Source organism: Equus caballus, chromosome 14 (assembly GCF_041296265.1).
Source record: "Equus caballus isolate H_3958 breed thoroughbred chromosome 14, TB-T2T, whole genome shotgun sequence".
NCBI lineage: Eukaryota > Metazoa > Chordata > Mammalia > Perissodactyla > Equidae > Equus > Equus caballus.
In genome coordinates, this window is record NC_091697.1 from 18,402,714 (window position 1) to 18,509,814 (window position 107,101).

A 107,101-nucleotide genomic window follows, 5' to 3' on the forward strand; every position below is an offset into this window, starting at 1 on the left:
GAAGCCCAATAAAACCATCATTCCAAGTTACTTCATAAATATTTAGAAATGTTTAAAATAACTGTATCATATCTCATCAGATGGAAGTACCACAATTTACCTAATGCACTCCCTTTGACAGCTATTTAGATTCTCCTGGTTTTCTGCAGTCACACACCGTGCCACTATGAACACCTGTGCTATGACCTTTCTTCTGCACCCAGAATTATTTTCAAGGACGGCTTCTCAGAGTTGGAATTGTTGGGCTGGACAGATGGCATTAACATTTTGAGGAGCTTGACGCCGTCTTTAAAATTTCTCCCCACAAAGTTCTACAGGAGCCTGCCTCTCCACTCCAGCCAGCAGAGGGTGATTACCCTTTACTCCTCTGATGGGCAGAATCATCTCATTTTCGTTCTAATTTGCGCTTCTTTGATCACTGGTGAGGGTGAACTGTCCCCCACCCCGCCCCAGCCCTTCTGCACACCTTCAGCCAAGACTTCACAGAGTCTTGAGTTTTTCCTTTCCTGCGCTTCCTATACAAGGCTATATTTAGGTTTCATTAGAACAACCACAGTTAATTCCATCACAGGACAGTTCTGGCCTCGCCTCCTGGAAGGCTGCTCTTCCCCACCCTTGCAGGCACTCTGGTTTCTCCAGGTCTGACCCACTGCTAGCCCATGGTCACCAAGGTGAGACGTCACTGAGATCTGCTTTCCAGGCTCCTTGGAGTGGCTTCTGCCACCATCTCATGCCCCCTCACAGTTTGACACTGACAGCAATGGCTGGGTGCATGCGCCAGAGCCCATGTTCTTCACAATAAAAGGGAGACGAAATATGACCTGGAGAACTGCTTTGAGGGTAACCCTAAGAGCTTTAAGTAAAACATTTGATCTGCTAGGGACCTAAAGTACCCCTGAGTTACCTGGTCCAACTTCCCTCACGTCAGACACAAGGACACAGGTGAGCCCCAGAGAGGGGAGAGGCTGGTGGCCCTGAGTAACGTCAGTTCTCATTTCATAGCTGTCGTCACACAACAGAAGTTACTCTGAGGTAAATCAAATCCCCGGCCGCCACCACCACGCAATAAGAAAGCAGCTAAATCACAAAAGAAAGCCAACCACCAAACAAAGCAGTCACGGCCAGGTCCAGCTCCTACCTGCTGGCATGGCCATGGGAAGTCAAGTACACGGGCAGTTGCATACTAGCAAAATATTTTTATTATTTTATGATGATAAAACAAGGAAAGTAAAGATTTCTTTTTGGTGTATACCAGAGTTAGGGGAAGTAGAAGAATAAGGGGATTAATAGGATTTTTATGTATTCTGATGACAATAAAAAGTTAACAATACCAACTGTTTGCCATAAAACTTATCATAGCTCCCCCAAAACACATATATAAAGGATCATAGTTTTAAAATCTATAAAAGTAAAAAATATACAGTCAGAAGCTCTAACGCTTATTCCATCTTTAATAGAAAATTGTAAACATTTATTTACACAAAGCGAATGTGTATAACAAAAGTCCGAGCACCCTTTTGAGTCATGGTTCCTGGAAGATGGGGATCTGCGCTGAAGCCGAGTCACCTCCTCCCTTGCCCACGCAAAAACCAGACTCGCGAATAAAGCCACGGGCAGCTCCCTGGGGGGACCCCAGGCATCACATTTTATTGCTCTGACACTGCAGCAAGTGAGCAGCCTGCTGTCTAGGCAGCCTCAGGACTAAGGCAAGGGCAGTCCTCCCTGGGATGGGAGGCACAGCACCCCAGGACAGAGGTGAGCAGCAGCCAGAGGGAGACCAGGAGAGGAGGAAGTGCCCATCACCAGCCTTCAGCCCACTATTTTTGGTAGAAAACCTACTGAAGTCACCCTCCTTCCCCTTCAGATTGGGGAACTCACTCAGAGGGTGGAGTCTTCACTGGCTTAATGATTCATTCCCTTCTTTGAGAGCTAAACTCAGCATTTGGGCAAGGCAGGGAGGGTATTTAAAGGGGAAATGGCCCAAACACCACCTGTGGTGGCAAATGGCTATTAGAGAAGAGGATCTGAGGGCCTAAGTACCCCCATGAAAGGCACTACTGGTGCAAAATAATTACCGAAGTGTGTACAACCCTTCACCCCCTCAAAGCCATTCAGGCTGGCTGTGTGAATATGTTCCTTGGCTCAATTCTTTACATACGATACTCCTTGAATTATCCATTTTGAGGCTCCAGGGAAAACAAAGCGGGGTTGTGGTTTCTCCGAGACCACTCTGCATATAAGCCACTCTATTCAGTGTACTATCTTCTCTCCAACACTGTTTAAAAGGGTCTCACCCTGAGCTACCATTTTGCTTTTATTATACCGAAGTGCTCTCTCCGTCTTTGCTTTCCACAAATAGCCCACAGGTAATCGCCTGCTTTGTGGACTCTCAGCTTAGTCAACTCCACTAATTGAGAGAGAAATCCATTTGAATCTTTATAAAAGATGTATTAGTGTTATAAAGCAATTCTCTTTAAAAAGTGCAAGTCATATGGTATGGGAGTGGAAGGAGTAGTACAGCAGAGCGGAAGGCTGTTCTCTGACCAGGCCTGCAGACTCCCTGCAAATGGGGCCACCTCTTTTCTCCCTCCCCCAAACCTTTCCTTTCTGGGGATGGGATACCTTCTTCCCTACAATGCCAGGGCCCCCTAGGAATTTCACTGACTCTCTCTTTTCCCCTCCAATCTAGTAAATCTTTGCTTTAGAGGTTTTCCATTTGGGCTGGAGAAAGGAGGAGAGGCAGGAAGAAAGGACATGGGAACTGATGATGGGGTGAAGGAAAGACATCTGTGCGCAACTCAACAATGACCACCTTCCTAACATGTTAAATGTAAGTTTTCAGAGAAACTGCAAATGGCGGGAAGTTACAAACAAAAGAACACATAGGAATCCCAAATATGCCATTTCAGCATTTAGCCTGGGGGTTGCCTAGGATCCCACTACCAACGCCCTGGGGAGGTCCTTGGCAGGTCCTGGTAAATGCCAACCTGGAAGAAGAGCGTTCTAGAAGGAGGAGGAGCTGCTGGAAAGATCTGTCACTCGCTCTGCTATCTCACGGCATCCTGTTCCTTTTTGGCACATGCAGTCACAGCCTGCACTTACACAAATGATTTTCCAGTGACCCTCATTTTCCCCTGAAAGCTGACAAAGAGCACGAATAAAAAAGGCTCTTAATCAAAAGGAAACCCTAGGTTCCCAATGCCACTTGATCAATTTAAACCACCACCTATCCTAATCTGTTTTAAAACCTTTTTAAAAAAATTTTTTTCTATGCTACAATTTGCAAATAGTTCTGCTATATAAAGTTTCAACAGAACCTGTCCCCAACACTAGGGCACGTGGAGAAACCTTGGACTGATCAACATGACAGCAGACTTTTACAAGCCTGACATCGTGGGGCTTCACTGTCGTTACTGTTGGTTTTGGTCACTTGGATAGAAAACCACCTGTAGAACCCTGTCCTGCTGTCCCAATACCAGGTACTGATGCCAGCAGAGGGGCTGGGGCCAGCCCAACAGACCACAACTGCTGGCTCAGAGCCTCGGGCCCCGCAGGTCCTGGCAAGGGCCGGGCCTCAGCCTCAGGGCTCTGGCTCTACCCGTCCAGCTCCCTGGGCCCTGTGCTTTTGGTCCAAAGTACTTGCTCTTTCTTGAATCTGAGAACAAAAATACAGGATGTATAAACACTGAAAACACCACAAATTCTGCTGTTACTGAGGCCCTAAAAGGTCATCCAAATCATTCATCCACTCTTCCGAAGTCCTGTTCTTCAGCAGGGAGTCGATCAGGTCGGCATCTCCAGCCATGCTGGCCAGCCCGCTGCTGCCTGGCTGCCCACTGTAGGCAAAGGGCAGCTCCTGGCCCGCGGTCCGCACGGGGTAGGCCTGGGTGCAGTGCAGCCCTGCCCGGCCGCCCATCGGTGGAGCGGAGCTCTGGCTGAAGGCTCCCAGCTCAGGCCCTGCTGGGCTCAGGCCTGGCAAGCCCTGCTGCGGAGCTCCCTGGGGAGGTGCTGGGGCAGGGGCACTGGTCCTCTGCTGTGCGCTCACAGGGGGCAGCATGGATCCCGCTGCAGCTGCCGAGCTCATGGGGGCCATGGGCCTGCTGGGCATCGCCTGGGAGAATTGCGCGCTGGACATTTTCAGGTGGGCCTGCTGCAGGTGGAAACTGGAGGCTGCAGTGAAGGGGCTTACAGTGTTGTTCCCTGGGGTCTGGCCACTCAGGTTTGCCATTCCTTGATGTTGCCATGAGGGATTCTGGCCTCCCATGGCCGCTGACACCCTTGGGACCTGTGGCTTAGTTAAACCAGAGTTCAGGGTTCCCTTATTGTGCTGTTGGGAGAGGCCAGAGCTCCCCAGAGAGTTCTGCCCATAGGCAGCTGAAACTGAGGTGTTCTGGCCCACGCTGGCCTGCCGTGGAATGTGGGCATGTCCGTTGGTGACCTGTGGCGGGGGCTGGGCAACTATCTGGGTTATGCCAGAGGCCATGCCATAGAGGCTGCTCTGTGGCATGCTTTGGGAGCCAGCGAACTGAGCCACACCTCGGTCCTGCTGGCCTGAGTTCGAGGGGACAGAGGAAACTGAAGTGTGCCCAGGGCCCATTGGCATCAGATTCCCGGCTGAAGGGAACACTCGAGGACAGGTGGAATTAGATGGACCCAAGTTGTTCATGCCAGGCATGGCAGCAGAGGACCCTAGAAGACAGAGAAGAGTCTGTCAATCAAGCTGGCATTTCTTGACCACCACTGTGGAGACACCTTCAAGACCCAAGCTGCAGCTGCTACCCTACAGGGAAGAGAGGCAAAATCAGAACCCAAGATATCTCATGGTCAATGGAACCTCAAAGAAGAGCGCACTGGGGGCCAAGGGGCAGCAGGTTTCCCACAGGGTGAAATGGAGGCTTGTCTGGAGCAACGAGGGGATTAAGACAGGCAGAGAGGAAGGGGCAAAGCCCAAGGGGAGGGCAAGCCAGAGGACTCGGTTCACCTTTCAAAGGCCCACCCCATTTCTGCTCTGTGGTAGGTCCTGTGCTGGGCACTGGGGACTCCAAGACGGATCCAATCTAGGATCTGCCTTTGGGAAGCACAGACTCCATGTGGTGTGACAGGGTTACACCAACAAAGGCTGGACAGCAGGCTGTGGGAGTGCAGGGGACTGAAGGTTTAATGCCTGGGAAGATTTGGAGAAGGCTTCAGAGAGATGATGACAAATATATTGGGTTTTAAAAGCGTAGAAGTTTAGTAATTAATAGTTTAGAGCAACAGTATTCTAAACAGAGAAAAGAACGTGCAAAGGCACAGAGTTACGGAAGGCAGTCTCTGTGGGGACTCTGTGGCTGGGGTGTGGGGAAAGCATCCAGTTGGTTAGAGCTAAGACTGAAGAGACAGTCCTGGCCAGATCCAGAAGAGCTGCGGCTGCCACGTGAAGGAAAGAGCTGCAAGGCCAAAGGGTCACTGGACCAGGATTGTGGTTTAGACTCTGCTGGGCAGAGCTGTTAAAATCACTTAGGTGAGGGGCTCCTCCAATGTGGCACAGGGGGTAAGAGAGGGAGAATGTGAGCTCCTATTCCTTACACCACAGAACAACAAGGTGGTCGTGGGAGGGAGAAGTCTAGACTGACGTTGGCAGATGTTTCCCAAGCACCTGCTCTGTGCGAGGCGCTGTGCTGGAGAGATAGCAGGGAACGGGAGGACAGAGAGGTCCCGTCCTCAGGGAACCTGCTGTCTGGGGCTCTGCCTTCAGCAACAGATGCACAAGTGATAACACTGAGACAAGCTTTTGTGGGTAGGAGAGTGATTGTCCCAGGGCTGGCCACAGCTCAGTGCTTTGTTTCTCTTCTCTCTCTCTCTACTAGCACCTAACTGAAAACTGGGCTGAAGAAAAGAGGAGAGCTGAAATAGTCTGTTTCACTCCCACTGACAGCCCACAGCCACATTACGGGGGGTGAAGGCAGAAGAGCTGGCTGAGACCCAGGCTTCTGAGATGCCTGCAGATTTCGACTCCACAGTCTCAGCACACACATAAAACTCCATCTAGTCTCCTCCAGAATGCTCAGCTGTAGTCAGCTTCTCTGAGACACTTTATAGTGAGAGTCATTGACCAAGAAAGGAAACGTTTTGAAGATATTCCAAGAAGAGCTAGGAAGGCAGGTACAGACAACATTTTACTGCACCTGTCAACTAAAATCTATGTATTTCTGGAATGACAGCCTGAGCAACGGCAGTCAGGTTCCCTTGCATATCTGAGACATGACAGCTAAGACCTCAAAGTGCTTCCTGCCCTTTTCTGATGCTGCCACTCGTGACACCAAAGTGAGCAAACAGGAAGAAGTGTAAGGCCACACAGTGCGTTGTCTCTCCTTATCTGGAAAATAGGAGAGGGTCATTTTTTGAAGAGACAGATAACGGCAGAAGCAAAGAACTTTCTTAAGAATTACAGAAGCTGTTTCCTATTGATAAGATATTCTCCAACTAGAAATGATTTTGCTTCAGGGGCCGGCCCGGTGGCGCAGCGGTTAAGTGCACACGTTCTGCTTCGGCGGCCCAGGGTTTGCCAGTTTGGATCCTGGGTGCGGACATGGCACCGCTTGGCAAAGCCATGCTGTGGTAGGCGTCGCACATATAAAGGAGAGGAAGATGGACATGGATGTTAGCTCAGGGCCAGTCTTCCCCAGCAAAAAGAGGAGGATCGGCAGCAGTTAGCTCAGGGCTAATCTTCCTCAAAAAAAAAAAAAAAGAAACGATTTTGCTTCAGAAGAATGTATAGCCAGGGACCCAGTCAAAGTGCTTAGCCACAGCAGTCTGCCTCAGTGACCCTGTTTCCTGGCCTGCGGGGTAACTAGAAAGCCAGGCTCCTTAGGCAGACTGAATTTACTTGAGTGAGTAAATCCATTTAGCACCTAGCGTGAAGCTAGGCAGACAGCAGGAACTCAGCGCAAGTGGACCAGACCTTTGCTCTGTCGGTGCCTGCCTCCCCTGCCCCTACTCCATCGCCTCGGATGCCCCTCACCTGTGAACTGTCCGACCTGTTGTGGGAAGGTGCTCTGTGTCGGGTCTTGGTACTGGGGTGGTGGGCGGGTCAGATGGCGCTGGAACTGCTGCTTCTCCTAGAAAATGCCAACAACAGAACAAAACAATAAGATGCACATAAAACAAAAACAGAGTTAAATCAGAGAAAAGTGGACTACCTAACTTTGTTACTCACAGAAGGACTCCTGTGGAGATAACGCTGGTGATCTCATTTGGGGGATTTTACAAAAACAGTATAAAACAGAAGGAGGGGGCAGGTCTAAGGAACGATGATTTTAAAAAAAGGTGGTATTATCAGGTTAAAGAAATGGAGGGCAGATCAGGGAAATGCAAATCAAAGCCACAGTGATACACCACTCCACACCCACCAGGATGCCTAGAATCAAAAGCCAACTATATGGGGCCAGCCTGGTGGCGCAGCAGTTAAGTGCGCACATTCCGCTTCGGTGGCCCAGGGTTCATCAGTTCAGATCCTGGGTGAGGACATGGCATCGCTTGGCACACCATGCTGTGGTAGGCATCCCACATAGAAGTAGAGGAAGATGGGCACGGATGTTAGCTCAGGGCCAGTCTTCCTTGGCAAAAAGAGGAGGATTGGCAGTAGTTAGCTCAGGGCTAATCTTCCTAAAAAAAAACAAGTAACAAAAAACAAAAAACAAAAGCCAACTATATGTGGCAAGGACGTGGAGAAACTGGCATCCTCGTACACTGCTGTGGGAACATAAAGAGTGCAGCCACTTTGGAACACAGTCTGGTAGTTCCTCCAAAGGTTAAACATAAGAGTTACCATACGACCCAGCAATTCCATCCCTGGGCAGAACACTCATGAAACTGAAAACCTATGTCGACAAAAAGGGGAAACAACCCAAATGTCTATCAACAGGTGAATGGATAAATAAAACACAGCATACTCATACAACAGAATATTACTCAGCCATAAAAAGGAGGGAAGTACTGATATAGGCTACATGGTTGAACCTTGAATACATTTATACGAAATGTCCAGAACAGGCAAATCTACAGAGACAAAAAGTAGATTAGTGGTTGCCTAGGCCTGGAATGGGGCAAAAACTTTTAATGGGTATAGGGTTTCTTTTTAGGTGATGAAATGGTCTAAAGTTGACTGTGGTGATGGTTGCACAAGTCTGTGAATATACTAAAAACCAGTGAATTGTACACTTTAAATAGATGAATTGTATGTCATATGAATTATACCCCAATAAAAAATGGCAGAACTGAGGCAGTGATGTGGGTTTTAAAGTCATCCTCAATCAACTTTATCCTCTGGGCAGCTAGTTCTTCTCTTGTCTTAAAGATGTAATTTAAAATCCTGAGAACTCTTGTACTTGGTGCCTGTACGCTACACTTGATGACCAACTAGGTAAACTGCAGGACTTGGAGGGGGCTTGTTGGTCCTGATTCTAGGATCCTAGGACCTCAGGGACATCTTCATTTCCCTGCTTCACGTTCTGGCTTATAATAAACTATATTGGGGCCGGCCCCGTGGCCGAATGGTTAAGTTTGTGTGCTCTGCTGAGGCGGCCCAGGGTTTCACCGGTTCGAATCCTGGGCATGGACACGGCAGTGCTCATCAGGCCATGCTGAGGCGGCATCCCACATGCCACAACTAGAAGGACCCACAACTAAAAATACACGACTATGTACCGGGGGGCTTTGGAAGGAAAAATAAAATCTTAAAAAAAATAAATAAATAAAATAATAACAAACTATATTTACAACAAAGCTGGGCCCTGCAGGGAACCAGCGGACCAGTTGGCTTAGTGCTTTGGTAGAGGCCAAGAAGGGTCATGGAAAAAGGTTCCCAATACATTTAGCCACAGATTCTGCCTCCATTAATCCCCCCTAAGTGACATAATGCTGTTTCTGACACAGGCCACCACCGTCTGAAAAATGCCACACTCTTGGAAAGGGGTTTAAAAGGGCAAAGCACTTGAACAGTGGACATGCTGCCACTGTGCTGACCTGGGAGGCAGGCAGAGGTAAGGGTGGTAGGGCTTTTATTCCACCTTTCTTTTTACCTGTTCTGCCAGAAGGTGCTGCTGCCTTTGCAAGAACTGCTGTTGCTGCAAATGCTTTTGTTGCTGCTCCCTCTGTTTCTGCTGGTCCAAAAGCATTTGATGCTGCTTCATTACAGCTGCCTGCTGCTGGCTACTGAGATAGGGGGTGCTGCTGTGAGTACTGGCCACAGACGCAGTGGGCGGCTGCGCCCCACCGCTGGCAGCCTGGGCTGGCACAGGGACATTGGGAGGGTTCTGCTCCTGTCAACAGAGATAAGGGGGTCTCAAGTCAGGTGGGACACAGTGAAGTCTACAATCCCTGATTAGAGCAGATGAGCTCTGCCCAGTGAGAGCCTGGCTCAAGGCTTTCTCTTAAAGCCTCGGTTTCCCTGAAGACGATTCCAGTGCAACCATCCTCCAGGGCTGGACTGGAGACCCAAAGAGCTAACACCAGAGTGCCCAGGCCCAGCAATGAACAGTCACTGGCTCCAGGTTAGCTTTGCTTCCTATCATTCACCAGTGTTAAGGTATGATTTTACACTTAAACTTGTATATCTGCACACAACAGTTCTAGTATGCAACTGTAGCTTAGAAATGCTTGCTTACTGGAATGCGTGAGTGCAGATGGGCCCCCAGAGGAGGGAGGCTCTGAGGGGCTCTGGTGGATGGAGACACTAAGTTTCACAGGTGCAAAACGTGGATCCCTGCCGAGGGGCTGGCCCTGAACCTCCTGAAATTGTATAGTTTGTCGACGTGTGTACAGCATTTCTATGGTTTGTCCACGTGTGTAGAGCATTTTCCTGGGAAGAGACTGCTTGGCTTTTGTCAGATATTCATGCTTAAAAAATACTGCATACTGATGAGAACTTTAACCAATATTCTCTATTAATACATAGACCAATAGTGACAGTCATGTCAAAGGTTACCACAATATTATCCCAACACCATTACTTACATTTTTAAAAAAGGGGAAAATTTAACTCAAAACAGGAAAAGGTAAAAAGCAATGATCACTTAAGTTCAACTTTATGAGCTCTTCTCCAATCCTCATTTGTTTGTATACCTAATCTTTACAAGATTCTAATGTCAGTGCAGATAGATTCTGATGTAATTTCTTCACCCCAATCAATGGAAGCGTATGGGCTACACGAGTGCTCTGTGAAGGGCAAAGCACTACTGAAATCGCAGTTGTCACTGTGCTGCCCTTCCTGAAGGTCTCTGTTAGTGGCTGTGCAGCAGTTTAATTGCTGAAAGTGGAAGTATCAATACTGACACATGCATTCTCCTGTTCAGAGATGCTTAAATTGCTTCCGGTTTTTGGCTATTAGAAATAATCATGCAGGGCCGGCCCGGTGGTGCAGCAGTTGAGTTCGCACGTTCCACTTCTCGGCGGCCGGGGGTTCGCCAGTTTGGATCCCGGGTGCGGACATGGTACCGCTTGGCAAAAGCCATGCTGTGGTAGGCGTCCTACATATAAAGTAGAGGAAGGTGGGCACAGATGTTGGCTCAGGGCCAGTCTTCCTCAGAAAAAAGAGGAGGACTGGCAATAGTTAGCTCAGGGCTAATCTTCCTCAAAAGACAAAAACACAAAAATTAAAAATTAAAAAAATAATAAAATAAAATGACACTATTAAAAAAAAAGAAATAATCATGCAATGAATATCTTGTAGATAACTTTCTTCGTTTTTTGGATTATTTCTTGCAGGGGTATAATGTGTTGATGCTTATGAAAAATATATCATGCCAAAATACTTTCCAAAAGCAATGTACCCATTTAGACACCCCACCAGTATATGAGCGTGTCAATTTCCTCATGCTATCACCACTACTGAGTTTTTAAATTTTTTAATATTTTAGAGTGTGCTACAAATACACAAACTACACACAAAGGTATTCACTGCAGGCTTACAGTAGTGAAAAACAGGAAGCAAGGCAGTACGCCTACACTCTGTCACATTACATACTGCTGTCACACAACTGCTAAAAAGTATCAATGGATCTGCATACACAGATGTGGAAGACAGTCCAGGACAGCGTGGAGGGAGAAAGCAAGCGTGCTTCATCTCTGTGGAAGTCCGTGTTTATTTACTGTACAAGCTGCAGCCAAGAGAAGGCTTCCAGGGAGGAGGCAATTTAGAACATATTTAAACATGAGTGGAAATGCCAATAATGATCAGGATAAAACTGGTACTTGGCCATTCTCCACCCTACAGAGCCACGTGATTCTGTTAGGTTTGAGCGTCATGACTAAAGAATCACAGAGTTTAGATGTGCTGGGAAGCAGTACTCACCTAAAATGTTATAAGCGTTCTAAAACTTAAGGTAGTTTGAACATAGAGATCTGAATCATGGTTAAAAAAAAGCACAGCCTCTAAGAAGAAAATTAAATATGATCTTTACCTGCAAAATACAGCCACAAATGATTTAAACTGTGTAGTATCAAAGAGACATGAGACTAAGTGCAGTTGATTCCTCAAATGTGTGTATACTTAAAACCAAGTTATACTAAGGACTTTTACCCTATTTTTGTTTATTAAGAATCAACCCTGGTTTGCTCGACCAATTTTCACTCTCAAGGGGGTTAAAGGATGATGGTAGTTGCTCCTTCCCTCCCTCTGTTCCTCAACTACCTGGGAGTTGGTAACCAGATGGATTCCAGGAACAGAGAGTAAAGCCACATGCTCACCTGGCTAGGCGGAACCAGTGATCGGAAGGGCATGTTTCCCGGCGGCTTTGGTTTCATCAAAAACAAGGAGTTCTGCTCGCTGCTCAGATGGGGCAGCTGCTGGGGAAGATAAGCCATCAGGGCCGTCTTGCTCTGGCCAGACCCAGGGCCACTTTGCCCACAGTCTGCTTTGTAATGAGAAAGGGGTTTGGTATTGCCATAATCCAGCACTGAGCCTTGATTAGTCACAGCGTTCTGATTCAAGTTACTTGGTGGCTGGTGACTCAGCAGGTTCACATGGCTGGGCTGGAGGTAGGGGCCTCCGGGCCGAGGGGAGCTCTTGTTCACACTGGGCATCATGAGCAGTTTGGAGTTGGTGAAGTCTTGCTTATAGCCAGGAGGGCTGGCAGGCTTCTCCATAGGATAAGGGACATTTAAGGGACTGTGGGAGGGGCCTGTCTGCTGCCACGTGGACATCTGGCCTGGGGCTGCTGCTGGGGCAGCCTGCTGTGGGTTCTGGATCATCTGCTCACGCTTCTGCTTGGCAGCGATCTGCTGGAGCTGGTGGGCAGAGGATAGCTCTGAGGCCCCTCCTGGGCCCTGGCTAGGTAATACCACACTGGAGAGGGCTCTTTGCGCATTCTGGGCCTGGGCTGATGCTGGCATTAGGTTAGGACTGGGATTGTCTGGCCCGGGCTGACCAGAGGCGTGGAAAAGAGGCTGAGAGGCCCCTAGGCTGGGTGAATCTGTGCTCACAGGGCCAGACGAAGGCCCCATAAAGGTCTGTCCTGCAGACCCAGCCCTCCCTTGTGGAGAGCCTAACTGTTCTTGCTCAAAGGCTGCTGGAGAGAATTCTGTCTTAATATTAATGTCCTGTGCCAACGGGGTCTGTGTGGCAGAACCAGAAGACTCTGGGTCCTTCTTTTCTTCAAAGTCCTCATTAAACAGATCCTTCATGTCTTCATCGGGCACTGACCTGTTCAGCTCCTCAATGAGCTCCTTCCACTCCTGCTCGTTAAGGTTGAGATCAGGCATGAGGTTGCTTTGAGATATGGAGCCTCCGGCCCCTGCGATCATGCAAGGCAGGTCATCGACTGGCTCCTGCTTCAGTTCTTTATTCAGGCTCAGAGGAAAGGAGTCTCCGGGGTTGCTGCCTCCGTTCAGGTGGAGGCTTGAGTCTGCTAGACACTTCTTGTTGATGGAGTCCAGTCCCAGTGAGTGCTTCCCGCTGGCCTGGAGGGCCTCTGCACCAGGCTTGTCAGGCTGACCAAGAGGGGAGGCTGGAGGCAGGCCATTAGAAGAGACAGCTACTCCCAGAGGGGTCTCCCGGCGGGTCTTCTTGTGCCCAGGAAAGAGATCTCCATAGCCATTCTGTTGATCGCCATTCTGAGGGGAAGTGGCGCTATCGAGATTTCTCTTCACTGTATCGTGGAGATGCTGAAAAACATGGAAAAGAGTTACTTAAGTACACAATGTCATATATGAGGCCCCTCTGCTTCTAACAGTGACTTAAACCATGGGCCTTCTCCTGATGATTTTGCTTGCCCAGTTTACACTCCTCACTTCTGAGAACATACCCCCATTTCCCCTCTGGGGTTGCCTCTCCCTCCCCCAGGTTCTGTCACCTCGCCTGAGTCAGGATGACTAGCTCAGCTGTGGGAAAGCAACCCAGCTGCAGCCAATGCATCATTCCCTGGACTTGTACAGTCCTCTCTCTTTGCAGGATACGAGCCTGGTGCTGGCCATAGTCATCTAGTCTGAGGGTGTACCCAAGAATGGAGCCAGTGAGAAAGAGCCAGAGGAGACATATACCTTCTTGAGGGTAGCGTTGGAGTCCTGGATCTAGTTATACTCAAGACCAGCCATTCCCCTGGACTTTTCACTTATGGGAACCAATAAATTCCTTCCTGTGTGTAGGCCAGTTTAACTTGGATTTTTCTTGCTTTCAGCTGAAAGAGCCCTGGCCAGTACAGCCCCTTTCTCAGACGTTGGTGCGGCTGACCACAGCCCCAGGCCTCCATCTTGTTACAGTTTTCATGCCCTTCTCAGCCTTTCTAGGATCCCTTGCCTAGCTCCACCACTTCTCTCCAGGCTGGACTGCTCCTAGGCCTCCATACCTGCAGGCTCTGCCTTTTGGCTTTTTTTTTGAGGAAGATTAGCCCTTAGGTAACTGCTGCCAATCCTCCTCTTTTTGCTGAGGAAGACTGGCCCTGAGCTAACATCTGTGCCCATCTTCCTCTACTTTATATGTGGGACACCTACCACAGCATGGCTTGCCAAGCAGTGCCACGTCTGCACCCGGGATCCGAACTGGCGAACCCCGGGCTGCTGAAGTGAACGTGCGCACTTAACCGCTGTGCCACCAGGCCAGCCCCTGCCTTTTGGCTTTTGTCCCACTCTCCTCCCTGCCAACCCGAGCACCCTCCTGAGAGTGCAGGGGCAGGAGTGGGGGTGGGAGGAGAGGAGGTGGTCTCCTTCCACTCTTTCGCCAATCTGTGGTCAGCTGTCAGGACAGAACTCCTCCACTCACAGCCTCTAAACTGGTGCTGCTCCTTTCCTATGTTCACTTTCATTACATTTTTGTCCTTCACCCCCAATCCCAATTCCATCCCTCCCTGCCAGTGATCCTAAGCATCTATGCTATTTGCAAAGTTGAGCTATTTACAAAGTGACAACACCCTTCATGTTCTTCACACCAATTTCAGAGGAGTCAGAGAGCAGCAGGCAGCACTCTGCACGCAGTTCTCCGGCTGCAGAGAAGGGCCACAGTGAGCCCCCACACCAGCCAGAGGAGCCTGAGTGCAGGAGGACTTCTCCCTGGGCTCCACGGCACTAGCTTTTAGCTAGACCCAAATGCTCAACAAACAAGAAAACAAGGAGGGCAGTTTTCTCAGTCTCTGAGTCCCAATTCTTTTTTATTTTTTTAAGACATTTTATTTGTTTATTTATTTTTTAAAGATTGGCCCTGAGCTAACATCTGCCGCCAATCTTCTTTTTGTTTCTTCTTCTCCCCAAAGCCCCCAGTACACAGTTGTAGATTCTAGTTGTGGATCCTTCTGGCTGGGCTATGTGGGACGCTGCCTCAGCATGGCCTGACAAGCAGTGCCATGTCTGCATGCAGGATCCAAACTGGTGAAACCATGGGCCACTGCAGCAGAGCACGGGAACTTAATCACTCTGCCATGGGGCCGGCCCCTGAGTCCCAATTCTGATGCTCTCATTCCTTTTGTTCCTCCACTTCAAGACTTCCTTAACTGTTAAAGCCGACTACACAGTGCTCTATAAATCCTGGCTGAGACAACAATTTTAAAAATCCATATCTTGGTACCTAAATTAGCTCAGAAAAACTAGGAACATTCGGGAAACAGAAGTGCAGGGCAGAAGTGTGAACAAAAACACAGTCCTAGGACCCAACTCAAGAACAGGGCCCTCTAACAGGACATCTGCTGTACTTTCAAGTAGGTTCTTCTGCTTCTTGCTGCCACCTAGGGGTCAGAGGTGGGAAGGGAACCACGCTCCTAAAATGGACACGATAGATGGATCCATTGTTTGAAGTTTCCTTTGGGAAAGGTAATTTGTACTCATTTACTCAGTCTGAAGGAAATCAAAATTAGTTGCTAATTTTTCTAGGATTTTAATTCATTCTATTATTTAAATTCTTTTTGGAAAATCATTTGTTCCTCAGTGTCAGGTTCGGGCTGTCTATAAGCTCGGGAGCTCAGTTTTCCATTTTCCTAAGGGGAAGATGGAAACCTAAGAGGTCAAGGCACTTGATGAGTCAGCTGGGTGTCCCAGATTAGAAACAGAATCCTTCTTTGCCCAAACAATTAGAAAGGCTATCACTCCCTCTTTCAATATCCACATGCAAACAGCTGCAGACAAGTTCCGAAGTAACAACCCACTTTTGCAATACCAACTGCTTCTAGCCAAAGGAAACACCAGGCCATTTTCTCAACTGCTCACAAAATGTAACTGGAATGGTGTAGGCGGGGGCTTCGAGTGCAGAGTGTGGTGGCTCTGGCAGATTTTTAAGCCTTGAGCATTTGCAGGAGTGCCTGATATATACAGGGCACTGGAGAAGAAGGCAAAGATGAGTAAACCAGGGAGCCTAATCCCCAGGAATTTACAAAAGAGATGGAAAAATGGCCTGAACAGATTATAAATTATAGAAGGACAAACACAGTAGGAGCTATAAAGCATATAAGGCTGGCTGCCATGTATAAATATGTGTGCTTGCTCTCCAGCATATCTGGTACTTCTGGGCGCTCAGCTCAGAGGTTCCTATTTTAACTACCAAATGGTCTTGTGGTACACGGGGTTCCAGTAGGATCCAGTTGCAGGATAACATGATCTGGTGCTCACTTCCTCTGCAAGGGGGTTTTGCTGAAGAATACCACATGCCTGATGGTAAGCTGAAGGCCTTGCATGCTCACTATCTTCCACCAATGCATTCTGCAGGCCTGACTCCTACCATAGCCTGTGTCACCTGCCATCTTCCACTCTGGGAGAGGGGCCCCAGGATGGCAACGCTGCTCTCAGTCAAGCTGGAGTTGCCACACTTTGTGGACACCAAATCAGCATCTTGTCCCCTGCTTGATGCACTAGTCTAACTGGACAGTCCCTCACCTAGTCTCTACTTCCTCCCTCTTACATCACCCACTGATGAGGATCAAGGCCGCCCCAGGGAGAGAAGCCCAAGGCGTCCTGCCCTACATCCGATCTGTATCATCCTCCAGAAACACAGGAGGTTCTGGCCTGTTCTGATCTGACTCTTATGTAAAGTTACAGGACCACCCAATAACCAGACCCCACCTCCTACATTTTAATGACTTTTTTACATAATCTGTCCTTTGTCTTGTAAAGAGATAATTCATATACCTATGCCTTAACTTTAGCCCTACCCTCAACCCATGTTTGCAGCTCTGACTGCCCATGGGTCCTGTCCCCATGCTACCATGCTATTCTCTGAATAAAGGAGTACTACTACCAGACCTTGAGAGTCCAAGAAATCTTTCTTTCGACTCCTCGGCTCGCTGAGCCTGCATCACCACCACTGAAATTCCAGTGTGCTTTGTAGTCCAACACTCCAAAATTATAACACCTATACTCTTCTACTCTGAGTTAACAGATGCGGCTGAGACACAGGGATGGCTCTCTCATCAGTGCTCCTTACACACTAGCAGCCACCTGGGGCGGCCACCTGTGCTTCCTGCCCCTTCTCACTGGGCATTCGCTTTTTCCTCCTCCTCCCTCTTCAGTCATCCTCCTATCAAACAATACCCCTGCCTCCCCAACAGCTAGCATCTTGGTCCACTGCAATATGGCTTCCATCCTTCTGGAAACTGACAGGATGTTGGATGTGGGGGTAAAAGAAAGGAAGATTTAGGAGGACTGCTTTCTTTGAGGCTGGCAATGATCTTCATGCTGCCAAATATAGTCCACATTTTCAGTCTTTCCTTTTCCTTCTCCCTCCATCATCTGCCACTTAATAATTCCCTTCATCTTTAAAGTTCTCTTTCTTCATATTTCTTTACCACATTATCTTGCTTTCTCTTCTACTTTTCTGGTTGTTTCTTTTCAGTCCTTTGAGGTAGATCTTCTCTTCAAATAAAAATATCAGAGTTCTCTCCTCTTTTCACTCTATACACACTCCAAGTGATCTCATCCATTCGCCTGTCTCAAATTCCCATGGTTGAACATCGCACTCAGAATAAACCCAAGTGCCCAGGGACCAAGTGCTGATCTATCACCTCCTGCCCGCCTCTAACCTCCTCTCACCGGCCCTCTCTATTGTGCACCATGCTTGAGTCACTGCAACCTCACAGTTCCTCAAATGTGCCTGCTCATCCCTGACTCAGGGCCTTTGCACTTGCTCTTCTCCTTGCCCAGAACACTTCTCCCTGCCATCTTCCCAGAGGTGGCTCATCTCATAATTCAGGTCCTTTATTTCTACAGTCATTCTCTGATCACCTACTCCTCCACCACAGTCACTCTCTATCCTATTTCCTTGTTAATTCCCCCATGGAGGCACTCATTTGAATGGGTCAGCTCCCCTCATCAGAATGAAAAGCAAAGACCCCAGTACCTAGAACAGTGCCTAGCACTTAATAAATATTTGTGAAGGGGCTGGCCCGGTGGCACAGCAGTTAAGTGTGCACGTTCCACTTCAGCGGCCCGGAGTTCACCAGTTCAGACCCCAGATGTGGACATGGCACCGCTCGGCACACCATGCTGTGGTAGGCATCCCACATATAAAGTAGAGGAAGATGGGCACGGATGTTAGCTGAGGGCCAGTCTTCCTCAGCAAAAAGAGAAGGAGTGGCAGATGTTGGCTCAGGGCTATACTTCCTCAAAAAAAAAAAAAAAAAAAAAAATGTGAATGAATGTGCTATCTCTAACCCACCCACGTCTACAGAGCTCCAGACTCCTGTTTGTCCAACTACCTAGCTGGTGCGCTCTACTAGGGTATAACACAGACAACTCAGACTAACTCTGTCCAAACCTGAAGCAACTTCTCCCCAGTCACGTTTCCCTTTCCTCAGTTCTTGTCTCAGAGAATGTCACTACTACGTCCCCAGTCACATAAACCACAATCTAGAGAGTGGCTATTGCTCCTCCTTCTTGACTCCCCTCATCCAATCAGCACCCTAGCACTACTGAGTCCACCTCCTTAGCACTTCTTGAATCCATACACTTCTCTCCATTCATTAACACCAATTTCTCTTGCTTGAATTATTTTAACAGCATCTGAAGCTAGTCTTGTTGCAACCCCAACTCATGTCTATGGTCCCAGTGACTCTGCTGAAGGGCAAATGCTCTTCAATGGCAGCTTGTTGCCCTCAGGTCTTAATAATCCTGGGCTTGGCCCCACCATCCTGCAGGCTCTGGCATGGGTTTAATGCCCCACTAACTTGCAACCACACCCATGCTGCTTTCTAGTGGCATGGCTCACTGGAACTCCTCAAAAGTACAGGCTGAAACATACAAAATTATAACTTAGGTAACAATGGTTAAATATTGGCAATTTCAACCTAATACGATGCTTGCTTTTCCTTTCCCCATGAGCTCTTCTGGCACCCTGTATGTATACTCAAGAGGACCCTAAGGAGCCCTGATCATTATTGAAAAAGACCTCCTTTGGGTAAAGTGGACCTATTTTCATGCAACATTCAAGGTTTCAATGATTTGAGGAAAAATCCACGAAATCCACATCAAGCAGCAACTTTGATAAGGCACAAATCTGAGGCAAACGCTACAAGGACAAGTCATTCCTGCCTTGCTGTGCCTCACAGACCACTCAGCACCTGCACTCACTATGCATGTTATTTCAGAAGCTCACTCGACCTTTGAAAGCACCCTGAGGAGGAGAATCATTGTTCCTGTTCTCCAGCAGATGGAAGTCAGACGGTGACACAAGGTTTCCTGAGGCTTGAGCATTCCAAGGTCTTGGGAAAGATCTGCTGCAGATCCCTCCAGCCCTGGCCCTCCCCTGCCAGACTGAGAAGGGCTCGAATTAATCCCACTGCTGAAAAAGGAGTTTGTATGCTCGTGGATGAAGCACCAGCAGCAAGGAGTGAGTCAGTTTCAAACCAGAGAAAAGGAGCACCTCCCTGAGGCCACACACAAAGAGCTCCATCAAGGTGTCGTTACCAGAAAAACAGGCTGTGCCACGAGGAAATCCACACACCATGGCCACAGACGATTCTTTGTAAAATATTTGAAGAAAAAGAAAAAATATCACAGAAGCTTCTATAATCTGCTACTAAAGATTTCCACTTTATGACATTACTTGTCTTAACAGTTTGGTGTCATCACTCATTCAGAAGCATGTGAACACCAAAGAGATCTATGAGCACCACTCCTTGCCACTGAATCCACCATCAAGGACATAACAAAAATAGTTCTGAAAAAAGCCTTTTCCAGAAAAGTTTATAGTTTGGTGCCTAGACAGTTTACCATCACCTTTTTTAACTTTTTATTTTCAAAGAATTATAGATTCATAGGAAGTTGCAAAGAGAGCACCCCTCACCCAGTTTCCCCCAATGGTGTTTCTTACATAATTAAAAGCACGCCTTAAAAGCAGGAAGAAGATATGGATAGTTCTTCTACCCCTGTGTGTGTGAATAGTTCTATGTCATTTCAGCATATGACTATCACTTTTTTTGACAGAAAGCTTTTTAAAAGCTTTAAAAAAAAAAGCTATTTAAGAAAGTAAGGCTATATATTTAACACAATGTAATCTCTTCCTGCATGATTATAAAGCAGAAAGTTAAAATTTATACTCTATACTGAGAAACAAAATTGCTAATAGATTGGTTCTTGTTGGCAGAACAGTCCATACATTCTCTTTGTGATAGAAAAACCAAATTGGGAAGCCCCATGAGGGTCAGAAGGTTGTGTGGCACAAATGAAAACACAGCAGATTATTGCTTGTTTATTTATTTATGTATATTTTTTTTGAGGAAGATTAGCCCTGAGCTAATGTCCGTGCCCATCTTCCTCTATTTTGTATGTGGGATGCATGCCACAGCATGACTTGATAAGTGGTGTGTAGGTCTGTGCCAGGGATCCAAACCAGCGAACTCGGGGTCGCTGAAGCAGAGTGCGCAAATTTAACCGCTACACCACTGGGCCAGCCCCAGCAGGCTATTGCTAACTGGCTCTGTAACCTTAGTTAAGACACAATCCTTCTAGGATCTGCTTTCTTGACCTATAAAATGGAGATGCTGGGTAAGATGACCAAAGTTCTACTCAGCTGTAAAGGTCCATATTCTACCCTTCTAAAATCAATTATTGCCCTGTGCAGGGAGATGCCCTCAGGGTCCATACAGTAGTCATTCACCGAGATCCTACTATGTGCCAGATACTGCCCTATAGAGGCTGTGCACAAAATGATGGTCAATTCAGATATTCACCAGATTTTTACCAAATTCTAGGTAGGGCAATAGGCACTAGGGATAGAAAGATAAATAAGATACAGTTCCAGCTCCACGCCCTGAGATGTGATGGAGAAGCTATGGAGGCAGGCCAGAATATTATGGGAGGAAAGAGAAGGGAGGGTAGGACAGGGTGGGGATGGCAGGGCTGACTTCCTGGAGAAGGGGACACCTGTGTTAGGTAATAAAGGAGCAGAGAAGTCATCCAAGAGAAGGGGGAAGGCATTTAAGGCTGAGAGATGAAGGCAAGGACACACAAATGAGTATCCAGTGGGACTGGATAGAGGGAGGCAAGCAGAAGAAAAGTTTCATGTTGCTGAAGTGTAAGGGGCACAAGACAGAGTGCTGAGAGAGAGGCGGGGCATGGACTGTGAGGGCCCCAAAGTGTGATTCAGTGGAAAATTTCAAAAAATACACAACACTAGAGAGAACAGTATAAGGAACCCCCATATGCCCATCACCCAACTTAAACAACTACTAGCATTTGGCCATTTTGTTTCACTTCTCTCTCTCTATCCTCCCCTCCCCAAAACATGGATTATTTAAAAAACAATCCTAGCATAAAATATCATTTGATCCACAAACACTTCAGTATATAGCTCTAAAAAGTAAGAACTCTTAAAAATATATGCATGTTTGTATAATATCACAATATCATCATCACACCTAAAACATTAAGAATTCTTTATTATCACTACCTCAAACCCATGAGGACGGCTACTATCAGAAAACCAGAAAGTAACAAGTGTTGGCAAGGATGTAGAGAAACAGTGCACCCTTGTGCACTATTGGTGGGAATGTAAAACGGTACAGCTGCTATGGAAACAGTATGGTGATTCCTCAAAAAATCAAAAAGTAGATTTACCGTATTATCCAGAATTTCATTTCTAAAAGAATTCCATTTCCAAAAGAACTGAGAGCAAGGACTCGAACAGATATTTGTACACCCATGTTCATAGCAGCACTATCCACAATAGCCGCAAGGTAGAAGCAACTCAAGTTTCCATCAGTGGATGAATGGATAAACAAAATGCGATACATACATACAAGGGAATATTATTCACCCTTAAAAAGGAAGGAAATTTGGACACGTGCTATGATATAGACGAACCTTGGGGACATTATGTCAAGTGAAATAAGCCAGTCACAAAAGGAAAAATACTGTATGAGTCCACTTACATGAGGTACCTAGAATAGTCAGATTCAGAGAGACAGAAAGTAGAATGGTGGCTGCCAGGGACTGGGGGAAGGGGTGATAGAGAGTTAGTGTTTAATGGAGTTAGTGTTAGGGTATAGAGTGTCAGTTTTGCAAGATGAAAAACATTCTGGAGATGGATGGTGGTGATGGCTGCACAACAAATGTGAATATACTTCATGCCACAGAACTGTATACTTAAAGTCATTAAGATGGTAAATTTTATATTTTACCACAATTAAAAAATTTTAAATTCTTTATTATTAACCTATATCCCATCAGTGTTCAGATTTCCCTCTCATCAATACCTTTTGCAAACAAACAAAATAGCCCCTTTATTACTGAAAATTTCAAACATACACTAAAGTAGAAAGACAGTATAATGATCCCCCACATACCCACTGCCCAAATGAAATAATACACGGCCCATCTTGACTTACTCACGCCTGACCCACGCCCACTGGGCTCACCTAGGAATCACACCATTCTCCTTAAATACTTCAGCATGGATCTCTGAAATATAAAAGCTCTTTAAGAAAATAACAACACCATTATTGAATGTTTAAAAAAAAAAATCAAGCCAGCCCTGGTGGTAAAAAAAAATCAGATTGTTGTTAACAGGGGCTGGCCCAGTGGCACAGCGGTTAGGTGTGCACGTTCCACTTCAGTGGCCCAGGGTTTGCCAGTTTGGATCCCGGGTGTGGATCGACACACCGCTTATCAAGCCATGCTGTGGTAGGCGTCCCACATATAAAGTAAAGGAAGATTGGCACGGATGTTAGCTCAGGGCTAATCTTCCTCAAAAAAAAAAAAATGTTAACGGTTCGTTTATTCAAGTCAGGATCCAATACAATGCATTTGCTTGGCGTGCTCTTAAGATTCTTTCAATATGTAACAGTTCCCTCTCCCTTTTTCTCCTTTGCCATTTATTTGTCTGAGATGCTTAGTCATTTGCTTATAGTTGGCTGATTGTTTGCCCCCATGGTGTCTTTACAAAAGTTCTTCTGGGGCTGGCTTGGTGGCGCAGCGGTTAAGTGCACACATTCTGCTTCGGTGGCCCAGGGTTCACTGGTTCAGATACCAGGTGTAGACGCGGCACCGCTTGGCAAGCCATGCTGTGGTAGGCGTCCCACATATAAAGTGGAGGAATATGGGCATGGATGTTAGCTCAGGGCCAGTCTTCCTCAGCAAAAATGAGGAGGATTGGCAGCAGATGTTAGCTCAGGGCTAATCTTCCTCAAAAAAAAAGAAAAAAGAAACAGGTGAAGCTAATTTTAGTAATATATTTTATGTAACACAATATATTACCATTTCAAATGTAATTAATATTTTAAAGAGAGAGATTTTGTATTCTTTTTTGGTACTAAGATTTCAAAATCCAGTGTGTGTTTCACACTTTTGGCATAATTTAACTTCAACTAGGCACATTTCAAGCACTTAACAGCCTTCCATGGCTGGTGGCTACCGTACTAGCCAGTGCAGCTCTAGAAACTAGCTTTGAATGTGAGTTTTTGGGACAGCACTAAGAAAAAAGTAGGCATCCCTGAACCTGCCCCCTGGTTCTAGCAGCAAGCTCCTTACTGCATACAAGGCTCCTCACAGCCTGCCCTCCTGTGTCAGGAGGCTGAACTTCAACACATCAGGCCCCTCTGCGCCTCTCCACTGGCAGCTTCCCTGCCTGAAAGTAATCAACCTTGGCCCTCCTCTCTTTTCCTCCCAAGAGCCTTCTCACTACCTCACTCAATGTATTCAGTAAGGATCTACTGAGCCTCCTGGAGCCGGCCACTGTGTGGGCCCTAGAGATACAGCAGGGAACAAAAGCAACGCTTGCTCTCCCGGAGTCTATGTTCTAGTTGGCTTTTGCTCCCAAGAAATTAAGCACAGAAAGGGAGTTTGTGGGGAGTTTTTAAAAAGGCACTCAGCAAAGGGCTTGTGGAGTGTGAGAAGTCTGAGCCAAAGTCTGCAGGAGATGAGAGTAAGCTGTACCAACATCCCCAGAAGAGGTTCCGGACCGAGGGAAAAGCAGTGCAGAGGCTGAGTGGGAGAGTGCCTAAGTGGTGATGGTGGGAGCCTGAAGAGAAGGTGACAAGAGGGGACACGGGGAGGGGAGAGAGCGAAAGCTGAAAGCAAGAGAGGGCAAGAAAGAGAGCAGCGCCAGACTGAAAAGGGCCTGACGGCCTTGGTTAAGGGCCGGCTTTTCCCTCAGCTGAGATGGAAAACGCATAGTGGTATCCCAGCAAGGGAACAAGATCATTTTGGCTGCTGGGCAGAGAGTAGACCACAGGAGGGCTAGGGCAAACAAGGAGACCAATTAGGAGGTAATAATCCAGGTAAAAGAAACAATGGCTTAGACCCGGGTGGTAGTGGCAGAGGTGGTGAGAAGTGACCAGTTCTGGATGTGTGCTGAAGGTGGAGCTCCGTGTCTGTCTCTGTCAGCTCTAAGGGCAGGGTCACTCCCTCATTCACCTCTGCCTTTTCAGCACAAGAATGGGACATGACTTGTCATCACTGTTCAGTAAACAGACCCTAAATTCTGCCTGTTGGTTGGGACTGGCTAATTTGCCAAACCAGGAGAACACCCCATGGTTGGCCAGGTCTTCTGGCAAAAGCTCATACCCGGTAGAGGTAATCAGGAGATCGAAAACAACAACAAAATAAACAAATGCTTAAAAAGAGATCTCCTAAATCAATGAGAGCTACCATTTATTAAGCACTTAGTCTGTGTTGGCAGAGCAACTCTGCAAAGCAGGTGTGGTTATTACCATTTCATAAGGAAGGACACTAAGGCTTGGAGAGAGTAAGGGGAGCCCAGAGGAACAGATCAGTCGCTGAGAAGCAATGTCAGTGTGGGAATGTGTGGAGTGAAGACGGGAGTGATAGTTGCTTGCATCTTACCATCCTTGAAGGAGCAGCAGAGCGCACTGGGGGCGTGAGCTGCACACATCACAGCTCGCTGCCTGCCATACGAAAGGCTGGTAGAGCACACAGAACACACAGACGTTCATAACTCTCCACAGAACGACTTATGCAGGCTGAATGCATATGCTCAAATTGTACCACAGATCCCAACTTATAACACGGATTCTGAAGTTTCTCTAATAAAAACGCTTAGGACAAAACAAAACAAAACAAAACGCTAAGGACAAAAGTGCAGAAAGGTTGTATTCCCTTGAGGTGAAATGGACAACCTGAGGGGTAAACTATAAATGGATCAGTGCAACATTAACAGTGACCCTTAGGCAAGGCTCCAAAGGGGCTGTGGCTCAAGACTTCTGAAGATTTGGAGCTGTGGATTAGCTCCACACCTGATGACCCCGCTACTCCTCTGCAGCTGCCTCAACACAGGTCACCCACGAGCCTCATATGGCTAAATGCAACTTCTCAGCAACCCCCAGCCTGACAGGGGCTCTCCTGATCCCTTGTGATCTGGAATCAGGAAAACGAATTTCAAAAATCAGAAACTCCTTATTCATCCCTAACTCCTCATACCCCTTCCCAAACTTGCAATCAGTCACCACATCCTGTTCATTTTACCATGTCAGTATCCCTGGAATCTGGCTGTCACCTCTATTGCCACACTGCCACTTTCTAGCTCATCATTTCTTGCCTAGATCAATAAAATAGCATTTTAACTGGTCTCCCTGCTGCCAGCCCTTCTCTACCACCTATGTTCACCCCCAATCCATTCTTCACATCACTGCAAAGATGACCTAAGGTACAAATTTACTCATGGTTCACCATTATTTAAATCCTTTAACTGGCTCTCGACAGTACACAGAAAGAATCAAGTGCAAGCTCCTTGCTATGGTATACGCAATGGTTGTTTTATGCATCCACTTGACTGGGCTATGGGGTGCCCAGTATTTATTTAGTCAAACATTATTCTGGGTGTTGTCTGTGATGGTGCTTTCTGGGTGAAATTAACATTTGAATTGGTACAATGAGTAAAGCAGAGTGCCCTCCCAGATTTGGGTGAGCCTCAACCAGTCAGCTGGGGTCCTGAACAGAACAAAAAGGCTGAGTAAGAGGGAACTCCTCCTGCCTGACTGCCGTCAGCTGACACATCAGTATTTTCCCGCCTTTGGACTAAAACTGAAACGTCGTCTCTGTGAGGGGGGTCTCAGGCCTGCCGACATTCAGACTGGAATCGCATGATTGACTCTCCTGGGTCTCCAGCTTGCCAAGTGCAGATTTGGGGACTTACTGGCTTCCAAAATCACGTGAGCCAATTCACTATAATCAATCAATCAATCTTTTTCTCTCTATATCTCCTAATGGTTCTGTTTCTCTGGAGAACCCTAATACAGTATGTAAGGCTTTTATGATTTGACATGTTTGTCTCCAGGCTTATTGCTCAACACATCCTTCTTATATATTGCCTTTGCAATTATAATTTTCTTTGTTGTGAAAGGTATCATATGCATATGCATACATAACATTGCAAGGAGTAATAATATAATGAACACCACGTACTAACTATTCAAGTTAAGAAACAACAGCACTTGGGGCTGGCCCTGTGGCCGAGTGGTTAAGTTCACTCGCTCCGGTACAGGCGGCCCAGTGTTTCGTTGGTTCGAATCCTGGGTGCGGACATGGTACTGCTCATCAAATCACACTGAGGCAGCGTCCCACATGCCACAACTAGAAGGACCCACAATGAAGAATATACAACTATGTACTGGGGGAGTTTGGGGAGAAAAAGGAAAAAAATAAAATCTTTAAAAAAAAAAAAAAAAAGAAACAACAGTACCAGCACTTTAGACCCCTGACAAAGTGTGGTCCCAGGACCAATGGAATCGGCATCATCTGGAAGGTTAAAAAATGCTGAATCTCAGCCTCCGCCTCCTTTGCCTCAGATTTTTAACAGGATCTCCAGGTGATTCATCTGCACATTAAGTCTGAGAAGCTCTCCTTAGAAGCCTCTGCCTACCCCTTCTTCAACTCCCCCAAGAGATACCTAACATCCTGATTTTGTGTCAATTGCTTTTCTTTCTAGTTCTATCACCTTCATGTAATCTATCCCCAGGCAATACACCGCCTAGTCTTGAAAATGGAGGGCAAGCACCCACCAGCCTTGCAAGGAGAGGGCAGCACTGCCCCCGGGGGACGGAGGCTCCAGGTGGAGGTGAGCGGAACAGTCTCCTGGTCATGGTCTGCCTTCTGCTTCTCTGGGAGTTGACAAGGCCCCTTCTGGGGAGGTCGTGAGCAAGGTCACGAGCGAGTCTTGGGAAACACAGGGCTCTCTGCAGTCAGGCGCCCGGCAAGACGGAGGTGCACACCAGGCACTGGACACGCAGCAGCAGTGCAGTCAGAGGGAGCGGGCTGCTCTGCACTTTCCGCTTCTGAGCCCACCGTGGCCTCCCTGCAGCCCTCAGGGAAAAGCTGAGAACTTCTGCGAGTGATGTGCGTGCCCTCAGCAGAGCACGAGGGAGAGACCCTCCTCAGCCATGGCCAAGACAAGCCAAGGGCTGATGAGACTCTGGGCCAAGCTCTCCTGGGCCTTCCGTCCTCGGGGTAAGAAGATGGCCCGATGGAAGTGGGGTCTTAGTGATGACAGTCCATCTCTTGGGTCCCACTGCTGCAGTGTGGCTCAGCTGCCCTCCAGGTCTGGTGCAGAGCTGCCATCTGGGGATCGCTTTTCATCATCATTTCACCAAGGGATTCGTTGTTATTTTTTTCTCTGTTGGGTCTCCTGTTTTCTGTATCTCATGTCTTACTCTTTCTTGATTTATTCTTTCAATTTGGTGGAGTACATCTTGCAGTAGCTTCCTGAGAAAGGGTATGTGACAGTTAAATTTTTTAAATCTTTAATCTCTGAAAATGATTATTCTATACTTATTCTTGTATACTTTGCCTAGGTATAGAATTCTAGGTTAGTAATCATTTTCCTTCAGAATTGTGAAGGCATTGTACTATGGTCTTCTTGCTTCCTATGTTGCAGCCATGAAATGCAAACCAATTCTGATTCTTGATACGAGACCTAGTACCCTCCCCATCCTGGAAGCTTGTAGAATCTTTTCTTTAAACCCAGTGTTCAGAAATTTTATGATTGGTGTGGGTCTATTTCCTTCTTCAGTGCTAGGCACACAGTGTGCCCTTTTAATCTAGCAACTCATGCCCTTCAGTTCTCAAATTATTAATCATTTCCTATCCTGTTTTCTCTCTTCCTATAATTTCTATTATTCAGATGTTGGATCTCCTACACTGGTCCTCTAATTTCCTCTCCTATTTTCCATCCATTTCATCTTTTTCCTTTACTTTTTGGGAAAATTATTCATATTTCATATGTACAGTTCACACACATATTTCATATTTTAAAAATATTTCCATTTTTTGCTTTCTGAATTTTTTAAAATTCTTTTTCCATAATTACAATATATCCTTTTATCTCTCTCATTAACATCTGATTTGTCAAAGCAAGTCATATGTCCAAGCCCCAAACCAGGGGTTGGGGAAGTATACTCTGCTTGCTATGAAGCTATGGCAAGGGTGTGGGTTTATAATATGACCTTAAGAGTGAAGAACTGAGACCAAACGTTTAACCTATCCCCACATAACTAAGGGATATGACATACTCCCATTAATAACAGAGACTCATTTTAGCAGCAATAAGGGATAAAAGACAGGGGACAGGTGAAGGACAGAGGGCATCAGTAGGCAAGCAGATATATAATTAAAAAGTGCCCCCAAGTAATTCTAATATATTTGACCCTCTGCCACAGAGAGTGTCTTTGGCTGAAAATCACTGTTCTATACTAAGTAACATATTAACCAGTAATTTATCTCTAAATAAACTTCTAATTTTTATAAAGTTCTTTCCCATGTATGATCTTATCTGCAGAAGCTAAACACACAGTGGACAAATAAGGAGCATTGGTACTGGACTTTGGTTTGGATTCTGGTTCTATCACTGAGCTGGCAACCTTGGCAGGTTAACTTATGAGTCTTAGTTTTCCTTATATGTAAAATTGGACACAGTAATATCTACCATATAAGACTGCTGCAAGGACTAAATGATAAGATATTTAAAGAGTCTGGTCCTTTTAAAATTTTCTTTTGATCTGACCAGCCAGGCTACTTACACCAAAGCAGACCTGACTGCATGCCATGATCCCAAGACAGGCACATCATATATAAATAGCAGAAGCAACTGAAGGCAGACTCTCAAGACGGCTGCCCCATTACACAGTAGACCACCTCTAGCCAGCCCAGGGCTTCCTTAATGGAAAGGTCCTAATATCATCAGCGAATCAGCAACACTGAGAGACTTTGCTTTCCCAGTAAGGGAAGAGACAGTTTGTGGTCCTCTGACTTTAAAAGAATCACCCTATTTTTCCTCCCCTGACCCACTCCCCTCAAAGCCTAGACTGTGCTAGATTGGGTTCTCTGCTTGTAGGTAAAATTTTTCCACTTAGTTTACAATCTTTGGTCTCTTAGATTTTTTTTTCCTTAACACCTTCTCAAGATGAGGAAGTTGGAGCAGAGAGAGAGAACTGCCATGCCTAAAGTCACACAATTACTTTAGGCCCAAATTGTCACTGCTTTTGACTCCTGACCCATAACTAGCTTCATCCCTTCTGCATGCAAATCTTGCACTATCTTCTTTCCCCTCATTAGTAGCACCCTCCTTCCCTGAAACATAGGGCCTACTGTCTTTTTTTGTTTTTGTTTAGATTAACTGAATTTATTCATAACTATACAGCAAATCAGATACTATATAGCAATAGACATATATGCATATAAATTTTTTCCATGTTTTATATTTAGGCAGAAAATCTATCACATCTTTCTTTGATTGATTTTAAAAGTGACTCTCGTCTCTCCAATTTCACTGATATGCCTTTATTAAGCAGCCCTTAAAACTGCTAGAAAATTTTCAGGGCATGTGGTTTGTAAAATTACAATTTTTGTAATTTTTTAAAAAATTGTTGCCAAAACCCATATCATAAAATTTACCAACGTAACCGTTTTTAAGAGTTCAGTACAATAGTGTTAACTATATGCACATGGTTGTACAACAGATCTCCAGAATTTTTCATTTGCGTAATGTCCCCAAGGTTCATTTAGTATACGACAGAATTTCCTTCCTTTTTAAGACTGAATAATATTTCATTGTATGTATATACCACATTTTCTTCATCCATTCATCTGCTGACACTGAGGCTACTTCCACCTCTTGGCTATTGTGAACAATGCTGCAATGAACATGGGAGTGCAAATCAGGGCCTACTGTCTACCAACTCCACTTCTGAAAAGATCTCAGCCTAAAAATATATAGCTCTGACTCCCAATTCAGAGCTCCTTCTACAATATCATTAACATTCATTCAACAGATGCTTGCTGATGGCCAAATATGGAGCAGGTATAGTGCTAGACTCTTAGTCTTGCTCTCAGTTGCTCATAGTCTAATGGAGAACAACAAATACACTAATTACAGTTCACTGCAGTTGTTCTGGCAGAGGCTGAGCACCTAGTCCAGCCTGAGGAGGAACTTAGGGAAAGGGTTCTGGAGGAGATGACATAGGAGCAGAGTTCTGAATGGTGAGGAAGTGTCTGACATTACAAGACTGGTGAAGGATACATGTAAAGACACCAAGAGAAATTAGGCCATTTTCAAAGAACTGCATTCAAAGTATTTTTGGGATCTTGGAGTATCGCACATGGCCTTCATTCCCGTGGTACCAGACTACACACAGTGACATGCTGCTCCAAATGTTCACCGTGTGCTATAGTTTCTTCTGCTGTTCTGCTCAAAAGTTCTCCACAGACCTGATAGCCTTGAGCACTTACTTGGCCAAAGTTTGGCCTGTGAAGTGGGATGCTTTGAATTCAGATATACCAGAGAGTGGGCAGCAGGAGTTGTGATATTTTTCACTCAAAGACATTACTCTTCCACCATCAACTAATCAAACAACGTACAGCTCTTTGAAGGAACACTTCACAAGAACGCAGAGAACAGGGGTAAGAAACATGAAGGCAATGCACCGTATTTAGTGCAGGCAACAAAACTCATGACAAGGGTCCATGCTCTTTAACTCTCTCCCTCAGAATTCAGAAGTGAGATGGTAGTCGTGGGGATGTATATTAATACGTATATTTGAAAAACGAAGTCAAACTTTTTCTGACACAGAGCTGAGTCTGATTTGGCTGATTCATTTGACAATGAAGACAGGTTTTGCCAATTAGGTTACATGGTAGACATTTTCCATATATTAAACAAGCTACAGTCACAGTTCTAGTTTTGATGAAAAAAATACTTCTATATGCTTTAAATATATTATCAAAAATACTGTATGGGCAAAGGTGTATTGAAAGGAACAGTATTTTGATTTTCACAACCAACTTTGAGTATATTAGCTTAAACAAAGTACCTCTAAGTGAAAGAAAAATAGGTATAATCAATAACCAACTGATAAGACTTGGTAAAGCCTTTTTGTTATATTTCTCAGTAAATGAGAAAGTGAATGAGTAATGACTAGACTCTTTGGTAAGTCAAATGGTTTCTAATTCTTTGCTTTCAATAAAATTGAAGGAGTACCTAAGCAAGTTGTAAGCTAATTAGTAAACTAATTTTTGATGACACGTTACGAGGCGATTTTTGGCATACAATCAAATTTCAAGAAAATTAAACAACATTGCTATAAATGTCTTCCTCTCTTTTATATTTATGTGAACAAATACTTCTGGGGCTTAAATTTATAAAAACAAAACATAGGAATAGATGGGGCTGGCCCCATGGCCAAGTGGTTAAGTTTGAACACTGCGCTTCGGTGGCCCAGGGTTTCGCTGGTTTGGATCATGGATACGGACCTAGCACCACTCACCAAGCCATGCTGAGGCAGCGACCCACAAAGCAGAACTAGAAGGACCCACAATTAGAATATATAACTATGTACAGGGTAGCTTTGGGGAGAAGAAGAAGAAAAAAAGCTCAGGTGCCAATCTTACAAGAAAAAAAAAAAGGAATAGAATTGAGAACTCTCATTTTGTAAACAATATTCACCCATGGTTACATGAACAAATTGAGGAGGGGGAAGCCTTATGTGTCTGATTAAGGGAGTTATTTCTAATAAACTACTTTTTTGCCTAAAATTATTTATAAAAATTTATAATGTATTTGTTTTTTGCTGTGTATTAAATTACTACAACTCAACTTAGTGAAATAAATCTACATAACACACACAACCTTACAAATGCTACATATATTCTTCTTTTGCAGAAATCACCTTAAAAAAAAGCAAAAATATACGTAGAGCTTTATGGTCAAAGTAAATTGAAAAATTTTTAACTTCAATTTTTATACCTTTTTTGTTGCAGAGAAACATGCTAGAGTGATCAAACAAAAGGTCTTAAAAAAAAGCATACATTATGTTAGAATAAAACTGTGTGAGGCAAGTGTAAAAGAAATACAAGTTCCAGGAGAAAAAAGAATGATTTAAAATTTCTGTTAAAGAAAAGCATTCTTTACATGGTTGATGAAAGCGTATCACTAAGGTACTCAGAGTCCACTGGCTACATTTTAAAAAGTGACGTAACCTTGTTTTTATTTATTTATTTATTTAAAGACTTTTTTATTTTTTTCCTCAAAGCCCCCCAGTACATAGTTGTATATTCTTCGTTGTGGGTCCTTCTAGTTGTGGCATGTGGGACGCTGCCTCAACATGGTTTGATGAGTAGTGCCATGTCTGCGCCCAGGATTCAAACCAACGAAACACTGGGCCGCCTGCAGCGGAGCGAGCGAACTTAACCACTCGGCCATGGGGCTGGCCCCGATGTAACCTTGTTTTCAAATGTTAGTATTTACAATTCTCTGAAAGTTACATCCCCTGAAACTATAAATAGCATTTCTTGCCCTTTTCCTTTTTAAAACAATTCATTCATATTAAATATATGTAGCACGTATAAGGTTCTATGTTACATAAATTTCTTATTTCATAGATTTCACTTAAATTGAGTTACGGTAATTTAGTATACAATTGATTGACACAATAAATGTATTATAATTTTTGATAAGCTTAAAAACTTAGGATGAAAGTTTTAGATATCAACCTAAAAATGCATGAGGGGGTTCACAATGTTTCAAAATTATTCAGCCCAAACACTCAGTGTCAAATACAAGGCTTTTCACGATATGACTCCTACCCTTCCAGCTTTATCTTCCAGCCTCTGGCACTTTAAGTCCCAAATTCAAAGAACCACTCACTGCCATAATTTTGGCTTTTGCTTAGTTTCCCAAAGGGATCAAAGTCCTATTAGATACCCCCTGATAAGAGCTCAAGTCCCCATGCATATTAGCATATTAAAGGTTTGGAAATGTCCTGAATAAAGGAAACTTTAAATTTGTTTATCCCAGTATCTCCAGAATTTGTTCAATTCTAGACCTCTCTTAATAGCCCATGAGATTAGTGTGCCATGGAACATCCTTTGGAAAAAGCCATCTGGCAAAATATTGAGATCCATTTTAAAAATCAAGTCTTTGACGCTTTTCTAACTTCACTCAAGAGGCATTCCTGCCCCCAATATTCCCACAGGTTTTGCAGCCTTCAACATGGCTCTGCAATCACCGGTTACCACGTGCTCCCCATCAGGCTTCGTGACAGCTCTGGGTACCAGCAAAATTTCTGGCTCCTAGGAGGGGGCTCAATGTTGCTTGAACAAATGACCAACTGAAAGCTAGAAGTGGAGGAAAAGCCTGGGTAATTCCCAGGATTCTACTTTGGATGACTGGACTAGGGAAAATACTCCTAAGGAAAATAATAATGGCAGGAAAAAGGGAGAGTCTATTTTGGACATGTGGGGAATCAAAGTGGAAATGTCGAGCAGACAGTTGGAGGTGAACACTGGAAGAGAGATCCGGAGGTCTGAACAACCTTGTTATTACAGGTGATAGATGAAGCCGTGAAAGAATCAATGATATTGGAAAAGAAGATTGAGTAAAAAAAGTAGAGGATGTAGTTGCCTGGGGAACACTAGTATTTAAAAAGGATCCAAAAAAAGTTTCTCAAGCCAAAAAACTCGGAATTCCCCTCAACTCTCCCCCTTTCTCTCACCTCTCATCAAATCCACCTAGTCCGTCACCAAGCTCTGTCCCCTCTGTCTCAGGAGCTGTTCAGAACCAATCTCCTCTCTGCACTTCCATTACCACCACCAGCCCCAGCCTAGGTCACTGCAAAAGCCTGAACTGCATCCACTCTTGCACACACCAACCCCAGACATCCTCCAGCTAGCACCAGAATGACCTTTTAAAAAATAAGTTAGATCACATCTCATTTCTGCTTAAAATCTGGCTCTTGCTTCCCACTCTGTTTGATCTGATCTCTGCTCACCGACCTCTCACACCAGCTGCCTACCCACCGGACTTCTCTGGCCACACTGACCTCCTTTCTGCTCTGCATGCAAGTGCAGGGCGTTCCTGCCTCAGACACTTTGATGGTGATTCTCTCTTAACTGGAATGCTCTTTTCTGAGACTCTCAGCTGACTGATGACCTCCTGTCACTGAAGCCCAAATTAAGACAGGATCTTATCTAAAGCTACTATCATAAATCACACAATATTGCATTACTCTTAATTTTTTCTTGGCATCTATAACTTAAAATTAATTTTAAAATTATTGATCTCTTCTCCATTAGAGTCGAGTTCTAAGTTGTTTTGTTTCCTGCTGTATCCCTAGTGCCTAAATATGCTCTGGGCCACAACAGGCACCCAAATTTATTTACTGCATGAATTAAGGAAAAGTAGGAAGGAGACTAAGAAAAAACAGCCAGAAAGTTGGAAAGAAAATCAGAAAAAAGTAGAAGCTAAGAGAGGAGTCTTAAGGAGGAAGTGAAAAAGAATGATGACTAAGAAGCCACTGAATTTGGCAATTCTGTCTTTGGTGTCCTTTAAGGGGGCAACTTCGGAAAAGTAGAAGAAGTAGAAGGCAGATTACAATGGGCTAACAAGTAAATGGGAAGTTCAGCAAAAAGGGCAAAGGGAAGGAAGAAGATGGAATACTATTTTGAGGGTGAGAAAAGACAAAAGAAAGACGACTATCTGCTCATGTTTTCGAGCTGCAGGGAAGGACCCAGTGGGAAAGGGGACACTGAAGATAAAGAAGGAAAGAGGGTGCTAGGACAAGGTCCTGGATGTTACAGAGAAAAATGGAATGCTGAAGCCACATTAGTCATCTTTTCTCTAAAACTATGCCACGTGATTACAGTACAATGTCTGCTTTATGTTCAGAAATATCTACTCCCTGGAAATAACTTATTTTCATAATTTTTACATAAGTTCAGTCTACAAAATCATTATTAAAATTTTACACATCTTTCTTAACTCTTAGAAGGTACACACTGGGGTGTCTGAGGGTAGAAAGCCATGAGGTGTACAGCATCCTCAGGTGGTTCAGGGAAAAAAAGTGGGTTTTTTTCCTCCTTCTTCTCCCCAAAGCCCCAGGACATAGTTGTATATCCTAGTTATAAGTCCTTCTAGTTCTTCTACGTGGGACACCGCCACAGCACGGCCTGATGAGTGGTGGTGTGTAGGTCCCCGTCCAGGATCGGAACCTGTGAATCCCGGGCTGCTGAAGCAAAGCACACGAACTTAACCACACGGCCACAGGGCCAGCCCCCCAGGGAACAAAAGTTTGAGAGAGAGAAACAGAGATGTAGAGAGGACAGACAGAGTATACATGCAAATGATAAAGCAAATGGGGCATAATGGTGATAATGGCTGTAATCTAAGTGGAAGACATGCAGATGTTTTTGTACTATTTGTGTAGATTTTCCCTAAGTTTTAAACTATGTACAAATAAAAAGTTAGAGAAATTTTGCACACCTTAACTAAGCAGACAAGGCAACTTCCATGAGTAGTTGGCATGCAATTGTCAAATTTCTTTGTCAACTATCACCAACTATTTAAAGAGTAAGCAGCAAAAGTGTAACAATGGTGGATAAAGGGACATAGCAGAAACCTTTACAGCATTTTACCAAAAGAAAATGTTCAAGCTACTGCAAAGACTATTTTCATTACGGAATAAGTGTCTGTATAAAGTAATTAAATAATTCTCTATAACCTAGCATTCCTAATAAAAGGAAGTCAATCCTGTCATTAGAAAACTACTACTTGATTTTTTTTTTTTTTTGAGGAAGATTAGCCCTGAGCTAACATCTGCTGCCAATCCCTGAGGAAGATGAGCCCTAAGCTAACATCTGTGCCCATCTTTCTCTATTTTATATGTGGGACGCCCGCCACAGCATGGCTTGATGAGCGGTGCATATGTCCGCGTCTGGGATCTGAACCAGCAAACCCCAGGTTGCCAAAGCAGAGCGCCCAAACTTAACCACTGTGCCACAGGCCTGGCCCCACAACTTGGTTTTTAAAGAGCACACACAATATAAAGAAAACCTAAGGGCTGGCCTGGTGGCACAGTGGTTAAGTGCGCATGTTCTGCTCTGGCGGTCTAGGTTTCGCAGGTTCGGATCCGGGTGCAGACATGGCACTGCTTGGCAAGCCATGCTGTGGCAGGCATCCCACATATAAAGTAGAGGAAGATGGGCACGGATGTGAGCTCAGGGCCAGTCTTCCTCAGCAAAAAAGAGGAGGACTGGCAGCAGTTAGCTCAGGGCTAATCTTCCTCAAAAAAATAAAATATAAATAAATAAAAAGAAAACCTAATAAGGTCATTCCTTGACAACTAGAATAGAAAAAATGTCTGAAGCACTGTTTCTGATCCATCTTCAACAGAGTAAGCAGATAGTGGTTAAGACTTTGTGTGGTGGGACATCCTAAGAAGGGAAAACATAACCTGAAGGTGAACTCTATTAGTAAATTTGATCCCTTTTCGGTAGTGCAAATGGTTTGCTGATGGTAACTCTGGCTGTGAAACGCCCAAGTACTAAAAAGCACATTTGGAAAAAAATAACTAAGAGTATTCCTTATGTAAGGAATATTAATTAGATGAAACAATACATAAAATTGTGAAAAATAACAATGACTAAGAGGCACCTTCTCTCCTCCATCCCTCCGCAAAGCTCTGCTCTCTCCCCAAGCCACCATTCTACCCGGGCAAGGACTCTCTCCCTCTCCGAACTAAGGGAGCCACTACAACGCACGATGTCACTGTTTTCTTAGTGACACTTATCTTCCACTCCAAGGTCTATTCCAGGGCGGAAGAGCTCAGCTGGAATCGCTCGGAGACTGAAGTGAAGGGTCCCTCTCCCCAGCAGGGAGGCGGAAGAGCGCCTCCACTCTACAGTTCAAACGCCTGCAATGCACGGGTCAAGGTTCAAGGTGCCAAGACATCGACACAGCCCGGCGCATCTCCCGAGGCTCTGACACCCGCGGGCGCGACCGGCCAGCCGGCTCCAGTTCCAGCCCTCGGCAGCAGCCTCGCCTCAAGCGGCAGCCCAGCTTCTCTCCGGGGGTGGGGACCGAGAATGGCACCGAGGACCTGAACTCACTCTCCGTCAACAAACGGAACCACTACCGACATACTTTCCAGGAGGTGTTCAAGGCAACCATTCGCGTGCAAAACTAAGGTTTCTATGAGCTTTCGGTATTTACTTAAATCGGAATGCCCGCCCAGTACTCTTCAAGTCTCTCCTTAAAACCAGGGCTGCTCGCAGCGGCGGCGCACCACGCGGAGCCGGCCGGCCCTGTGAGGCGGCACCAGCAGGACGGAGGACCGAGGACAGCACTGCCGAGCTTAGCCTCGCTCACTCCACAGGCACGCGCCCAGCCCCTCCGACGCGTGCGGGGCTCGGCCGAGGCCCCTGTCCCCAGGGCTTACGGTCCAGCTGGCAAGACACGACCTGAAGCAGTGTGTGGCCGCGCTAAAAATAAGAGACAGACAGCCCGCTTCCTCCGACTGACCACCGAGCCCGCCCGCAGGGAGCCGGGCCCGCGCGGCCTCCCGTCCACAGGCGCGGCCGCAGCCACACGCCTGCCTTCCGAGTCCCGTAAGAGTCTGCGGGACAAGCAGCCGAGCGGCTCCTCCGCTGGGAGGAGAGGAGCGCGAACGGGAGGCGGCGGCCGGGGCCGCCCGGACGCCCCACGGGCCGCCAGCCCCGCCGCCTCCCTGCTTCAGGAGGAATGCGGAGCGGCGCGGCTCCCGAACGGCCGCCGCGAAGCCGCGGGGCGTGTTTACCAACAAGCTCACACCGTCGGACACTGAAAGGAGGCTTGCACGCCACAGCGGGCGCTGTCAACAGCCTCGGCGCCTGGGACGCAGCCGTCCAAGGGCTCCGGACCGTCCCCTCAGCACAGCTGGGTCCGGGCCGCGGGAGGCGACGCGCGCCCCCACGTGAGCCGGCCCGCAGGGCAGGGCGCCCACCCGCGGCGCGACGCCGGCCGCCCGGAGCAAGCCGGTCCGGGAGCCGCGCCGCCCGCCCCGCGCGCTTCCCGCAGCTGACAGGCCCGGGGCCGTCTCCGCGAGGGCCGCGCCCGCGCCCTACTCACCGCGACGGGGCGGCCGTGCTCCGGGCCGTCGGCGGCGTCGAGGCGCGGGGCCGGGGCGGGCGCCGGGGCCGGGGCGGGCGGCTGCCGGTGCTTGCCGGCGCGCTTGGCCTTGGCCTGGATGCAGCGCTGGTGGAGGGCGAAGGTGTGCTGGCGCTCGAGCTCCAGGCGCTCGGGCGACACGGCCTCGTAGCGGGCCTCGCAGGTGCTGTGGTGGCGCCGGCACAGCTCGATGCGCCGCCGGAGGCGCTCCATGACCGCGCTGTGCCGCGGCAGCGCGAACTCCGCCATGGGGCAGGTGGGCAGCACCATGGGCCGCGGGCTGCACGGGCCGGGCCCGGGGCGGGCCTCTCAGGCCGGCTGGCACTGCGGGCTCCGCTCTCGCCGGCGGCCCGGCCGCCTCACGGCCGCGCCATGGCCCCGCGGGGTGCGGGGCGGGCTAGCGCGCCGCGCAGCGGGTCTTCCTGCGGCCCCGCTCGGCCCAACCCGGGCCGGCGCTCGCTGCCCACCTCAGGCCGCGGCCTGTCCCCGCCGCCCCGACCCCATTGTTTTCCGCGCCGCCGCCGCCGCCATCTTAAAATTGTTTTCAGGGCTCTCGGAAGAGGGCGGGGCCCCGGCGGCGATCCCTGCGTCACGGCTGACGAGCAGGGACTGCGGCCAATCAGAGGAGGAAGAGCGGGCCGCCCGAGGGGCGGGGTCGAGCACGCAAGAGGCGCGGGGGGCTCCCGATCGGAGTTTAAAAGGAACCCTCGCGATCAGGGCGGAGGGAAGCCCTGGGCGGCCCTCAGTCCTGGGCGGCGGGCCGAGGATGACCGAGCAGAGCCGGGCCTAAGCGCCGCCCTCGTGGGCAGGCCCTTCCGGGTCCCAGGAAAGCCGGGCAGTGGGCGCGGTGGAACCGGCCAGACCCAGACGCCCGCCTGGCACGACAGCGCTTCACCGTCTTCTCCTCCTGCAGCCTTTGTGAACTCGGCTTTGATAAGCTCAAAAGTAGCCGCGCTTTTCGATGTCAGCTGTTTTTCTTCGACCTCATTCCTTACACCCAGCCTCCTAATTGGTCAGAATGAGTGAACTGGAAGAGGTTTCCCCTTCCACCATTCTGAATCACTGGGACTATTTCCACTTACATAAAAGTTGAACACGTTTCAGAAGTTCAGTTACTACTTTAAAAAAAATCCCAGCAGATGTGAGGGAAGCAGCTGTGAAGGACAGTCTAGCTCCATTAGTGGGCACTAGAACCGCAAAGGACGATGCTTCAGTCAAAAACAGGAAGCCTGCCCTGCAAGCTTCCCATTTAAATGGTGACCGGTCTGTTCGGTAAAATTGAGTCACTCAACAAAATCCAACCAACGACAATTAAGCTCTAGTATTTATAACTAGTCCATAAAGGGGGTAGGACACTGTAGGAGACAATATAGGAGCAATGAAAAAGTATTAAAACTAGATAGTCTGTTTTGGCTCAAGAGATACTAGGAACAGGTACTGGCACCCTAACTGCTAAAAAGTTAGACGGCAGGTGCCAGGAGGATGCACCTGAGGGGCACCATCAACAGCTCTCACATTTCTTACTTTTAACTAGGCCCCAAGAAAATGTTTATTTTAAATTCAAAAGAAAAAAGTGAGTCCTTATTCAAACTGTTTTTATACAAATGCAATAAAAAATACAAGGGGCTCACTAAGGCAAAATGTGTCTAGGGCTCATAAATGCCATAATGTGGTCCTGCTTTTTACCAGTCTTCAAACATAAATTTTACACCAGCATTAAATAGTTTCTTTTCCAATCGGAAAGAAAATAGTAACTAGGGGCACTACATTTTGTATGTTTCTCTTCAGCAGGCAATCCAAAAGCCTAATAGCACATATGAAAAATTAGTTTTCAGCTAATTTTCAAAAAATCCCAGAAATATGTAAAAGATGGAGTCTGATTCTGAACAAGATTTTATTTTCTAATAAAAATTTAAAACTTCAATGGTTCCCAGAAATATTAAAGAATACAAATTACTACAAATTACTTCTCCCTTTTTGAGCTATCCTTTAAAAAAATAGAAACTACTGAACACTGATCCAGCAGGAAAAGGAGGCAAAACCTGCAATGAACTGATTGGATCAAATCCAGGTGCTGAGATGAAGTAATTATTCCACCGTTGATAATACAGTTGGGCCCTCCTTATCTGAGATTTCTGCATCCAGGGATACTGACTTGAGCATCTGTGGATTTTGGTATTAGAGGGTGTGTGTCCGTGTGTGTGTGTGTGTCCGTCCGTCCTGTGGCTACCAAGAGAGGACTGTAGCTTCTGCAATTAGCAAACTCTCATGTAGCAGCCAATTAAAGGAAGATTAACCCACTTTTGAAACAGTAAAACAAGCCAATTGACGGTTACCATGAAGAAGTTGAGTCAAAAGCAGACACTTAACACAGGGCTTTAATGTAATACCATTTAGCAATGTGACAATTTGAGAAAAGTGGAGAGTATTTTGTGAATAAGAGGAAGTGAGGAAAACATCTGATAGAGTGGGCAGTTTACAACAATGGGACAGATAACCAGCACGTAAAATCATAATGTAAGTGCTTTTTAAAGAACTGAAAACTGCTGCTGGTCGTTCACTAATGTGTAAGACATTTAATCAGAGCTGCACCTTCTACAAAGACAGTGAAAAAGAAAATCAAGAAAAGACTTGGTTTTTCTCTTTTTTTGGACCAACTTTGCTAAATAACCCTGGAAAGGCAAATGAACACTCTACTGATTTATATTTGTCATTACACAGCTCAGCTGGAAGAAACTGTGAGTGAGGTGTGAAATAAGGGCAATGCAGAGTGAAGAGAGATTTCTGGACATGCAATGATCCCACATATTTGCTTCAAGGAGAAACCTGCAGACGTATTTTCAGGTCTTGCTAAGTAACTGTTTATTTGCACTCAATACATTTGGGAAAGTCTGCTACAGAGCTAAGGTCACTGTGACCACAGAACAACAGATGAAAAGGAGAAAGCACTGAACAGCAAGAAAAATGCATCCTACCCTCATAAGAATTTAAGTGAACCAGTAAAAAATTGAAGATAAACAAAATAAACAGATACACCCTTCATCTTTTACGAATATACTTCCTCCCCAGCATCTCCCCAATATAAACACTCTGGAGTGTTTATATACTCAGTGCAAGGAACAGTATGATCGGTACATTTGAAACACCTCTGAAGAAAGAATAAAGCTAAAACGACATCTAATCTCTGAATACATTTCAATGTGGTGTAATAATGATATTATTACACTATAGTGATGGGGGAGAGGCTGTGATAGCACCCATCTGCATTCCACATGAAAAAACAGACCTAAGACCGCTTTTTTAAAAATTCTACAAGCCACATACTAAAAGAGAAATTCTTTTTGAACAGGACTGCTTTATCATGTAATTTCAGACGTAACTGTTACATGAACTGCAAATGAAGACTTAAAAGGTTTAGCAGCTATAAAAATCAGGTAACTCATGCTTATGTCACTGCTCCCATAAATACTTTTAGCCTGTGTTCAATTACAGTCAATTCTGAATTGGCTTGCCTCTGGATTAGACTTCTGAAGTCTTTACACAGAGTAAGAGAAATGGAGAAAAATGAAAGATAGTATTCTATCCTGTACTTTGACCCTGAAAAGGTGTGGGTCTGCTTGAAAAAGGAAGAAGAAACATACACGTAATCACAATAAAGCTTAACACTATGCAGAGTTTATAATCATTTTCAGCAACGGACTGCAAGCTGCGCTGTGAAGAAAATGCATAGCAGAGGAGAAAGCTGGGAACTTGGGGAAACAGGGAAGGAAAACAGTGTCAACACAGTGGAAGAAGTGATCAAACATGTGCATCTCTCTAGGGCTCACAGGCCCCTGTAGCGTTCCTTACAAAGCCACCTGCTCCAGAAGGAGAGAGCCGAGACGCCCAGGGGGTGAAGTATGAACGCTCGAGTGCCACATTGTGCCTCCTCCTCTAACTGCAAAGCTGTCTGGGAAGTGAGCTGTTCCAAGGGCAAGAGAACACACACACTTTACAGTCTAACCAACATCAAGTGCAAAGATTTTTTTCTTTTCGTATGTCTATTTTTAATACAACTTCAACAGAACTTCTGAATAAATTTGGGGTTCCATCCAATCCTTCTCAATTTCCTTAGGAGGAACTGAGTAATGGAAGCAAGCAAAACAAGATTATAACCACAAGTGACAGCACTTTAAACATGATTATCAATTTTAAGGGATAGAGACACTTGAATGTTTTGTAATACCAAACTTAAAAAACAAAACTGGTTATAAAAACTGCAATCCATCCCCCTAGCATTTCTAAAGGTGGTGGTAGTTCTGCAAGGATAAATTAATATATTAAATTAAGCCAAGATTTTAAAGGCTGGCAAAGTTCTATCACTCTATCTTAGAAAACAAAGATGTTCAAAAACAAAAAAATACATGTTAGTTGCCTCATGTTACATTTCACAACCATTATGTTAAATGCTTTCTTTCTACAAAAACAGGGTCCTTTATGTCACAACTGGAATTATTTACTGCTAGATGTTTAAAATTACACGGGGCTAGTGTTCAACTGGAACCTGTTGATGGTGACATCTGGAGGTTTTCTGAGCTTCAACCTAAGGTGTGCCAGGTCCTCTCCTAGGACCACATTTGCAGGGAGAGGGGAGGAAGAGGAAATCACAGATCAAGTTCTTAAGATTGTTTCACTCTCTTCTTGGCTTTCTGTTTCGTGGTGATCTGTTCAAAATTTCATCCTCCTGTTGGTTGAATAAACAAGAAATTTACTATAATTAGCATATTAAGAAAAAGTAAAAGTTCACCAAGTTTTCAAGATCAGCCAGGCTGAGGCTAAGCCATCTGAAGAAAAAAACAAGAAAAATGATTAGAAGAAAATGCACCAAAACCAACGATTGTCTCAGAGGTAGTGGGATTATGTGTGTTCTAATTTATTCTTTTTTGTTTTCCATAAACATGCACTATTCTCAATCTAACCCATAAACATTTTCTTTAAAAAGGACCAGACACCATGCTTTCACATGTTGTCTTGCTTAATCCTGAATAATCTACTGGCCTGTGGGCACAGCAGCCCCATTTTGAGGCTGACAAAGCTAGGATTCATGAGGACTATCCAAGTTGAGTCTCACAGAACACTCAAGACTACAAGCCCAGTGCTCTTTCTGCTCTACATACCGGCTTCCTATTGTGTAAGCAAGTTTGGGGAATATAAAGAAGTATGTGAGACTGGTTCCTACCTGAAAGAACTCTGCATTCTGGTTGAGACAGAACATATCCATTGAAAATATAAACAGCATTGACTGTCATCAATAGAAGGGCAGAGTTGTGATAGCTGGAAATGGAAACTGGGTAGTTTTCCAGGAAGGAACAGAATGACATAGAGAAATGCTTGGAAAAGGAACCGTGGTGAAAAAGGTGCCAGCCATTCTCTTTCTCTCACACCTCATATCCAATCCACCAGAAACCCCAAATCCAGAAGTCCACTGAGTTCTCCCACCCTCCTCTCTCTCACCCTGCTCAAGCCCACCACATCTTGCCTGCATTATTATAGCAGCCTCCTAACTAGTCTCCTTGATTCTCTCTGGTCTGTAGAAAACACAGCAGTCAGAGTAATCAGATGCGGCCAGTCCCGTGCAACCCCTGCCCATTTCACGAGGAGGAAAAGCCAAGGCCATATAACAGCCCAGGAGGCCCTCCCTAATCTGGAGCCTTGCTTGCTTCCTTTCCTCCACCCTCTTGCTCTACTGCCACACCATCCCTGTAGACTACCACTTCAGGCCCTGGACTAGCTCTTCTCTCTGCCAGGAATGCTCTTCCCATGGGCATGTCCATGGCAAAGTCCTTTATCTTGTGCAAGTCTTTGCTCAAATGTCACCTCTCCAATGAGGCCTACCATCTTTGACATTGCAAACCCTCCCCTCTTCCAGCACTTCTAATAGCTTTTCCTATCCTACTTTTATTTTTCATGGCCCATCACTTTTTTTTTTAATTATTCATTCTTTAAGATTGGCACCTGAGCTAACAACTATTGCCAATTTTTTTTTCTGCTTTTTCTCCCCAAATCCCCCCAGTACACAGTTGTATATTTTAGTTCTGGCATGTGGGACCACCGAAGCGGAGCGTGTGAACTCAACCACTCAGCCACAGGGCCCGCCCGGGCCCATCACTTTCTAACACACTATTTACTTCCTTATAACATCTACTGCTTATTGTCTGTTTCCTCCTACTAGAATTTAAACTCCCCTAAAGGCAGGGTAGTTTTGTCTTGTTCACTGATAATGCTTGGCACGTAATGGGAGCTCAAAATATTTGTTGAATGAATGAATCCATGAGCAACAGGGACAAAAATTTTAGAATGCAGTGATTTGTGCAAGAAATGCTTTTGCAGGGCAGAGTGAGGAGAGGTAGATGATGAGACAGAACTGTAAAATAATCTGAAGTTGCCATCTTAGGAAGCATTTTGTTAGTTTTCCCCAACAACCTTCTGCTTATTCCAGAAAACCATTTTCAGCACATGAAAATACTTCCAAGGTTAAGATGTAATGTGAAACTATCAAATGTTGACCTGTATTGCTAAGAATTCCACTTTTACAAAATTGGCATTACCAGAATTTTTACAGCTACAGCCGTTGAAAATTACCTTACGAAAATACTCCTTCTACTTAAATGTACCTTCAACTCAGTTGCTTGAAATACAAAATGTACTCCCCCTTTCTATTACCTCTGCTTTAGGTTTTCTGTCTTCCTCCTCTTGACTGATCATGCCACCATCTTCTTCAGCATCACTTTTTTGCTTCTCCTCTAAGACAGAAGTCAAAGAAAAGCAACTGAGCAAGAACTTACTTCTAGGGGTTTGAAAAAACATCTTTGGGTCTCGGCTTAAAGCAGATATTTTGGGGTTATTTCTTACCAAGTTTCTCTTCCCCTTCCTCCTCCTCATCTCCCTTGTCTTTTTCCTCTTCCTTGTCTTCTTCTTCTTCTTCCTTTACATCTGGTTGAGGAGCATCAGTCTTCTTGTACTCCACAGGACTGGACTGCTTCTGAAATATTCCCCCAAAGCACAACAACTTCGTTCACATTTTTATGTATTACATTATCACGTAATTACTGAATTATTGTTAGTGCCATCAAGTCAATTCCGACTCCCAGTGACCCTGAGTATACAGCAGAGCAGAACCCTACCTGGTCTTTCTGCAGCATCCTCTCAGCCTTCTGGCACTATATCAGACAATGCTGCACTGCTATTCATAGGGTTTTCATGCCCAATTTTTTTGGAAGTGGGTGGCCAGGTTCTTCTTGCTAGTCTGTCTTAGTCTGGAAGCACTTCTGAACTTGTCCACCATGGGTGACCCTACTGCTGGCATAGCTTTCACATCACAGCAACATACAGCCACCACAGTGCGACAAGTAATAGACAGTGGTGTGGTTCCTTGACTGGGAAACAAACCCAGGCCTTGGCGGTGGCAATGCTAAAAGTTAACCACTAGACCACCAGGGCTGGCTAATTATTGAATGCCTAGGAGGAAAATTCTGTACTATATACTGGGGTAGATATAAAGAAGTAAGTAAGATGTAATTCCTTCCCTGAGAGCTTTCTCTTCAGTGAGCATCTATGTGGTTCAAGGCAGAAGGGACAGTAAGAACAAAGGGGTCCGGCAGGAATGTGCAGGTCTAAATAGTCTGTGTGAATGAGGCACAGACACGCAGAACAATCACGGAGGATAAAGTTAGAAAGGGGACTTCAGGATCAGGTTAAGAAACATTGTGAACACATATTTCTTATTTAGTAGAAGTAGAGATCCTGAATAAAATTTCTCTTTTTTTGATTGTATATAATAAAGGCTAAACAAGAAGAACCAAAATAAGGCTGTATTACCCCTATATGTATTTGGGGGAGGGGGAACAGATAGTGAGAAATCCAAGATCAAATTATAAATGACTAGAAACAGCTATGCCAGGAAATGCTGATTTGTACCCAGATGGCTCTTTTTACATCTGAGAGCCCCTGCTGCCCCGGCCCCCAGAAGCTGCTGACAAATATTAAGGAGACTAATACAGTGGGCTTAAATACTAGTGGAAACTGCTCCCATCTGGGCACAATAAATGGCCACTGAGAGTAGTGAATAAAGTTTCAGAGGCTGACACCAAATGTGGCCCAGCCATTACTGAGCTGCTACAAAGAAAACCTCAAGCAAAATATTTCAGCTATTTTTAACATCATAACAGTTCTTTCTAAAAGTGACTCAAAAAACCCCACAAAACTCGTACCTTTCCAGAACAGCAGAAGAGGATAACAAGAAACACGGGCAGAGCTACAGTCAAAATGTAGACCACCCAGAGCCACGGGCGCTCCTCAGCTGCCTCAATCATCTGCCCCACTACACCGGGCTGAAAAACAAGACAAGACTGATTTCAGGTTCTGGCTTTTGACAACAAATATAGGCTGCACTGTTCAATTACTACACGGCACTACTCAGGCTCCTCCTTTTTCTACGGGTTCAAGCTGAGATGTTCATACAACATAAAAATGAACTAAGAGAAAAGCCCCAATTTGCCTATCATCAAGGTGATTTCCCTTTAATAGATGTGAAAGATTGCTTCTTAATCATCTTTAACTTCAGGGACCAGTGAATGAACAATTTCTTGATCTCAATGTCTCTGGTTCTCTAATTTGCAGCTCAGCCATATGACCAGCTGTTTGAAAATTCCGTATTTTGGGTAAACCAAGATTCAATATTTAAGAGTGCATTAAAATATACCCTAAATGGCAAATTTTGTTAAATACATTCAACACAATAATAAAAAAAAAATACCCTACCCATAACACAAATAGAGACTCTAAAGCTACTGCATTAGACTAATGAAGTCAAGCTCAAAATCCTGATACTTTGTCTTTGGCAGGCATATGATCACATTTTTTGTGACAATATTCCCAAAGAAGGGAAAGACAAACCCTAAAAATAGTTTTTAACAAAAGTTGCAATTAGTTACTGCGATAACAGATATAAATGCACAAGAAACAAGCAACCACAAACCTCGGCAGCCCCATCAGCAGCTTTCTTCAGACCCCATCCATCATTGGCCCAATCATCAACTACTCTTCGATCGCCACAAACAATAAAGTTGTCAAAAAAAATGTCTGAGGTCATGGACCACAGTTCCAAACCAATAGCACTAAAAGGCGTCATTTTGAAAGGTTCCAGATCTTCAAAGAAATCTGGATTTGCTATTTTCCGGGGTTTCCAGATTCCCTAGAGAAAAATATTTTAAAAGTCATTTCAGATAATGATCAACACAAATTTATGGTGAACCTAAGTAAGAATTAAGATGAGTTCTGCAGGGTCAATGAAGGTAAGTGCTGACTAGGTAAAACTTAATTGAGTAACAGGAAGAAAACAATAAATGCTACTGATGTTTCACACACTCTGCCTCTAAGATGCCTGGATTCCAACTACAGCCATGCGTCACGTAACGATGGAGGACGTTCTAAGAAACGTATCGTTAGGTGATTTCGTCACTGTGCGAGCACCATATAGAGTGTACTCACACAAACCTAGATAGTATAGCCTACTATACACCTAGTATAGTAGGCTATGTACATGTACAAAGATTATTGCAGCAAGGACTCAAAAAGCAAAAATGGCAATTCACCAAATGGCCATCAACAGAACAGCCAAAGGGCAGCTTTTTCTTAAAGGGCAATTTTTAATTTATCTTATTGTTCGCACAATTAAAAATACATTTATAGGGGCCAGCCCGGTGGCACAGTGATTAAGTGCGCACATTCCGCTTCGGCTGGCTAGGGTTCGCTGGTTCGGATCCCGGGTGCAGACATGGCACCGCTTGTCAGGCCATGCTGTGGGAGGCGTCCCACATGTAAAGTAGAGGAAGATGGGCACAGATGTTAGCTCAGGGCTGATCTTCCTCAAAAAAAAATAAAAAGTTTATAAATAGGAAAGTATACACATGGTGTATGCATATAGACACATACCTACACTTTACATTTTAAAGTGAGACAAAGTGGAAATTAATGATTATAAATAATCTGACCATGACAGAAACAGAAGAGAGACCAGGATCTGAGTGTTTACACGTCCATAGTAAACTTGAAGCTGTATAACATTACCTCCTGTATTCTTATCATCTCATTTGAGCCTCACAGTCTTTTTCCAGTTGAAGATACTGAGGTCAGGGAGCCAACTCCCATCACAGCCCTCCACCCACCCATCACACAATTGCCAATTTGCATCCAGAGGCTGCAGCAACCCTGCCACACGATAGCAGGGTGCCCAAATTGCAAGTTTCCCATTATTCTTTTGTTTTTAAACATAAGTTACAAAACAATTATGAAAGCTCTTCTTTCCAGTTTCTAGATTTATCTTCTCAATATTTAACATATTAAGCTCAATTTATGAAGTTTACTTTGTTTTTAATTCAATAGTGTGAATATAGTGATCAACCTGGCAGCCTCACTACAGGGAAAACTTCTATCTGAACACAAACAGATCAATGAAGCAACTCAACCATCAAGAGGCACAAACCTGGTAGTTAGGATTGTCAATCATGGGAGGCTTCCATTTGCCCTTATAATTAGGGTTGTCAATCATAGGGCGCTGCCAGACACCACACCCAGGGGCCGACTCACATTTAGGATTGGCAATCTGAGGGGCCTCCCATTCTCCATCCATATCTTCATCCCTGTAGAGATATAAACAAACTACAAATGGGTTCTGTGGTGCAGGACTGTGAACAGCTTTCCCTGGGCTCCCTTGAAATCCTGCAGGAATGCTTTCATACTGTCATACTGCAGAACATTATCTTGTTTCTGTATTTCCAGTAACAAGGGTTTTTCATGACTGATGCATTAACAGAAAGAGAGAGAGACGAAAATGTAATTAAACTTGTTAAGCTCTACACTTAAGTTTGGGCCTTTGACTGTATTTAACTATTAACTTTTACTTCAATAAAAAAGCAAGTAATTTAAAAAGATAACAGAAGCTCTTACCAATCCTCTGGCTTCTCTGCATCTGGATCAGGTACATATTCAGGTTCATCATCCAACCAGCCCTCAGGCTTTGTGGCTTCTTCATCTGGAATCTTAGCAGGGGCATCTTCATCCCTTAAACACAGAGAAAAAGCCAGTTATGACAACCCTGGGCCAGAGACCACAATGTGGTCCAACTGTGAGAATGTGAAACAGGGCAATCTCCAAGTATTTAGTTCTTACTTAACCTCAAAATAATTCTTCCTAGAAAATATTTGTGAATCATATACCTGATAAAGGTCTAGTATCCAGAATAAAGAACTCTCACAACCCAATAATAAAAAGACAACTCAATTGAAAAACCAGCAAAGAATTTGAATAGACATTTCTCCAAAGATATATAAACGCCCAATAAGCACATGGAAAGACGTTCAACATCATCAGCCTTCAGGCAAATGCAAATCAAAACCAGAATAAGACACCACTTCGCATACATTAGGATGGCTATAACAGACTTATTAACAAAAACAAGTGTTGGCAAGGATGTGGAGCAAATGAAACCCTCATACGTTGCTTGTAGAAAGCAAAATGGTAAGCAGCTTTAGAAAACAGTTTGGCAGTTCCTCAAAAAGTTAAACGTAGAATTACCATATGACCTAGCAATTCCACTCCTAGGTAAACAGCCAAGAGAAATGAAAATGTCTATCTACCCAAAAACCTGTACATGAATGTTCATAGCAGCATTATTCACAACCACACCCAAAAAAGGGCAACAATCTAAATGTCAATCAACTAAGGAATGGATAAATAAAATGTGGTATTATCCACACGATGGAATATTATTCAGTCATAAAAAGGAAAAACGTACTTCAACATGGATAAACCTTGATAACATTATGCTAAGTGAAAGAAGCCAGACACAAAAGGGCACACAGTATATTAGTCTATGTCCAGAATGGGCAAATCCATAGAGACAGAAAGTAGACTAGTGGTTGTCAGGGGCTGGTGGAAGGGAGAAACAGGGAGTACCTGCTTAATGGGTTTGGGTTTCCTTTTAGGTGATAAAAATGTTCCAGAATTAGACAGTGGTAATGGCTGCACAATACTGTAAATATACTAAACCACTGAATTGTAGGCATCAAGAGGGTGGATTTTAGTATGTGAATAACTCAAACAGCTACTCCTAAAATAAAAGTTCGTCAAGAAGTACCTAATTTTAAAGTTTTATGCAGTTACTGTAAGACAGTGCCACTTTAAAGATTTTATTTTTTTCCTTTTTCTCCCTAAAGCCCCCCAGTACATAGTTGTATATATTTTTAGTTGTGGGTCCTTCTAGTTGTGGCACGTGGGACACCGCCTAGCATGGCTTGATGAGTGGTGCCATGTCCATGCCCAGGATCCGAACGGGTGAAACCCCAGGCCGCCAAAGCGGAGCACGCGAACTTAATCACTCAGCCACAGGACCGGCCCCAGGACAGTCCCACTTTAATAGGTAAGCAAAGACATCTCCATCTTTCACCCTTGGTCAGGATTATGCTTATTTTTGAACTATGCTAGTTTGTTGTTGTTTTTTTTTTCTGAGGAAGATTTGCCCTGAGCTAACACCCACTGCCAATCTTCCTCTTTTTGCGTGGGGGAAGATTCACCCTGAGCTAACATCTGTTCCAATCTTCCTCTATTTTTCATATGCGCGTCACTGACACAGCATGGCCAACAAGTGGCACAGGTGTGTGCCTGGGATCCAAACCCGCAAACCTGGACCACCAAAGTGGAGCGCGACTTCACTACACCACGGGGCTGACTCTCTGACCTATGCTAGTTTTAAATTAGTTGTGTGAGAACTTAAACTTGTATAACATTCAGCTGACCCTTTTATGCTGAACATTCACCTTCAAGCCCCAAGATAAAACAGCTAGTTAAGGAATACAATACTGAACTACGCTGAGTCCACATCCAACGTTCATCAAATATACAAATAAACTCAGCATTTACACTAGTGCGGCATGAAAGTTCAGGTACACATTTATCTTAACTTTAAGGAAAAACATAAGCTAGAATTTAATTGCTAAGCCTAAGAGGATAATTTTACAAATGGAAAAGTCAGTTTTATTATTTCTCTTTGTTCACTTTCTGACATTTCTAAAAGTCGCTGACTGGAGTTCAAACATGGCCAACCCGTCCTGTTCTCATTTCTCATCACTCCCCAGCTTGCACCCTCTATGGAAGGCCACGTCTACTCAATCTCCCTCATACATGTCAAGCTTACTCCTGCTCCCCTACTTTTGCACATGATGCTATTCTTCAACCAGGAATATCACTTCCCATCTTCACCACTTAGTTAACTATCACCCCACTTTCAAATCTCAGTTTCATTTGCCCTGCTCCAAGAAACTATCCCTGGATTAGCTATACCTCGTGCTCTGGTCACTGAGCTAACATCCACCATGAGACCACTCACCATGCACATGCCAACTTTATTTGCCTGTCTCACAACTGTGTAGGCAGCTGGTGTCCTTGTGGCTTTATATTCTACTGCCTGGCACAGAGCCGACATCTCAAATACTGTTTAATTAAGAAAAAGTTATTTTTCAAGTTAAAATTTAAAATTTGAGGACTCTAGCTTTAAATGTGACTTCACAGAAGCATTGGAAAGGCAAGACCAAGAGACTCAAGGTTCTGCCACAACCAATCATGTTACCACAGGCAAACTATAGCATCAGCTTCGCCATTCTGTGGCTTGTAGAATGGTGTGAGGCAATCCAGATGATCACCACAGCCCCTTTTCAGCTACAGTAGTCTACATATTTTTCCTACCATTTAGACTGTATCACAGATTACTGAAATCATCAGATCTCAACCAACATTTAGTTGTTCAAGCCATATGGACTATACGAAATGCTCCAATGCACTCAAAGGCAGGTCCTAAGGACTCACCAGTCATCTGGTTTGATAGCATCGGGATCTGGTATTTTTGGTCTTTCATCCCAATCCTCAGGCTTCTGGTCCTCTGGGTCCTCAATTTCAGGAGAAGGATTTACAGGAGGAGTCATGTCGTTTAGCAAATTTCCACTGTTGACAACAGACTGGTCCACTAATATTTCAAAACTATTATCTGGATTCAAGACTGAAAAAAAATCAAATGCAATTTGAAAAAGTTAATTAACCACTCATTCTCTTCACCAAAGCACAGAAGATCACCTTTCTAACAGAGAGCAGAAGCACGGAGTAAAGACCTCGGCCTCAGAGTCAGAACATGGTCTCAGGGCCTTAGGCAAGTTAACCCTCCTTTCCTTATTTATAAATCATAACTATTAGTTCCTCAGGTTTTTAGGAATTAAAACAAAGGACAGATAAAACTTAAAACACCAAAATATTTCATTTACAGACATTAAAAACCAAAGGGACATAAACTAATGCACTAGTGGTCTGACACAAACAGTTACAAACCAGCCAATAGGCAAATAAATTTATTTATTATAACCACCCCTCCAGTATAAAAGGCCCATTTCCTCATTTTTTAGCTGGTATTACCACCATCTATGTTCCACTTTTGGAATCCAATGGAAAATGAAAACACAATTTGAAATCCGTAAAAGTATAAGTGCGACTTATGCTAAAGCCTAGATCCCACACATAAATGTCTCATGGGCAACTGACTAGGTGACAGCACATCCAGAACACCAGACAGGACAAGAGTGCCATACTGCCATCCTCAGTGACAACAAAGACCAGCGACACTGTCAACGACACAGACACCTACAGAAAGATTCTCACACTTGTGTGAAGTTAAGAAGGCACGGGAAATAAAGCATATAAGTTTTACTTAAAAATTACGTGTCTTCTGTTGGTGGGAATGCAAACTGGTGCAGCCACTATGGAAAACAGTATGGAGATTCCTCAAAAAGTTAAAAATAGAAATACCTTATGACCCAGCCATCCCACTACTGGGTATCTATCCTAAGAACCTGGAATCAGCAATTCCAAAAGTCCCATGCACCCCTACGTTCATCGCAGCATTATTCACAATAGCCAAGTCATGGAACCAACCTAAGTGCCCAGCAAGTGATGATTGGATAAAGAAGATATGGTATATATATACAATGGAATACTACTCAGCCATAAAAAAGGACAAAGTCGTCCCATTCACAACAATATGGATAGACCTTGAGGGTATTATGTTGAGTGAAATAAGCCAGACAGAGAAAGACAAACTCTGTATGACTCCACTCATAGGTGGTAGTTAACATATGGACAAAGAGAACTGACCAGTGGTTACCAGGGGAAAGGGGGGACGGGGGGAGGGCACTAGGGGTGAAGTGGTGTACCTACAACATGACTAATAATGATGTACAACTGTAATTTCACCAGGTTGTTAACTATCATAATCTTAATAAAAAATAAAAATTTAAAAAAATTGCATCTTTATACACATACACATGTTTATTCACATATGGCCAAATACATATCACAATGTTGATATTTCAGATAATTTTAAATGTCTTCTTTTTGCTTATTTCTATCTTTTGAATTTCTATACTGAATATGTGTTAATTTTGTTATAAAGAAAAAAGGTTATTGTATTCTTTAGGAAAAGAGGCATATCTATATGTGATTTCAAACCAGCAGGAAAAGCTTCATTAAAATAAAAAACCCATTCCAATGTCCAAATGATCGAACTCAACTGCCCAACTGTTGGAGCATCCAAAGTGCAACCAAAAGATAATTTGATAAGATCGTATATATTTCCATTGTATGTCCTATTATTTAACACTTCATCAACGAGAAAATAGACAAAGGGAGGAAATGAAGGGGATCAACAAAGAAGCTCTTTATAGGAAATAAAAGCTTATTCTTAAAATTGTCTCAAACCCCAGTTCTCAATTCAACTTATGGAAGAGAAGCTTCTTTTAGTGCTGAGAAATTAAGTTCATTTCACCACTAAGATAGTAAGTCAACAGAGACTCTTATTGCAGGCTTGGGTCTTCTCCAGACATGCGGTCTTTAACTTAAATGGATGACGGACGTATAGTGTCATAAAACCCCCAAATTAATGTTTTTTCTTACTTAATGTATAAAGATGCGTTTTCTTATCAGTAAAATAGGTCTTCAGATCTGCATCTGGCCTCTTAGCGTGCTTTTCTTCATATGTCCCCGTTTTTGGGTTTTTGTGGCGGAAGATGAAGTGCAATTTATAGTCCTCTCCACATTTATCCGGACCAAACATAATCGTATAAGGGGTCTTGTCGTGGAACTGATCCTTAAGAAACAAAATGGATTATCTTAAGTAACTCAAAGTGTTCAAAAGCAAGCTTTCAAAGGGTGGTATTTCCTCTTATTAAATCCCAAATAAATTAGTGTCACTTTAAAGGAAAAGCTGATTCATTTATGAGGTTTGTACAGATACCAGTGGAAATAACCAGAAATTACCAGGGAATTTTACATGAGAATATATGAAAGTGCTTACAAAAACAAAGTAATGCACACATCTAGATAAAAGAAATAAGTGTGCTAAAACTAAAAATTCCACAGAACAGAAATCAGGGATAAGAAAGCTTTGAAATTCACATTTCAAACAAAAAGCATAGAAGTGTCAAACTCAATATTCCCAATCCTCCAAACTATTTCAACAGCAGAAGAGGCCTTTATTTTCACAGGTCTTACGAAGTTTTCTTTCCTTTTCTCTGAGATTCTTAAAAGATAACTGTGGGTGGCCAGAAAAAAAAATAGGAAGCACCTACCAGGTTGAGTTCTGGGGTTTTAGAAAGCAGTTTCACATAGGCACCACCACATTCTATTCCATTCTGGAAATTAACCTCATACCTAATTTCAGAGAGAAAAGCAGAAAACCATATGGCATTCTGAAAGATCACATTTCTTAATTTATTTCCCCTTTCCCCCATCTTGGTCACATGTTTTATCACAGGTCACATGTTCACAGTTAAGAAAGATTCCATCTTCTATTGCTTTTAAATGGTTACACAAGACCACAAAAATAAGTAAGTAAAATAAAATAAAACCTTAACAGAGATTCTCAGTAAACACTTTTTGCAAAATCCAGAAGATCATTTGCTATCAGGAAGAAAAATAGCCAATTTGTTCCAAAATAATTTATGGAACAGGAAAAAAATGTTAGATCACAGGAAGCTTAAATGCACTCCAAAATCCCTATTGTAACATCTAATAATTCTCATAACTTTTTTTATATAGAGTAATAGTTTTACAATATAACGTCTTCTGAAATCACCCTTTGTAAAAAGCTTCTATCAAGCAAGCGTTTTCACTCACTGAACAATGAGAGGCTTGGTATCAAACAGGAAGGGCTTGTTCAGTTTAGCTGAGATGGCATGATGCTTGGCCCGAGACATCAATACCAGTCCTTTATCGCCTGGAAGCTTTGTTTCCTTCATTTCATCTACCTCCCATTTTCCTGCAAAACAACAAAATAAAGTTCCATTCCTGAACTATACCTTTGAAGGTCCTTTAAATGGTAACAAACAAAACTCCAAGTTGTGCAAGTCTGTCATACTGACAAATTTCTAACATGTTCCATTTACCTAAAAAAGATGGCCTAATAATATCACACACACATATTTCACAAATATTAGGATAAGGTTTTTAAAAACTTGTAGCATATTCATTTTACCAATGCCTAGAAAAGACCTTCCATTTCCAACATGTAGCACACAGGTGATAAATTATCTTTCCACTGTATGGTATAAAACAAATACTAAACAGGTTTAACCCTATAAAATATAATGGAACATACAAAGATAGCAAAACATCCAAGGAAAAATCTTAAAATGTATACATGCTCCTTTTTAAACTAGTCTTAAGAGGTACCATGGAAACAACATGTCAAACCTCAATCTGCTATTACATCTAAATCAAATGGAACTCTCACCATCATATTTGGCAATTTCATCATCAGTATCATCTTTCTTGGCTTTGGATAAAATCCACCTGTAATTAAGACAAACCCTAAAATTAAGATTCAAATGATAGCTGGCCTGTGAAAAGAAACAATGTAAATACAAATAAACGCAGGATCTATCCAGCTGTTCTTAGCCTACTTAATCACTCTTTCAACTTTTAAATCTGTCACACAAGTAGCAATAATATATCGTCCTCAATTCACAAACCTGTAAGAAAAAGTACTAAATCCATGAAATAGTCTACTCAAGAGAAAAAATTTTTCTCAAAGAACAAAATACAGGGTGGAGAAGAGAGAAATGGAAGCAGAAGCACATGTCTAAAAGACTGTTTTCCTAAATGGGCATGAACACTGGGGATATAAAATAGTATTTCACTATATAAAATGCTATACAAAAAGGAATCCACTATTCCATATTGTTTACATGATGTTTGCCTCTAAGATTTTTTCCCCTAAGAAATACTTACCCTGACAGAGTTCCTCTGTCAAAGGAATCAGCAAAATAGACTTCCCCTGTTGGAACTGGAGCTTTGTAGGTGACCTGTGTTAAATACAAAAATGAATTAAGAATTGAGACTTTCAGCAACATTCCTTTCTTAGTAGGATTTATTCTCCTGGGTTTCTGTCAATTATCACACAACTTTCACAGCTGGCCCCCAAATTCAATTCACATAATTTATCTTTGGCAAGATATAACAAAGGTTGCAACAAAGACCAATGACTATTTTAGCAAACTATGCCTTCCCTTTGGAAAGGATGTAAATTTACCTTCATCCTTTGATTATCTCAAGAGGTAAAACAAATAGATTCAAAGACCACATCAAACCTTTGGAGACGGAGGAGTGCTGGTCTCTGGTTTCGGTTTTGCGTCTTCTACCTCTTCAATGACATCATCGAGGTCATCCTCAATGTCAATCACATCATCGTCATGTCCATCATGAGCCTCAACAACAGCAGTTCCAAGGACCAGTAACACACACAGCAACCGCCTCCCTTCCATGATCTACATGGAAAGAGTAAAGTAAGTTAAACATATAGCCTTCTTTAAAAAGTTCTGTAAAGGCAACTAACTCCTCTTGATTAAAATTAAGGCTTTGGGGTCAGCCCAGTGGCATAGTGGTTAAGTTTTTGCACTCTGCTTCAGTGGCCCGGGGTTCACGGGTTCGGTTCCTAGGTGCAGACCTACATACCCCTCATCAAGCTATGCTGTGGTGGCGTCCCACATACAAAAAATAGAGAAAGACTGGTACAGATGTCAGCTCAGGGCCCATCTTACTCAGCAAAAAGAGGAAAACTAGCAACAGATGTTAGCTCAGGGCCAATCTTCCTCACCAGAGCGAAAAAAGGAAAAGAAAAAATAAGACTTTAAAATTAGAGCTAAAGAGAACTTTATTGTGAATATTTATTTTTACAGATTAAAAAAGTGAACCCAGAGAGATTAAGCAGTTTTCCTAAAATCAGGTAGTTAAAGGATTCAATTTAAAGAAAATTTTAAACTAAAACTCAAACATAAACAATTGTCCCCACATAGAATATCATGCTGGCTACAGAGACCTAGGTCTAGGTGTTCAATACAATTTCAGACTAACCTCCTGCGTTTGTAAAGAGCTGGACGATGCACAAAAGCCCCTGCACGTTATTCATGTTACAATGAGTACTGACTACAACACCACAATGGATGATGAGAGCAGGGCTAACTAGCCTCACACTAAAGACTTAACATAGATCCTAACGCTGTTGTTCAAAGATCAAGTGTAGATGTGGTTTTAAATTAGCGATTTAAGACTCAACAAGGAAAATATGAAAGCAAGAACTAGCCACTTTTATCTCCTATTTTCTAAACACTTAAGTGCCTTGTGTACTGTCTTAGACTGTCAGGGGTAGTAGTGGGTCCTCTTTCCAAGCACCACAGATCTAAAGATATAAAAACTGAGCCACCTGGATGCACAAAAGGATTTGGTAGGACTTAGTATAGTTGCAATTCTGGGCTGGCCTGGTGGCACAGCGGTGAAGTTTATACACTCTGCCTCAGCAGCCCGGGGTTCGCGGGTTCAGATTCTGGGCGCAGACCTACACACTGCTCATCAAGCCACACCGTGGCGGTGTCCCATGTACAAAATAGAGGCAGACTGGCACGGACGTTAGTTCAGGGACAATCTTCCTCACACAAACACAAAAAGAGTTGCAATTCTGCAAAATGAAGAGAGTTCTGAAGATGGATGGTGGTAATGGCTGCACAACAGTTGAATGTGCTTCATGCCACTGAACCATACACTTAATAATGGCTAAGATGGTAAATCTTACGATATGTGTTTTTACCACAATAATAATAATAAAAAAAGATTAAACAATAAAAAGAAAACAGCTTAATTTTCTCGGTCTCTTGTTTACAAGGCAGACCTTTCTTTCTCTTGCAAAGTCCAAAAAAAAAACCAGGAAAGAAAGAACTTCTTAAAAGTAAAATAAAATGTGGTAAAGCACAAAACCAATGGATTAATTAGGACTAAGTACTGATGCTGGGACACACTGTTGCTCAAGGAAAAGCTAATCAGGAAGATGGGGTCCAGGAAGCTAACTCCACACTTACCTTTAAAAAATGTAGGACCAACTTTTTTCCTCAATAATTTTAAATTTGTTGATTTACTGTTGTTATGGACTGAACTGTGTTCCCACCCAAATTTATCCATTGACGCCCTAACTCCCAATTTGACTATATTTGGAGATAGGACCTTCAAGGAAGTAATTAAGGTTAAAAGAGAGCATAAGAGTAGTAGTGCGGTGTGCACACAAGAAGACCAAGAGCCGCCAGGAGTGCTCATGCACACAGGAAAGTCCATGTGAGCACCCAGCGAGACAGCGGCCCTCTGCAAGCCAAGGAGTCCTCACCAGAAACCAACCACGCTGGCACCTTGATCTCGGACTTCCAGCCTCCAGAACGGTGAGGAAATAAATTCTGTTGTTTAAGCCACCCAGTCTGCGGTATTCTATCACGGCAGCCCGAGCAGACTAATGCAATCGTCCTTAGGTGTTTTAGGTATGATGTTGTAGGGCAGTGCTTCTTAAACCTGAGCAGGCTTGAGCGTCACCCAGGGGGCTTGTTACAACACGGCTGGGCCTCATCCCGAGTTTCTGATTAGTAGGTCGGGGCTGGGCCCCAGGCCCAGACCTCACCTTCCCAACAAGTTCCAGGGAATGCTCAAACTGCTGGCTCAGCAACCTCACTTTGAAAACCACTGATTCGGGTTTATGAATAATCCATTTTTGCTTGTTTTCCAGTTTATAAAGCACTTTCACATACATTGTTCCCTGTAAACCTCCCATGAGACATTACTTTCATTTACTTTATACATTAGGAACAAAGACTTAGTGAAAGTATAATAATCTACTCATTATCACAACCACTAAGTGAGATTCAAAGAATCCAAGTCCTATATTTCTATTACACTAGACAAAATGTTACTATGTAGTTGAATACTGAAGAGGTGTGACAGAGACGGGACAGGAAAATGGTCTGGAAGAGCACTAAAGGGAGTGATCCAGAACGTGGTTTAGTGAGGGAGGGTACAACGGCAGAGCAGCCAGCCAGGCTGGTGGACCAAGGACCTGGGAGAAAGAAGGCATCCACGTGGGGGAGGGAGAATGGCCCAGGGACAGGAAGAAGTCTTCAGGCAGCAGAAGGGTACTGGCCCTGTCAGGAACAATACAGGAAGTCTCCAGGAAATGCCCTTCTCTCCTACCACCAATTCCCCTACACCCCTAGTTGCAGAATCTGGTTTTTCAGGTACAAGAAGTGCACAGGCACTCATCTGTCACTTTCACGTTATCCAGAGGGTTGTTAAAGCTGTGAGAAACCACTATTGCCAAACCAGGAGAAATCAATTCTCATAGGTGTGCATGTATGAGCCTTAGCCACTGCTAGCTTTACTTATGCTGTTTTTTTTGTTTGGTTGGTTTTGAGCAAGATTAGCCCTGAGCTAATATCTACTGCCAATCCTCCTCTTTTTGCTGAGGAAGACTGGCCCTGAGCTAACAGCCATACCCATCTTCCTCTACTTTATATGTGGGACGCCTGCCACAGCATGGCTTGCCAAGTGGTGCCACATCGGCACCTGGGATCTGAACCAGTGAATCCTGGGCCACCGAAGTGGAAAGTGCACACTTAACCGCTGCGCCACCGGGCCGGCCCCTACATATGCTATTTTAACAACCATAATTTGCCAATACTCCCAAGAAAATGCTACAGTAAATACATCTAGTTATAAGGGCCACTGTTAAGCTAGCTTAAATGTTCCAAATTTTGGCAGAGACCTGTTCACACAAACAATTCAAGACAATGTATTTTAAGATGATCTTAATTCTCTGCTTCGTTAATGAAAATCCAACATTACCAAGAAACAAAATGTCCCCTCATTTCAGTCCTGCTACTCACATTCCTTATATCAACTGAAGTCCAAAAGGTAGCACCTATTCAGTGGGTATATAAAAAGGACATTGCACTATTATGCTTTCTAGAAGAAAACACAGTAGAAAATTTAGGTGATCTTGGTTTGACAATGAGTTTTGCATACATCAAAAGCAAGATACATGAAAGAAAGATGAACTTTATTCAAATTAAAAACGTCAACTCTGTGAAAGAGACTCAAAAGAATTAAAAGACAAATCCTACTAGGGGAAAATATTTGCAAAATACATATCTGATAACAGAGGGGTTTCCAAAATATACAAAGAACTCAAACTCAACAATTAGAAAACAAACTACCCAAGTGAAAAATGGGCAAAAGATCTGAACAGATACCTCACCAAAGAAGATATTCAGATGGAAAATAAGCACATGAAAAGATGCTCAACATCATCTGCCATTAGGTAACTGCAAATTAAAGAATGAGATACCATCAGACACCTATTAGAATGGCTAAGAGCCAAAAAATGACAAGGATGTGAAGCAACACAGGAACTCTCATTTCATTGCTGATGAAAGCGCAAAACAGTACAGTCACTTTGGAAGATAGTTTGGCAACTTCTTACAAAGCTAACCGTAGTCTTCCCATGAGATTCGGCGACTGTGCTCCTAGGTACTCACCCAACTGATCCAAAAGCTTACAAGTGCACAAAAACCTGCAGGCAAATGTTTATAGCAGCTTTATCCACAATCACCCAAAACTTGAAGAAACCAAAATATTCAATAAGTGAATGATAAACTGTAGTATACCAATACAATGGAATATTATTCAGCAATTCAAAGATGAGCTATCAAGCCACAAAAAGACTTAGATGAATCTTAAATGCATACTGCTAAGTGAAAAAAGCCAGTCTGAAAGGCGACATGCTGTACAATTCCAACTATATGACATTCTGAAAAGGCAAAACTCTAGATACAGTAAAAACACCAGTGGTTGCCAAAGGTTTTGGGAAGGGGATCAGGTTGAATAAGCACAGGGAATTGTTTAGGCAGTGAAACTTTTCTGTATAATGCTATAATTATGGATACATGACACTGTGCATTTGTCAAAACTTATAAAACTTTATAGCATGAGTAAATCTTAATGTATGAAAATTTTAAAAATCATTTAGAAGATCGAGTGATCCAAGGATGGCATGCAGGATGAGAGAAAACAATCTCACTGTACTACAAATATATGAAATAACCTCACTGAAAGGGGTGGAGGGAAAAGATGCTGACTCAAGTAACTTTGGAAATGAGTGGAGTCTGTAAAACTAGACTGTATCAAAGCACTGTTTTAGTTGGTAAGTTGTTTCACATGGGTGTACAGGTCAACAATTCTGATACTGCCATACATGTATATTGGAACTGACAATTAAGTGGATGGTGGAAGCCACTTTCACTGTTAGGTGTGGGAATTTACAGGTAAGCAAAGTAAAGAGACTAGAATAATCCACACGTTAATGGGAGAGAGCTGGAGACATCAGTATAAACTCATGCTTGGTGTAACATACAGAGGGTTATATATAGAAGCATTTATAGATACGTACATATATACCAGTTAGTATATATGCATAAGTTTCCTTGCTTTGTCAGCTGAGAAGGCCTAAAACAAACTACACCCTAGTGGCAATAAATACTCCTTGTACTAAGATCTTGGTTTCTAATACTATCTCCAATAAAAGGAAACAGGGCTCCTTAGACAAACAGCTGACTGTAGGATTAGGGCAGGAAATACACAAGACAAGCCTGGAGAATCTTGTAAGGTCAAAAAGGAAAGAAGCGTCCAAAAAAAACCAGAAACAGAAACAACACACCCACAACGATGGAGGGGTCTATCTAAGGAACACGAGAAAGAGCAACGGCCGAAGCTGGAACAACAGGAGCAATCAAGTAAGTGGTACTGGCTTACACCCCAAGATTACAACAAACGTCCACTCCTTACATGTGGGCTGCCCGCAGCAACTTCTTTCCAGAGAGGTCAGACAGGATGGAAAGCGGGAAAAACAGGGGAACTTCATGTGGACAAAAGGCAAACACTACCTCAGTCAGGTGATCAAGGTCAACGTCAACGGCGACAGGTCATGTTGGTAGCATTTAGCCCCAATACAAAGTGATAAAAACAGAACTTTAACCTCTGTGGTCTTCCTCCCCAAAATTCCTATTCCCAGTCTACTCACGAGAAAAACATTAAACAAATCCCAACAGAGGAACATTCTACAAGATAACCTGACCAGCAGTCCTCAAAAATGTCAAGGTCACCAGAAACAAAGCAAGTCTAAGAAACTGTCACAGCTAAGAGAAGCCTAAGGAGACGTGATGACTCAATGCATTGTAGAGTCCTGGAACAGAAAGAGGACAGTGGGTAAGACACAGGAAAGCCAAATTAAATATGAACTTTAGTTAATAATTACGTATCAATGTTGGTTCATTAAATTATAATACACATACCATACTAGTAAGTTGTTAATAGGGGAAACTGAGTGTGGGTTACATGGGAAAACTCTGTACTATTCCCACAATTCTCCTGTAAATTTAAAACTGTTCTAAAAATTAATTTATTATTTTTTTAAAAAAAGATGTTTCACTACAATGCCTCAAATGTTGATCTCACCACTCCTTCAAAAAAATCCTGGGGCTGAAATACACTATAGGAATCTAGTCGAACTCTCCTTTTTGAGAAGAAACTGAAGTACAGAGATTGACTTGCCAAATATCAGTTGTTGGCAGAATCAGATGAGAAGCCAAACTTTCTGTCTCCCAATACAGTGCACCCTACTTCGTAATTCTATAGCTTTTGTTGTAAAGACACAAAATGATTTTTCACATATTTTAATGTGTAAGAGAATGTCACACTTTTTTCCTCCCTTTTAAGCCCTCCTTTGTCTCTACACTTACAGACTCCTAGGCAGAGCAGACTTCTCTGTTGTCACCACTGTTTCTAAGACTATCTACAGGGAATCTGTAACAGTAGCTCCACCACAAAGCAATCCTGATTTTAGAAAACAAAGAGCAGCACACCTCCCCCCACCATCCCCAAAGCCACAGAGCAAGTGGTACCTAGATTTGGAATGCTCAAGAATAAAAGGGAATGAAGAAACTATCTTTAAACCAAGTAACAGTTTCCCGCAGTAGAGACACATTTACCACACTTGTGACGTCACAGCTCATGCTAAGATACATCAGCTCCGGCGGGGAAGCTTTCTCACACTCCCGATGCCATGACAGCAGTGTCCCTCATACTTTTACTTTCTGCTTGAAAGCCATCACCTCAGAGCACTCCATCTTCTGGTTTTTCGGAGACATTTTCTCCTTCCCTCTCAGAATTTTTATTACTGCAAGACTGTTACCTAAACTCTACAGCAGAGCCGCTCTGAGCCAGGGTGCAAAAGCTGGGTGGATGTATAACGCATAACAAGCTACTCAGTGCTACACAGCTGTCTCAGTGGGCACATTTAAATTCCTGTCTTGGCCAACTTACAAATTACCACAGGCATGGGCCTTCAGGAGAGCCAGCCATGAAAAATCAAAACCAAAGGATGAAAATCTTTTAACAGTTATGAGTCTACTGAAATGGAAAATTTTTCTCAAAAATACTAAGTTATATGAAAATATGAGTTTTGTGTGGCTTTGTCTTATGATATCCCTTAACATAAGCAAAGACTAACTGGATAAAACCAATACTATGGGGGCCAACACAATATAGTCCAAGCAATGATTTCTGTTGATCCAGGACTTGATCTAAAAATGAAACTTACAATACCTAGGTTCTAGAGAAATGAACAAAATGCACATTCCTCAAATACTCATCAATAAATCTCAACTGGGCTTTTGATAAAAGTGGGGTAGCAGAGTTCTAGACTGTCTTTTGACAGTTATAAGCTTGGACTCGGGAAATTCTGTCACAAAGGAGTTGACAGGGAAAATGCATATGGATCCCCAGCAGAGTCTGGCACATACCAGATACTCCATGAACATTTGCTGACAGCATTCAATTCCATGAGTGCCAACTAGATATTAAGCATTAAAAAAAAAAATTGGTCTTTGACCTTCAGGAGCTCAATCTATACAGGGTGTCCATTAAGTCTGGAAACAAAAAATTTCCATAGATTAAAGGTGACCTTTTTTTTTTTTTTTTTGAGAAAGATTATCCCTGAGCTAACATCTGCCACCAATCTTGTGGGGTTTTTTGTTTGTTTGTTTGTTTGTTTGTTTTGCTGAGGAAGACTGGCCCTGAGCTAACATCATGCCCATCTTCCTCTACCTTATACACGGGATGCCTACCACAACATGGCTTGACAAGTGGTGCATAGGTCCACACCTGGGATCTGAACCAGCGAACCCCAGGCAGCTGAGGCAGAACATGCGAACTTAACCACTGTGCCAGCCCCTAAAGGTGACCTTGATGACAGTGGAATATTTGCCCATGTTTTCAGAGTTTATGGATATACTGTAGTATCAGTTCTACAAATTAAGTTTTTTGGTTAATATCACAATAAACTCATAATATTATAACTTTTGTTATCTAACTGGCAAAAAAATGCACACGTTTGTTAGTACTACTTATGATCCATGATAGTACCTTCCTTCTATAAAAAACAATGCCAAAAAAGTAAAAATTTCAAAAACAAATTACGGACAGATAAAACTGCATAGAGCTATATACACACAAGGGCATGTAAAACCTGGTGAAACCTGAGTAAGATGAGCAGACTGTACCAATGTCAACTTCCTGGTTTTGATATTGTACTATCAGTTATGTAAGATGGCACCATTGAGGGAAGCTGGGTGACGGGCACAAGGGACCTCTCTATTTTTGCAACTTCTTGCAGGTCTCTATTTCAAAATTAACAGCTTTTGTTAAAAGATGTATTACTGGGCCAGCCCAGGGGCGTAGTGGTTAGGTTTGTGTGCTACACTTCGGCAGCCTGGGGTTCACGGGTTTGGAAGCTGGGCGCAGATCTACACACCTCACACCAAGCCACGCTGTGGCAGCAGCCCACATATAAAGTAGAGGAAGACTGGCACAGATGTTAGCTCAGGGCCAGTCCTCCTCAAGCAAAAAGAAGAAGACTGGAAACAGGTGTTAGCCCAGGACCAATCTTCCTCACCAAAAAAAAAAACCCCTCCAAAAAACAAAAAAAACACATATTACAGAATCAGTAAAGATGATTCTTTAAACTTGATCAAAGTTGTCTAGAAACCAACTTTAAATTGACCTGGTCCTCTAAAGCACAAAACTACAAAGGAAGAAGACTCAGAAATTTGAGCAATACTAAAGATTTTATTTTATTTTTTTTCCTTTTTCTCCCCAAAGCCCTCCAGTACATAGTTGTATATTCTTCCTTGTGGGTCCTTCTAGTTGTGGCACGTGGGACACTGCCTCAGCATAGTTTGATGAGCAGTGCCACGTCCGCACCCAGGATTCAAACCCACGAAACACTGGGCCTCCTGCAGTGGAGCGCGCAAACTGAACCACTCGGCCAGGGGGCCAGCCCCTCTGAGCTATATTAGAAATCTGAACTTGATATGGTTCAAGTCTTCCTCCCTTCCTCCCAATTATAAGAGTTTTGTTTTTGGTAATCAAATATAATTATCCACCTATATCCAAGTCAGAGAATCTCTACCCTCTGGGATCACATGATGTACACAAAGGCAAGAAAACAGGAGCAAAACACATGCACGTTTATAATATAAGTGATTTCTGGCTTATTTCCCAAGGCCAGAGCAAAAAGCCCAGCTCTCAAAATCTCAGGGTTAGAAAAATTCTTCGAGAGTACCTAATCTACTCACTTTTAATATTTGAAACTACTCTTTTAACTTTTTTTCCCCAACCTTCTTTTTTTTCCTTCTTCTCCTCCCCAAAGCCCCCTGGTACGTAGTTGTGTATTCTAGCTGTGAGCGTCTCTGGTTGTGCTATGTGGGACGCGGCCCCAGCATGGCTTGACGAGCAGTGCCCTGTCTGCGTCTAGGATCCAAAACAGTGAAACCCCGGGCTCCCGAAGCGGAGCACACAAACCTAACCACTCAGCCACGGGGAGGGCCCCAACTCTTTTCACTTTTAAGAGTGAATTTATCTTGAATTCCAGAGATAGAAATTTCCTATTTTAAAACTGATGACTCAGAAAATTAATTCCTAATACAAAAGGCAGTGCAGTGTGTGTGGTGGTATAACCTGGGTTGCAGACTCCCGCTCCTCTCTGTGGCCCTGCTCAGCTTATTGGATCGAGAGTCTTCTTTCCCTATTCTACAGATGGGGGCAATAATGCTACTGGCTCAAAGGCTTGCTGTGAAAACATAACAAGATACTACAAAGTCTATCAGAGTCCAGTATTTCACAGGTATATGCAAACGGTTTGCGCTTTGATACCTAAGTAAAACCACAGTGAATACATTTTCAATTCTCATACTGAATCGAAAGGACTAATATGCCTGCCTACTCCTCCAACATATTTCAACAAGGCTGAATGATTTTACATAACAAGAAAAACCCGCTTTGCTCCAATTGCATTACACGATTTCTCCTTTAACTCTTCTCTACAATGGTATATAAACAATTTTAGCATTTGGATACGGAAACGTCCATGTTTACCTGTGATTTGTTTTCTGCTGTCATCAACTACTTTTACGAATTCTCCTAAACTGAATTTATTTTTGGTTAATAATAATTCTGTTCTCAGAACACAGTCTAAAAAAAGACAGTCCAGGGGCCAGCCTGGTGGCTTAGCAGTTAAGTTCTTGCGCTCCACTTGGGCGGCCTGGGGTTCACATCCCAGCAGGGACCTCCATACTGCTCGTCAAGCTACGCTGTGGCAGAATCCCACATACAAAAAAATAGAGGAAGACTGGCACAGATGTTTGCTCAGTGACAATCTTCCTCACCAAAAAAACCCCCCAAAAACCACAGTCCATATTATTTTAATATACATGTTTAATAACGTACATGAGACTTCAAATGAACACAAAATGTTCTATATAACAGAAACAGATACATTCTGCATCAAATTTTAGCAAATCCAGACAACTATTTAGATCAACCTTAGGAATGGGCAAACAGTAAAGAAAGATTAAATCTGTCACATCTCAAAGGCAGAAACTTTATCTTCAGTAAGGGTCCACTCAGAAAAAAGATCTTTAAAACAAAAGGAGGCTCAAATTAGTTTTGTTAAATTTAAATTTTTATATTTTATCTTTTCAAGTTAAGTCTATTCTTGCCATCTAATTTCATAAGAGACATTGTTCTCTGCTTTTCTTTTCTTGTGAAGTCTGTCTGCTTCTAGTATCAGGGCAAACTGGCCTCATGGTATGGGCTGGGCAGGGTTCTCCCCACTTATCTTTCGGAAAGGTGTGTGAAGGATTGGTGCTAATTCTTCTCTAAATATTTGGTAGAACTCACCAGTGAAGCCTTTTGGTTCTGGGCTTTTCTTTGTGGGACTTTGTCTCTTAAAAGAAGTTAGGAAATTTCAACTCTAATACCTCTAATCCATGAGAAATTAGAAAGACGAACAGAAATCCCAGGAAAGGGATTCTCTGTCTCTTGATCAGGGTGAGGAAGTTCCTTTCTGTTCCTAGTTAGTTGGGTGCTTCTATCGTGAAAGGGTGATGCATTTTGCCAGATGCTGCTTCTGCGTCTATTGAGATGATCATGCGGGTTTTGTCCTTCATTACTGTGATATATTACATTCGTTATTGTACGCTGAACCAACCTTATATTCCTGAAATAAATTCCAGTTGGTCATGATGTATAATCCTTTTATATGTTGCTCGATTCTGTTTGCTAGCATTTTGAGTATTTTTGCATCTATTTTCATAAGAGATATTGGTCTACGGTTTTCTTTTTTTGTATAGTCTTTGTCTGGTTTTGGTATCAGGGTAATATTAGCCTCAGAGAATAAGTTGGGAAGTGTTCTCCCCTCTTCTATTCTTCGGAAGAATTTGTAAAGGATTGGTCTTAATTCCTCCCTAAATATTTGGAAGAATTCACCAGTGAAGCCATTTGGTTCTGGGCTTTTTCTTTGTGGGACTTTGTCTCTTAAAAGCAGTTAGGAAATTTTACTCTAATTCTTTTAATCCACAAGAAATTGGCAAGAGGAACAGAAGAAATGACCTAGCTAATGTTCCCGATTGCTTAAAATTTAAAAAAAAGAAAGAAAAGATTTTTTTAAAGGCAGTGTGCAATAAAAAATGAGGCAGTCTTTCTTTCACATAGGCTATCCACTCTTCTATTAATATGCCCTTTTAAAATTTTAAGTCTCGTGGGTTTTAGATACCGTAGGTTGTCTAATTTAGTCCTCACAAAAACCCCAGGAGGGTCTATCATCTCCACCTGACACATGAGGAAACTAAGGCTAAGAGAAGTTACATTAACTGTCCAAGGTCATAGTTAAGCATATAGTAGTGTTTATGAGCAGGAACCCAAAAGTCACAATCTCTTGTCAGCTACTTAACACTTGGCATATTGGGTGAATCACTAACTTCTGGGCCTCAGTTTCTTCACCTCTAAAATGAGAACAACAACACTATATACTTGTTAGAATTGGTGCATAAACAAAATGCACGTAAAGTGCTTATGACAGTGTCTGGCTTACAGCACACGCTCAACATGAGCAGCGATTTCTACCATTACTAAGTAGTGCCCAGTCACATCATTTAAGTTTCAATGGTTCTAAAACTGAGTTTTAAGGCAAATCAGAAATTTTACGTTTTAGACTGGAAAGGAACCAGTTAATATGATCTGATTCCAAAGAAAAAGAATTTTTCTGATTTTGCTAGATGTGCATCTAGTGGGGAATCTCCACTTAAGGGGGGGAAAAAAGTACGTAAAATTCAAAGTGGTATTTATTATAAAAGCTCATCCATTTAAAAATAGATCTATACTGCCTTGTCTACAGTTTTTAATTTTGTTTCTCACCGACAGGAACATTAGAATTCATTTTTCCACAGCACTTTCTTTTTTGCTAAAAACTAAGTAGGTTTAAAATGTTAACACTCAAAACATATTACTAAAGGGGCCAGCCTGGTGGCGTAGTGGTTAAGTTCATGCGCTACGCTTCAGCGGCCCAGGGTTCACAGGTTTGGATTCTGGGCAGGGACCTAGCACCACTCATCAGGCCATGCCGACACCGTGTCCTACATACAAAATAGAGGAAGATTGGTACAGATGGTAGCTCAGGGCCAATCTTCCTCACTAAAAAAATTTTAAAAAGAAAAAGAAAAAAACCGTATTGCTGAAGATTCTCAAAATTCTTTAAAAAACAAAATTCTCCAAATAATTTTCACAGCTCACAGTTAAGCTTAATTTAAAAGTACATCTGTTACAATTAAAGCATTCATCAGTACTTTCCTCACAAAGTTCTACAGCAAGCTATAGAGTCTACAACTATCTTCAGGCACTTTTATAATTTCCTAGGAGTTGTTATGAGCTGCCAATTCTTCTATTTGCACAGTTCATTACACTATTCAAAGCAGTTATTTGTCCATCTCAATAGTCCCCCTAATGGCAAAACATCCAGCACACTTCTCATTTCCATTTTATTTTAAGATTTTATTTTTCCTTTTTCTCCCCAAAGCCCCCTGGTACACGGTTGTATATTTTTAGTTGTGGGTCCTTATAGTTGTGGCATGTGGGACACCGCTTCAGCGTGGCTTGATGAGCGGTGCCCGGTCTGGGCCCAGGATCCGAACCAGTGGCAGCCGCTGAAGGGGAGCACGCAACTTAACCACTCCCACTCGGCCACAGGGCAGCCGCTCATTTCCATTTTAAAGATGTGGAAACCAAGGTGGTTCACAAGCTGGTTACCATGCTGGGCCTGGAATTCAAGTCTGTTGAGTGTGCATTTATGCTCACCAATTACCACTTCATTCCCTTCAGCTATCTCTGAGGGCAAAGTGAACCCTGTAACTGAAAGGATGAAAGAGTTTGATTGCTAAAACTGCAGGACTTCTGTCAAAACGTTTACCCCTCATGGTCCTTGAAGATAAAGTACATAGTTTAACTGTTGAATTAAGATAGTAAGGTGGGAAGGGATGCTGACACCCATTTTCAGATAGGTCAGAAAATGTGTCTGTTGTGCGATACATTCACTCCAAGAAACAGCTCACTCTGGCCTTCTCACGATCCTGTTACCTGGCTTATTTGCTTGTGCACTCTCGCTGGTGCAAAGGAGAACTCCCACACAGTTCTTTACCTCTGCTCTAAATATAATTACAGCAAATGTACAACACAGGAGTGATTCTATTCATGACCCACAAACACTGCAGGAAAAAGAGTGAAATACAGAATGACTTTAAAGATTAATATAATTCTTCCCTTAAAAAAACTCTACTCCTTAAAAAACGAAACAAAACGTTTCATTTCCTAAATTAGAGATAAAGAGACTTGACTGTGGTTCACCTTTGTCCTCCCAAGCGTTTAATGTTCAGCTCAGTTTAACCTCCTTCAACCAGCATTCACTTGTCATGCCCAGCAATTAATCCGCTAGGTCCAGTTTCTTCCTCCCATCACCATAAATGAGACTTCAGGTCCTGGGAAACAGGACTTAACCAACTCAAAGAGTAGGCTGTCAGTGTAGGAGACCAACAGTATTCAGACTGTAATTATTTATTACAATCATTATTCATCGAGCAGTTAACATGTATCAGACTTCCCTGTCCTATTTCACAAACATCTTAATTTAATTCTAACAACTCCGTCAGGTATTACTATATCCGTTACTTGGGGAGGCCTGGGGCACAAAGTCTAAGCAAATTGTTCAAGTTCACATACCAACAAACGACCTACTGAAGGACTGGAAGCAGGGCCTTCACCTTCACCAGCACACCGAAACCGCCCGGCCCTCACTAGAATCCCCAAGTGATCATAAAATTAATCGCATGACCTTGGGCCAGTTACATCCGAGCTCTGGGCCTCAGTTTCCTCCACTATAAACGACCCGCCCACAGCGAGCTTTCGGGTGCGTTCCTGCTGTTAACGTCCGGTGAATTTCCGACTGGATTACTCCCCACCCCCGATGAGGTGTAAACGTTAAGACAAGTTTTTCAACCATGGCGCGTTCTAGTACATTCTCCATACTGTTCCGGGCGCTAGGGTCCGGTCTTCGCTTTGCGGTTTTACTTTCAGACACTGAACCTGTAACGTCAGTCCTAAATACTCTCCCGGTCAGCTATCACCTTTCCCCACTCTCAGGGGCACCGACTAGGCCCGAGCCCACTCCAGGCCTCTACCCGGTCACTCCAGCCCACCTCGCGGCTTCCCAGGCAGCCAGCAAAAGGCCTACGAAAGCCCGAGCAGCAAAGCCATGGGACGAAGTTAGCCTTCCCAGAGGTCAAGAGACGCTCCAGGGCACCTGCCACGCCTCCCGACCCCGGCGCGCGGCCTGGGCCCCGCGCCCCAACCGAAGCGGCCCAGGCTCGGGCCTCCCCATCACGGCCGGCGCTTCCGCCGGCGCCTGGGTCCTGGAAACCTAGTCCGACCCGTCGGCCCCGGCCACGCCCGGCCCCCTGGCCCTTCGGCCGCGGCGCCGCGCCCCCAGGCCCCCAGGGGTCCTCACAGGCCGAGGACCCGCGCGGGCCGCCCGTCTCACCTCGAGCTTCCCGGGACAGCCGGCTGCGCCCGCGCCTCCTCCCGCCCGCACACCTAGCCCCGCGCTGCAGCAGAGACAGCGGCAGAGGCGGCCGACCGTCACGTGCCGCAGATGCAAGAGGCCTCGGCTGCCGCCGCCGCCGCGCGCGCGAGCCCCACCGCACGAAGGCCGGCCCCGCGGCCGCCCCTCGCTCCTGAATAGCCACGGCCAGCGCCAAGTCCCAACCCCCCGCGCAAGCTCCGAGACCCGGTTGGTCGGCGCGGCCTTCGCTCTACTCACCTTCCCATACGCCCCCTAGGGCTATTCTTCGTGGAGTGTGGTGATTGGCTGGGAGCGAGGCAGGAAGTGGCTCTTGGTTGGGCTGGAGGAAAGGGGCGGGCCGCCTCGCAATCGGGAACTGCGGGCGCGCGCGCCCTGGGCACCGCCCGCCCGGTAGGCGTTCCCGCGCCCGGGTTCCCTGGTGCCTTAGTGGGCGCGCTGCCCGGCGTTTCATCCCAGCCTCTGTGGTCGCGACCCATCTGGTGCCTGGACCCAGGCCCCGGGACGGGCATCCCATTCCCTTCGCTGAGGGTGCAGATGGCAGCCGGCAGAAGCGGTGGGAGGTCCGGTGGGCCATCGGAAAGGGCCAGTTTCCCGATGCAGCGAGTGCGGGGCCCTGACGGGAGCCGCAGGGGCTCTCCGGGCCGGCCTGGAGTCATGCACGGCGCTGTACAAGAAGGCGCCACCGTTCCTGCAGAGTCATCGCTCTGGGCCCAGGAGCCTGCAGCCGGCTCATTACCCAACATAAAATCCAGGCTGGAATACTATACAGGGGCCGGCGGGTGGCGCAGCGGTTGAGCTCGCCGCTCCGCTTCAGCGGCCTGGGTTCACCGGTCCCGTCCCGCGGGCGGTTGTACGCACCGCTTCTCAAGCCATGCTGTGGCAGGCGTCCCACACACAAAATAGAGGAAGATGGGCACGGATGTTAGCTCAGGGCCAGTCTTCCTCAGCAAAAAGAAGAGGATTGGCAGTGGATGTTAGCTCAGGGCTAATCTTCCTCAAAACAAAAACAAAATAGAATACAATAATCCAGGGTGATTTCAACTTTCAATTTGTGATGTTTCCTGAAGTTAGATTAAACATAAGGGCACAGAGACACACGATAGGATTGGGGGAAAACGCTGGTGCAATAGGAGGATTTCAAACACACCACAATTTTTGTAACCCACTTCTAGCACGTCTGATACTAGCTCAACACAAGGTTGGCATACAGAAATTCATATTTTAGAAAAGAAACCATACTGTAACTTTGTTGTTGTTGTTCCCTCCCCATTTTAGGTATGCTTTTTATTTTTGTTCTTGGTGAGGAAGATTGCCAATATATATATTTTTTTTCCTCCCCAAAGTCCCAATACATAGCTGTATATCTTACTTGTAGGTCCTTCTGGTTCTATGTGGGATGCCTCCTCAGCATGGCTCGACAGTGGTGCTAAGTCAGTGCCCAGGATCCGAACTGGTCAACCCCAGGCCACAGAAGCAGAGTGCACAAACCTAAACACTATGCCAACTGGCCAGTCCCCTATACTGTAACTTTGAATGACTTCTGATTAATTAACCCAGATATGCTCTGTAGATTTTATGACCCCTGCAGCTGCTATAAGTTGATAACTTTGTTCTTTTGAGTTCCTTAGGAATGTAGTCATCCCAGGGAAGAGAGTCTATACTGATAGCCATCATCAATGACAACTGAAAGATCAGGGTATAGGGCGTTGCTCTGGTCTCTGATGCATATCCAGCAAAACAAAGACTATCAAGAACTGAGACCAGATGTCTGCCCCACCTGCAGATCAGATAGAGGCCCTACTGAGATTAGGTCTATTTTTCAGGGACTGTTAAAATTTGGGTTGTCCTTCTGGTCCGATACTTGATTATAAATGTGACTTTAGATTTTGTTCCAAAACTGTTGAGCAAGGTACAAAATTCTAATAATGCAAAATGTCAACCTGAAGCGAGGAACAAGAGAATATTTCCAAGTGAATGCTAAACAGTTTCATTCCTCTAACCCAGATCTGTGCCTCAATTCAGCATGAAGTAGCTAGATCAGTCGTTGCCCTGAATCCCTCAAGAATGAGGAATGACCAAGGAATAGGAGGATTGAAACCAGCAAACAGCACAACCAGAGGCACTCACAACTAGAACATACAACTACGTGCTGGGGAGCTTTGGGGAGAAGAAGAAGAAGAAGAAGAAAAAAAAGAAGATTGGCAACAGATGTTAGCTCAGGTACCAATCTTTAAAAAAAAAAGAAACCAGCAAACAGTTAGCCATTGATGATTAAGTAGCTACTAACTAAAGTTTTTTTTTTTTTTTCCTTTTTGCAATTACTGATTATAGCTTTTAGTTGTTCACTAGCCCATTGTTTTTTTTTTTTTTTGGTGAGGAAGATTGGCCCTGAGCTAACATCTGTTGCCAATCTTCCTCTTTTTCTTTTTTTCCTTCCCAAAGCCCCAGTACATAGTTGGATATCCTAGTTGCAAGTCCTTCTAGTTCCTCCATGTGGAATGCTGCCACAGCATGGCTTTATGAGCGGTGCGTAGGTCCGTGCCCAGGATCTGAACCAGTGAACCCTGGGCCACCAAAGCAGAGCACGCAAACTTAACCACTCACCAGCCCATTGTTAAATATGCTGTTTAGGCAATATGCTATCTGACTCCCACTAGGCTCCTATAGATAACATCTCCCTGGAGCCTGAGTCACCCTGGTAATGGGTGTGTGGGCTGTTCTTCAGGAATTAGAACTCCTTGTCCACTCCAGGCCAGTTGAGAACACCAACCCATCAACTGGGCCCATGCAGATGTCTGATAAGCGAACTTTCGACATCAAGAGGCTAAAAAACTCTACCCTCAGATCATGCTCACACTGCCATTTTGTGAACCTGGGTCCTATGAAGAGCCATGGAGTCTGACTACACTTTCGTACATCATCGACTACCTCACCGCTCCTCACCTCCAATCACTTCTCTCCACATTTCAGACCACCTTGCCCCCACCCCATAAATATCCCTCAGTCCCTATTTTCGGGGAAGGAGTTTTGAGATTCATTCTCTTGCTTCCTCACATGGCTGCCTTGTGATCAAACCCTCTCTCTGCTGCAATCTCGTCGTCTCAGTGTTTAGCTTTCTGGGCAGCAGGCAAAAACGAACCTGGCGCCATAACACATCGTCAGTTTTCAATATGCTTGGAACCTCAGAAAATGGAAGTGGTCTACAGTTTTTCTAGACCTTTTTAGGTCGTCTCTGTCTCCCATTTGTTTGGTTACCCAAAGGCTGAATCCTAGGGTGGAAAAAACTAGAATCAGTAGGTGTATCACCTATCCTAGGAGCCAGTTTTATTCCCTCCTGCCATCTGGAAAGGGAAAAGAGAGGTCAGAGGTTGGTGTTTACACGAGTTTAGTATTCTCCAACTCTCAGCCCCCAAATTTGTGTGAGAAAATTTTGCTTTCCTTTTACCTGGGGAAGTGGATATTCAAGGCAGAATAATATTCTGAATGCCACATGTTCCAGACAATGAGCTTGAAATGCAGTTACAGAAAGTGTGTATGTAAGCAGAAGGGCTCCTCCAGCAGAGGTAAATGCTAAAAGGTGGTGGTCGTGAAGAAAATGTAATGGGTTTTGAGCTGGGAGGAACTGCTGTCATTTCCAATGGACGGGGAAAGAGGTAAAACTTGAGCTGGACCTAGTAGGATATGCAGGATTTCTAGAGGTGGAGACCTGAAGGAAGGCTTCTTTAGATAAGGGAACAATGTACACAAAGGCAGGAAAGTGTGTATTGCGTGTTTGGAGACACCACATACAAGAGTGTTTTGGCTGGAGAAAGGTGTCCATGAAAGAGATGTTCCAGAGTTGGGCTAAGAGCAGGCCTTGAGGGCCTAACCAAAGAGTTCGTAGGGAAATAGTTTATACTTTAGATTTGGGTCATGATTGAGATGTTTAGGAAACATTGTATTAACATATTCCAGGGAGGTCTGAAAGAGAGCCCAGCAGCTAGGAGGCCGGTGAGGAGACCACTTCTTACAGTTGATTCCAGGGCAGGATTAGGGACTAGCAGCTTGTATAGAAACAAAAGCATTAAATGTTGATGCTGAAGAATGGATTCAGGGGGCTAGGGAAAGAGAGGAACCAAAGCCAACACTCAGAGTATGAGCCTGGGTGATTGGAGGTGAGGTGTGGAGTCCCCAAAAAAGAGGAAATTCCAGATTGGCTGATCCTGGGATCCTGGGTCTGGAACCAAGGCAGAGCAGGACTGGAGATCCTGCTAAGGGTCCTGCTAGGGGTTTTCAGGTAAAGTATAACGTTCTTCAAGGGAGGAAGCTGAGGATACTCCCCCGAAGATCTTTTTTTTTTTTTCCATTTTGAAAGCAGTCGCCGTTTATTAACTGACCAGATTACAAAAATAATTGTGGTAGACATTTCAGTTCATCCTTCTAATGAGGCTGTGGATCTGGTCTCCCTGTTGCCACCATCTCCACCTTCTACAAAATGGTGGTCTTTTTCTTCATTTCGCCTCGTGAAGAAGATAGTTTGAAGGGCCGCAGGAAGTTGTTCGCTTCTTTGAAGTGTTTTCCAACAGTAGAGATCTCGAGAATCAGATCCTCCATGCAGATGATGCCAAATTTACCAAAGGATGGAGCAGTCAAAGTGTCATCTGTCAGGGCGATTCGCTGCTTGTTGATTTTGCCATAACTGTGCTTGGAGGTCCATTCATTTTCTGACCTCACCTTTGGGGACCCCCTGTGATACGTGGTTCTACCATCCTCAGCATGTTAATGGAAGCCTTATTGAGCTTAACAAAGGTGCCATTGAAGATCTAGCAAAGAAGAAGCTGCAACGATTTTCAGATCTTTGTGCTTACTCCACTACTACCTGAGATCCTGATGAGAATGCCCATTTGGGTCCACAGGCACGTAGAAGTTGCCCACTGCTCTTGCCATCCTCACCATTCAAATCTCAGTTTGATCCATCTGCCTATATTCCTTGTGACAGTGCTGAGGTTTTCTCATAGACAAACTTCCTCCTTGCCTTTTGAAGCGAGGGGCTGACCCGAGCAGAAGAAGAGAGGGCTTTCAACGGTGAGCATGAGAGCTTATTTGTGGAAACTGACCTTCTATTTCCAAAATTAGGATGGAAATTTAATGATATGGAATTGAAATTATATGGAAAGTCCAAGGACCTAGAAAACCAAAGAAATCTTAAAAGAATATTATTGGAAGATTTACACTACCAGATATGAAGACTTACTGTAAGCTACGATAATGAAGAAATACGGTATTGGCGCAAGAATACAGAGACCAATAAAAGAGAACAGAGAGCCCACAAGCAGTCCCACATGCACAGTCACATGATGAACAACAAAGACAGAACTGCAATATTGGGAAGGGATTGTCTTTTCTATAAGTGGCACTGGGTCAACCTGACATACATATGAAAAAAATATTGACTCCTACCTCACACTATAAACAAAAATTAACTCAAAATGTAAAGCTAAAACCATAAAACTTCTAATTTGGCAAAGTGTCCTTAAATATGACACAAAAAGCATGAACAAGAAAAAAACGATAAATTGGACTTTATCAAAATTAAAAATTTTGCTTTAATAGGCAAGCCACGGACTAGGAGAAAATATCTGCAAAACATATCCAACAAAGGACTTTTATCTAGCATTAAAGAACTCCTTATACTCAATAAGACAAACAATTCAGTAAAAAAAAAAATGGGCAAAAGACAAACAACTTCATCAAAGAGCATTAACAACTAAGCATATGAAAAGATGCTCAACATCACTAGCCATTAGAGAAAGGAAAATCAGAACCACGATTTAGACACACCCACTAGAATGACTAAAATTAAGAAGGTTTACCACACTAAGTGTTGGCCAGGATGTGGAGGAACAGCAACTCTCCCTGCTGGTAGGGATCCGGTACAACCATTTTGGAAAACGTCTGGTGCCTTCATAAAAAGGTAAACACATACCTACTATATGACCCAGTCATTCCACTCCTAGGCATTTATCCAAGAGAAATCGAAGCATGTGTCCACAGAAAGACTTATACACAGATGTTCCTAGCAGCCGTATTTGTAACAGCCCCCAACCTTGGAAACAATGCAAATTCCCATCAACAGGTGGATGGAAAGACAAACTGTGGCATTTCCATACAATGGAATACTACTTATCAATAAAAAGGAATGAATCTCAAAATAAAATAACTTTGCTGTAAGAAGCCAGTGAAAAAAAAGAGGACATACTAAATAATTCCATTTATACAAGATTCTAGAAAATGCAAACTAATCCATATAGTGGAGGGAGCAGAGGAAATTTCTGAAGGTAACAGAAACTTTCATTATCTTCATTTTGGAGATACATCAAATTATCAAAGCATATCAAATTATAAATATATGTAGTTTATTATGTCAACTATAACTCAATAAAACTATTTTTATTTATTATTATTTTTTTTTTGAGGAAGACTGGCCCTGAGCTAACATCTGTGCCAATCTTCCTCTACTTTATATGTGGGACGCCTCCCACAGCATGGCTTGATGAGTGGTGTGTAGGTCGGCAGTGGGATCCAAACCAGCGAACCCTGGGCCACCAAAGCGGAACGTTCGAGCTTAACCACTGTGCCACTGGGCTGGCCCGTATTATGTCAATTATAACTCAATAAAACTGTTAAAAAAGTTTCCCAAGAGGTGACACTACCACCTAGCTCTGCCCCATGTTGTGAGCTCCCCTGGAGCTGGGTGACCCTTTGTAGGGCCATCAGGAGATTGGATTAACTAGGTGGCCCCTACAAGAGGCCTTTGGGGTCAGGAAAGCCAAGTAGAGGTGATGGCAATTGACTGGGCGTGCTTGGTAGGTAGGGCTGACTTCTTTTTTAAAGACTGGCCCTGAGCTAACATCTGTTACCAATCTTCCCTTTTTTCTTCTTCTTCTTTTTCCCAGAGCTCCCCAAAACATAGTTGTGTATTCTAGTTGTAGGTCCTTCCAGCTCTGCATGGCTTGATGAGTGGTGCTAGGTCTGTGCTCAGGATCTGAACTGGTGAACCCTGGGCCACCGAAGTGGAGTGCGCGAACTTAACCACTTGGCCATGGGGCTGGCCCCAGTAGGGCCAACTTCCTTTCAATGCCTCAACACATCGCGCTTGTCCTTCAGACAAGCCCAGCCCCTTTCTGCCTCTAGCCTGTCTTGATGTAGCTGGGGGCTCCTCATCATTCAGGTCTTAACAGGAATGTCAAGTGCCTTCACTGAGCACCATGTTGAATTTGGTTCCTAGCCTTCTGTCCAAAAGTCACATTCTGTATTTCTTTATTTTCTTCATTGCACGTATCACAATCAGAAACTCTTATCCATTTGGTTATTTCCTTTCATTTTTATTATCTTGTCTCTTCCTCCCTCCTCTACACTGTTGGTACCCCATAGATTCCTTTCACTGGGGGTGCACCCATCCCACAGGTGCCTTACATGCTGGCTAGCTCACTGTTGCCCCTGCTGATGATTGACTGAAATGGAGGGGGGGGGGGGCGTACAAAAGACTGGCTCCCTTGCGATAAGGAGGCCTAACTCTGGTGCAATTTCTGCAGCTCCCCGTGGGATCGGGCCACAGCTGGTCTCCACTCGAGGCCACACTCTTGCTTAGCTTTAGCTTTTTGCCCTGTCCTGCCCTGCTTCCCTCGCTCCCTTCTCCAGAGAGCACTTCCTCAATAAATCACGCAAACTAGAATTCTCGCCCCAGGCTCTGCTTCCAGGGAACCTGACCCACGACAACCTAGGTCGGCTTCATGAAGAACTATCAGGTTCATGGCCCTGGAACGAATTCCTACCCCAGGCTCTGCCTATGACCCCCTCCCCCCAAGAATGAGAGCTTGATGAAGGAACATCTTTGTCACTTCTGTAGAACAGTGCCTGGAGCACAGCAGGTGCTCAGTAAGTGTGCTGAGGGAATACAGAGGAGAGCCCAGGGTCTGTTTTATAGCCTGGCTTTCAGTACCCCTTCTGTTCTGGACTGATCTGGCCTGGAGGCATTGTGAGTCATAGATGGTGGACAGCAGCTGAGGGGTTCAGAGATGGGGCCAGGCCTAGGACAGCGGCTTGGCACCTCCAACACATCCTCCAGGTGAGGTATTATTGTGAGAATTATTAACATGTGAGGATTATTGAGGAAGGGTCCTCTGGAAAGATGCAACCTCAAGGGTGGGCCTAGTTGCATCTCTTGGGCCTTCTGTGGGCTTCCAGAGATGCATCCCTGAGCCAGATCTAGTGGATAGCACCACTCGGCATCTGCCCAGCTATGTGTGAGAAATAAGTATGTGTGGAGTTAATGAAGGCATGACAAAGGGAACTCTGCCCCAGAGTTCTTTCCTTTTTCACCCTCCATGAGGAAAAGAGGAATTTAAAAGAGAGCATATTGTCCTCTTTCTCACAAAATAGAATCAGCACTTACAGGGGTGGGGGGGTGGAGGGAAGAATAAGACGTGACCGTTACCTGGACTTTAGCTTCCTTGAGGATGTAGTCTACTTGAGACAAAAGTCATGTCTAGTCTGCACAACCCATTACCTCAAGCCCTAAGCATAGGTCCTAGCCCATGGCACATGCCCCCAGGATGTCACTGAGCACACTGGACTGTGATTACACACCCATCGGGCTCCCCAGCTGGACCAGGATCATCTTGAGGGCAGGCACGGGCTGTGCTGGGACTCCCTGCCCAGATCAGGCAGTGGCACAGAGCAGGTGCCAGTTCAAGGTTGTAAAATAACTGAATGATGAGGGCAGTAACGCTGTTGGACATGCTAGACATCCCACCACATACTTTTAAGAATACAGATTTAGCCCTTGCTTTGCAATCCTTCAGCAGTGCCCTCTTACCCGCAGAATGAAGTCTAAACTTCTAAGCCTGTCTGTACAGTGCCCTCACATAGTGCCTTGGTCCCCCTTTCCAGTTTCCTCTTCTGCTATTCCCAGTCCCGTACCCTTCATCAACCCTACCCAAGCTGCTCTTCACATCTGGAACATGCAAGCCTCCTCTGGCTCTTCACTCTGCCTAGGGCTCTCCATTATCCATCCCAAATCTACGTGGCAAAGGCCTGTGCATCTTTTAAGTACTTATTTGTTTCTGCTGTCATTCTCTCCTTCGGGCCCATAAGCCCTCCAGCAGCCGCCTAGCGCTCAGAGGACAGGGGTCTGGTCCTCCATCTGTGTCTCTGTCCCCACGGCCTGACACACAGTGGTCTTTGGGGAAGGTGGTTTCGTGGAGACTGCCGCTAGTACGAGTGTGCAGGGATGGGCTCCTTACTGGCCAGCTGCTGGTTTGCTCTGAACGGCAGCGTAGCGCTAAGCCCAGTTTGCTGGGCCTCGGGGTTTGCGGGGGCAGCCTGTACTGAGCAGGCTGCTCACCCGGACTCTTGCTCCCCAGTGCCCCTGGTTCGCCTTCATCATTCAGGAAACCGGGACTCCCGAGAAAGGGGCACAGCCCTGGTCGCCCGCGTCTTCGCGGCTCCGTTCCGGGCATCCGCGCGGCCTTCGAGGCCCTCCTGGTCCTCGCCCTGGAGGACTTCAGGTGCCCGGTCTCGGGCCACGCCAGCCGCCTGTGGGAGCAGCTGCGGCAGTTCTGGGCCGACCACTTCTCGCGGCGCTTCTCGCCTCGCCGCCCGCCGCTGCGCCGCATCTCCTCCATGTCCACCTTCTACCTGCTGGACCACCGCACGCGCCAGGCCGAGCTGGGCCTCAGCTACGGCGCGCCGCGCACGCGCCTCAGCGACGAGGCCTTCGTGTTCCGCGGCGGCCGGTGGAAGGCCGAGGGCCCGCCCGGTCGGCCGTCGCTGCCCTCGCCGACCATCACGGGCTGGAAGGCGCAGGTGCAGCGGGTCAAGGGCCAGGTGCTGCTGGAGGAGAACAACTACCTGAAGCTGCAGCAGGAGCTGCTCATGGACATGCTGACGGAGACCACGGCGCGCATGCACCTGCTGGAGAAGAAGCTGGACGCCGAGGCCAGCCCGGCGGCCGCGGCGCGCGCCTGGCAGAGAAAGATGCGCAGGCGCGAAGGCGCGGGCGGCGCGCTCATGTTCGAGCCGCGCGCTCTGCAGTCGCGGTGACGCAATAAAGCCCGCGCGGCGCGCGCCTCCCTCCTCGCCTGCGTGTGGGGCCCGGCGGGTTTGTGGGGCGCGGGCGGGCGTGGGGCGCGCCGCGGGGACCGTCGCTCGGGGCACGGTGTGGACGGGTGACTCAGTTAGCAGCCCGTCTCGAGAGGGTGCGATAGGGCCCTGGGGGAAGGTGTGCGCGGGGCGGGGGGGGGGTGGTGCCCGGCTCGCAGCAGGCAGCGCCCGGGGGCCGGCGATGGCAGGCGGTGGCGGGCGATGGCCTCGGCCAAAGGACGGGGAGCGAAGTCCGGGAGGCAGCGGAACCGGGGCTCAGGGATGCAGGGTGCGGTGAGGCGACCAGGGCGGGCGAGGTCCGGGACCTGGCACTTGGGTGTCCCGGCCGCAGGCGCGCGCGCGAGGGTTTCAGCCTGTGTCTAGGGTAAGTGTATTTACGGCCGCGAAACTATTCCCGGAAAGAAGCTTTCGTGAAACTTTGGGCTCTGCCTCCCCTACTTGGTTGTGCGGCTTTGGGCGAGTCGCTTCTCCGTTACAGGCCTCCTTTTCTCCTGTGTAGAATGATGGGTCTGTCCGACCAAGGGTACAAAGGACCTCTCTCCGGGGCTAATGCTGTGCACAGATAGGCTTTGCTCAACCCACGTTATTTTAAAATTCTGCATTAGTTGCCAACATTTAAGAATTTGGAGATTTCACGTCAAAAACCCAGATTTTCTGTGTTGTCTTGAGAAACCGAAGGACTTGGCCACCCTGGACCTTCATCCTGCCCAGCAGTAGTTGCCTTGAGCTGAATTGTGGCTGCTACCTCCTGGTCAGCTTCAGTCCTTTCCTTCTCTAGGCGTCTGATTTGGATCTTCTAGATCCGTTCTAGACGGGTGTTTTCTCCTAGGACTTGGGGAGCCGGCTCCCCTCTCCCCTCTGTACACACAAGGTATATAAAGTGCAGTGGGTAGCGTGTGGTACTTATGACTGATGTGGCTGCACAACGAAAGTGTTGACACTGCTCCTTGCAGTCTGCAACCTTTTCCGTGGAATGTAGTCAGGCCATTTCAGCATCCACAGAAACTTAAACCGCTGGGACTCTGACCCATTTCCTTAGGGCCATATGAAACCTGTGAGAGAAGTGGGTGGCCTGCCTCAGCCTAACTTGCTTTCAGGAGTAGACTAGGGATTGCTAAACTACTTTGTATAAAAATTGTCAGGGCCAGCCCGGTGGCGCAGTGGTTAAGTTCGCCCGTTGCACTTCTCTGCGGCCCGTGGTTCGCTGGTTCAGATCCCGGGTGTGGACATGGCACGGCTTGGCAATAAGCCATGCTGTGGTAGGCATCCCACGTATAAAGTAGAGGACGATGGGCATGGATGTTCGCTCAGGGCCAGTCTTCCTCAGCAAAAAGAGGAGAGGACGATGGGCATGGATGTTAGCTCAGGGCCAGTCTTCCTCAGCAAAAAGAGGAGGATTGGCAGTAGTTAGCTCAGGGCTAGTCTTCCTCAAAAAAAAAAAGTGACCTTTTAAATTAAATCAGCAAAACAACACAAAACGTCTTTAGACACTAAGCTTAAAACATTTTTTGAGTACTCTTTTGTATTTTAATAATTCTATATATTTATATAGATTAAATAAAAATATTTAAAATAGTTCTGTCGACAAAAATAATCCATAACCAATCTATAAATGAAAATTGGGGTGAGTTTATTCTGAGCCAGATCTGAGGACTAGCTTAGCCTGGGGCCTGCCGTCCCCGAGGAAGGAAGGACACCAAAGAAGTGGAGGTGTACAGAGTGGTTGTATACCGTCAAAGAGCATGTGTCACATATGATTGAAATGTCCCTTTTACAATAGTCATGAGACTGCTCTGTCAGCACAGCGATTGATGGACACAGCAGTTTGTAGGTTTGCTGTCTCGGTGGGCACAGCAGGGTGGCGGGTCTGTTGTTTCAAGCTGGGTGGTCACAGGTGAGCACAGCAATCAATTCCTAATCTAGGGAGAGATGCTTATCCTTAAGGAAATGCCGATGTGGGGGAAGTTGCACCTTTATCGTAAGGGCATTTGTTCTTTTCTTTGGGACATAGGAAATGCTTAAAGCAGATATACAATGCGGCCACATCAGGCCCTTTTAGAAAAATGAGGTCACTGGGGCCGGCTCCGTGGCTGAGTGCTTAAGTTCGCGTGCTCCACTGCGGCGGCCCAGGGTTCGGATCCTGGGCGTGGACATGGCACTGCTCGTCAGGCCACATTGAGGCGGCATCCCACAACTAGAAGGACATGCAACTAAGATATACAGCTGTGTGCAGGGGGGGTTTAGGGAGATAAAACAAACAAAAAAAAAAGATTGGCAGCAGTTGTTAGCCCAGGTGCCAATCTTTGGAAAAAAAAAAAAGGAAGATTGGTAACAGTTGTTAGCCCAGGTGCCAATCTTAAAAAAAAAAAAAGGAAAAGAAAAATGAGGTCAGGCCAAATTAGGTTTACACCAAATGGCTTCCTCATATACTCCAGTATATCCTATTGCTTGCCATTTGTTTGTTAGTTGGGATGGTGAAATAAAATTCTCTTTTAAAATAACAAAGAAAATAAAAAATATACAGAAAAGTAAATGAGAATGGAATCAAAACAGTACACTGGAAAAAAAAAAAAAGAAGGCACTAATGGTGAAACCATACTAAGCCAGACACAAACACATATTGTATGGGTCTGTTTATGTCAAATACCCAGAATAGGCAAATCCGTAGAGACAGAAACCAGATTGGTGGCTCCCAAGAGTGAGGGAGAACGGGGGGAGCTGGTGGGGGGGGGGGACTGCATAAAGGGTGCAGGGTTCTCTTTTGGGTTGATGAAAAATGTTTTGGAACCATAGTGGTAATGGTTGTACAACGTTGTGAGTGTTCTAAAAGCCACCGTATTGTACACTTTAAAATAGTGAACTTTGTTGTAAATGCACATTTGGAAAGCGAATGTCTTCTGTCTTTGTAACCCTGGGGAAGGATACAGTATCTACAGAGTATCTCCCAAATGATTAACAGAAGTCAACAGCGTGAAAAGCAGGCGCTGTGGCAACTTCTAGTTTTATAATTTTGTATTTTATAAGCATGCATTACCTTGATAACAAAAAGCAATTATTTTAAAGCAAAATGTACAGGCAAAAGTTATCTTCACATAATTTAAATGAGAATTGACTTTGAATAAAAATGTAAGGTTGCTGAAAAAAAAAAGTGAACTTTGAATTTCACCACAAAAAAAGAATTTTTAAAGGAAAGTGCTTTACGTGAAAACATGAATTAAAAACTATATACAGCATGGGGAAATAGCAAAAATCATAAAGATCATCCAAGAAAGCCGAAAGTTTAGGAAATATTGCTTTGGCCAGAGTACTTGAAAACAGTAGTTCTAGAGAAAAGTGTCTGCGCTGCCAGACCAGCAGTAGCAGGCAGGAGGCCTCCTCTTTAGGGAGGGGCGTCCAAGTGGATGAAGGGGCAGGAGGATATTTTGAGATACCTGACTGTTCTTTCTGCTCTGGAATTTCACCCCCTAACTGAGGCAGGCGAGCTCATTGCCCCAGGGAGGGAGCAAAAACAAGAAGAAAGGACTCTTTGTGGCTTTCACCTCCTACAGCTCAGAACCCTGTGGGGAAGAGAGCTTTGCAAAAATATTTTTGGGCTTGAGGAGGGAGGTCAAAAAGGCTGTAGATTTGTCTACAGCGAGGGGACAGATGAAGACAAATGGGAGCAGAGACCCTGGTAGGTCTCCCATCTTGGAAAAAATCCTTTCTTGACCCTACATTGCCTTCCAGCTACTGCCCCGTTTCTCCACTTCCCTTTATAACCAAACTCCAAAAATTTGCTTAGATTCATTGTCTTCAATTCCTCCCCTCCTTCTTTGTGCTTAATCTCCCTAAACTGTGGCTTTCTCACCCCTGCCACACGCCCAGTCCTCCCACCCCCCCAGTCCTGCCCCTCCCCCCCGCCACCCCGTCTGCTCTTGTCAAGGATGCCATTCACCTTCAATGTTGTTAAGGCCTTTAGCTAATTCTCCATCCTCACCTTGGCCCATCAGCAGCATTCCATGCAATTGACCCCTGCTCCTCCTCGAAATACCTTCTTCTCTTGGCTTCTAGGGCACCACACTCTTCTGATTTCCCTCCTACCTCACGGTTGCTCCTTCTCAGTGTCTTGCTGATTTTACTCACTCTCACTTCCTTCAGCTGTCTGCTAAATGTCACCTTTCAGTGAGGTTTTCCCTCAGGACTATTTCAGAGCATGCCTTTTCCGCACCCCCAACCAAACCAGCACAACTTCTACTCCTATCCTGCTTTGTTTTCTACCGTCTGTCACCATTTGACTTGCTATGTGCTTTATTTATTTTCAGTCTCCTCACTTCTAGATTGTGAACTTCATAGGGCTTTTTATTCTGTTCTCTCTTGTTTCTCAGTGTAGAAATGTTTTTAACACTTGTTAGGCCCTCTCCAGATATTTCTAGAATGAAGGTGAATAAGAGAGGGCCTCCTAAATCTCAGGGAGCAGAGGTTGTTTGGCTTGTGGCATTGTCGCAGGTTTCTGGTCCCCTAGGAGGCACCAGATGCTTTTGGAACTTTTGGTTACATCTGATCATCCCACCTATGATTTTAGCCACAGCTGTGGTGACACAGCTAATGTGTACACTGTCAGTGCCTCATTTCAAGTATCCACTGTGGGTTTCTCTGCTTTTCTGCTTCAGGGCTTTCTCCTATGCCTCAGGAGCTCTCTCAACCCACAGGCATAGTCTGGGAGTGCGGGAGAGTTAATGCCTTCTGGGGCACCCTTCCACCAGTAAGGGACAGAAGCCAAAACACACTTGGTTGAATTTTCCTTCTATCCTGTGTCATTCTCCTCCCTTCCTGCCTCTCTTTCCCTGGAATCATCTATCAAATAAACTACACCCAAGTTCTAGACTCATGCTCTGCTCTTATGGGGATTCAAGCTCAGGCAGGTAGTAGGAAGTAGCATTAGAAGGCAGACCATAGGGATAGAAATCTAGAACTGGACCACCCACCTTTCGGAAGGCAACAAGACCTCTCACCACTGTTGGTGGGGGGTGGTGATGACCCTTAGTGTCCAAGTATAAGACTCTTACCTTTGGTAGATTGGAAGGAGAGAGAAGTTGAAGAGAAAACTTGGCTCATGTAGTAGCTTTGGCACTTGAAAGATGTGGAGGAAGCTGTAATTACAAGGATTATGGAGGTTGTTAGCTTTTCTAAACTGCCTTAGAAGCTTTGAAGAAAGAATGAAAGATTCAGGTTGGTCTGCTCAACTCGGCGTGAGGTGAAAGCCAGAAGGTCTCCCAGGACAGCATGTACAGTCATGCTCACTTCTGTGGCCGGGAGGCAGAGCATGCTGAAAACAAGGCCCGGAATTTCATCTTAAGGGCAGCAGAGCTGCAGACAAGACCCATATGTCCTCCATAGTTTTCTTATACTAAAGGTGGGGCTTTTAAAGGGAAGGAATGGGACCCAAGGCCTGGCATGGGGATGTTTAGGTGGATATACCTAAGAACCTTGGGCCCCAGAACCCTTGAATCCTCCTGACCAGCAGTAGCTGCCTCCTTCCCCTTGATAGAGAACAGCCTCATTTTGCCTGGAGGCAATGCAAAGATCTCACCTGAGGTGAATGTCTTATAAAAGATGCTAATCCTTCTCAAGGTCCACCTCTCATTGTCATTGCCTCCAGACCAATAACTAGGATGGGTTCTTAGCATAGCCCAACAGTGAAGCATAGCCCCTCCTCTAGGAGGAAACAGCTTGATCACCCATGTTTAACCCACGTCTAGTAGGACCAGGGGGAACACACGTGGGAGTGGATCTTGAGAGTACCAGATGGAGTGAGATATGTAAGACTGGGTAGGGAGTTGATTGACATGGGATCATTTCCCATGATTCCAGACTTAAAGTCCTGCCCAGAGCACCCAGAGCTTTTCCTCATGTACTACTGGATGACTCCACAAGCTTGGACACGATGGTGGCCTACAGTCAATGAAGTGGAAATGCCAGAACTGCCTTGGCTGAGTTTTAAAGAAGGTGTCTGAAGGCTCAGGGAAGTGGGAATGTTAGAATGGGTTTATTACGTGAGACCAGAAGACCTGCCATTGACCATGTTCTCTGGGAGCTGCCCAGAGGATGCTCCCTTTGCTAAGGCAGTACAGGGAGCAATGCGTCACTGAGAAGCTGTTGGTGGCTGTCACTTGTAGTCTAGGGCTGACAGCAGGAGATGCTGCCATGAAACTGGGCTTCTAGTGTCATTGGGGATGATGGAATTCTGGGATGGCATTTAACCATTCCAGATGGTGATATTTACCCATCAGAGGCCAGGAGGGCATTCTTACCATACTTTGCAGCAAGACTACAGTGGTAACTAGGGGGTCCTTGCTTCTCAGAGACTTGTGCAATGATGAGAATAGGCCATGGTGTTGATAATGGGAAAATAAATGGGTGGCCAAGGGAGGCAGAGGGTAAGTGGTAGAAAGGGTCAAGGAACAAGGAGGAGAGACAAGCAGCAGAGATCTGACAATCTCGCTATTAAAATGCCTTACAGGCCGGCCCCACTGGCCTTGTGGTTAACTTTGGTGCACTCTGCTTCCGCGGCTCAAGTTCGGTTCCTGGGTGTGGACCTGCACTGCTCTGTTAGCAGTCATGCTGTGCTGGCGGCCCACATACTAAAAAAATAGGGGAAGATTGGCACAGATGTTAGCTCAGGCCGAATCTTCCTCAGAAAAAAATAAAAGCCTTAGTATTAAGTCAGTATTTAGACACATCCTAGGAAAGGTAGGTAGAGAAAACTCCAAATGGTGGGGAAGCATCTACCATTGCACTGAAGCGGCAGGTTTGACTGACAAATTGAGTGATAGAAAAACCTTTAAAAACTGCATTTCTTTGCATGCCAGAGAATGTGTACCAGCCACAAATACTAACAAGGAGACTGGGCAGTAGCATGCACTGAGGCACAGCATGCAGAGAAATGAAGGGACAATGACTGAGCAAGTTCAGGCCTTTGGGGTGCTTATTTCCAGCCACTATAACAAAATACCATAGATTGTCTAGCTTACGTATGAATAGAAATTTGTTACAGTTCTGGAGGCTGGGTCCCAGCATGGTCAGGTGAGGGCCAACTTGTCATGGTCTCCTCATGGCAGAGAGTAGAGTGGGGAAGCAAGCTCTCTTGTGACTCCTATAAGGGCACTAATCCCATCGTGAGGGCTCCCCATCATGACCTCATCTAATCCTCATCACCTCCCAAAGGCCCCACCTCCTAACAGCATCACATTGAGGGGTAGGGTTTTGACATATGAATTTGGGGGAGCACATTCACCCCATACCCGGAACTGAAAGCAGGCTCAGCAAGCAGTAAGTGATGAGAACAGGACCTCTACCTGAAGCCAGGGTGCTCTGCTCCTCAACCCACCCCATCACCCAGGTGATGGTTGGCAGCTGGGACTGTAACATGGGCCAGTAAAAATGGTCAGTGGTTTCAGTTTTACAAGATGAAAAGATGTATGGGAATGGCTGCACAACAGTGTGAATGTGTTTAATACCACTGAACTGTACACTTAAAAATGGTTGAGATGGTAAATTTTATGTCGTGTGTATTTTACCGCAATAAAAAAATGAAGAAGAAATGGCCAGTGGTGACCGTGTAGAGATTGGGGTCCAGAATGGAATATTAGCTAGAGGAGTGTAAGAAGCAGCACAGTGGGGCCAGGCCCGGGGCTGAGTGGTCAAGTTCAGGCGCTCCGCTGTGGGGCCCAGGGTTTCGCCGGTTGAAATCCTGGATGCGGACATGGCGCCACTCGTCAGGCCATGCTGAGGTGGCATCCCACATGCCACAACTAGAAGGACCCACAACTAAAAATACACAACTATGTACTGGGGGCTTTGGGAGAAAAAGGAAAAATAAAATCTTTAAAAAAAAAACAGCAGCACAGCTATTAAGAGAAAAAGCAAACTATATCTGAAAAACAGTGTCTGTCTGGGAAACAGCCTGCAAATCCTGGGACAGAAGTGCTGGTGAGAACACGTGTAGGATAAAGGGAGAAGAGCAGCTGTGACTGCCTAGCGGGTGCAGGTGATGATCACGTGTCCCGAGGGCTAGTGCATTGTCTTTGCATTCGCTAGGATGGGGGGTTGTGCCCTCCTGCCTTTCGTAGGGCACCCCGGCTGTCTAGTCATACCTGGCCGGGGGTGTTTTCCAGAAAACCACCTGCTTGCCCCATGTCTAGCCAGGAGCAAAGTGTTCCCAGCCTTGCCCCATTTTCTACTTTTCTAGCCCCATCTGACTTAGCTCTGAACACCTCCCATCATCACTTTACCCTTGCCCCTGCCTGTCCCGTCAGTTCCAGCACATGTATGTCTCCTCTCTTACCTCATGCTCCTGCGACCACTCCTGCTATGACTGACCCCCTCGCCTGATCAGTCTGGGAGGCCGTCTGTGTACTGCCTTGCCTGCTGATGATTCTCAGCCATGTCTAGCATGGGGACTCAATCACTCAGAAGCCTGTGTCCGCGGTGTCCCATGTGCCCCTGCACACGTGTGGGACAGGATTACCATAGAAGTCTATGGCAACCAGAGGGGACTGGGCAGGGACCAAAGGCTCACAGAGCCTGCTTGGTCACCGGGAACAGTGCCAACCGGGAGGGAGGGGGTGTCTCATGGGACCCTGGGAGCAGGAGTGGCGTAGGGCTGGGACTGGCCTTGGCTGCCCCTGGAGCTACAGAGCAGGAGCCTTGGCCCCTGCCCCCTTGGGAGCCACCACCAATAGCATGTCTGCAGCTTTCTGTCCCCTCCTAATATATTGCACCTACAAAAATTTAACAATACTGTAGTATCATCAAATATTCAATCCGTTTGAAACTGGTCCGTGTCCAACCTAGCTCTAATCAGCTACTGCTGAATTGAAGTAAGGGAAGTGGGGTCACAGGGCCTCTGTGCGCTCAACAGGGGCTGGGGCTGGGGCTGGGCATGGACTCTCGAGATCCGTGTCCTGGGGCTACACCAGCATCGTCCCACAACTCCACAGAGAGAAAGTACAAGGCCAGTCAATGGCTTGGGTGTGGCCTGAGAAGTGAAAGACAGATGGGGGAGTGGGCCCTGGAGCCTCAAGACTTGAGCAGATCTGTGAAGAGACTTAAGAGATGTATCAACCGGTCACAGTATGTGGACATTATTTGGCTCCTGATTTTCAAACAAACAAACTAAAATATAACACGTACTACCAAGAAAGACAGCACAAGACAGTCAAGGAAAGATGAAAATGGACTGAATATTTGAGCATGTTATACAAGGTTATTATTTTTTAGTCCTCATCTTTTAGAAAGTGTGAATATTTACAGATAAAATGATAAGATTGATACCAACCTCTTAATCTCAAGTTTGTGTGCCCCTGCACAGTAAGCCCATCAGTGAGACAGGCTGCTTGGAGATGGATGAAGGTTTATTCAATTGGCCAAAACGAGAAGGCAGGAGGCTAGGTTCTCTCAAATCTGCCTTAACAACAGAAGAAAGCAGAGAGTTTTATAGAGCCGAGGGCTTGGCAGGAGGAGTTTCAGAGAAACAAAGGGATAATCTGTGTGTCTTTCAATCCAGATAAGCCCTTGGGCAATACTGGGGGCTGGTCATCTGGTGATCATAACTTCCTTGAAGGTGCTCTTTTCCTTCTATAAAACAAGCTCATAAATCCTTGTGACCCTTGAGTTACCTCTCAGGTAAAACAAGAAAACAGCAAATTGACAAGATTAACTTGTCTTCAACTATGTCTGTGTTGGGAATAAGCTCAAAAGGTAATCATGTTCTTATTGAATATGTACAGTAACTCTCAGGTACCCGGCTTCAAGATGTCTGGAAATTTGCTTCCAAATATTCTAGGATGTGGGTGGGGGTAGTGGGTGGGAGTATAGATGAAAAAGGTTTGGTCATAAGTTGTTAATTATAGAAGGTGGGTGATGGGTACATGAGGGTTCCTTAGAGTATTCTCTCTAGTTTTGTATATGGTTGATATTTTCTGTAATAAATTTTTTTCAAAAGGAGAGAAAAAAAGGAAGCTTGAATTTTCCTTTTAACCATTAAAGAGATTTAATTAGAAATTAGAGAGGGCGGCCAGGTGGCGCAGCAGTTAAGTGCACACGTTCCAATTCAGCGGCCTGGGGTTCACCGGTTTGGATCCCAGGTGCGGACATGGCTCCGCTTGGCAAGCCATGCTGTGGCAGGCGTCCTACATATAAAGTAGAGGAAGATGGGCACAGATGTTAGCTCAGGGCCAGTCTTCCTCAGCAAAAAGAGGAGGATTGGCAGCAGATGTTAGCTCAGGGCTAATCTTCCTCAAAAAAAAAAAGTTGTGATGAAATACACATAAAATTTACCATCTTAACCATTTTTAAGTGTCCGGTTCAGTGGCATTAAGTACACTCACACTGTTGTGCAGCCATCACCACCTTCTACCTCCCGAACACTTTTCTGGAACTTGGTAATAAAAAACCAGAATTTGGTTTGCAAGAACCATCTTGCAAAACTGAAATTCTGTATCCAGTAAACAACAACTTCCCATTTCTCCCTCCCTTCAGCCCCTAGTAACCACCGTTCTACTTTCTGTTTCTATGAATTTGACTAAGTACCTCATATAAGTGGAATCATACAGTATTTGTCCTTTTGTGACCAGCTGATTTCTCTTAGCATAATATCCTCAAGGTTCATCTATGTTGTAGCATGTGTTAGAATTTCCAGACCCCCTTTTTTAGGGCTGAATAATATTCCATTGTATGGCTACACCACATTTTGTTTATCCATTCATTTGTCAATGGACACATCAGTTGCTTCCATGCTTTGGCTATTGTGAATACTGCTGCTATGGACATGGGCGTACAAGTATCTCTTTGAGACCATGCTTCCAGTTCTTGTGCTGCTTGTGAGAAATATGCGTGCTCTGCTATTTTCGTAGCCTTGGCTTATACGTAGACCTTCCTATTGTGATAAGGCAATAACTTTGTTCTTTAAGTTTTCCCAGGGGTGTGACAACCTCCGGAAAAGAGCCCTCCACTGGTATCTGTCACTCGTGACAAGAGAAAGGGATGATCTGGCATCTCAAGGACTACAACACCAGATGGTCAACATTCTGAGACCCCCTTTTCAGCCCATTTGCCCTATAACTGCTTCAAAATGTTTTAGTTTTAAGATGGTTCTTTAGGACGCTAGTCCACCATCTTCCCCCTTGCTAGCAAGCTGTAATAAAAAGACCCTTTCTCTCCTACCACCTTGCCTCTTGACAGTTGGCTTGTCTTTGCAGCAAGTAAAGGATCCCTTTTGGCGGTAACAGTAATAGTATGGGTGGTTTCCTTAGGGTCCTCTGTTTCCTTTAGGTCCCTTTCTTAGATGGGGTTCTGAGGTCATGTGCACCTCTTCAGACCCTCTTGCTCCCACTCACTTTTTATTCCAGCCCCTCTAGGAGACCATCCTGGGTAGATTTTGCACAGGTGCAGGTGCACAGAACTCTGCTGCAGCCCTGGAGTGCAGGCCCAACTTCCCCGCTGGAGCTTGCAACTCCTAGTGTTCCTTTCGACCAGGTGCCCTTGGCCCTCTGACTGGCTGGCATGGTGGAAGGGGCACTGGGTTTGGACATGGCCTGTAGTCTAGTTCCACTCTGCCCACTCTCTGACTGTGCACATCTCTGAACCTGGTTCTTGGGAGTTTGGGATTTCTGAGAGGCCCCAACGAGGCAGAGATGGTGAAGCACCCAGCAATGGGGTCTGGCCCTGAGATAGTCATTGAACCTAACTGCCTGAACTTGCATTTCCTCCCCCTCTCCCCCATAACCCAGCTTGTGAATGTCCCTCCCAAAAGTGATTCCTTCCGCTCAGCTGGAAGGTACCCCCAAACACTCCCTCCCACACCACTCCAAGTGACTTTGCTCTGCCCTTGGGCCTGACTACGGGCTTCCCTTTATCTTTTAGACTAGCCCAGACTCTTGACTCAGCAATAACTCAACTCTAAAATAATTATTTGTCAAAGTCCAGGACCAAAACACTAGGTCTTATCAGTTGACAGACTCAGCCCTGAATGGGAAGAACCCAGGGGGAAGGGTGTGGAAGGTGAGGCACACAAGGACTTTAGTGCAGCGTGGGTGTTACTGACAGGCCAGGCTCTCTGGGGACCCACATGTCTCCTGACTGATTGCTTGATTGGGCGGGTTTTGACTGAGCTCAGTCATTCAAAGGCTCCATGAGATTAAGCTGTGCTGCCAAACAGGTGCTGTGTCTTTCCTGTGAGAGGAGACACGCCGCCGAGGGTGGTCATTCCAATTGTTCACTGACACATCTCATTCCTCTCCTTTCAGGCCCATGGGGAGCTTTCACCTCCGGCCTCCTGAGGAAAGCTTTGGCCATGTGACTTATCTGGTTAATGAACTGTTGGCAGAAGCATATGTGTCACTTTTGGGCAGAGGCCTCTAAGGGCCATAGTGGTGGTTCCAGATGGTGGAGGCTCCATCAGCCTAAGCGTTCGAGGGAGGCGAGATGGAGCAGAGCCCCTTGACTGAAGATGGGTGTGTGGGATGAGCAGTGAAAAATCAACGTTGTTGTGTTAAGCCGCTGAGGTTTCGGTGGTTATTGCAGCACAGCCTGGCCCACGTTGACGAGTGCATCCTAAATTCTTTCTGAAACCAAACAGGGTAGAAGCGAACTAGCACACAGGCAGCTAGGCCGATTATTTCCCTTGAGACTGTGAGCCCCGAGAGTCCAGAATTCATTCCTGAACGATGGATGGCAGGTCAAGTGTCCTCGAATCCAAGCTGGTCCTGCTCTGAGCCCCATTCCTCCTGAAGGGAACAGAGCACACTTGCTCTGTAATGGTGACGGTCTCTCTGGATGTAACTTAGTCTTTTGGGTAATTCCTCAGTCTTTCAAATTTTCTTCCTTTTCCCCTTCTCATTCCATAGCAGCCACTGGGCTGCCTGCATAATCCTTATTTCCCACTTCTGTGCCAACAGAACTCTGTTTGGGTTCCACCATCGGAGGAGATGCCCTGGTTCAGGGGTAAATCCTGACTTCTCTAAGCCAATCATGACAGAGCCATCTGCCTGCCTGCGGTTGGCTGGGGCTGAGCACATGACCGAGATTTGACCATGGAGACAGATGTGGAAGTACTTACCATGGGCCTTCTTGTTAAAAAGAAACACAGGTAAAGAAATTGAATTTGTTATCCAAACCTTCCCCAAAAGAAAAATCCAAGCCCACTGATTTCACTGGTCAATTTTATCAAGCAGAAATAAATGCCTATCTTGTTTTGTTTTGTTTTTTTTTTTTGGTGAGGAAGATTGGCCTGAGATAACATCTGTTGTCAATCTTTCTCTTTTTTTTTTTACATGAGGAAGATTGTTTCTGAGCTAACATCTGTGCCAGTCTTCCTCCATTTTTTATGTGGGACACCACCACAGCATGACTGACGAGTGGTGCTAGGTCCATGCCCAGGAACCGAACCTGTGAACCCAGGGCTGCTGAAGTGGAGCGCGGGAACATAACCACTATGCCACCAGGCCAATAAATGTCAATCTCATACAAACACTTGCAGAGAATAGAGGCGGGAGGAACACTGATACTTTCTTTGCTGAGGCCAGCATTACCAAGGACAGAAACCTGGGAAGGTATTGCAAAAAGAAAATTGCAGGGGCCGATCCCATGGCTAAGTGGTTAAGTTCGCGTGGTCTGCTTCAGCAGCCCAGGGTTTTGCTGGTTCGGATTCTGGGTGTGGACATGGCACTGCTCATGGGCCACGCTGGGGCAGCATCCCATATGCCACAACTAGAGGGACCTACAACTAAAATATACAGCTATGTACAGGGGGGATTTGGGGACCAAAAAAAAAGCAGAAAAAAATTTTAAAAAATTGCAGACCATAGCCCTCGTGAATATAGACCTAAACATCCTTACAAATCACCAGCAAATCAAATCCAACATTACGTAAAAAGATAACACATCATGGCTGAGTAGGATTTATCCCAGAGATACTAAGTTGTTTTCATATTTGAAAATCAGTCAATTCGTGCTTCTCTGCCTCTGCATCCTTGACAGCCCTAGAGACTACAGATCTATAAGCTCTCATTCAAAATCTTTACTTATGTTTCAGAATGCAGAATTTCCTGGATTTTAGGACGTTATATGACACCCCCATCAGACTCCAAGGCAGCACCTCCTGATGAAACACATTAATTAATGGTTCTGCAGCAGAATGTAAAAAATATTCTTATCAAGCAAGACGAGTCAAGACTGCAAATACCTGTGGATTAGTCCACGTTGAGTCTTGCTGCTGAATGAAATAGCCTCAAACCTAGCAAAGCCCAGACATCTTTCTGGTCTTCAGAACTTTGCGAATTTTGGGTTGAGGATAGGGACTGTGGACATGAATCATTCTTCAATGCTTTCGTCTGCATTTCCCTGACTACTTGAGATGTTGAACTGACACTGGCCCTGATATTGGTCCCCGTGTGTTAATCCAGCACATGTGGGGTTAAAACCGAAAGCACTCATCCCCTTTACTGCTTACTCTTTGGCTGTCTGGCGCCAGAATCCTCCCTCCACGGAGGCAGACAAGGACACCCACCTGTGGATTCCCTTAGCTCACCAGCCCTTTTCCTACAAGCAGCCACATTCCTTGCAAGCTTTAAAACCCCTTGCCTCCCATCTTTTGGGGAGATGAGAGAAATTTGAGGGCTCACTCTTGTCTCCCGGCTGACATCGCCTGAAATAAAAACCTTTCCTTGCCGTAAGCCTGGTGTTCAGGTTTTATTTGGCTCCTCTTGTGTGGTGGGTGAAGAACCTATATTTGTGTCCAGTAACAGAACTACTATTCATAAGCTTCAGGCCATTCACACGTCCTGGCTTCTTACTGGTCTATTAAAATCGTTAGTACCATTGCACCTTAGGGTTTTTTTTTTTTTTTTTTAGGAAGATTAGCTCTGAGCTAACATCAGCTGCCAATCCTCCTCTCTTTGCTGAGGAAGACTGGCCCTGAGCTAACATCCATGCCCATCTTCCTCTACTTTATACGTGGGATGCCTACCACAGCATGGCTTGCCAAGGTGGGGCCATGTCCGCACCAGGGATCCAAACTGGTGAACCCTGGGCCACCGAAGTGGAATGTGTGCACTTAACCGCTGCACCACCAGGCCACCCCCCCGCACCTTAGGGCTCTGACCTTTTGTTTTTCACATATTTTATAAAGTTGGTCTCAGTCTATCATTTGCTTATGTTTCTTATTGTATCTTTTTCTGGGAAAACTTAAAATTTGTATGTAGTCAAATACGTATTTTTCTTTTTGTCTTCTTGGTTTCCAGACTTACATAGGGAGGTTTTTTCCACCCCAAAGTTATGCATTTTTTTGTTTTTTCTTCTATTATCTTAATTGTTTTATTTTATTTTATTGAGGAAGATTAGCCCTGAGCTAATTGCTGCCAGTCCTCCTCTTTTCGCTGAGGAAGACTGGCCCTGAGCTAACATCCGTGCCCATCTTCCTCTACTTTATACATGGGACACCTCCCACAGCATGGCTTGCCATGCGGTGCCATGTCCGCACCTAGAATCCGAACCTGCTAACCCAGGCCACCACCGAAGCAGAATGTGTGCACTTAACCACTGTGCCACTGGGCCGGCCCCTTAATTGTTTTATATTTAGATGTTTATGGTGAAATCTTTAACACAGTAGAAAGGTAGTCTGGTGTTTTGAGTTATTTTAGAGCATGATTTCTCAACCACGGCGCTATTGACATTTGGGGCCAGGTAATTCTTTGTTGTGGGACCTGTCCTGTGCATTGTAGGATGTTTAGCAGCGTTCCCAGCCTCTACTCACTAGATATCAATAGCACCCCTTAGTTGTGAAAACCAAAATGTCACCAGGCATTGCCAAATGTCTGCTGAGGGGCAAAATCCACCATTTGTTTTTCCCTGTAAGCATGGACAATAACATCAGCACCATCCATCAAATAAATCATCTCTTTTTCCACTCAGCAGAAATGCCGTCTGAGCCATATATTATTAATCCCTCATATATATCTACTGCCATTTTTTTTTTTTGGAGGAAGATTAGCCCTGAGCTAACATCTGCTGCCAATCCTCCTCTTTTTGCTGAGGAAGACTGGCCTTGAGCTAACATCCGTGCCCATCTTTCTCTACTTTATATGTGGGATGCCTGCCACAGCATGGCTTGCCAAATGGTGCCATGTCCGCACCTGGGATCCAAACCGGTGAACCCCAGGTCGCTGAAGCGGAACCGCGCACTTAACCTCTGCACCATCCAGCCGGCCCCTCTACTGCTATTTTTAAATTCTGCTTGTCTGTGTCTTGGTCAGTCTCCGCCCCCATTTTTCTATTCACAATATTCCGGGATCTACTCAGGCATTTATTCTCCAATTGAACTTTAAAATAATGTAAACCCGTTCTAATTGCATTGTCTAGCTAGACCTTCCAAACCAATCTTAAACTGTAGTGCCTATCCCTGTCTCGATCTGGATTTTAGTGGAAACAACTTTGATATCCTATTTAGTTTGCTTTATCCTTTTGGGTTTTGGTAAATCGTCTTCATCCTATTTAAGTATTTTCCTTCGATTCCTATTTAACTTATAATTTTATTAGCAATAAATAGAGAATTCTATCAAGTGCCTTTTTGAGGATATAATCACATGATTTTTCTTAATTTCTGGGAAAATGAAACATCATTTTTATTTCCTGGAATAAATCCTGTATTGGTTTCCTGTTTCTGCTGTTCAGACTGGATCTACTGACACGCCCGTCTCTTCTGCCTGCCTCCAGCTCTCCCCATCTTCGTCTACTCCAGGCACTTCATCCACTTCAAGCCACTGACCTTCATATGACCTTGTCCCTCTCTCCCTTACTTCTCTTATCTGGCCCGCACTTGTTGATGCCTCCTGCAAGCCAGGCACTCCGTTCAGTGCTGGTGATAGCCATTTAACCGACATTCTAGTGTGGGGAACAGGCAATAAAAAGTAATCACATAAATAAACAAGATAATCACGGAGTGTAGAAACACTATGAAGGAAATGAACAGAGGAGCTTAATAGAGAGAGACCCGAAGAAGGAGCTGGTGATGATGAGCTATTGGGGAGAGTGCTCCAGGCCGAGGAAACATCATTTGCAAAGGTCTGTGGGTGGAAAAGAGCAGCCAGGAGGTCAGTGTGACTGGAGTGTAGAGAAGGGGGTGGACAATGAGAGGAAGGTAATGAGAAGACGAGGAGGTATGGAGAAGCGACATCATGCAGGACCTTGTAGACCATAGCCAAGAGATGACTTAATTTGAAGTTGGTGAGAGCCACTGAAGGACGTAAAGCAGGGGAGTTACGCCATCTGATTTGCGGTGTTGAAAGATCACTCTGGACTGATAATGGTTATAGGGTTTCTTTTTTTAAATTTATTTTTATTTTTTATTTTTTTGAGGAAGATTAGCCCTGAGCTAACATCTGCCAATCCTCCTCTTTTCGCTGAGGAAGACTGGCCCTGAGCTAACATCCGTGCCCATCTTCCTCTACTTTATACGTGGGACGCCTACCACAGCATCGCGTGCTAAGTGGTGCCATGTCCACACCCGGGATCCAAACTGGCGAACCCTGGGCCACTGAAGTGGAACGTGTGCACTTAACTGCTGTGCCACCGGGCTGGCCCGGTATAGGGTTTCTTTTTGTGGGCGGTGAAAATGTTCTAAACTTATGTATGTAGTGATGGTTGCACAACTCTGTGAATATACAAAAGAAATTGTATGATATGTGAACTATATCTTAGTAGAGCTGTTAGCAGGAAAAAAATCACTCTGTGATGAGAGTGACCAGGTAAAGGACAAGAGTACAGCCAGGGAGATCAATGGCACTCATCAGATGACAGAGGGGTGATGGAGCGGGGTCCAGAGCAGTGCCTGTGTGTGCGAGGCAGGATGCGGTGAGTGCTGGAGGGGGACAAAGGGGGACTCTTTATCAAACGATTCTTGGCACAGCAGCAAGAACAATCTTTGAAGGATGTGAATTGGGTCATGTCACTGGACAGCTTGAGCCTTCAGTGGTTCCTGCAGCAAGAGCCAAACCCTCTGGCCCATCTGCCCTCAAAGCCAGACTCCCTCCACCAAGGCACTCTGCCCCAACACTTGTCAAATTCCAGGTTAAGCACTTTCTTAGCAACTTTCTCCAATCCCCAAATTACATCAGGGATTCTTGCTATCCTGCACAGCACTTGCCCAAACTTATAGCCACGGACTGACTTGCATACTTATTTGCTTTTGTTCCCCTCTTCCTCTAGACTGCAAGCTCCTCCAGAGCAGGGGGCTGTTCTCCCGTGATCATCCCTGTAGTGCTCAGCCCAGAGCATAGCACAGGGAATGCACTAGAACATCTGTTGAGTGAATGAATGTGTGAAACGAATGCATATGCAAGAAGCTAGTCAGCAGTGGGTCAAGGAAACTTCCAAAAGGACAGTGAAATTGCAAAGACTCAAAAATTTAAGGAACAACTCACAGAATGAGAGAAAATATTTGCAAATCATAAATCTGATAAGAGATTAATATCCAGAATATATAAAGAACGCCTATAACTCAACAACAAAAACTACAACCCAATTCAAAAATGGACAAAGGACTTGAATAGATATTTCTCCAAAGGAGATATACAAATGGCCAATTAGCACATGAAAAAATCCTCAAATCACTAATCATTAGGGAAATGCAAATCAAAACCACAGTGAGATACCACTTCACACTCAATAGGATGGCTACTATCTAAAAACCCAGAAAATAACAAACGTTGGTGAGGATGTGGAGAAATTGAAAGCCTCGTGCATTGCGGGTGGGAATGTAAAATGGTTCGGCTTCTGTGGAAAACAGTTGGGTAGTGCTTCAAAAAGTGAAGCACAGAATTACCACAGGATCCAGCAATTCCACTCTTGGATATATACCTGAAAGGATGGAAAGCAGGGATTCAAATAGATACTTGTACATCAAAGTTTAAAGCAGCATTCTTCACAGCAGCTAAAAGGTGGAACCAACCCAAATGTCCATCAACGGATGGGTAAACAAAACGTAGTATATGCACACAGAATATCACTCAGCTTTAAAATGGAAATTCTGAGTTTTTTTGATGAGGAAGATTGGCCCTGAGCTAACATCTGTGCCGGTCTTCCTCTATTTTGTATGTGGCACGCCACCATAGCCTGGCTTGATGAGAGGTGTGTAGGTCCGCGCCTGGGATCTGAACCCACGAACCCCAGGCTGTTGAGGTGGGGCAGAGGACTTAACCACTAGACCACCAGGCCGGCCCCTGGAAGGAAATTCTGACATGTGCTACTACATGAATAGACCTTGAAAACGTTGTGTTAAGCGAAATGAATCATTCACAAAAGTACAAATATTGTATGGTTCCACTTATACCGGAAACGTAGAATAGGCAAATTCCTAGAGACGGAAAGTAGAATAGAGGTTCCCGAGGGCTGGAGAGGGGGCTGGGGAGTTAGTGTTTACCAGGGGCAGAATTCCAGTTGGAGAAGACGAAAAAGTTCTGGAGAGGAGGGTGGTGATGCTTGCACAACATTGTGAATGTACTTAATACCAGTGAACTGTACACTTAAAGTGATAACTTTTATGTTACGTACATTTTACCATTTTTTTTTTAATGTAAGGAATGACATTGGACACCACTACATTCTGAATACATGGCTCAAGCAGTCAACCACAGTGAGTGACCCGGAGGAAGCGCTGGGATGCCGGGGCCAATACCGCGAGGGTTCAGAACCAACGATTGTTCCGCTCGGCCTAAGGGAGATGCGCGGGGCGGACCGCAGAGGGCGCGTTAGCGGCGCGTCCAGGTCGCGGCCGGCGGGCCCGCTGCTCCGCCTCCGCGCGGGCGGGGGACGGGCGCCCTCGTTTCCGAGGCTCCGGAGCCCGCCCGAGGCGTCCGCTGAGCGCGCTTATTTAACACCACCGCGATCACGCAGGCGGAAGGCACGGCCGCGCTGCACGGGGCGCGGCGCCTGGGACCCCATACCCGGGCACTACCGCGAGCCACCGTGGCTCCCTTTCTGTCTCCAGCTTCAAAAGAGCAGTTCCAGGTTCCGGCCCCGGCCCGGTGGCGCCGCGGTTAAGTTCACACGTTCCGCTTTGGCGGCCCGGGTTCGCAGGTTCGGATCTGGGTGCGGACGTGGCACCGCTTGTCAAGCCATGCTGTGGTAGGCGTCCCACGTATAAAGTAGAGGAAGATGGGCACGATGTTAGCTCAGGCCCGTCTTCCTCAGCGAAAAGAGAAGAGGAGGATTGGCAGCAGTTATCTCAGGACTAATCTTCCTCCAAAAACCCCCCACAAAAACCAAGAACAAATAAACAAAAAACCGAGCAGTTCCGGAGGGGGCTGGGGCTGCGGTGCCAGGAGGATGGGGGGAAACAGCTGTCTTGAGGTTCTCAATCTTTACTGCTAAGATAATTGTAAAGCTTTATATCTAATTGTAAAGTTTTATATAAGCAGGTGATGAGTATTCACCACGAAAACAATTGAAAATATCAGGAAGCCAAAAAAAAAAAAAAATCACCCATGATCTCACCACCCAAACGTAAAGTCCCTGTAAACATTTTGGAGTATATCTTTTCCAGATACGTACAATTTTTCTATGCATGTGTGTAATTATATATATGTCAGAAAACTGAGCCATACCATGTTATTGTTTCATAAGTTGCTTTTTTTCGCTCAAGAAATATTGTAAACATCTTTCCAGTAAAAAATATACTTCTGTGTCAACATTTTTAATAACTGCTGAGTAATCAATTATATAGATCAGTTCTTTTCAATTTTTTGTTCCATGATCGCCACCCAAAGGAGCATTTTTAGACAATTTTTCCCTAATCTCCCCCAGCCATGAAATTTTAACAGCATAGATATTCAGTATATCTTTTTATGTCCTGTGGTCCTTTGAAGGGCTACAAACCACTATAATAGCTAAGATGTATTCAGTGCTGCCACACTCAAGAACAAATTTTTGCCCCCATGGGGGGTGATATTGCCTTAAGTGAGAATGCATGATAAAGATGCACCACGATTTATTCACTTCATCATTAGACATTTAAGTTGTTTTCGGAAATTTCCCTATTTCATGCAGCAACGGATATTGTTGTAATGTAAATCTGTGCAAAACTGGAAGTGGCATGTATGGATCAAAGGGGATGTACATTTTTAAGACTTTGAATATGTATTGCAAATAGGCCTGCAGAGAGAGTATACCAATTTACATTCCAACCACAATGTACGCCCATGGCACCTGCCTGCATCCTTTCCAGCTGCATTGATTATTTTTAACAGTCATTAATTTGAAAATTAGTGACAAAAGGCATTGCATTATTTTATTTAATTTGTATTTCTTTGGTTACCACCAAGGAGATACTTTTGTGTGTGTGTGAGGAAGATTGGCCCTGAGCTAACATCTGTTGCCAATCTTCTTTTCTTTTGCTTGCGGAAGATTGTTGCTGAGCTAACATCTGTGCCGAGCTTCCTCTGTTTTATGTGGGATGCCACCAGAGCCTGGTTTGATGAGCCGTGCTAGGTCTGTGCTTGGAATCTGAACCTGTGAACACGGGCCGCTTGAAGTGGAGTGGGGGAACTTAACCATTACACCACCCGGCCAGCCCCAGGGAGACACTGTTCATGTATATTGATCATTTGCATTTCCTCTTTTGTAAATTCTGTTCCTCTGAGGCTTTATGGTCTGGGATTCCTAGCTGACTAGTTGCTCAATCCCCATCCCGCTGTTTACCAGCTGTGCAGCAGGAGCAAATTTCTCTAATTTCTCTTTAAGCTACAGTTTGCCTATTTGTAAAATGGGGATAATAATAGTACATATCTCTCATTGGGTTATTTTGGAGATTAGATGAGATACTGTATGTAATACACTGGGACAGAGTAAGCATTTCATGTGTATATATGTACATATGTATATATTTATGTGTGTAGATATTTCACACGCTGTGCGCATACACACATTCTTTGTGTTTCATATGTGTTGCAAATTTTTTCTCAATGTCTTTCAATTCTCTTATTCTATACAGAATTTTAAAACTTATTTTTATGACGTAAATGTACCAGTCTTTCCCTTCGTGGTTATGTCTTTGATTTCATACTTAGAAATGCCTTCCTCATCTCAAAAATTTATAAACACATATGTACACACATTTTAGTTAGTACTTTTAGCTTTATATACTTTTAAGTTTAAATCTTTCTAATCTATTCAGTTCATTTTGATGTACAGTGTGAATACTATTTTTTCCCAAATTTCTAGTCATTGGATTTAACACCATTTTTAGAAAATTCTTTTCATTCTCATATGAAAATCACCTCATTGAATACTGATTTCCCAAATACTCCTTGGACCTGTTTCTAGATTTTGTCCCGTTGAGCTGTTTCTTTCTGTGCTGGTGCTATAGTGCTTTAACATAATATTGACATAGTTTTACATGGTTGATGTACAACTCATTAATTCTGTATTCTGTTTTTTTCCCCACATACCATTATATCACAAACGTTTCTTCACACCATTAAAAAAATCTGTGAAAACATGGGGGTTGGCCTGGTGATATAGTGGTCAAGTTTGTACGCTCTGCTTCAGTGGCCTGGGGTTCACAAGTTCAGATCCTGGGCCTGGACATACACACAACTCATCAAGCCAGGCTATGGCTGCATCCCATATACAAAGTAGAGGAAGATGCACGGATGTTAGCTCAGGGACCATCTTCCTCAAGCAAAAAACAGGAAGATTGGCAAGAGATATTAGCTCAGGGCCAATCTTCCTCACACACACACACACACAAAAGGTCGATAAAAACATAATTTTAATGGCTTTAATGTGTCATCACAAAAATTAAATAAAAAAGTAGAATATACCAGTTTCCATCAAGTCTAAGATGTCATCAATTTTAAGACACACCATTATTTAACACCAAAAAAAATGCTGCCAATTAAATTATGACATGCCATTGATTTTTAAGACATATCACTATTTTTTTCTTTAAAGATTGGCCCTGAGCTAACATCTGTGGCAAATCTTCTTTTTTTCTTCTTCTCCTCAAAGCCCACCAGAACATAGTTGTACATTCTAGTTGTAGGTCCTTCTAGTTCTGCTATCTGGGACGCTGCCTCAGTATGGCCTGATCAGCCATGCCATGTCTGTGCCTGGGATCCAAAGCAAAACCCTGGGCTACCAAAGCGGAGCATCAGAACTCAACCACTCAGCCATGGGCCCAGCCCCAGCATATCACTTTTTTATATTTTTGAGGACGATTAGCCCTGAGCTAACAACATCTGCTGCCAATCCTCTTTTTTGCTGAGGAAGACTGGCCCTGAGCTCACATCCATGCCCATCTTCCTCTACTTTATATGTGGGACACGTGCCACAGCATGGCTTGCCAAGTGGTGCCATGTCCACACCTGGGATCCAAACCGGCCAACCCCGGGCCGCCGAAGTGGAACATGCTAACCTAACCGTTGCGCTGCTGGGCTGGCCCCAGATATCGCTATTTTAGAAGAGTTAAACTGTGAGAAAACGTGTTTTAGAATAGATAAAAAAGATAATGAATAAATATGTGCTTCATCTCTGTATAGGGAAGGGTTTTCTGAGCTTAAAGACAAACTCAAAGTATCCATGGCTTCATCAAAATGGAAAACTTCTGTATGTCTAAACATAACAAAACAATAACAACAATAATGATTAAAAGGTAAGTGAACAGAAAAACTTTTGGGGCAACTATGGCCAAGGGTTAATAGCTTCAATAAAAACCAAAGATCACTGGAGAAAGAAGTCAAACTGACAGTTTATTTAAGAGGGAATTGGGTATAAGTGTATAAAATTTATTCTACCTTGCTAGTAACAAACATGCAAATTAGAGATATGGGTTTTCTCAGTACTAAATTAGCAGATTAGAAGAAAGGACATTTTCAGTGTCGGCAAAACAAGGGGATATGGAATCCTCACACCCCACAGAGAGGCTTGTCAAGTGCTATAACCTTTTATTGCTAGTAGCCCTAAAAATACGCAGACCTTCCATTGAATAATTTTACTTCTAGAAATCTATGCTAAGGAAATGACCTAATCTTTCTATGATGACTATGTGTGACATTTACTCTTATTATGAAAGAAAACCCCAGAAAACTTTAGAAAAAAATTGGGAAAAATAAGCACTTCAGAAACGTGGCCTTGTTAAAAAGGGTAAAAAATATGTTTTTTTATGCACTACAAAGGGGCTCAGGGTTTTCCCTTCATCTAATCAAAAACTAGCGTTGTTGGTCATTTTAATAAGATGAGAAGTCTCAAACGCTGTAAGCCTGTTAAGAAGACACGCCTGGAGGTGTTTCTGTGATGTCCTGGAAAGAGTATCCAAAAGCAAAAGGTGTTCTCCTTGCTTTGGAATTACCCAGAGATACACCCCCTGTCTGGAGGACTTGGAAGTCCCACATTTCGGCGGCATCAGTCGAAACGCCTTCCATCTCCTCTAGCTCCCTCTGCGGCTGAGCGCAGGCGGCGTCATTCACCCTGCCATCTGGGTCCCGCTCGCTCCCAGCGACTGTTTTCCTTTACAGACAGCTTCTCTGTCCCTGCCGAAGACCTGCCACGCCCTCCCGGGCGCTTGGAGTTACCACCCTCGCCAAGGCCTCAACGGCCGTTCCAGATAATTTCAAGATCCGGCCCTGCCTACCCGTGGGATCCTATCTTGGATC

The 107,101-nt window shown here is 44.8% G+C and overlaps 3 protein-coding genes, 1 non-coding gene and 1 pseudogene across 6 annotated transcripts; 2 read left to right on the forward strand and 3 right to left on the reverse strand.

The window, feature by feature from the left end:
• Nucleotides 1-1,181: 1,181 nt before the first annotated feature.
• Nucleotides 1,182-38,721, reverse strand: MAML1 (mastermind like transcriptional coactivator 1). Of its 3 annotated transcripts, XM_023617027.2 has the most exons (6): nucleotides 38,276-38,413; nucleotides 26,907-27,606; nucleotides 11,728-13,143; nucleotides 9,063-9,302; nucleotides 7,004-7,100; nucleotides 1,182-4,689 (listed from the first exon to the last, which is right to left on the reverse strand). In XM_023617027.2, the coding sequence occupies exons 2-6, from the start codon at nucleotides 26,985-26,987 to the stop codon at nucleotides 3,710-3,712; spliced, it is 2,814 nt and encodes a 937-aa protein (XP_023472795.2). In that variant the 5' UTR covers nucleotides 26,988-27,606; nucleotides 38,276-38,413; the 3' UTR covers nucleotides 1,182-3,709. The 3 variants fall into 3 exon arrangements, with proteins under 3 accessions (XP_023472795.2, XP_023472794.2, XP_023472796.2); XM_023617026.2 differs by lacking the exon at nucleotides 26,907-27,606 and having other exon boundaries at nucleotides 38,276-38,721; XM_023617028.2 differs by lacking the exons at nucleotides 9,063-9,302; nucleotides 26,907-27,606 and having other exon boundaries at nucleotides 38,276-38,721.
• Nucleotides 38,722-40,674: 1,953 nt separating this feature from the next.
• On the reverse strand, nucleotides 40,675-72,507 carry CANX (calnexin). The gene is made up of 15 exons (XM_023617029.2): nucleotides 72,234-72,507; nucleotides 57,037-57,213; nucleotides 56,678-56,751; nucleotides 56,181-56,239; nucleotides 55,565-55,706; nucleotides 55,018-55,099; nucleotides 54,344-54,536; nucleotides 52,214-52,403; nucleotides 49,301-49,414; nucleotides 48,837-48,993; nucleotides 47,331-47,546; nucleotides 46,564-46,683; nucleotides 45,206-45,335; nucleotides 45,017-45,096; nucleotides 40,675-43,037 (listed from the first exon to the last, which is right to left on the reverse strand). Exons 2-15 carry the CDS (start codon nucleotides 57,208-57,210, stop codon nucleotides 42,984-42,986), a joined length of 1,785 nt encoding a protein of 594 aa, XP_023472797.1. The 5' UTR covers nucleotides 57,211-57,213; nucleotides 72,234-72,507; the 3' UTR covers nucleotides 40,675-42,983.
• Nucleotides 72,508-76,557: 4,050 nt separating this feature from the next.
• Nucleotides 76,558-77,398, reverse strand: LOC111767945 (large ribosomal subunit protein uL30-like; annotated as a pseudogene).
• Nucleotides 77,399-80,305: 2,907 nt separating this feature from the next.
• CBY3 (chibby family member 3) lies at nucleotides 80,306-82,394 on the forward strand. The gene is made up of 2 exons (XM_070233719.1): nucleotides 80,306-80,382; nucleotides 81,680-82,394. The coding sequence occupies exons 1-2, from the start codon at nucleotides 80,333-80,335 to the stop codon at nucleotides 82,356-82,358; spliced, it is 729 nt and encodes a 242-aa protein (XP_070089820.1). The 5' UTR covers nucleotides 80,306-80,332; the 3' UTR covers nucleotides 82,359-82,394.
• Nucleotides 82,395-94,860: 12,466 nt separating this feature from the next.
• Nucleotides 94,861-97,129, forward strand: LOC106781630 (uncharacterized). Its single transcript, XR_002799489.2, has 3 exons — nucleotides 94,861-95,250; nucleotides 95,354-95,544; nucleotides 96,490-97,129. It is a non-coding gene; the product is annotated as an uncharacterized protein (transcript).
• The last annotated feature ends 9,972 nt before the right edge of the window (nucleotides 97,130-107,101 follow it).

Excerpts from the sequence above, each read along its gene's own strand:
- MAML1 (XM_023617026.2), bottom strand. The coding sequence starts at position 38,584 with ATGGTGCTGCCCACCTGCCCCATGGCGGAGTTCGCGCTGCCGCGGCAC. Across the intron at positions 13,144-38,275 it reads AGCACGGCCGCCCCGTCGCG|CATCTCCACGATACAGTGAA; the intron begins GTGAGTAGGGCG and ends CATGTTTTTCAG. Across the intron at positions 4,690-7,003 it reads ACAGGTCGGACAGTTCACAG|GGTCCTCTGCTGCCATGCCT; the intron begins GTGAGGGGCATC and ends TCTGTCTTCTAG.
- CBY3 (XM_070233719.1), top strand. The coding sequence starts at position 80,333 with ATGGGGCCAGGCCTAGGACAGCGGCTTGGCACCTCCAACACATCCTCC. Across the intron at positions 80,383-81,679 it reads ACCTCCAACACATCCTCCAG|TGCCCCTGGTTCGCCTTCAT; the intron begins GTGAGGTATTAT and ends CTTGCTCCCCAG.
- CANX (XM_023617029.2), bottom strand. The coding sequence starts at position 57,210 with ATGGAAGGGAGGCGGTTGCTGTGTGTGTTACTGGTCCTTGGAACTGCT. Across the intron at positions 49,415-52,213 it reads GCTATCAAACCAGATGACTG|GGATGAAGATGCCCCTGCTA; the intron begins GTGAGTCCTTAG and ends TCTGTGTTTAAG. Across the intron at positions 47,547-48,836 it reads TTGACAATCCTAACTACCAG|GGAATCTGGAAACCCCGGAA; the intron begins GTTTGTGCCTCT and ends ATTTTTCTCTAG.